The following is a 124,572-nucleotide window of genomic DNA, read 5'->3' as shown; positions in this document are numbered from 1 at the left end:
ATCTGTTTTACTGTAAAATGGACCATAATTTACATAATGAACATCATGCTGCACTGAAGAAAACTGGTGACTGAGACCATAAACTCATTAAGAAACTGTTTCCTGAGGTTATTAATCAAGTGAGAAGTAAGGTCACTGTCTCATAAGCATACAAGCAATTAGACTTCTTTATGCAACCAGTGGAGTCGCCCCCTGCTGGCCATTAGAAAGAATGCACTTCTGCATTGGCTTCACTTTTCAGACCCACAAGCCCCATCACTCATTACAGTGTCCATAGCAACGACAGACAGACTGACAGACACAAAAGACCCTGCCATTCATAAAGCCACGCTGGTGACAAAGCAAAAAATAAACTGACGGCGAGGGTCGACATACACTCAGTAGAGCTTTTCCTAGAGACTTTAACATGTCTCAGAAAGAAAAGAACAGGTGTCACTCTCAAACTGTCGTGATTTACTGGGACACTTGAACAGAATTAGCCATCACTAATAGTATTAGCATCATCTGTGATTTTCCTGCTATGATAAAATGTCAGCTGTGGAAAAGGCGTATAGATCCAGTTCAGGTGAGAATTAGAGGAGAATAACTGAACTGCAGAATCCGATCCGGTAAAATCCTGCACTTGCTTTGTGTTGGTGTTTATTTCTAACCCTGACAGTGAAAAAGTAAAAGCGATTGGTGGAAACCTGTCAGTATGTGTCGCCCCCCAGTGGCTGCATCTGCTCCCTGCACCTCATTTCTGTGAGGGACATAAACACAGAACAGACTGCTGCCAGAGGCCGTTCAAATACCTGCAGCAGGAGGGAGCGTCATCACAACACGTCTTTCATTTTATATTTGTTCCATGAATATCTGATCGTCTCTCCTTTGTGACCACAAAGAGGGAACAGTATTTGATAACAGCACTGTATGTAGAGGACAGCTGCCCAGTTCTTACAGGTTTAACTGTCAAAGAAAACATCTTTTTATGTCATCGGATAAATATCCCAGCTAAAATCCTTGCTGCTGCTCTGATTGGGCTGTATAATTGCATCCTTACAGATTCCTACTCAGATTGTTCCTCATTTTTATTTGGTATTTCACAACATCGCTGGTTTCCAGACTGAGGGCAGGAGATGAGATGATTACAGATGAATAATAAAGAATTAATAATAAAATAAAATAAAAATGAAATGATCTCATCAATCAACGTCGTCATTGTACAAACACACCTTAAAGACAATGGATCTGATGAAATCCATCAAAAACTATAATTTGTCAAACTTAGAGAACGTTCTGCACATTTTCACCCATCAAAAACATATTTACGTGTATAAATGGCCTTTTCCCCAGATACAAACTGTCGACTGAAAATATATCCATCCCTGTGTCAACAAAGGCCTCAAGATTCAAGATTCAAAACTTTATTGCCTATTAATGCAGGCAACAGTGGAAATTAATCTGTGGCTGGTTCATGGCTCACGCAGGTTTACTTTGAATTTTTGGGGTTTTTGCATTATTTGTATTGTTTACATTTTACAGAAACGCTTGACTTGTAACCAGACATTGTACGTTGTTGGTTATTGTTCCTTTTAAGATATATTTAATCATTTTTTTTTCTACGGAGTCCCTAAAGGGGCATGGGCACAGAAACTCTTTCAGGTCGCTCTTTCATGGCTGGAAAAGCTCTTCAGCTGTTTGTGATTTATTCACTTTCCTGAAAACACGAAATACACCTGATAATGTCATCAACCAACTAAAACTAAAACTAAAATTAGATAAATCATCCCACCGTTAACTCACTGCATCCTCTGAGGCTAACATGTTGACTTTAGCTTGACGTTAGCAATAGCTAATAGCCTTATTTAGCTAGCTCTCTCTCTCGTAACGTTACGGTAATTTCGTTTTTTCGTTTCACATTCGTAGCCATATTAATTAATTAATTAATATTAATTAATGTATTAATTAAATGTGTGTCCACGTTATTGTGTGACATACTAAGAAAATTAGAAATATGAAGTTATTAGTTGTTGCATTAATGCTAATGCCATGAAGTAAACAAATACTTAATTGTAGTCTTCCAACCATATGTAGGCATGTACTGTTTCTTTGTCTTTCTCTTCATGATAATTCATGGATGGTGAGATTAGTTTCTGTCTCATACACTCTCAGTATGTGATGTAAACAGAATTTGCATTTTATTAATTTATATTGTTTTCAAAGATTATCTCATTTAACACGGTCCAACTTCGCTCTCCAAATATCGTGTGTGTAAACTCAATATCCAATCCACATTTAAGATGAAGCATGTCAATAACTATTCATGTGCTCAATCAGGGGTGATGGTTGAGGTGCAAAAGCTGAAGACATGTAAATACAATTTCTGAATATCTGTCCCATTTCTGTCTCCTCCTCAGTGCATGTTCAATGAGAAAAACTTCTTTAGAACAGTTGGACAAGCTCTCATGACTGCACAAGCCCATAATCTGCTGATCTGCTCATTTCTTTATAGACCAGGAGTGTGCAGAGACTGTCTTTGAGGAACAAAACCAGGATATGGAAGAACTGATCGCCCAGAGAGATCCTCAGATTCAGATCCAGCCTCCAGTGACTCAGTGCAGGAAAAACATGGACACGTAAGCTCCAGTAGAAATTACTGTATTCTTACAGACCCAGTCTGTGATATATGATGCTGCCCCAGTCACCACAACACAGAAATCACATGTAGTCCAGAATACACAAAGCAGCACAGTCTGGACCATGACATGCATGTATTACAGATTTAACTTCTTCATAAAAAGGATTGACAGTGCTTTGAAAGTGCTTCCTTTCAGGGCCCTGCCAACCCCTTCTGCAGGGCTGAGATTTTTAGCTGATGCAGGCATTTTTAGAAATCAGTATTGGCTTCAGAAAGCTCAAACCATTTCCAGGCCTTAGTTTGTTTGTCTAGATTTGCCAGCTGTCGCAAATGTCCCATTTGGCTTTGAAAACACTAGAACTAAACAGTTTGAAATTAATAAGTTTGAACACTTATTTAAGTATGTAAGTTTAAGTTAAACCTCAATTAAACCAGGTCTGCAGCTGGATAAACTTAAACGTTCGATATGGTGACCTCTACTGGCGTTTAGGTTGCACCTGCAGGACTCAGCAGCTGCAGTCGACAGAAATAGGATTTAAGAGACCAAATGATTCCAGACAACAAAGGTAGGAACTCCATCTTGAATTTAAACTGCAGGTAAGATGATAGACATGGGTAAAAGGTTTTGAGTTGAATGCCACATTCAGTGAACATACATTTACAGAAGACTCTGCTCAGGTGCCAGATGTTTTGAGCACATGTATGTATGTGAGGGTAGACATGATGGCTTAGGTCAGATGAGGTGTGAACAAAGCTAAGGTAATAATTATGTTTGTGTTGTTTTTCCATTTACTTATCATCAGACAGGAGAACCAAGCAAGGCCAGCCCCTCCTGAGATGAGTAACACAGAGGTCCTGCTTTCACCATCTTCTGATGATGCTGGCAGTCATAATCCACAAACAGGCTGAAGATGATTGTTAAAGTCCTGCATCAATCACTACAGACCAGTTGTTGAGTGAGCCAGATTCTACTCCTTCCTCTGCTATTGATGCAACTCTTGAAGACTCTGAAGGACACTTTGGACCCGTTTCTTGTCAAGAGGGTGATGATGAAGACTCCGCTCTTCTCTGAAAGGCACACGACCTCAACACCATGCAGGTATAGTGGAGAACTTATTTCTATTAGTGCTGCAAAACTATTGTTGTCATTATTATTATTTAAATATTTTGTCCCATTTTGATTGGTCCATAAAATGTCCAGAAATATCGAATAATCCACAGCCCAAGCTGATGTCTTTAAATTACTTCTTTTATTCAACCAACAATCCAGTTTATGCCTGGATCCTCTGACTTCAACACCACTTGGATCTATTTCTTTTCAAATTAAATGAATGTCTTCTTTCCTGCTGTCTGATCCATTCTCCTTGTGTACATGCATCCATACCCATGTAGTTGACCAGATGTTTGTGATTATTAATAAAGTAAATTAATGACCAGTCAAAACTGTTGCATCCAGTTTACAGACTGCAAGACTTGAGAATTCATTTTAAATGTAATAATGTAATAATAATGTAGTAATGTAGCGGTTACTTTCAAGCAAAGCAGTAATATCCTTTTAATGAAGTGATGTTTCCGACTAATCCCACATTGACTGCGGCTCTCTGTGAGCAGCCAAGCCGTTTCCTGTCTCCTTTCACGGTCATAGATGGCCATGTCGCCATGTGGACCATACAGGACCGGCCTGTAACATTAGCTGAACAGAGGAGCTTCTGTGAAGATTATGTTCTTTGACTTCTCCAGGGCTTTCAACGCCATCAGACTGGCACTGCTGAGGGGGAAGCTGGAGGACGCTGGAGAGGATGGACATCTTGCTGCCTGGCCCATCGACTACCTCTCTGACCGTCCACAGTACGTACGAATGCGCAGCTGTGTCAGAGGTGGTAGTCTGCAGCACAGGTGCACCCCAGGGCACCACCCTCTCACCTTTCCTCTTCACCATCTACACCTGGGTGTTCACCTTAACAATAAACTGGACTGGTCTCACAACACCGACGCCCTGTACAAGAGGGGCCAGAGGCGCCTCCACCTCCTGAGGAGACTGAGGTCCTTCGGAGTGTGCAGGCCGCTGCTCAGGGCTTTTTCTGACTCTGTGGCAGCCTCTGCTATCCTCTACGCGGTCGTCTGCTGGGCCCCGGGCAGCACAGAGCGGGACAGGAAGAGACTAAACAAGCTGTGTCCTGGGCTGCCCACTGGACTCTGTGGAGGAGGTGGGTGAGAGGAGGCTGTTGGCCGAGCTCACAACCATCATGGACGGCAGTTCTCACCCACTGCACCGGACTGTAGAGGAGCTGTGCAGCTCTTTCAGTGGCCGACTGAGGCACTCAGTGCAGGAAGGAGCGCTACCGCAGGTCCTTCATCACCACCACTCTCAGACTGTACAACTCCAGTGTAGTTATAGTTTGAGGATGAATAAAGGAAGCTTTTACTGATTTGTTGATTTACAGGGAAAAAGCAAAAATACAATGTTTTAATGTGAAGAACTCCAGATGTATAGCATGGATTCCTACAAATCCTCCAACTCCAAACTGTTGTCAAACAACACGAAATGGAGCGATTTTTCTGTAAATGGGGGCCTCTGCTGGTGGTGGAGGGTGGAAACAGGTTGAGAGCACAAGAAATCATACTTCAGGAAGAGGTTTGGATAAAAGGTCAAACCAAAAGATGCTGAAGTCATTTCTTGCATCTGAGATTAAAAAAGGCGTATTCCAAGCTATCACAAAGGAATGTTTTTCAGTTAAAAGTCACAAGATTTTACAAGAAACACCAAAATAAGAGCAAGACATCTGTCATTTAGTTAAAAAACATTATAGAATCATATAATCACATCACAACCCCTCAGATTTATCTTGTGAGCCTTTGGAGGGGCTTGACCTTCAGGTTGGGACCCAGTGGACTAAACTACCGAAGAGAATATAGTATACAAATAGTTAAAACAAGCTCCACCTGGACCAGATGCATCAGTATTAAAATCTGATTTTTTTGTTGATCTGATTTTGTAAGAAACAAAATGGCTTATTTCAGTTATTTCATTGTCTGCGGCCTTGGATGAGAAAGAACATTTCAAAGGTTTGTGTCAAAGTGAAGTGATGGAAATACAAATGAAACAACCATTAGCAATTATAAAGTACTGTCTGGTAGTCGTGTTGGGTGGGAAAAAAAACATTAAAAACAGGTCAAATGGAGGGTTGTGATCAGACCTGGCTGCATTTTCCAGGCAGCACGTGTAATGGAGAATGGGCCTTTTTCTGGGAAGACAGTTGAGATATGATAATAAATCAATAAGATAAATAAGGACTGACTTTTAATAAAGCTGCTTCAGCCTCAGGGTCCTGTCATTCTGCATGGCATTACTTTCACACATTGTTCAGTGGACTGAAGATGGCGGCTTCAAAGCACTTGACTTTGAATCAGTTAATGTGTCACTGAAACCGAAATGGTTAAAATATTTCATTGACTGATACCAGGCTTGGAGACACTGTTTTTTTATTCCACTAGTCAAACCTTCCTCTTTTCCTCATGTACTGCAATATTGGAGGCTTACTCTAAAACAAATGGAGGTTAAGCTGTTTGACCATCAAGTCCATAGAAAGAGATCTTAATGTCTTCTTTTTGTTTTGGGGAAATAATGTTTTGTTGGATAACAAATGCAGTAATTTGAAACAGACATCTGTATTTCTATTGATGACAAGATACAAACGTATTTTTCCACTGGATATGTAAGACAAATCTTCCCCACTGATCCATCAGTTCCAGGCTGATAGACTTAATAAAACATATTTTCTCTACAGTTGTACCATGCAAAGACAAACAGGAGCGTTGCATAAATCCCAGTTCGGAATGGCTTCCATCGTAGAAGTGATTATTTTGAGGTTGTTTCAGCGGCATCTGCTGGTCACCAGGGGAATTACATTGACGTTACTCCTTGGTGTGACGTATGTTCCTGTGACGCGCAGAAATTTTAAACTATCGTCCTTCTCAGTGATGGCGGCTTCGTTTCGTTCTCTCCCTGCAAGCTGTAATAACAAATGGTACTACACCCGACAGCAGATCGACAACAGCCCATCTCGGCGAGCAGGACTTGATCCCGACAAGGAACTGTCCTACAGACAACAGGCAGCGAACCTGCTCCAGGACATGGGACAGCGGCTCAATGTGTATCTTTTGCCGAGGGACGGCTTGCGTCTCACCTAGCCAACATTAGCTTGTTAGCTAGCGAAGTTTAGCTCCTCATGAAGCCGGTTCGGCCTAGAGCTTGGCTGGTGTTTGTTTTTGTATTTCGTTTGAATGCCGTTAGTTTGTTTTCGCGTTTTCCATCTGTTTCACGCGGTGGTTTATGAGTTTACTATGTCAATGTTAGCAAGCTAACGTTACCTATGAGCGGCGTAGTAGGCTAAACATGGGCCACGAAGGCCTGTGTGGTCGGCGGGCCTTCGGGACGTTAGCATTAGCATTTCCACAACCTTACTGTAAATGTTAGTGAAGAAAAGGTGTAGAGTGGAGCACCCTTTTTTAGGCATTGTGTTTTATTGTGTTTCCGAGTAAGTGTTTTGCATGTTTTATGTTTAAAATCAACCCTTGAATGTGTTATGTTAAAATAACTTCTTCCGGCTAACCTCTTATGTGTGAAGCTAACTGAGGTTTCAACTTTGTTGTTCTGGCATTGATGTCATAACATTGAGTTTAATAAGCTTTTAGCTAAATTAAAGCTCTTACAGTGTGTTATTAAACATGTAGACCAATGACCCCAGTAATGTTGAAGGTAGACAATTAGTTCATGTGTTTTGATTTAAAATTACATTTTGCTGCATTATCCTTAACTTTCATGTATCAGGTCCCAACTTACAATTAATACAGCCATTGTGTACATGCATCGATTCTACATGGTCCAGTCATTCACCAGATTTCACAGAAATGTAAGTATTGTTTGCCAACCTGAAATCTCTAATGCAACTATCGGTGCTTATGTCAATCACCTCATGAACTGATTTTGGTTTACGATGACCAGGTTATTGCTCCTGCCGCACTCTTCCTCGCTGCAAAAGTTGAGGAGCAGCCCCGAAAGCTGGAACATGTGATCAAGGTGGCCCATGCATGCCTCAATCCTCAGGAGCCCTCTCCAGATGTACGCAGTGATGTAAGTGTTGTGCTGCGGTGAAAATTGTCTGCGGTTGTGCGCCATCTCCTCTTGCGTTTACCTGATCGTCTAGTGATTTAATCTCCACAGTAACATGGCTTAAAGAAAATTATTTCAGCAGTAGAATTTGTGAAGATTGATACTGTTTTATTAATGTTACTGATAAATATGTGTTGAAGATGCAATAATTTGCCTATGAACTTTCCATTGTGTCTGCACTTGGACTTTAGATGGGTCACCCTTTAATCTGTTCAATTCTAAATTAGCATTTTGTTACACTCGCCATAACAGTTTCCCTCTCCTAGAATGGATGATTTATGCTGATACTTTTACATGTAATGTATCACTTTGGCATCTTATTTATTCTTGCTTTCAGATTACATTTAAACTGGTTGCAATTGCTTGACAAGGCTGAATGTTTTGAGCTGGTGTTACCTCAGATGTTGAGGCTGCTGAATGTAGGGTTGGCCGATAGGTTAAAATTTTCCAACAGGTCAGCATCAGCTCAATGACCAACAATTGCCGATATATTTGTGCGTGTGAGCCATAGTTTCAGCTGGGAAATGTGTGCCATCGGCGAGTTCTCGCAACAAAATAAACTCACAACATGTCAGAGAAAGAAATAATCTTGAAGCTATCTTCCTTATTAAGCAGAAAAATACAACTGTACGCCTTCTGAATTAAATTTAGTCTCTTTTACCAAACTTAGACAAGTTCAACTGCCTAATTCATCTTCAAACACACTAAATTCAAACTTTACAGAAACAAAATAAAACGAAACAAACCCCTGTCGTTAGTCTTTTCGTTAGTTAGTCCTCTGTCACAAACTGGTTTGGCCGAAATAACTCCTCGGTTCACAGAGTTGGATATGATGAATGCTACATGCTGTTTTCCCCGCTGCTTCTGTCTGCTGTTCCTGGCCTCTTTGTGCTACAAAGCTTTGTGTTAACTCACTGAGTGAGAGTCTTTTGCTGAGCGGCAGGTCTCACTTGCTCTTCAGAGGCAGACTGTTAAATTAACAAAGTAAAAACACAAAACTCGCCCCAAAAAAGCACACCTGGCAATGGACTCATCAAGCCGCTGATAGCCAAAGTATTTGTCCAATCGCCCAACCCTACTTGATACATGGGTTGAGAGAGCGAAAGACAAAATCCACCCCAGTGTTTGTTGGTTTTCAGTCATCCAGGTAATGTGATGTTTAGCAGTTATAAAACTACACTATGTAGCTTGAATCGTCTAACTACTTACCTGTGAGGCTTCATCAGCTGTACATGAAAGGTGGGATTAATATGTTAGACAAAGGATAGAGGCCACCCAGTGAGTAACGTGCCTGTCCTCTCAACCTCAGGCCTACCTGCAACAAGCCCAAGACCTGGTCATTCTTGAGAGCATAATACTCCAGACCTTGGGTAAGTTGGGAAGGAAGAACTGGGTCCCTTGTTTTCCCTCCAGAAACTCATATGATCATAAAAAAGTTCTAACCTGTTTTACTTTTGTTCACAGAAAGCCCATGTGCAGTTAGCAGCACCGGAAAAAGACATTCACGCTTCATATTAGCAGCTCTTACCCATTGTTTCCTTTTTCCCCTCTCATGTTCTTGACTTTTTACATTTCCCTCCTTTTTTCTTGTCTGCATATTTTTAAGCCATTGGTTTGAGGACTATGTGATGAATTGCTGCACTGCCATGAACAATGGCTTGGAGTATGCTCGCTACAACCTGCGTAATCCTTTCCTGTGCTTTCAAGAACATAGGCAGCTGAAGAAGATAATATTGGCTTTAAAGCACCAAATTGTGTTTTTATAGTATGCAAGATTGAGAGTCGTGCAACAAAGCAAGAGTTGGGAAATGACTTATAATTTTATGTTTTTCATGGCCATCTGTTCATGTTTTCACATCATCCGGGATGTTATTGGAAAACCCCATTCAAAGTAATATTCATACACTATTCAGTGCAACACATAGTTGGTTATAACAGTATTCATTTTCTGGTTTTCGGGGTCTTTCTTAATCTTAACTGTCGAATGAGAAATAATCTTTGTCGTGGAAATTGCATTGAATGAAATCTATGGGGCAGCGTATATCAGTTTGACTTTTGCATGTTATTTATCGAGCTATGTCTCCTTTTGTCCCTTTTTCATTACAGCGTTTGAGATTACCATTGACCATCCGCATACTCATGTTGTCAAGTGCACCCAGCTTGTCAGAGGTGAGCATCAACTCTTCAATTTTGTGAAATTATGTTTGGAAATTTCATATTAATTGTATGTTTTCACCTTAAATTGTTAATTAGCAGGTTTTAAGTGAGTTTTTTTGTTCTATTGTAATTCCAGCGAGTAAGGATTTGGCTCAAACATCATACTTTATGGCCACCAACAGGTATATTCACAGTTCACAGTAAAACATGAGCTTCTCTGGTTTTTGATATAACAGTAAAATATCAAATCATGTTTACATATCTTTTATGTATAATTCTCAAACTCAATATATTGAATGTCTGTTCTCTCTCTTCCTGTTTCTGTTTTTTGTTTCTTTCCGGGACATATCCTGCCACGTAGTCTGCACTTGACCACGTTCTGCCTGCAGTATAGTCCACCTGTTGTGGCCTGTGTGTGCATCCATCTTGCCTGCAAATGGTCCAACTGGGAGATCCCTGTGTCTACAGACGGCAAACACTGGTGGGAATATGTTGATCCCACAGTTACCCTCGAGCTGCTGGATGGTATGATTTGAAAATGACCTTGTAATTCAGTTAATTTGACAAGACAAGCAGGGAAAATTGGTGAAAAGTACCTACATGTCTTACATCAGTTACAGATTAATCTGATAAGTGTTGAGGATTCAGCTTTTTTGTTATCCCCAGCTGTTCTTCACTCACTTCTTCATAACTTCTTTTAGAGCTCACACACGAGTTTCTGCAGATTCTGGAGAAAACACCCAGCCGGTTGAAACGGATCCGTAACTGGAAGGTATGGATTTTTACCATTGCTGTGACCGACAAAGTACAGCCAAGACATCCAGCGTTTTTTGTTGCCTGGCTTTTGTGTGATTATCTGTTTTCTTGGCTCCCAGGCTGGAGGTCAAACACCAAAAGCCAAACCAAAAGTCCAGGAGGAGGGTGATCAGAGGGACACCATGATGAGCATGATCTCCATGGCCTCATCAGAGAGTACTGTTGCAGGCCTGATGAGCCTCTCAGCGCCACCTTCTGCCTCATCTTCCTCATCCATGGGTGATAAGGACAGGGGCGCATCTGGCAGCGCTCAGACTTGGAGTGGAAAAGGTTCGGCTTCATCGGAGCAGCAACAGCAGCAGCCCAACAATGAGGTTCATGCTCCAGCTAAGGTGTCGCTGAGTGAGTACCGTGCCAAGAACGCAGACGTCCTGGCCGCCCAGAAGAGGAAGCTGGAGAACATGGAGGCCAGCGTGAAGAGAGACTATGCCAACGCTGCCCAGGCTCTCATTGGTCAGCAACAGAGGAAGGAGAAGCAGCAACATCATCACCAGCAGTCCAGCTCATCCTCCTCTGACATGTCCAATCCATCACCCATTATTCTGAAAATCCCCCTGGAGAAGGAGAGGCACGACAGGAGCTCTCTGAAAATGCGTTTCCCGCTAGCTGGGGGAGGGGGCAGCGGGCACAGTGCCAGTGCCCGAGGTCAGGATCAGGACATCAAAGTCAGAATACGAGTGCCTGAGAAGCAAAGGGGGAATTCAGGAGAGGAGGGCAAGAGCAGGGACAAGCACAGGGAACGGTCTAACCACCACCACCATCATCACCACCATCACCACCATTCCTCCTCTAGCGGTGCCTCAGTCTCCTCTTCACACAAACATTCATCTAGTTCCAGTGGGGCAGTAGGAAGCAGCAAAAAAGTCCCCAGCGACTCTTCTAGAACAGGTTCTTCATCCTCTTCTGCCTCCCGTAAGAGGACACACTCCCAAGATCCCACAGCAGGCTCTCACACTGCCTCTAAAGTCAGCAAGTCCTCGAGGAATCCCTACCAGCTACCGTCCCTGTCTTCCTCCTCTGGGCAAACTCTGGGCCACGGTCCTGACATTCTGCCCGCCCTGGGCCTTCCCCACCACCAAGGGAGCTATTCACACTCCAAAGGTGACAAGACAGACACTAACGGGCACGGTGCAGCAGGCGGAGCCCAGTCGAACGAGTACCAGGACACTTTTGAAATGCTGAACTCACTTCTGAGCGCACAGGGGGTCCAGCCATCCCAGCCGTCCATGTTTGACTACAGATCCCAATATGGGGACTACCGCTTCAGTGGTGGCTCCAGAGGGAGCAACCCCAGGCCCCCACCGCTGCCTTCGGAACCCCCTCCCCCTCTGCCCCCATTGCCCAAATGAGTTCCTGATCAGGAGATGCGATATGTACATTGTACTTGACATTACAAACATCCATATTGTTACATAAAGTATTGTTTTTTGTCTTTTTTTTTTTTTTTTAACTCACCAAACATTTTTTATAGGCTTCAGCGTGACAGCAGCAAAATGTAGTGGTGAGATAAATCAGTTTTCAACCTTTTTCTTTTTACAGTTCACTCATGGGGCAATAATGAGAGGCTTTAAAAGCGTGCAAAATGTGAGAAAAAAATTTATAGAAAAGTGTAGATAATATTTTTGCTCCTCTGTTTAACTCAAATGAAATGTGATGAGGGGACCTGGTATTTTTACCATCACTGTTTTTGGAGGACGTCGGGGAAACTTAAAGATTTCCATCACATACCTGTTTGGTCTTCTTACTGACTGTCTTTTTATAATGTTTTTATAGTATGTTATTTATTGATTGAATGCTTTTAAAAAACATAGTCCCTTTTCTACCTTTTTTAAGGTCTCCCCTCTATTCTTCTTGGGCAGGGGGATATTTCTTCATCAAGACTGTACAGGCTAGTTTGAGAGTGCATGTCTCCAAAGCCATCTCTTTTGCTATTATTTTTTCTTTTTTTCTTTTTTTGTTTTCCTTTTAACAGCCATAACTAAAAAAAAAAGGGTGACTGCTCCACTCCTGGTGTTATATTTTATTCCCTGCATAATTTGGTATACTTGTACAAAGACAGCAAAATGTTTAAAACAAACATGAAATATTTTTTACATTTTATTATTAACAATTATGAAAAAAAAAGTAAATTAAGGAAGCTTGTACTTTTTTAATTTTTAGATTTTGAGTGTTGCAGTCATTGTTTTAAATGGTTGTAAAATATTCATATTCATTTTACTAGTGATTACACTAATGGACAGTTCATACCAAGGATACATCTGTGGTTTATCAAAGGAATCACAGAGTTCAAACATATCTACCCAGTACGGTCAAAATGAAGGAATTGCCAATAAACGATTTAACCTGTCATGTAACTTTTGCTTAATCAGTTTCCTCTGGAAGGGGAGTCGGTGAAAACTTAATGCAAAGATTGAAATAGGGAGCATATATGGATATACTACATTTTAAGAGCCGTTCGCAAGCGCAGTGCCCGATGTCACACACATCGCCCTGAAACTGCTGGAAAGAATACGTTTTCCTGCTGGTGCTCACTTTTTGGTGACCATATCGAGCACCAGACTTACTTGACTTTGAGCACAGTGTACAATAAAGTATTCAAAATACACAATATCAAAGACTAATCAAATGCCATCTGTCATCCATTTGTTATGGTTGTCTTTCATGTACGTATTTCCTTTGGAGATGTTTTCAATGTGTAAACCCCAGTGTACACCTGTCAGTTCATGCTGGTCTGATTTAAACATGTTAAAGCTGTCTTTTGACTCAATACCTTCAAACTACATTGGTGGATATTCGGCTTCAGATTGTTGTTTAGCCATGATTCATCAAAAATGTTTGCACGTGTTCTTTTAGTTCTGTAAATCATACACTGCAAGCAGGTTATCAACATACCTCCTACAAGGTCATAAGCATGAAGTATACTGTTTCATTTGAATTACTGATGAATTTTTGTGGTGGTGCCACTTATTGGCAAGAGAATCGGGTATCATCTGTACATTTAATTCATACTAAGCTCTATATGGTTTTGATTGTATAGTATTACTGCTTTTTACCTGCTTTCTTTTATCAGTTTGTAATCAAAGACTCATTTTAGGCAGTTCACAGTAATGCAGTACAACAAATCAGCCATACAATTGTAAAATATTTTTGTTCCCTTGAGTATATGGAAGATAGGCTGAAAGAAAACAGCTCTTTGCTCAGGCAGCAGAGTTTTTATTAGTTATTCAACTCTTGGTTGTAACAGGGAAACAGTAAATGCACTGAATATTTATCTCAGTAGGTTTGCCTACAATGCAATTGACAAAAGTGTTACATGTATAATGGTTAGACTATTAGAATATATGTCTAATATTGCAAAAAAATGTTTTATTTGATCTGGACAAATCTTCCAACTTAAGTATTAACATTATGCTGTGAGAGAGTCATACAAAAGGAAACACATTTCAAAACAAACCCATATGTGAGAAAAATGGAAGACACTCATGCAACCTAACAATGCAAAATCACATAGCTACAATAAGTTTCATGTTTTTTCATGTCTTGGTGGTTTTAGTGACACTCAGGTCTGAAAATGAAACGTTTTGGGATTTTTTTGTTTTCAGTTAAAAGGTTATATGTGAACACTGTTCTTTTTGATATAATGTGGTTGCTTTATTCTCAATTAAAGTCAATAAATATTTTAAGAAAACGCTCATTGCATTGCATGTTTTGTGTTTTCACTTTTTATTTAAAAAATATTAAAACTACTGCAATATTGTGGGTGTACCAGAAAATTGCAGGTTTGGTGGCATTTTGATTGGCAACTAGATTGGCCAATGAAGTACCTTGACTCTTGGCCAATCAGAGCTAAGAATGGGAGGGCTTTGTTTCTGTCTGCAGTGGCTGTAGCAGTTGTTGGGGAATACAGGAAAATCGGCGTAGAGTGGTACGGGAGCAAGACCAGCTCGAACAACAGAGGAAGGTAAGCGGTTACACACAAAAGATGACGATGTGCTAACCTTCCGACCCCGAAGCACTTCGATCATATCGAGGAAGACGACTGTCTGTTGCCGTCGGTCGGCAAAATTCTCTTCTCAGCTGCAAATTGTGAAACGTAGCGGTTAGGTAGCATTAGCAACTGCTAAACAAAGATGGCGACTCCGTAACTGAAAGAGTGACGCAGCGAATAGAGGCGGGCTAAAGATCGGTGTGGCGCCTGGTTAGACTTGATGAAGACAGAGAAATGTCTTGCTGCTAGATTTATATCTGCAATAAAAGCATTTTCTTCTTTATGTTAGCGAGGCTCTAACTGTTGTGATATTTTTTTTTTGCTGTTTTCTATATATACTGTACGCACAATATATATTAAGTTGTCACGAACTTGATCAGTGTCGAACATGACAAGCCACCTGACCTGGCACCGCCTGGTTTAACGTTGTTTTACGTTGTCCTGTGTGTATAAAATCAATATACTTTAACGTGTCTTCGGACCCAATTTGTGAATAAAGGGCTAAATAAGCCACGCGGATCGCAGAAATATGGGCATGTAAATTCCTGGGTTAAAGCATCATCCGCAATGACATCTATTTATTTAGCCCAAGTTTTATTTGTGATATGTAGTTAGTGCACCTCCTAGCCTCCATATTCCATTCCTCGATAGTTCGTATGTCAATAAAATAAAATAAAAAACAATAAATAATGCACATGATATTTTCACTTTAGTGTTATCAATGCCTTAAATGCCAAACATTGGGCATTAAAAAAAATCCTCACATTTGAGACGCTAAATGTTTGTTGTCTGAAACTATTACTTGATTTTTTCAACATTGTTGAGCAGACAAATTTTCTGTTGATCAATTAATCAGCTTCTCATTTGATCTCTGGTAGTTGTTGCAGCTCCAGTCTCAAACATTTTGTCATTTTGTCAGACAGTAATTAAAGATTGTATTTTCTCAGAGGCAAGGTTGCAGTTTCCAGTGCCTTGTTTTGTCTGACCAACGGTACAAAAGCGAAAGATATTAAATTTTCTGTCATACAAGACAAAAAGCAGCAACTCTTCCACATTTGAGAAGCTGGAATTAGAGAGTGTTTGCCTTTTTTCTCTTTTTTTTCTCTTAAAATAAATCAAATACTCAACCAATCATCAAAATTGGATTATTGATCTGCCAGTCGACTGATCAATTAACGGACTAATTCTGCTTTGTGTGTTTCAGCTCTAATTATTTAACAGACAATGAACAGGATACGAATCCACGTTTTGCCTTCAAGTCGGAACCGGGTGTCCCAGACACCTCGTCCTCAGGAGCCCCAGGCCTGCTCCTTCACCCAGCGACCATGCCCTCAGCCCCGTCTGGAGGGCCTGGAGTTCTGCATCAAACACATTTTGGAGGACAAGAATGCCCCGTACAAGCAGTGCAGCTATGTCTCGGCCAAGAACGGCAAGCGCTGTCCCAACGCTTCACCGAAGGTTGACAGGAAAGATGGGTGGGTGGAAAGTCAAAAGTTAGACTTCAGCTTTATTAGTTGTACGTTTCATTCTGCAAGTTCATTCCAGGACAGGAGACATACTCTAAAGTCCTATTACCAAATCAAATTTCTGACATCTCCTCCTCCAATTGCTGTTTTTTTTAGAGTGACCTTCTGTGCAGAGCATGCTCGCAGGAATGCCATGGCACTCCGAGCCCAGATGAGAAAGTCGCCTGCCGGTCCATCCCCAGAGACACTGCTGTCTCAGCTTAGTGGATACAACCGTGCAGAGACACACAGCGTTGAAGGAGGCCGCTCTGAAGCTAGCCGTATTTTAGGTAAGTAATCTTGTTCAGACTGGGAGATACTTTGTCAGTTGTAGACACCTCACCGTAGTTACTCTCATGTGCATTGACTTTTCGTCTGTATTATGCCAGGGGTGAATAAATTTCTCTTGCAGTTTATTTTTACAACTATGAATATTATTGTAATGTTTGTGTACACTCCCTCTGGACAGATGATGACAGTCTGAGTGAGGAGGAGCAGGGTCCCTTAGTACTCGACCAGACATGGAGAGGAGACCCTGACAGTGATGCAGACAGCGTTGACAGTGATCACGAGGATCCTCTGAAGTAAGATGAATTATCTGAACATCTCTAGTTTTTAATCTGAGCCTGCACTGTTATGTTATTATTGTTGTGTCAATCTTACTTTTTGGGTGTTGACTCAGACATTGATATACTACCTTCAGCAACAACCATGTCCCAATTCAAAATACAAACTAATTCTGAGCAGGATACGAGTGTGTAGTATGTTCATGCATGGAACATGACAAAATGTAGACAGTATACGAACTATAAAAAACAAAACAAAAAAAAAAACACGTGATTTTTGAGTAGGGTTGGTTGTTATGACAGTAGATACTGTGCAACGGTAGAAATGTGTCCACTGGTAGAGATTTAGCTATACCATTCCTCTGCGGGAGATATCCCTTAACCTGTGAGGTTACTTACACACTGCTATCCTGCTATGCAGCAAGCCAGTCGTTGTGTCGATGATGTTGCACAGAGTGTAGCTGCTTCGTACTCTTTTCTGCTTGCCTGTGTATTGCTTTCTACTCTTACATTGACATTGCCGATGCGTCCAAATACATGTAGTATCGATAGCAACGTAAAAACAATCCTCATTACGGATAAGTCGTCGTCGTCCTCCTCCTCCTCCTGCATGCTCTACCCAGGTGCCACCCTTTGCCTAAACCAAACTTACAGTACTTACTGTAGGTGATAGTGCGCCTGACCCAGACAAATGTGCTCAATGTGTGAAAGGGCGACTTTGATGTTCAGCCAGATTCTGCAGACATTGTACAGAGTTCATGTGAGAAAATGGTTTTAGTGTCTCAGAGTAGCAAACAAGCTGCTCATAAGATCACATGATTTGGATGCAGGACCGTTTACCACGTTATTACATGACCTGAGACCGACAGTTGTAGGTGATGGTGTGCATCTCTGTTTTTGTCACTTAGATCCTTAAAGCTTGAAAGGAAGTTAGTTTTGTTGTTTTGAGTCTTTCGTTCTTAAACTCAAGTGTTGTCTCACATGAGGCTGTTGTTTTTGTTTGTATGGAAGTTCCCAATAAAAGAAGTAAATAATCAAATGTGATAAATTGTGGTATGGTACAGTTATTTAAACTGTTTCTTCATTGAATTTACATAGTAATTGCTGCACCATGATGTAGAATTACATCTAAATCTAGAAGATTGTGGCCATATGGCCCACCCCTGTTTTTGAGTGTGCTGTAGATGTTCAGTATTGTCCCACTGCGCAATGCAGATAGAACCAGAGGAACTACTCACTCAACTTCAAAGAACATTACATGTTTGGGAAAACATTTTTCTTTCTTTTTCTGAGGTTCAATCTGTAGTGACTTTCTAAATCCGTGTTAATAGCTTACTTATCTGTGATGTGGCCCCTTTGCGTGAATGTATTTTTCTTTGTAAATCACAGACATGCAGGAGTGTACACAGCAGAGGAAGTGGCGCTCATCACCCGAGAAAAACTAATTAGGCTTCAGTCCCTCTACATTGACCAGTTCAAACGGCTGCAGCACCTGCTTAAGGAGAAAAAGCGCAGATACCTGCACAACCGCAAAGTGGAGCATGAAACTCTTGGTAAATATGACCATTTAGTCACTAACAAAACATGTTTTGCTTTGTTTACTTTCTACTTCTTTTTAGTAGATCATCCCACACCCTTTCATGTTAACAGGGCTTCACAGCTCTCAGCAATATCTGTATTTGTGTATGTTGATGTCAGGGAGCAGTCTGCTGACGGGACCTGAAGGTCTGTCCATGAAGGAGAGGGAGAACCTGAAGAAGCTCAAAGCTCTGCGTCGTTACCGTCGTCGGTACGGCGTGGAAGCCCTGCTGCACCGGCAGCTTAGGGAGAGGAGGCAGGCCGTGACAGAAGGAGCTCCTCAGGTATGACCCCATCACAGTAGAAAGTAGTAAAAAACAGAGAAAACAGTTTACTGTTCTCCCCTTATCTATCACTTGTTTCATCTGTTGTAGCCACACACAAGAGCAGTGTATGAGAAGTGCATCTCCTTTGTGGAGGGAACCCGATGTACCAACCCCTGCCTCCCTATGACCAGACACTGTGTCTCACGTATCCTCAGTGATGTTCCCATTATGTGTTTTCACCACAATAGTGTGATCTGTTTCCATACAAGTAGCCACAGATGTATTTTTCGGCATTAATTGAAATTTTTATTCCTATTTCTTTTGTTTGAGTCTGTTAAGTTTCAAACTACGCTGCAAACTAACTGAGGCTCTCTGGTCATTCAAACCATCCTTCATCTTTCCTTTTTCAGCCATCTTCACTTTGGCCCTGATCAAGACCAGCAGCTTGCAGTAGCTGCTGGTTTCAAAGGGAGCCTATATAAAATCCTTCCTGTGGTCTGTTGATTTTTCCCAGAGTTACAAAGGGGCTAATCTGTTCAGTTGGAAGGAACAACATCCCTTCCCAACCTTCCTTCATTTTAACCATTTTAACCTAAATTTAATTATTTAGGGTAGTGTGATGCATTTCAACAGGATGTACTTTGCATTTTTTTAGTAGTTTTATTGCAAGTACTTAACTTTGTGTTCTTCTAATTGCCAGCGATTAAACTGTGAGCTTGTTGCCTTGTCAACAAGCTGACAAACCCTGCAGTTTTAATGTTCTCACAAAATAAGTAGTTTCTTGTACAAAACCACTCAGACAATACTTTCAACACAAGGCTGCTTATTATGAAGTTGCTAAAGGCTTGAGAAATATGTACAATATGATTTCCATAGGATTAATCATAGTACTTGCAATATTACTAATTTGGCAACTTGAGAGGTTAAAGTTTCCCAATATCACAAGTCGCCATTTGTTTTTTTGCATTTTAAGTTGAGCGGTTTTCTTTGTCTGTTTGATTCCTGTGGCCATTTCATTTGTGTCTGTGTCTGCACATCATGTGCCATTCTCCTTGACGACCAGACACTCAGACATCTACCAGGACAGCAACCAGGTGCTTTTCAAAGTGTGTCCAGGCACGAAAGATGTCCCATGTGACCGTACGGTGCACATGGGTCAGTCTGACGACCCTCGCTGCCCACTGCACCTCACCTTGCCTCCCCCCATGTACCAGCCTGAGCAGGAACCTCCACCACAGGAACAGCTCACCACTGCGAGCAGAGACATGTATTTGAGCGCAGCAGAGCTTCAGCCCACAGAGAGCCTTCCCCTAGAGTTCAGTGATGTATGTAGAAATGATGTTCCCCTACCACTCCCCTCTAATGTTCTGTATATGCATTGTAACAAAAATGTCATGTTCAACACTCATTGTTAGATGCTTAATTGCTGGTGTTTAATGGTGCTTTCACAACTTCTGTTACATCTTTGTTGCAAATCAAAATGCATGACTGAAAGCCAGACGAACCATCACTCCACTCATTGGTTAGACATGTCTGGAGTTGGGGTGAGAAAGTAAAATTTTTCATAATATCATGACGGCGATGTGCTACTTCCCTGACCTCCAGGTCTGACCTCCATTCATTCTCCAGCTAGTTGCTAGGAACGGTTAATTTCGCTCATCCGTACCAACCGGCCCCCGGCTAGGCAAGCTGTTTAGCCCACACTCGCAGAATACACCGTGTAGTGTAGTTGAGTCATGTTTCCACTGCAAATGAACAGCTCAGTTTGTTTGTGAGCAGACCGAGACTGCTTCCTCGAAAGGGTCTCAGTGCGGTTGTTTTGGTCCACACCTGAAAACGATTGCTGTGTTCAGATCTGGCCATGAATTCAACAATGGGAGGGAAAACTATCCAGAGTCTGGTTCAACTGGAGTAAACAACAGAGGTTTGAACTCTGGTACAGACTGCACAACCTGACTGACTGTGATGGGGGATATGAATTTAAAAGCTGAGGTGCTCTCCAATTCACCTGCTGATTGTGAATTGGCCCTTTGCCAAGCCCTGCCCTGTTAGCCCAGCCCTTAATGCTGCTATGCCTACCAAGTTTTCCGTTCTGGCACTGCAGTGATAACAGAGGCAGTTAACTACCAAAATTTGCAGTAATTTTGGAAACTATAGATCTGATTCCTCACAGAAGTAAACAAAAGCAGGCTTCTCGATTCTAGCTGATGATCGTGGATTTTGTCAGCTAAAATGATGACTCGCCCTAGCAGATTTTATAAGTATAACTAGCTAATCTAAGATTATTCTAATTAAATTAAATTCTGTGAGCGAGGTGTGAAGTCCATCTCAAGATGACGTTTACATGTGACACATTTTAAAACGAGAACCTTGTAACAGGGTCTTTAATATCTACTTGACATAATGCTAAACAGACTGAGGATAAAGCTACATGTCACAGGTGTAACATCAGCATCCTCACCAGTTGTTGGTCCATATCATGTATACAAGGGAGCAACATTGTTTGTGTATTTCAGTGTATAGCTAGTTAGTCCCGTAGCATGGCATTAAAAATCAAATGTAAAAATAATAAAATGTAGGCTAATTAAAATGTTATTCGTTCTAACATCCCTGGAATTGTTTGGATGCTTACTGTAGAAGAAAAATGTACTTGGACCAGCCGTGCAGTGCTTAGATTTAGGCTATGCTTCATTGTCCGTATTTTCAAACAGTGCTTCACTTTTATCAGAGACAAGGATTTGAGGATATGCAGAATAAGCCATGAGTTTGAATCAGTCAAATTTAATGGTATTTAACACCCATTTGGCTGGGGTTGTGTGTATTATGTGAACTTCTCCAAAACAGAGAATTGGATTGAGCCGCTGTCATTACTCTGCATTCATATATCTGCATCTTGGCTCACAGACGAATCCACAAACAGTGGATGTGTCAGTTCTGAACAGGTAATTTTCTAATTTAACATGTAATCCCACAAAATAATGTTAGAAAGCTAATAACATGTCCATTGCCTGAAACACTTGCTGCTACTGCTGCAGGCAGTAAGCTAGTTAGGCAGACGTGCTCATGTTTGCATCTTACGTTGCAGCAGATAAAGACAAAGTTTAATTCGCTCCTCACATGCTCGCTTTTGTGTTTAAGGGTTTTGAACGACAACAAAAAAGACACCACCCTCCAAACTGTTGCGATACCGAGTAGAGCCTCATGCACACCACATTGGCATGTAGAGAAGTGCAAAGCCTGACAGGTCTGATGTTGCCTGGTTGCAGTCATTAAGTGCTGATTGGACAGTTTTTGTTCAGAGAAGGGGTTTAGCAAAGGGTCAGTTGTCAAAAGCGATTTATATATTTATATAGTATCCTTCAGTTATCATGGTAACACGAGAGTGCAGTGCTGATAGTGTGGGATGACAGTCGTAGAAACTGTCCTATCCATGAGTTGCTGTCAGTCAACAGGACTTCAAGATTTCAGGTCTTGGTTTGTTTGTCAAAAGTTTAGGGTGAACATGGACCTCAAGGCAAAAATTGACTATTTTTCCACTTGGTCTGGACCAAATGAACCCACCCAAGTGTGAAAGCAACCATGAAATGCTACAACTATCATACTTAGTAGAAGTGAAAGGCAAGTGATTTGTGTTTTTAATATTGAAGACAAATGTAGTGACTGTTTGCGACTCTTAGGCCTCTGAGGTGCTGCTACTGTGAGGATAAGTTGTGATGTGTGGTTCCCATAAATGCCCAGTTTGTAGATGATCAAAAGTTCAGACATGTTCCACAGATCTTTACAGCTCTATTGTTCAATGATCTGTGTCAAGTACAAACTCAAAAATGGGCATAAACAAAGGCTGGATGCTTCTCCCACACGCAAAGTAGCAACATGTAGCTGCATTGACCTCTTTAGGTAAATGAATTATCCCAAAACAAGGACACTCCACCTGGTGGTCAGAGGTGTAAATATAAATAACACAAATATATACATAAAACTTGAAATAGCTCTATGTTAAGATTTAGATCTCATAGATATCCCCTGTTGTACAGGACCTGGATGTGGAAGGGGATGGTATGCAGGGTCCGCCATCCCCCCTACAGTTTGACACAGCCCTGGCCCTGGAGGACCAGACCATCAGAGCCATTGCTGAGGCTCCGATGGACATCCTGACCGCAGAAGACCCAGACCAGGTTGACCTGGACACCTCAGGGCAAGAGCTCTCAGAAAGAGATGTGGATGCCATCATGGATGACCAGGTTAACTCTCATTTAGGAGCTTCGCCATCTTGAATATGTCGAATCTGCCTTTTTGAATGATGGCGCCCAAATGCTGCGATAACAACAGTTTCATTGTGTGTCACACTGTGAGATGGGTCTAATAAAAAACTTGGTCGCAATCAGTGTCAGTACATTGTCAATTTTAAGCCAGCTCAGATTGTGCAGAGACTGTCTGGTGAATCATAACGCTGTGATCTAAATGGGGGGAAAAGCAATCAAACATGCAACTTAAATGATAGGTTCACTTTTTTTTCCCTCAAAACAACACTCACATGCTTTTATGTGCATTGAACCTGTTTTTTTTCTTGCTTCTTACAATAATTCCTCCTGTCTCAGCCGGTTGTTCAGGGATCCTGATGGGAAACAACATCCACAGCCCTGTTCTTTGTCTGAAGTTAACCCTTTTTTTCCCATTAAAATGTTTCCTGTTATTTTACGGACTGGACATTAAGCACATACAGTACATATATGCACAATGACAAACAAAAAACAAGAACAACGTGCACAAAAGAGAGCAAAGGAACATTAAAAATCAATAAACACTTAAAAAAACAGCCTCTAACTCATAATAAACCATATTATACATTATATTGTACGCCATTATACATATTCCGGTAAAGAGTTCAAACATGACCTTTTTGTATCCCACAATGACACTAGGCCCAGATCAATTGTTCCTAAATGTGGCAGCAGCTCTTTCCATCCACATTAAGTCTATAAACTGAGCCGACTGCTTCTTATCTTCCAATTTATAACAATTTTCCCTTCAGCAGCAAGACAGCCCATTGTTACAAATCTCCTTTTCCTCACAGATAAACCATCTATTTTGTGTCCAGATAGACGCAGCGTAGGACAGTTTGGAACGGCAACCCGGAGGATCTCTGTGAAGCATTTGTTGCCGAGCAGAGGGAGTTCTCTGCAGGCGTTCCCACAGTGGGCCTGTTTTCCACAGACATGTCAGCGTTTGTCTGAGTAGCACTCATTTTATTACATTTTACTGGGGTAATATGCAAGACTTCCATTAGGATCATTCTACATTCTAATGTTATTGAAGTGCTCCATATTCGTTGCCAATTGGCTGTTGAAAGGAGACTTCTTGTGTCTCCCTGCTAAGTCATGTTGGTGCATTATTCTGAGCCACTCACGAGTTTATATATGCTAGAAACCAAACCTTTCCTGGCAGCAGCATCCTGTAGCTTCTCATCTATACGCCTCAGTCCTTTGTGCCTTTTATATTTATTCATGGATTACATTTGCTGGTAAGGCAAGAAGGAGGCATCACTTAAATTGCCCTATTCCTTTAGAAGGTAGCATGAGAGTTTAATAGAGTTCATCAGATCAAGTTGATGTCTTACAGTCTTTTTAGTCCCTCTTTGGGTTATTGTCCCTCCACTAGAGTTCAGCAACACAAAGAGGGACTTTCATGCATCAGCTGTTGAACCCAGACGGCTGTAGCTTCATATTAACTTCAGATAAACTCTGGAATATGTTTTTTGAGGACTGTGGATTTTGTCCCCCATCTCTAACATCTGAAGCGTGTTAGGTAGGGATCTCTTACTGGCCTGCATGAACGTGAGCAATGATTAACACAGAAGCTGCTCCGGTGTTCATGTGGCACCTGACTGCATCGCTCATGTTTTGAAAATGTAACGAAACAATAAACACCTTGGCATGAAATAAGCCCAACGAAAACTCTTCAATACATCGTTCAAGAAGAGTATAAAAGCAGACTAATATTAAAAGAACTGAAAACACAGTTCATGCCGTCCTTTCTGGTTGTACTGTCATATCCCCTGTGGGATAAAACACAGTTTATTGTGTGTGAGACTGGTGGTCTCACTGTGAATTGTTCTGTTCGTTCAGTCCACGCAGACTCTGACCCCCTATCGCCTGTCTTTGTCCTCACATCCAGCAGCAGCCAGCTAAACTGCCTGCATCAGGCTGACGGACAACAGAAATCTACCAAACAAAGATATGTTTCATGCAGGCTCTACTGAAAGAAATTGGGATTGTTTTCATTTGTTAATTAAAGGGTTTTATTTCAACTGGCAAGCTTCATCATAGCTTTGTTCAGTTGTACCGTTAATGAGTTCACAACATATAAACAGCAGGAGCTTTAAATGACTGTCTAATTGCGCCAGAGGAAACAAAAAAACATGAAGTGTAAAGCACAGGGGTCCATGAGGGTCTCACAGTGAGTCTGGATTGATAGATTTGATGAAATATAAGCAAGTGTTAGCTGCCAGTGCTTTGAATCAGACAGTCTATGCTGTTCATGTGCAGCGGGTGTCCTTAATCCACCGTAGTCCTACTGAACATCTCAGGCAGGTGGTCAGAATATACAGAGACTGGTAGTAGCAGCAGCCACACTGTGGGATTTCTGCCATCAGTGGACATGACTCACAATGTGATCTAGGACCACTGTTTTTGATTGACGACCAATGTATTCGCCATGTTTCTGTAGTCAATCGTCTGTCGCTGTCCAAATACTGCACAGTGTAAACAGGCCTTGAAGCAAGATGTTGTAAAAACAAGCCACTGACACGCGTCAATAGAGAAAGCAATCGTTTCTATTGTGTCTCCACATTGTTGTGCTGCATGAGCCATCACACAAATTATCAGCGCGCCCTTCGGCTGAACATTACACCTTTTGGCCAAAACAGCAGAACTTCTGTCCTAGCAGCAAAATCTACTCCAGCCCCGTAACTTCCTGTTCTTCCACCCAGGTGGCGTCAGAGGTACCAGGTGAGGAAGATGCCACCGATAATTCACTCCAAGACATTGACAACGCTGCAGGTGACGCCCCCAGATGAGCAACCTCTGCAGCATCATCTAAAGAACGTGTTCTCCTCCACAAAGACTCACACTGAGTTGACTTTACTATGGGGGTCACCTCCAGAAAAAAAACACCTGTACAGGCCTTTTCCAATAGACTGTGAGAGTATGCATTCATTTATACCTTTTTTTTGTTGTTGTTCTGGGTTAAATTGCCTTAAAAGTGCACCCAGTCAGTTGCTCTCACCCACAAATAAAGTATTGATGCTTTTGTTGAACTCTTCTTCATGATGACCAGATGTGAACAGATTTATGACCAGTGCAGAAGTATTTAAAGTGTGCAGAGGATATTTTAAGGCACTGAAAACCACTATATACAGCTTTTTAAGTATATGGTGAAATTATGTTTGGCTACATGGGGCAGCCTCCGAACAAAAAAAAAAAAAATTGGGGCGGGTAGTGAAATTTCATGCAATGACATCACTTTTCCTCAACCCAAAACAGTGAGCGCCGAGGCTGCTGCAGGGAGAGGACGGCACCGCCGCCAAATGAGCACCAGCTGAACGCATTCGAGAGAAAAAAGCTTCGTTTCTGTCGTTATTAATCATGACCCGGCACCGTCCGCAGTTTCCAACCACATGAGGTGAGTTTTAACAACGGGAAGGTGTCCCTTTCGTGTCGCTTGGGTCGGGATATTCGCTGGAATGCCGACAGTGAGGCTTCGGCGTGCCCTCATTGATTTAACATCACCGGTGAAGTAAAAGGTCTGATCGGGATACGAGGCTAAAACGGTTGCTAGCTTGTTTTTGGTGTAGCCGCGAATCGCCGCCGTGTTTTCCGGCGTTTTCCGATGTTTGTGGGAGAAACGCAAGGGCGTAACAGCTCTACCCGTGTCGGGGGGGACTCGTTTCGGCGCAGGGTTTGGGGTTTTGAGGGCCTGTCCCATGAAAAAAATGGACATTTTTCTGAGCCTTGTCCCTTTAGGCTAAGTGCGTTTTTGTGTAACTGCTAGCTAAAAAAACATCCCTGTCGCAGTTTTTAGCCTCGTTTTGAGCTCAACCCGAAAAGGGAAGATGGAAAAGGAACCGAGTCCTGTTAGTGTCATAACGGTACATTTTCTTTTCTTTTTCTTTTTTTGGATTTTTCACCTCACACTGATGCAGAGAAGATAAAATGTATGGTTAGTGTGTTTGTCTCTGTCCAAAAACCTGCCGGTGGCTGCAGACAGTGATCCTCCGCCACCGCCTGCCTGAAATCAGCCTAATAATGTCAGTGAATGAATGGAGATGAGAGTGTCTGCAGCAGGGGTGAAGTGGAGGATAAACCACCCTGGCTTTATGTAATACGAAGTCGAAGGATGAGATAAATTAATCATAGTTTACAGTAACATGGTCCTGCATCATGTGGTCTGAGCTGGTTTATTTTTACCAGCTGGTTTGAAGTCCTCCACTAAAAAATGCCTTTTGATGACATTTGCTTCTGTGGGATGTTTAAGCCTTGCCGTGCACATGGATGTCTGTGCAGATCTTTGCACCAAAAGGTTGTTTTCCAGCTGATGCGCAGGAGGAACGTTTCCCTGAGCTCACCTTAAACCTGAGATTAAGTTTGCGACACCTAAACTACTTAAAACTCCCAGCGCGCTTAAACTTAGAATTGACTTCACAGTAAAGTCGACTGACTGTTTGGTCCATGAAGTGCAAGAAAATAGTGAAAAGACACAGAATATTGCAGAGGCTATCATATGTGATAAGTAGTTCTGTTTCCCCTGATAGTAGCTTATCGCAGATATATCGATATCAACTAAGTCAAGTAACAAGAAATTGCAATACAGAAATACCAACCTAGCTTTGACAAGTTAATTTTTACACTGCAAAATGTCCTGTTCTGGATGTTTCTTGGTCTAAATAAGGAAAAAAAAAAAATCCAAGCAATCCCTATCAAGATTGAAGTTTTAAAAATAGCCATTGGTGATTTATCTTTGTTTTTTTTTTTTTTTTTTTGCTCCCACATATTAATATCAGTACCATCGTTCTAAACCTGTAATATTAAATAGTGTCGTGAAGCAACAAACACCACAACGTGAGGAGAAAAGGAAGTGAAAGTAGCCGTCAGATAGATTTCCATCTAAACGTGGTGCATATTTTACCCAAATTTCCAGAAAATGAACGCGTGGTTCCTTCCACTGCGGTCATTACACGTCCACCAGTCAAACCTCAAATTATGAAGAACTACGTAGAAAACTGATGCTTTTGTTCTCCTCAGCGCACCTTTTCCACTCACATGCTTCATGTATGTCATGATTCATCTCAAATAAGTCTGCTTCTGTCGCTTTTTGGCTGTTGCTGTTGCCACCAACTTCTCCACCTTTACAATATTTCCAAATTTGCATTTTTGTGATGCAAAGATTGAAGATGCGCTTAAAAATGTGGTCGTCCATGTCTTCTTCAAATTGCTTGTTTTGTCTGACCAAACTTACAGATCATATAAAACAGAGAAAGGCAGCAAAAGAAAGGAGTTGTGGCAAGACAGTTTTTGGCATTTTTTTTTTTTTTTTTTTAGAAATGGTTTAAATGATTAATCGATTATCAGAACAGTCAGTTGACTAATCGACTTTCGGTAATCCAAGTTGTACTTTCCAATCAAACTGATCGATTGGATTGGTGCCCATGTTGGCCAGTGCAGAATCTCCTTTGGAGCAGTATTGGCAGTGAATACGTGTTATTTTGTCATACTTTGACAATGCTGCTTTTCAGTAAACGTGATACCCTCCACATTTTCTGAATGGCATTCTGGTCATGAGGAGTGGATTGTTTCTTGTTTGTTTTCACATTGTGGAGGATTTTATTGGCAATAAAACATGTGCCGGTAATCTTAATAAATTGGCAGCCTGTTTGGAGATTAAACCAGATTGAAAACATCTAAGATAATACTGCGTAGCTATTACAGAGTCCTTTTGTAGGGGGAAAACATCCAGGCTTAATGATCTGTGCCTGTTGGTTTAAGGCCAGATATACGCTCATGCTGTTTTCATTGTCTCATCGTTTTCTGAACAAAGACCAAACTTTAGGTCAGAAGAAATGAGGATGGAAGGATTGTTTGAACCCTTTCGAGTTATTGGCTCACAGTCATGGCCAGCGTTCAGGCTGTAAAACATTCAAGTTTTACTGAAGATCTCTTATGAAATGCTCAATGAATCTTTCGGTGTTTTCAGGCTGCTTTTTTCCTAATTTTGCTGCAGAGAAATGACGTATCTCTCATGCTCTCTCCAAATTGTCTGTTGATGTAATGTTGCAGCTTGTTGTTTTTTGGCAGTTGCAGACAAATACCCTATATCATGTCAGAAATCCTCGTAGACGTCATGGCACAAAGACCGGTCGAAACGGTGACCTCATGATTGGAACAAAGTGATGGACTAGTTTCCTGAAACACGACGTGAAACAGTCTGAGACAAGGGATCTGATCTGCTGTTTAGCATTTGAGAGATCATTCAGAAACACGTTTGCTCTCGTTAACTTGAAGATCCGCTCCGGACTTGTTGTAAAAGACTACTCAGCTGATTTTACCATTGTGCTATAACACTGTTGGATTCACAATTGACAGTTTTAAACAAGAAATATCAAAATTGATGCCTTCTTCTTCCTTGTCAGCACCTATGTTACCCACAATGCAACTCAACCGCAGACAGTTTTGTTGGAGTTTCAGGTGTTTTGTGGTAGTAGCATCTAATTTAGCCTTGAGTAGATATGAGGATCAGGCTACAGAGGGCTGGTAAACTCACTCCTTTCTAACTATCAAATTGTATTCATTTTCAAACTCGCTGCCTCAAGTGACATCACATGAGGCAGCTCCCTCGGCAGCCACAAAAGACTTAATACAACTTCATAAACATGTGCAGTAATTCTGCTTAAGACCGTGAGTAGACTTTAGTGTGGAAAATTGGAGTTATATAAGTATAAACGTATAAAACACATATCTAGACACACTCAGCTAGTATGCTCCTCAACAAAAACCTTCAGTTACCAAGTTAAAAAGTCCTAAAATTAAAATTAAAATCAAAATCCCCGTCTTTATACAGAATCTATGAACATCCAAATATTCTAATTTCAAAGGTTTGACTACTGGACTCCAGATGTCTCCTGTAACTCCAGTCTCAGTGTGTGCACCCTTCATCACACCTGTGTAAATTACATCCTGGACCAGGACTGACTGTAAACATCTTAAACTCAGATTTAAGGCGAGCTCAGAGAAACTTACCCCTTTCATCAGATGAATGAACCCTCTGGTGTCATCCTCTGCACGTACATCACAGACATGCTCAAACATCCAAGTCGAGCAAGAATAAGTAAAACACGTATTTGAGTGGAGGAGGACGTTAAAATCAGCCACAAAGACAAAAATGCAGCAGGCAGGTAGTTCACCGTGTTGACTGGGTGGAATAGCTGGAATTTTTTTAGTTGACGCATGTAACTGAAAGAATTCAAACATGAGTTTGTCACATTTGGAACAATGTTTGATGAAGAACACGAGGACCCACCGGTACTGTGAACATTTCATCCTGAGCAATGACCTCAGAGCTGCAGATAAATGTGGTTCCACTCGACGCTCGCTAGATTGCATTTATGGTCTGTGCGCCTGTGTTTGAGCTCGATTGAAGTTTTGCGAGAGCCCTGTCCCAGCGCAACTTTGAGATTGCATATCCAAGCTGTGCCGCATTACATCATGAAAAGCAGAGCCAGTGACTTATTCGAGTGTAATGGGCAGTATAAGTGCTTGCTCGCTCTGTTCGCCTCTAATTGTTCACAGATGTTCTGCACGCCTTTGTGTCCCCACATCTTGTAGCAGCCGGCTCACCCAGACGCCTCATAGGGTGCTCAGACTTTATTATAGAGAGGAAACGTGGCATGGAGTAAGTGTTTAATTTGGCTGTTGGTTCTGTTAACTGGTTTGGGTTATTAAATCATTTATTAGGGGCTGCAGTCCACCACAAACCATAAGTCGAATACTTGACTCTTCAATTGACAGAAAATTAAGCAGCAGCTATTTTTTTTTGGCAGTTGATCAAAGCAAGTATTTACCAATAAGCTTCATGACAAACAAGCAGACTCACAGAGGAAATGAAACAAGGAAGCGCCATCACATGCAAATTCTTCTTCATCTCTGGCAATTCAGGAAGTTGATTTTTACTACAAACTTCTGCACATTCTGTCAATGAGCAGCGCACGAAACGCTGAATCGTAGTTGATCAAAACTGCTTTGACAGTTGATGGTTCGAGGCAATTCTCAATAAAAGATGTTCCACCGTCTCAAATGTGAGTTTTTCTCCATTTTATAAAATTTTAACTAAACACAACATCAAATTAAACTTGTGATGGCCATTTTTCTGTATTTTCTGATTCAACCAACAGACTAAAACCTAAAGGTATATAGCAGTGAATTCTGAAACTGGAGAAGCTAGAACCAGCTTGTTAAGCTTTTCTTTTAATACATTTGGTTGAAACATCAATAAAACGGTCATTCGGTTATTAAAACATTTCCTGATCATTTCTCTGTTGATCAATTATTCGACTAATTGTTTCAGCTTTACATGTCAGTACCTGTTGTGACACTGAATGAGGCATCTTGAGGCAGATTGTGGGTTTTACGGAGCAAAAGACCTTGCAGACTCTCAAGGTCAGACCGACTGTGAAATATCACTTTGTTAGGTCGTAGTTCACCAGTTTTACAGGGAGGAAAGAGCAACGGGACAATAATTTAGTCGGTTTGAAGTCTAGTCGGGGTGCGCAGACGGGTCAGAGCCTCCTGTAGTCGGCCTATCTCTCCAGTATCCCCCCACCTCTTCTACGTAAACGGCCATGCTTTGAAGATATGCTGGGCTGGGACCTCTCCTTATCAGGTATCAGTTCAGCCCTTTATCGCCCCTGATGCATGTAGGTAGTGTAGTTACCATGGTTATACACCAAAGGCACTTCTGGAGCCTGCATTAGCATCGCAAAATATTCATCAGTTACCCCACAGAGTCGGCGGGATACAACAGAGCTCACAGCGGGTGGGAGGACTGACTGAGTGCATCATCATCATCATCATCGCCGCTGTTTACGCGCACACAGTGCAGATATTTAGATCAAAGGAATTATCTTTGCCTGCATTGTCCCTGGTGAGCCCAGCCATCTCCTCTCAAGTCTCACTGTGATTATCTGTGTGCGTCGGCGAGAATATTAGAAGTCGCAAAGCCTCGGCCTTGTGTCTTACATCTTCACATAAACTGTATTGCAGCCTGCTGTGTCAGATATGGCCTCTGAAATATGTATGATTGAATACGCTTGAGGAATCCTAATAGTAAGCCAGAGAGCGAGGAGCTCACACCGAATGCAGAGGACTCCTTCAGAATCCACCCTACAGAGGAATCTGTGGTCATACAAACATTGAATTTGGCAAAACACTGCCTTAGCTGCCGCAGCTGTAACAAACATCCAATTCATCAGGCTGGCCAAAGAAAATATAGCTTGGAATGCAGCTTTAATCAATTCAAGCAAACCGGGTCCCCACCACGTCCTGTTTGGCCAAAAAATGATTCATTTAAGCGATAATTTTTCTTCAGTTTTTGTACCGACATGATCTATTAGATGTTACACTCTCATTTATGTTTTGAGTTATGACCCTTGATGATTGGATTAAGTCTGTCAGTGTGGCTAGAGGAAAACAGCGGCAGCGGCGGGAGGTTTTTGTCTATATTCAGTGTGTGCTGTATCCTCTGTGTTGAACAGTCTTCCTTTGTGCATCCCTGCCGTTTATTTTCATTTGTCTTAAAATAAGTTGTTGTTGAGGAGCCTCGTGCACCCTCCCCCCACTCCTTCAATTCCTAAACCCTCTCCCACAAGGTGCTTAGTGAACTGCTTGTGCTTCAGTGTTTTTAAATTCTCCTGAGCTTCCTGTTCCAACACCTCCTGAATCAGCCCGATGCCTTGGAAAACATCAGCACTCTTCCCATGAAGGTTGTGGTTGTCGGCGTGATGGAGAGCAGATTGTTTGGAGACTTAAACAAGGATCTCCATATATAAACCCCCCCATATTATCTTTGATTCTGTACCATAAATAGGTCTTCCTCTTGGCCAGACCTTGGGAAGAGGAAGTGCATGATGAGTGTGCCGGGCTGGGCTGAGTCCTGGTTCAGTCTGAGCCGCTGCGGCTGGTGGCCAGATGTGGAGACACTGCCCATCGCCAAACCACTCACGCTCCTCCTATACCTTCTCTTTTCTGGTGTCATTGTTTTCTAAATGCCTGGAGCGTATATATATAAATATCTCAAAGTCAAACATGGTCCGGCTCTCTTTAGGTTACTTGGCTTCACTCAACTGAAGTCACTAAGCTCGTTATCAACTGCCTCAGTTAACTCTGGGTTAATTAATCCTGCTGCAAGTTCTTAGTTACAAGAAACATAATTTGAACCCTGAGTGGAGTACATAAAGGAAAATACTTTCCCCCAAGTTCTGGTCGTGTGTTATCTCTTGTTAAATACAACATACATGTGCATGTTAAAGATATACTGTGCAGTAATTGATGGTTACAGTGTGTAAACACAACATTCAAACAAGCCACTTTTGTAGGAACGTTATTTGTTGTAATGGGGAAGTCGATGCTTTAGCGAGCTAGCCGAGCTAACCGCTGGCACCTACCTGTCCAACTGAAAACAGGCCACCTCTGTGTTGCCCTTCATCCCCATCCTCTCCCTCAGTGCTCGCCAGCCGGTGAAAACCAACCCCTGATTCACTCTCGTTTTGGAATGAGCTTCGTCAGAGCTATGTTTGCAGTTTTTCATTTCATTTTTCATAGCTTCCTGTCAGCTGCTAACCCTCTGGCACCTGGTCGCTACCTTTTTTTATAAAGTCCCTGCCTCACCTTTGTGCTGTCAGGTGGAGGCAGCAGTCCAGAGGTTACAGCCAAGAAGCATCCTAAGCAAAAATAAGAAGAAAATACAGGCAGTGGGCAGGGTCAGATACATACTCCACCACATACTGCTAAGTGATGATTGAGAGGGATTATTTTTGCCTGAGTCTGTATCTTGTTTTTTAGGAATTTCCTGCAGAGTGTGTGTTTCTGTCTTTCTTCGTGACTTTGTTTTAAACTCGGGTTCTCGTCTGAATAATGATGCATTTTGTCAGTGAGCTGATTGGTCAGTAGTTGTGCTGTTGACACCAGGTTACCATGGTGGTCTAACCCAATTACCATGGTGATCTGCCAGCCGAACGTGAGCCAGCATCATGTGCCAGAAAACTTGAGTTAAGCCCAAAGGTAGGTGGATAGCCCACCTTTGTTTTACCGTGTGCTCATGCTACTATAACGGCTCTACACACTGGACAATATGGCTGCTTATGACCTGGATTAACTTGTCTGGCCTCACCAGCTTGTCTTGTTCAACCTCCACATACTTTCCAGGCATGTCAGGGTTCAGTAGTTTGGTGCGAATGTGACTCACTGAGGATCAGGTGTTATAGGCGTTTGCTGACACACATGGAAATGTAGTGTGCAGCTGGACAAAATGCAGTTGTTCCTCTGGCAGGCGGTCTGGGTGCACGGCTCGTAGTCTGGTTGGCAGGGGACGCCACCTCTCTCTGGAGTATTTACAGTGGTATGAAACCTGCCTTCAGAGGGGCCGCGACAAATGGTTTTCATTATTGGGCTTTTATGATAGAAGAAATGAACTGCGGAGCATACTTTGAATCTTTTCACATGTGAGGGATTTATTAAGGTCACCACAGCTCTGGAATGAGACTGATAGTTACCTCTGAAGTTGAAGACGGCGCTCTACTGATTGTTATTATCATTATTGTTTGGTCTATAAAATGATTGTCTAACAAACACTCCAAAACATCAAAATGTTTAATATCAGAGAGGGCTAAGAAATATGTTATGTATGTTAAAAATTGATATTGGAGAGGCTGGAGCCTGTGGTTTTTTATGACAGTTTTACTTAAAATTGCCTTAAGTACAGTTCATTTTCTCTCTATGTGGAGGTCATTTCTCCTGGCTTCAGATACATTGCACAAATAGCTAAAATCACCAAGCCAGACTAGAGCCAGCCGCTGATGGTGGCTCACTGGCTTCAGCTCCTGACTCCCTAATGAGGTCCGACTAAGCTGCGGCTTCATGCAAATTAACACAAGAGGCCTCCACCAACACACCAGGGTTTTTACAACCCCAGCTGTAGACCCGGCACATCTCCTCGGGCCTGAGTGTCACATTTCTTGTAGGTGGATTAGCGCTCCATCCTCACATGGAGCTGTGCACATTACCGCCCATTAAACTGTCTGCCCCTCAATGGGGGCTTGTACCCCATGAGTCTGATTTACAACCCCAATTCAGAAGTTCCCTGACAGTTCCCTCGCTTTAGCCGCCATCTGAGCAGAGACGGTAACGGTGGACCATCTGCTAACGGAGCGTTGCTCTCTCTGTCTTTGCTGGGGCTGCCTGCAACTAGCGATTGTTTTCATTAGCAATGAATTTCCCAAGTTGACGCCTTCACGTTGCCTGTTTTGTCCAACGGTCCAAAACCCAAAAGTATTCAATTTATTATGATATGTGACAAGCATTAGTAAAATCAGCAGTTAAATTCTCTACTTTTCATCAAAATACCGCCTTAAAGAAAAACTGGAACCAGCAAGTCATTTACCAGATAAATGGTTTGAAGGAAGCACAGGAGGAGCTTCATGTGTGTAAATTGCTGGTTTGATGAAGAGGTGCCAGTCAGTGTGACAAGTCCCCCTTTACATGTTGTTTGCATTGAATTTCAGATTGGTCACATGTCCTGGGTCAGCTCTTGCCTGTAGGAGAAGTTCTTTTCCAGGCAGTTTCCAGGCTGGCTCCCCTCCATTAATACACATGTTTTATTGCCCCTTGACGTTGTTATGTCCGGCTCTCTATATAACCACACTGCCACTGAGTTTTCTGAGCAGTTAGTGAAGATCCTCACTCGGGGGAAAGTGGATGGCGGAGGGGGTGACAATAGGCCTTTTATGCTGAGAGTTATCCTCATTCCCTTGTGTTAGCTCCGGGGGACCATGTGACCGGCTCTCATTCAGGTCATGTCGGCCTGTTCAGCCTTTGACCCTCTTAGAAGGGAAGCGAGTCCCTCAATGTCCCATTCATGCCATACAGATGTCTGTGTGCGTTAATGTCTGACACAGCAGAGGTATGACAGTCCTTCATTCAGCTTTTTCAAGTGATTCGAGGAGTTAACAGTTTCAGTGCTGTGCTGCTGTGTGACGTCTGCACCGCTGCCGACGGGACCGATCCCTCCACTGGTGCTTAAATGATGGGTTCCCCTTTTTCAAGTCAGGCTCAAAACAATACTGACAGGCCGCTGTGATCGTTGAAATCATTGATTGTGGTTGCTGCACTCATTCCTCCTGTTTATACTGGCTATTAGAGGGAATTTTGTGCTGGAAAGACCGATTTAGACGGATCAGGTATCTTCCAAAGTCTGTCTTTTTAGAATAAAAGTCTTTGTGTTTACCTGGACAGAAGCTAGGCATCCATCCAAATGTATGAGAATTAACCACAACTATGCGGTAATACTAGAGTTGGTTCATCAAGATGAACAGTTCTCCAGTTGGGTGCCGTTAAAGGTTCAGTGTGCAGGATTTAGGGGGTTCTGTTTGCAGAAATGGAATATAGCATTCATAAGCATAGTTTTATTAGTGTATAATTACCAGAAAATAAGATTTTTAACTTAGAATGAGCTCTTTATATCTACAGAAGGAGCAGGTCCTCTTCCACAGAGTCCGAAATGTTGCTGGAGGATGTTTGTACCGTAGCCCAGAATGGACAAACCAATCAGTGGCTCTAAAAAGCATTTTGCTTTTTGTTGCATTTTTAGATGTCACTAAATTCTGCACACTGGACGTTTAAGACATTGCAAAAGAAGAGGGCTTAATGAGAGCTCCTGTCAAACATCTAACGTGAAAATGTATTTCTAGAAATGTAGAAAACATGACGTGAACAAAGGCATTTATGTTCGCCTCGTGCATTGATTTGAACGGTTCTGGTCTTCTCGTCGCTCCACACACATCTGGTGTTTTTCTGTCTTCAGTGTCGAGTCACATGCTCCATGTTTGTTGTGATTTATTCACTCTGAGTCTGTTTCCAGTTTGTCACATTTTGCTTTTGTAGACTGATTAACTTTTCCACCTCATCCAAGCGTAAAAACAAATCAAAATTTTTTAAAATACTTTTTAATTCTGGCTTTTTCACTCAGGTTTGTTTATGCATACATTGAAAATGTGCATTAAAATCTACTTAGAGTTCTCATGTTGAGGTGTAATGTAGGACTCAGCAGGTCTCAGCACAGACTGTGGATGTTGTCCTCCATCTTTTAAACTTGAGATATCTCTTAATCTCCGGTATGAACAGCAGGAATGATTACAGCGAGTAAAAACCGCTTCAGTGGACATTTAGGCTTCTGAATATTGCTTTGAGACAGAATTGTTACCCTGCGTGTTTAAAACCAGTTGCAGCTGAAGCAGCGATGGTCACATGCAGGTTCGGCCACTAGGTGGACACAGATTAGAGGCCTGCTGACGAGGACAGACGGGCCAGGACTGCCATATGTGTAACTAATACGAGGATAAATCCTCACCGGACACGAGTTCTTTTGATCTGGGCGATTTTTGATGAGAAGCTCAGCGTCTGTTTCTTTGTTGTGGTTCATTCTTGATGACCTGTGCAGTTTTCCTTTTACACGCTCAGCCCATTTGAGTTGATTTATTTAGTCTTTTCCATATTGGATTTATCAGTTTCTTTTTTTTATCTTGAAGCTAGTCTTCTCTCAGTTCAGACCAGTTGAAATTCTGCTGTGAATCTGGGACATGTGCATACTCGCCAAACTGGCTCAACTGTTTTGGTCAAATCTGAATGACAATAGCTTGAAACAACTGACATTCATGTGGACACCCTGGGGCTCTTGATTTTGACTATAGGAAGTCTGGTGTGGGGGGTACAGTCGATTCAGGTCAGGTCTCTTGTCTACTCAATTAAGGTCAACTTGAAAAAAGAAACGCTCAACTTTTAAATTGCCACATTTAGATTTGTTTTTAAAAAATAGTTTTTCAGAGGCAGTCGCGGGGTTGTTTTGCCTTCCATCATTGCTTTATTGTGTTATCCTCCCACATGAAACCCGTGTTTTCCTCATCCTGTTGTTGTTGCCTTGGTGCCGGGTCAGTTTGTCATCAGACTTGGTTTAGTGTGTCTGGTATGTCTGGGGGAATGAGGATGATGTGGCTTCATTAAGAGCAGATGAGTCACACGGGGTGAAAACCTGGAGAGATAAACCACACTGAGACGCTGTGCTGAGGTACGTTTAGAAAACCTTAATAAGCTGCTGACCAGTTCAGACATGACACACATTGTAGCAGCGTGCTGTGGCTGTAATACTCATTCACAAAAATCACTGTAGTGTGTGTGAAAGCGTAACCGTGGAACTATTTTATCAGAAATATTTGACTATGTCCTGCACAAAACAAGCACTTAAAAGACTGTTTTATTCGGAAATTGAGATTTTTCTCACATTTTACAAATACAGGCAATAATAATAACACTAACACTAATAATAACACTAATTAACAATAATAATCAGCTAGGGTTGCAACAACCAGTTATTTTCAGCACCAGTGAATCATTTGTTCATGAAATGTCAGATAATAGTGAAAGGTGCCTGTTTTAATTTCCAGAAAACAGCTTTAATCGATGCTGCAGCTGTAGATTCATCAATAATGAAAGTAGTTGAAGCCCTTGAGTTAAAGTCACTTTGTATAACAAATATATAAATTAGCTGGTTTGAGCTTTTTAAATGTGACGACTCCGCTTGTCATTTTGCGCGATCAATACAGGATGTATGAGCTCGATGCTGATATCAATATAAATCTGAAGACTATAGTTTTTTAAACATAGCATTAACAAAACAATTTTGATACGGATCCCTTGGGTTTATTTCTTTGTTTGTTTTTTAACGGATACATACTGAACGGGACGTTTTACAGTAAAAATCAGCTTGTCAGCGCTCTCTGGTGGACAAACTCTGTAATGGAGATACTGTTCTTGTCAAAATACACACATAGTGATATATCTGCAAAAAGCTAATGTCAGCCGAATACTCACTCGTTACATATGATAGCGACTCAGTAACGTTGGCTTTCTGAAATAATCAAGACAAATCAATCCGTTTGTCACTATTTTCAAGCATTTTATGGACTAAATAATGAATAAACGAATCCCAAAAATAATCTGCAATAAATAAATATTAATGGTTAGTTGCAGCCCTGTATCTCCGGTTCTGAAGTGATTCTGATTTCCATTGACTTTCTTTTCCTCACAGGGTCTCACCAGACTCAGTCCAACACTTACTACCAATGTGACTGAGAAAGACAATCCTCTTAGCACAGAGCCTGTTTTCTTTCTAGGGCATGGCTCTATGCAGAGCTCCTGTCAGTTCAGCCCGGCTGTCGGATATCCTCTCTCTGTTACGTTCCTTTGTCCGCTATATGGAGGGGTCTCTTTTGAAACACAACCCCCCTCTCCACCTCTTTACGGCCTGAGCCGGCAGCTGCAGGGTTAATGTTTAGCGGCAGCAGCAGCAGCAGCAGCAGCATCGCAGGCAGAGAGGCAGGAGTTGTAGGAGGAGGAGGAGGAGGGGAGTGGGAGAAGGAGAGCGGCAGAGAGGTGGGGGCTGGTCCACAGCTGTTGTAGTAGGCAGGGTCTATTGGGGTAGGAAGCCTGCCTCACTCGCCCTGGAACAATGGGAGACATGGTAGCTTCTGCAGACAGCACAGGCACACACACAATGCACATGCCCAAGGACAGGCCTTTCTAGCTGTAGCATAGAGGAAACCGGCTTCCTCGTCACGCTCGCAGGGTGACGGCACTTTTAACGGGGAGGAAAATAATCTCCCCTGCAGCCGGAAAACAGACATGTAAGGTTGTGGCCTTTCTGTCGCTCTCCCCCTCTTTTTTTCCTTGTGGTGCCTTACATTTCATTCTGCTGTGAGGAGGTCTCGGATGGGCTGACTGGATGACTGAAAAGGCAGCAGGAGCAAGGTGAGCTGACCCAGAATGTGTTCTTGAGGGATGGCGGGGGCAGGGGTTGTAAACCTGCACACACTGATTCAATTTTTACAGCTGACACGGTGTTTTCCGGGGGCTTCTCGCTGCGTCTGCCTGTTGTGACGGTGTTTCTGTGTCAGATGTAGTCCTCATTTTTACTTCTGTGAGACTGAAGTGATGCGACAGTGAGGGACGTGTGTTTTGTGGGGTTTTATGGTGTTGACTTGACACGAATGGGCTTGAGGTGACTCTTAAGGCAGGTCCGGTTTGCTCTGCGTGTGTTTAGGTTAGCATTAACGTCCGAGGACTAGCTCACATTTCAGGACTGCAGCAAACCGAGCTCTGTTTCCGCTCAGTGTCGTTTTTATATTGGCTGAAACAACACAGAATTATGTAGGATTGTTTTGGTCGCAGCGAACAATGTGTCATAAATCTGCCAAATGCGAGCGCTGGTGTCGGAAAGCGCAGCAGAGACGTAGCTTGTGGCTGAATGTGCGATAAAACAAAAACACAGTTTGTGTGGCATCAGAGATGGAGGGCCCGTGATGTGTTTCCTCCCTGGGTGTGGAGGTTGCCTGGCACAGATTTAAGAAGGATCCCTGCTTTCAGTTTGATTGCTCTCAGACATACATGGCGCACATCCAACCTTTCAGGCCTTTTGGGAAGGGAGCTCCCCTCCTCCATCCCCTCCCCCATCTCCTCTCTACTGCCTCCGCTCCTCATCCCAAATATTGCTTGTGTACGATTCGTCTCGGTTCATATAGCCAAACATCAGACAGGAAGCGGCACAGAGGGAGTCCGCCAGCCTGATTCTGTCTCACCCACATCTCTCCGCCTCTTTGATATTTATCTGCATCTTTATTAATGATGCAGACAATCATGTGGTAATAGTGTGTCTGCAAAAAGAAAAACCCGACTTTGGCCTACATTTCTTTTTGCGGGGGGGAAAGATTCGGTGTTGCCCAATCTGGTTTAATTCCACCATGTGAGGATTTAGGTTTTTGTCACATTGTTTACATCCTCCGCCTACAGACTTTGCCTACACAGCAAGAACTTCAGTCTGCGTCTTTCCAGATTGGCAGATGGAAAGGGTGGTGTTTGACACATCCTGAGACGGTCTTGCCTTTGCCAAATCCCCAAGAGTGCGACTGACATGATTTAAGAAGCTTTTGTGCATTTCTTCTCTCTGCTTCGACTGAGTCGCCTTTGAAATTCTTTTTTTTTTTAGCCTTGCCCTCATTCCATGAATCTCATCTCCTCGTCCTCATCTGCAGCATCTCACCGAACCTCTTTGAAAACCCTGATTTGATCCACTCGGTATTTCATCATTTTCTCAGCATCCAGCCTCTCCTCTGTAAATAAATACTGGTGATGTGCGGTCGTCGAGGTCCCCCGTGCTTTTTAGTGTCGAGCTCTGTGATCTGCCGTCTTTGTGATCTTGCTGCACCACACGGATCACAGATCACGGTCTGTTTCTTTTCCCAGGACCAGGTGTACCGTGGAGGACACAGCTAGACCAGATCATCTGCTCTCGCTCTATTAAAACCCAGATTTAGAGGGCAGATGCCCAACACCTCTAATCCCATTTCAGTTTGACAAGATCTGAAAGGATCAGGCCCTGTTACCCTATAGACTGCTCTTGGAAATGAAGAGTTAATGCTGCAGCTCGGCGCCTAAACATATCTGAAGTGATCAGACAAAACAACGCCTGAAGAGACGCTGCAGCAGACGGGGCGTCCCACTTCGCTCTAAATGAAACCTTTGTAGAAAGTGAACACAATTAACAGGGAACTCTGTTAATGGGGAGTCCCACGTCAGACAGAAAACTTGAAAAAAATCATTGTGCGGCACTCGGCGAGTAAAGTCTGCGTGTCCCGCGTTATCAGAAGGACATAAAAGGGGAGTTCTTAAACGCTGTGTCTGCTGAATTATTCATCCATCTTTCTTTCATTACACTTTACAATGACTCAGAGATGAAAGGAAAGACGAGAGGAGGAGAGGCTGAGAGCGAGATAGAGGAGTGGGGGCTTGTGGTCTTGGCATGGCTGGCGTCTGCCGAGCGCTGGTATCTCCCGGGGGCAATGGAGCGCCTTCCTCTCCTCCCGGTTTCCTGTTCGCTCGCAGATCGGAGAAAAAGCTGCAGCCTTTGCCCGCCATAGCCCGTAACAGAGGTGGCATTGGTCTCGAACGGCCCAAAACCCCCTCCTATCAAACTTTTCAGGATTTCATTACACGTGGCCAAAGCTTGTGGTTTCTGTCTCATGATTCAAGACGCAAATACTATTGGCAGCGATGTCAGGAGGTTCGGCACAGAGAGAAGGATTCTGGGAGTTTATCCATTAAAACGTGTCCTTGTGTTTTCTCTCCCTCAGCTCCTTGGTGTCGTCGTTGCGAGACAGAGGTGCCTGACGGGAGTCTGACTCAGGATCATAACGAGAGCTGAAACCACAGGTCAGTGTGTTCATTAGGTCGTCGCTGGGGATGAAAACGCTGTGCAAGATAGGAAATGTAGACATTTTTTCAATGTGTTAATTCTCTCAGGCTACAACTAACGATTATTTTGATTATTTATTAATCTGCAAATTACTGCATACTACATTAATCAATTAATTGCTTTGTCTCAAAAATGTCAGATAGTAGCAAAACAGTCCAACACCCAAAGATTCACTACGCATTAGAGAAAAGCAGCACATCCTCACATTTGAAAAGCCAAATTAATTGATTATTGAAATTAATTTCTGTCGCTTGAATAATTGATAAATTGACTCTAAATTGTTTGTTTTCTCTGAGCAAAAATTCAAAACTCAAATATTCTCAGAATAGCAGCAAGTTGTTCTAACAGAGATGCTGGGTTTAATTAAAAAAAAACACTGAAATGATTAATCAATTAGCAGAATAGTTGTTAATTTCCAGACTTTTAGCTGTTATATCTCTACAGTTTACCATTTTATCTGCTGGTCATCGTTTGTAACAGTTTGTTGACTTGTGTAAGTCACAGTGATGCTTTTATGTTGCTTGTTTTGTCCAACCAGCCGTCCAAAACTGAAAAACATTAATTAAAACATTAAACTGGTTATATAACAGCAAATCCTCACTTCAGAGAGGTTGGACGCAGAGATGAATTGATTATCCAAACAGTGGCAGTGAACTTATCAACTGATCGATTAATCGTCGCGGTTTGTCGTGAAAATCAGCCCCCTGAGTTGACTGAGCTGAAGAAGAATTGATGGTTGACTTGCTCTTGATCTACTCTGAGTCTCTGCCTGCTTGTTTGTCGTCAGGCACGTCGGGAGATGCTTTAGTGAAAATTAAAAAGTGACTTTCCGTCCCGGTGGTGTGCGCCCATGTGCAGCCTCGCAGCAGTGGCTGGTGGGTAATTTGTTTAAAGGACACCCTGGCTCTTTATTTACAGTAGCTGACATGTTGGTGTTCCTCTGGTGTCAGGTTGCAGCTTGTTTGTTTGCAGATGAATGCACAGCAGCTCCCCGCAGCTCACATTCTTCATGTACAGGTATCCATCTGAGTCATTTGAAAAAGAACAAAAGCACCACATGCTCGCTTGGCTCGGAGGCGAACACATGATCCTCTCGGTTTTGTTCACTGATTGGAACTTTAAGCTGTGGGCGCCGAGCCTCGCTGCACTTTGTTTACACTTGGCATTGTCGCATTTAGTGGCTGTGTGTGTTTTTGAGGAGGATGGAGTTTCAAAAACGCAAAGCTCTGCGCTGACTTTGACCTCTGCTCTTGTCTGTTTGCGCCTTTTTTTCATCAAATCCTTTTTTTTTTTATTCTCTGGTATATTTCTTCGCTTGTTTATTACCAGTAATGCATAAAAGTTTACAGCAAATATTACACTCACTGCACACTACACATGACGGTGTCTCATGTCTGCAACTACTGATTTCAGTATTGATTAAACCAACGGTTATGTTCTCAATTAATCGCCTGTAAAATGTCAGAAAATAGTGAAAAATGCTCCCACAACAGTCCAAACCTCAAAGATATTCAGAATATATTTAGTTTACTTTCATTTATCATGAAGAAAAGCATTGAATGCTCACATTTTAGATGGTGGAACCAGAAAATATTTGGCATTTATTCTTGAATGGTGGCTAAAATTATTATTTGATTGTTAAAGGATTAATTTTCCATTAGTAGACTAATCAATTAATTAACTACTGGCTGCAGTTCTACTCATGAGCACATTTTATTTGGAACTATACTATTTTCTTCTGCCTCGAGCTTCATCTTAATTATTTCTGTCTGTGATTTTTTTTTGTAGCTCATTTGGACTTTTTATCTCAAATTTTGCAGTATTTTCCCCACATTGCGTTATAAAGTGATACTCCAGCGTCTGCACATCCGTAAAGTTTGATGACTCACAGAGGCTGATTTAAAAAAAAACATAAAAATATGCTGAGATATCCTGGTATTTTGTCTTTAGTCTCAAAAACAATCCATTTCCCAGAATGCATCACTTTTCCGAGCACATGTCCAGTTTGTAATGCAGGCAGGCTGAGATAAGCCTAATGACATCACCATGACATCATCAGGGTTATTTTTTCAGGTTTTTGAAAGACCCCCCCCCCTCAGAGCCACAGAAGACAACAGATTTTACAGGCGTGCCTCTTTAATGCTGCATTGCTGCCATCTATAATGACTGGAATGTGAGTGGGGATGATCAAACCAGTTAAGACGTAGATAAAAGCAGAGCTCGCATCGTCCTCTTTGAGCGAATGCGAGAGTGAGATTCATACATCAGGCTCTGCTTCTGACAGAATAAACACATTTGAGGACATTTGTCTGATTGTGATGAATACAAACGTATCATAGTGGAGGGATGAAAAATAAGCCGTTTGTTCAAGTTCTGCATTTAGTAAAGTACTTTATTCTCGACTGCATTTATCTGACAGCTGGAGTTACTGGTAAGAGCTCATATATGATTCTTTGTTCCACGTTAAACGATCCCACAGTGTGCAAAAGTGCAGCTGAAACAGTTCGGTTCAGTTTAATAATCATTTGAGTCATGTTTCATTTCATCGTTCCAGCTTCTCAAATGTAATTGTGAAATTTGCTGCTTTATCTCTGGAATTATTTAACCTTTTATTTCTTTTTAGTTTGTTGTGTCTGAGTATTGGTTGGAAAAAAAACAAAATAAACAAGCTTCATGAAGATGTCACTCTGGGCTCTGTGACGCCGTTTCTTACTATTTTTAGAACGTTTACGAACCAAACAATCGTTAATGGAGAAAATGATCAGCAGATTGATCCATTATGAAAATAAACATTATATATAAATGTTAAAATGGGCCTCACCTCAAGCAGTTACAACAGTGAAACCCTGCTTGTACTGTGATACATGAGCAATAATAATCTGTGTCACAGGGAGCGTTTTTCTGCATTAAGTGCTTTTAATACTTGAAGTACATTTTCCTGCAATGCTTGTACTTAAGCAGAACTTTCAGTGTAGACTTGAGTATTTTTTACAGCGTGGTATCAGTACTTCTACTTAAGTAAAGGCTGTGAATGCTTCCTCAGCACTCGGCAGCGCATCGTGCAGAGCAGCCACATTAGCTCTCTTTGCATTCCCCTCGTGGCTTCTGTCTGTCGGCTCTGACAGCACCAGCGGCTGCGAGTCTGCCAGCCGAGCTCTGTGGAAGGAGCTCCCTGGCACTGCAGCCCCGCCGGGACACATTGACCCTCTCCTCTGCCCCGTCAATGAGCCTCTGTGTGCACACTTTCAAGCCAGTCACTGGCTCCCAAACTACCGCCATGATGACAAAGATGCAGTGTACAAAGCAGCCGGTGCACTCTCTCTCTCTCTCTCTCTCTCTCTTTGTGTTTCTTTGCTCTCTCGTCCCCTCTCTGGCTTTCCAATAATGATTCTGCACACCTGCTGTTCACTGGATGTAAAAGAAGTATAAGACAATACAAAATGTGAAGTCCCAAAATGCACAACATTATCTGACTTAAGCCTCTCAAATGTGAGGATTTGGTGCTTTTATTTGTCATATATGATTGTAACCTGCATGTTTTGGGGTTTTTGGACCATTTGGTGGGAAAAATAAAGAATTTTAATATGTCATCTTGGAAATTACGACTTGAAACATTTGAAACATATTTGACATTTGAACCCATGTTTTCAAGGGCTTTCAGTTTGTTTACATGGCAGCTTACAACAAGGCAATTCAAAGTGCTGTATCACTATAACTATAACTAACAGATTAATAGGAATTAAAACGTGTAAAGTAAGATACTCAATATAAACTTAAATGTTTCACTCAATTTTGGCATAAAGACTTCAATCATTGTCTGTTTGCAGCTTCTCCAGTGTGAGGATTCGCTGCTGTTTCCGTTTTCTCTCATTTAGCTGATTATGTTTGGTTTTTTCAGACTGTTGGTTGGTCAAAACAAAACATCTGAAGTCATCACCTTGGACTAAAGTAAATACCAGGAAAACTATGAGGGACATATTTAATGTCACAGTTAATTGAGAAAATAATTATCACATTAATCACAAATTAAATAAATGGTTAGTTGCAGCGTTGGCATTTTGTTCCTAAGCGTTTCAGTGTTTTGTAAACCTGCAGCAGTATTTAAAGATCAGTTCTTTGACACACTGGAAGCCAGTAGAACCGGAATAATGACTGAACCCCTTCATGTTCTTTGATCAGTTGATCAGCTCTTTGATCGGCTGTCAGTAGGACTTAGATCCAGCAGTTGTTTTAGACGTGAAGGCCTGTTGGATTCTGGATAAATGGGACGCATCTTGTTTTAAGAGATGCTTCTTTCTCGTGGCATTTTCAGCGAGGCTCTGCACATCAAAAGAAAACCACAGCGGCGTCGGCAGAACCACATTTTCATGTTATATTTAGCCTCACTTTTGTTGTCTTTTGGTACACGCTGTAATTTCCATGCGAATGCAAACGCAGAGAGACGCTTGTGTGTTTCTTGGCTCGGCCGCCCGGAGCTTTAATGTGCATTAGTGAAGAGAAACGCTGGTATTTATAAACACTCTGCATCGTTCCTGTATCCAAGGTCAAACGGATGGCTAATATCTGCTTCCGTTCCTAGATGGGCTGCATTGATCAGCCCTCCATTATATGTGTAGATCTGGCTGAGTTCAGTCAGTCGCAGCTCAATAAGCACCCCACACTTTGGATGGTGCTGTTTAGGTTTGTCCGTCAGGGAGCCCGAGCCACAGGCCAGTGATGTTCAATAATCTTCCTGTAAGCGCTTTGCAAACAGCTCCAGTTACACGAGGCCTGGCAGCTCTCTGCTGATTTCTTATGAAACTATTGGAAGCTATTGAACAGTTCCCAGTAGTGAGTTTTATTTATTTATTTTGTGGAAGTGCAGTTAACTGACAGTCTGTAACAACGCTAACATGATGCATTTTTTTTGACACCCTGGCTGCAACTAACAATTCATTTCATTGGCGATTATTTTTGCTGCTGATTTTTTTTTTTTTATCAATGTTTTGGTTTTGAAAAATGGTCAAAGACCCACAGTGATGCCTTGTCAAAAGAACAATCTACAGGTGTTTGGCATTTTTACTTAAAAACAACTTAAATCATAATCAATAATCTAAATGACTGCAGATTCATGTTCAGTTGATGAGCTGATCGATTCATCGACTTATTGTTGCTGCTCTGCTTCACACTGTGGATGAAACAGTTTAGCAACTGCTGTGATTTTTGGTATTTTTGTTATTGTCAGCAAATCTCACAAAGAGACCAAAACCAACAGTCTGTTTCTCGACACTTATCAAACTACTCTGTGTGTGTCTCTCAGCACCAGGACCACTCGTCTGCGGCCATAAACTGTATTTATACACTGTGGATCACATGACTTCTTGTATATGAAAGGCTTCTCTCACAAAGAATCATCACTAGACTGTCGTCCCCTTCAGCCACACAGTAGGCCTGCACAATATGAGGAAACTCCACGATGTGTACGATTGTAGGACTTGTAATAAAGAAATACTGAAGCGTGCATATTAGCGATAAAGTCTCTAACATAGACCCCAAACATTGAATTACCTGTGCCCACTGAGTAAAGAAATTAAATAAATGATTTAGAACATGCTTTTATTGAACAAATTGCACATGAATGCATCGGAGCGAACCTCGCAGTCGCCACCTAATTGACTAATTCACCTGAGGCTATCTGACAGCTGCGGCTTTGTCTGATTGGCCAAATGTTTGCATGCTGGGCATGTATGCAGGCATCGAAAATAAACTTTTTGACTCACAAATTCAATAACCAAGCATATTTTGTACGGGCCAAAATGTATGTATATGAGGTGTGACATCAGTATTTAATTATTAAAAAAAAGGCTGCAGTCAAACAACCTAAAACTAGAGGTGGGGGGACCTGTTGTACAAGAAAATACTTTAATCTGCCAATGTAGAAATGAATGAAATATTGTTATGATTTAGCTTCTGATTATTAAAAAAGTGTTTTAAACATCCTTCATGGTAATCTCTAGAGTATAGCTCACTGAGTTTATGAGGTGCACCTGAATGCAACATGAAATCGCTATGTCTGTGTCAAACTTGGACAGACAGCAGAGCGGAGGACAGAAGCAGCGCGCCCATAAATGTCCCAAAGACGTGGTCTAGATTCTCGTAGTTTTTTATGACGTGTCTGTTTTAGTGCAAACATTTACTCGCTGGTGCGACAGCTTTCCAAGAAACCTGATCTTACCCGCGTTTGGCGCTTGTTAATTTCAGACCCACTGGCACATGCAAGTAAAATCTTTTTTTCTAAGTCATCTAAGTTATGTTCATATCCCAATGAAGAGAGACAAACCTTTTCCCTCAGGAGATGGTCGAGACCAAAACGGAGCAAAAAGAGAGTGAATGTTACTTACGTCTTGCTGCACTTTTAGCTGCGGATTAATACACATTCAGTGCTTCAGTTAGTCTTCACAGCAGCTGTGTGTGTGTGTGTGTGTGTGTGTGTGTGTGTGTGTGTGTGTGTGTGTGTGTGAGTGTGAGTGTGTGTGTGTGTGTGTGTGTGTTCATGGTGCCGATATGAATAGTAATGTTAACAGCGTGAGTCTTTTATTGATTTAAATGTTTTGGTTTTTAGACAGCCGTCGAGCTCTGTGGCCCAGCTGGATAATATACATCAAGCTTTGGATACACACACAGCACTTATTGGGATCAATTCGATCTTAGTTTTGGTCTTTTTGTTGGATTTAATGACAATAAAGAAGTTAGGATATCAGAGAGAGACTGCGTAAAAAGCATTTGATGCCAACTTCAGTTACTTCACATTTTCAAAGCCTCTTTCATAGCCCTCTAAATATTTGAACAAACACACACACGCAGTGGTTTGTGTGTGTCACCTGTACAAGTCAGGAAGACTGTAAACCGTGCCAGTGCCTGATTGGCCCGCAGCCACAGAATCAGACTCGTCTCATCCTCTCTAATGACTCCTTAAGATGTGACAGTTGGATCTGGGTCCACGTTGACACACTTACTTCCCCTCGTGGCCCTTCGGTGCTGTGGCAGCACACACACACACACACACACACACACACACACATACACACACACACCTGGAGCCATGCCTACGAGCCTGGTCCTCGGCCATATGTCTTGCAGCGTAGCGTGCTCACCGAGTCGGGCAGCCTGTGTGCTCAGCGTGGTGCTGCAGTTTGAGCTGCAGACCTAAAGCAGAGGAATATGGACACAAAGGCTTATCTTCCTACACAGCCCGTGTGTCTGAAACAATGCAGAACGGATGGATTAATGTGTTTGCTCAGTAATCCTCGATATACAGCAGGTACTGTGGTGTCGAGTGTGTAGACGTCTGAGCCCGGTGGATGTGGACTGTCCGTGTTTGTGTCGAGAGAGAGAAACTCTGAAGTGCTGTTGAAACAAAACGTTGCGGCCGTCAGATAAATGGAGTTTGAACAGAGTGTAATGGTGGTAATAATGTTAACGTCAGTCTCGAGATGAGAGCAGTGTCTGATGTGAAGCAGACCTCAGTTAACTGGTATCCCCGCTGTTTGTGTGGCTTTGCTTGGAGAAGCAGGCGGGTGGGGTTTACTGCAGCAGGAGGATTCAGCTGAAGCTGAAAGTGATCACTTGGTCGACCGAAAATTAATCATCTGCAATTCCAGTTATCAGTTCAGCCATTTTTATGATGCCAGTGTGCCGAACGTTCGCTGTTTGCTTCCTCTGAGATGTGAGGATTTGCTGCTTTTCTCTGTTTTATATTCTTCATCACTTTTGCAGTTTACAGTTTTATTTACTCTCACTTCTTTAATCTGAAAGGTGTCCTCTCACCGTCCAGCTGACCAGCATGTAGATGAGAGAAGCCCTGATTTGATCAACATGTTGATGCATTCATCTGAGCTGCCTTCAGTCATTAGTGTGTGCTCAAAGCAATGAGCTTTACAGGCAGCGGCCAAGTCCTTAGTGGGCTTCTTAACCCTGGGAATCGCCTCTTAGGCAGCCCAGTGTGATTGGTGGAGGTTGTCAGACCCCTGCAGCCTGAGGGGAAGACAGATATATATTATAAAGATATATATTATGACATAGTATGATATGTAAGGATTTGAAATCCTTCACTATAGGATATATTTGTCATCCTTTTTGTTGTCTGTGTAGCTTTTTTGTCTGAGTGGAGGTGAGACAGATTGGATCTTGGTCGCCTGTACCTTCTCAGTTTTTCATAGTGACCCTTTGATATGAAGTTACGCCTTCTTCGGATTTATTTTGCGTCAAACTCTGCTGTCACACAGACTTTTGCTGCAGTATAGTGGTGTTTTTGGAAAACAGGAAAGAGTGCCTACATTGATATAAAAGTATGTCTTCCAGGTAAGGATGCACCAGCATTATCTTTGCTGAAATGATCAGTTGAATAATTAATTGGCAATTACATTGATGGTTCAGTCATTTTTCCGTGTGGTTCCAGCTTCACAAATGTGAGGACTTTATGTGTTTCTTTGTGATCATTTTAGGTTTGTGCTGTTGTTTGGACAAAACAAGCATTATGGAGGAGTCTCTTTTTTTGTTTGTTTGTTTGTTTTTATAAACCAAACAGTTGATCAATGGAGGAAATAATCAGCAGATGAATCCATATTGAAAATATTCATCGGTTGCAGTGAGATACAAAATAGTTCAAAATGAGCTCCACCTCAACCAGCTGCAACAGTAAAATCCTGCTTTTACATTAGTTGCATTGAGTGCTATTACTTATACTTAATGCTTTTGCTTAAGTAACATTTTCAGTGTGTATTTGCAGTGTTGTATTAGTATTTTTACTGAGGTAAAGGATGTAATACTTCCTCCATCACTGCAGATTGGCTCATAGGAGCAGCTGACTGCCCACCTATGTGGTGTCTTACCAACATTAAACTGTCTCCAAATCTATTTGTTACCATTGTTTGATCCAGGTCTGATGCATACTGATTTTAATAAAAAACTACACATGCAAAACAATACTGAAAGAATTGTAGTTACCCTACTTTCAGGAAGAAACAGTTCCTGCTGTGATTTTTAAGAAATAGACGACCTTCTCATAATGTTGTTTACCTTCCACAGCGGCTGGTGTTTATTGAGTTGTGCCAGAAGCGAACAGTTTATTTGCCGTAGAGATTGTGACGGCGGCAGTGTCGCCTTCTGTGTTTCAGATGAGAACAATGTCTGATGAGACAGAACAGAGAATGTGTGACGAGGACTTCGGTTCGGACGAGGAGGGAGACGTGGAGTCTTACCTGGAGGACAACAGCAGTGAGCTCATGGACCGACTGAGAGAGCTGGAGGTGAGTGAACAAACAAGTGGAATTTGAATTCACGTCCTAATGAGCAAATTTGAAAGTAGTTAATTGATTTTGTGAGACACATAATGCTGCATTGATGGTCAAACTGGTCTGAAATTATCTTTTGAAGAGATATATCGTTTATATGTTGATGCAACTAATTGGCATTTGACAGGACCTGTTAGTCCCTCCAGCTTTTTATCCCAGTAACTATGGAACAATACTGCAGTTAACACATCATTTAATCTTTATTTAGTGTGATTCATTCCGCTTTATTTTCAAAACAGGCTACAGTGTAATATGCAAGACGCTCAGCATTAACGTGATGTTTGTTACTAAACCTGAATTAAGAACATATTGTCTCATGAAAAACAATCGCTCATTATAAGATGTTTTAAAGGAAATGTTCAGCATTTTGAGAAATATGCTTATTTACTTTCTTGCCAAGAATTACACCCCGTTTACACCTGGTATTAAAATGTGATCCGGATGGTTATCCAGATAAGAAACAGTCCGACCTCGCCTTTGTGTTTACACCTGGTGTTTTTAATGTGCTCTCGTTGTCCTCATTGAGATTGGATCTCTGTCCTCCAAATCAAAACATGCACGAGAGTAATTTGAAGTGGCAGAAAATCAGCCCCAGACTCCCTTAAAAAATCATGGAGTTTTGTGAGTTATTGAGTTCAGGGAAACTTTCTAAACTTTGTGAAACTGTGTCTATGACAAATTCTTAATGATGTATTCCCTCTTGTAAATTCGGCAAATGTAATCCATTAATTTATTCATTTCTTTGTATAAAAATTTGCGTCAGTTTGTGCCACAGCATTGGCATGAAGGCTGTAACTAGATGGATTATCTGTCCTGTTAACAGCAGATCAGCTGCACAGATGAGTGCAACACACACTGCACACACACAGTCATTTCTTATCATTAATATCTACCTGTATTGCTTACATTTTACACACATTTCCGTTGAGTAACGCGTCTTCTGGAGCTTTCATGGCACAGAATAGACATATAGTCAGTAATTAGAGGCCTGTCTCTTTAAGCCTCCTGGCTTTTGAACAACCTACGCTTTATGTTTGGTAAAAACAGGTATCTGTGTCCATGTTATGTTGTGTTTGGATGCCAGCACGTTGTATGGTTTGCATTTACACCTACCTAAGATCCGAACACAGTGTGAGCCAGACTGCCTCCAGATGTGGTCAGACAGATCCAATCGCATTCTGATCACGATGTTTGTATGTACGTTTTTCATTAACATGAGTTCTCCCTTATCTGGATAACATGTTAGACACGTTGCACAGGTGAAAATGGGCTCTTAAATGAAAAGACTGATTGCTGATTGCTCTAATGCCTGTAGGGTAAGTATGAAGCAACAGGCAGCTGCCACTTAGCTTAGCTTAGCATAACAAGATCTACCCACCAGCACCTCTAAAGCTTGCTCATGAACACGTCCCATCTCACACGGGGGTTATGTGCCAGACTTGTTGTCCAGTAAGTTTTTGGGCATGACTAAAAAACAGTTGTATGCATTTATCAGCAGCGTGTTTTATTGTTTCCTCACAGGCGGAAAACTCTGCTCTGATGTTGGCAAATGAGAGTCAGAGAGAAGCTTATGAGAGATGCTTGGATGAGGTGAGTTCATGCCACAGAATATAATTCATTCATCCAACTAAGGATAATTAGAAAACCTGCTCAGATAATGTCACAGTGTGTAAAATGTAATGTTCCCTTGTGTTATCAGGTGGCCAATCACGTGGTCCAAGCTCTGCTAAATCAAAAGGTACATGAAAGCTTCATTTCTGCTTTTGTGCTTGGATTATTTTCACTGTAGCACTTTGACATGGTAGACTGAAGTCTGTCAGACATCTTACTGCTGAGTGTGTGTGTGTGTGTGTGTGTGTCATTGAACAGGATCTGAGAGAGGAGTGCATCAAGCTGAAGATGTTGGTGTTTGACCTGGAGAGACAGAACAGAGCGCTTTGTGAGCTATTTCAGCAGAAACTGCCCAACCACCCCACCGCTCACTACCAGGTAAAATGACTCCCACTGTAATGATTCATAAATAACTCAACCCTGTACCCACGTAACTGTAGGAATACTACAGTGTAAACACACATCCTGCCTTAAAAATGTTACTCAGAGGAGAATTCCTCCAATTCTAGTCATCAGAGTGTGTTTACAGGCGTTGAGGCGTTCTGCTGCCACCTGAGTCGGCGTCAGTTGAAAACTACAAGTCTTAAAATTAAATCTCCGCTTGAGCTGCTTTAGCCGCTAATAGCGTAACACACCTCCAACCGAACTGTCTGTGGTCGAGTTGCATTACGGGTGGTACAGGCAGCAGGTTTTGACAAGGAAGAAGAAGAATGTGGAATAAAAAAAGATGACGTCTAGTTCTGCTGCATCCATTTCGTCCATCATGAGCCTGTCAGTGTTGTTGGAGTGCAACACGTCAGTGGAGTACTCTAAAATATCAGAAGGAAAAGTACTTTGTATACACAATGCCCCTTTCAGTGTTATAATACTATATATATATGATATTATTTGAGAGTATCGTTGGTCCATTAGCATGTATTTTAGCATTTTAATATTGTAGAATGGAGCTTAGAACAACCAGGTAGTTTAATCTATTACAATTCATCATATTTTATTTGCTGATCGCATGTTTGACATGTAAAAATAGTCTTTTGCAAAGTAACCAGTCACTACAGCTGTCATATAATTGTAGTGGAATAAAAGGATTATGTAGCATGAAATGGAAATACTCAAAGTACTTCAAAAATGTACCGAAGTACAGTACTTGAGTAAATGTACGGCATGCAGCTGCTGATTTCTTTTTGCACTTCAGTCTCATTCTTTCAAAGGCTGGTGAGCCATTAATGGACTTGAGTCTTTTCACCTCTGCTCTATATTGTTCCAACAGATGCCAGGACGATGTAGCTCCTAGTTGTCTGTGTATACAATAGCCTGCAGTGTATATAGTGTCTTCATAATTGCCTCATGAATCTCCTGTTACAGGTCCAGGCGGGACCACTCCCAGACTACAATGCACAGCTGCACAATGACTCTGCCAAACAGGTGGAGCCTGCACAGACTGAAGCACAAGCCAAGGTGATTATTACAAAGCCCACAGAGCAAAGCTTTACCAAACATTAAGAGTGAAACAGTGGGGTTGTGTTATGGCGTCTGAGCGAGACCACAGTCCCGGCCCGTGTGATGCTTTAACATGCTCTGACATTTTTCAACCATTGTGCTTTAAAACGACCTCTGCTGCTAATCTGCTCTGCACTCATTTCCTGTACGCACACGCTCTAAAGGTCTTTAGGAGCTAAATTGTTTGGCTCTCATTGAAGCAGTGAATTGTATGCTGATAGAGATCTCCTTCTGTCCAAAGGGAAATGGCTACCGCACACAACATGCCTCCCCAGGCCCTCGTGGACCCGCCGCCTCCATGGAGGCCCTGTCTCCCTTCTTCAAGAAGAAAGCACACATCCTGGAGGTCCTTCGCAAGATGGAGGAGACGGACCCTCTGAAGTTCCACCCGTCCACTGCGAGCTTGTCTTTCTGCGACTACAGCCAGGTGCTCATGTCCACGGAGGCTGTGTTGGCCACTGCGGACCCCCTCCCACTACAGTGCAAATCCCACCACACACACTGCCACTGCTCCTGCTCTGACACTGACTCACACCAACATGTCAACGGCGACGGGGCGGTGAAGTGTGAGGGTGGGAACACCTGCTGTTTACACTGCAAGAGGAGCCCAGACAGTCCTCCAAAGCCATGCAACCACGTCTGTAGTCCTTCAAAAGCCTCCGCCACCCAGAGCCATGTACTTCCTGCAGCTGCTATAAGCGAATGTCACAGTAAGAGCAGAACAGGGGAGCCCGTTCACTCGTCTAAACAATGCACCAAGAATGAAGCCCACCAGCAACCAGCAGGCGCCGCCGCCCACTCCTCGATCACAGACACAGCTGATCAGAGCCTGGAGGTGATGGGAGTGGAGCAGGAGCAGGACAGCTCTGAGAGTTGTCTAAACACGACTGCCTCTGAAGAGCTCACTGGTTTCTGTCCCGCCTCCCACCTGCCCAGTTCTGTGAAGGAGAGCGCACAGATCTCCCACTGTGACATGGACACGAGTGACGCCATTCACAATGGCTTAGCGATGTCGAATGACCCCTCAGCCGTCCCTGAGAAAGACAGCACAGATCAGGAGGCGTCTACTGTGAGAGCCAGCGCCTCCGTCAGCCCAAGCGCCTCCTGCCTCAGCGATGTCAAAGCCGCCGCCATCAACTCCCCGTCCAAACTGCTCAAATTCTTGAAGATTCCCTCGATAGGCGAGAAGTCTCAGGCTTCAACCTCTGCTGTCCGTCTGAGCCCCCAACTTACCCGCAGCTCCAGGATCCCCTGTCGCACCAACAACTACGAGGTGTACCACTCCCCTGTTCCCACACGCAGAGCCACCACCACAGAGAGGTGCAGGCAGCCCCCTCCACCACCCTCCAGGTCTGAGTCCTACCCCGCCACACACTCAGCTCCGACTTCCCCTCCGCAGCCTGAAGACGTCTGCTCTCTGCCTGTTAAGGACATAAGCTACAGCAGCCTCTCTGCGCCTAAAGCCAGCGCTGGCTCAAAGATGGGGGCTCCCTCCTCCTCACCCAAAGTCTCTCAGCGGGTCCCCCATTATGAAAATGTCTGTAATATGTCTGCCAACTCCAGAGAGGAGGAACCAACCCAGGGCCTCGAGAAAAGAACCACACTTCCATCCCAGACGAAGGTGAACGGTGGTGAAAGGAAGCTCGTTAAATCGCTGCCAGAAAGTGTCCTAAACCCCTCTCCTCAACGAAAGCAGTCGTCCTCGTCCACGTCGGAGTCCACATCAGATGATGAAGAGGATTCCGACAGCCCAGTGTGGGTTAACCATCACAGCCTCCCCAACTCCGCCCTCAGCAAGGCTCAGAGCAGAGTTACCTACTCACAATCCAGAGAGAAACAGGAGACCGACGTCAGGGAGATCACTGTGCAGAGCTCCGAGGTCACCCAGCCGCCGCCTCCCCCTCCAGCCAGGAGGAGCGACTCCTCTTCCATCCCCAAGAGGCCCGCGGCCGGGGCAGCGAGGTCCCAGGCTGACTCCAGTCACCACGCATTCAAAGACAGGCTGGCTGCGCTGGGCAAGCTGAGGAGCTCTGAGGATTTACAAGTTGGCCTCAGGCCAGTCGACACGGTGAATGAGGGCACCTACGGGGAAGAGAGGAGTAAGACGGCGGAGCGGCCCATGGAGCTCCATAAAGAGGAGCAGAGACATTCAAAATACACAGACTCTTTGGATGGTAAACCCAAAGGTAGTGGTAGCGGTTTGAAGTACCCGGGACAGTCTCAGCTGTATGAACAGGCAGTAAAATCTCAGCCTTCTGGTTCAGCTGTGGTCAAACAAGAACTGTGTGTGACCAAGACAGAAGCCTCCAAGAGCAAAATAGGTCTGCCGTCCCCCAACGCAGATGCTCCACAGGTGCTACGCAACAACATTAAGTGTCCTGGCTCCCTGAATTTGGCCTACAACCTTAAACCAGGTGTCGGTCCTCACAGTAGCAACAGCCCCAACAAAATCCCCCCGAAGTCGCCGTCCAAACCCTGCCAGGGTCCGTCCGTCCATAGAGGGGGGAAGCCCACCGAGGCCCCTCGTTACTCGTCCAAATCAGAGGAGAGGACCAAGATCAGCGGGAAGGGGAAAAAGAATCCAATGTACGGAGACAGCCTGCCTCCTCCTCCTCCGAGACCTCCAACGTCTGAGGGGGAGAAGCCGTTGCAGCCGGTCCCCAGCCCGCAGTCCGCCATCGAGCAGAAGGTGATGAAGGGCATCGAGGAGAACATGCTGAAGCTGCAGGAGCAGGACAGAGGAGGGCAGGGCAGCGAGGTCAAGCAGAAAGCCTCCAATGGCATCGCGAGCTGGTTCGGCCTGAAGAAGAGCAAACTGCCCGCGCTGAGCCGCAAGGCCGACGCGACCAAAGCAAAGGACGAGAAGAAGGAGTGGAAGATCAACATCCCCTCGGTGGGCAGGGACTCTGTGAAAATGGCCACCAGGTGTAAAGAAGGAGTGGAAGGCCTGAACATCTCGACTCTGATGGAGAAGGCCGAGGGGCTGCGGAGGGCCCTGGAGGAGGAGAGGGCGTACGTGGAGAGGTCAGGCAGGGGTCACTCCTGCGAGGTGGTGATGGACCAAGCTCAGGGACAGCTGGCTGTCATGTACAGGGGAGCTCGCTCTGACAACTTCATGCAGCAGCTGCTGAACAGGTGAGGACTCAACAAGGACAGGTGCATCCTAAGGCTGCTATAACAACAACTCGTAGCTTTGATGGAATAGTTTGACATTTTGGGAAAAGGCTGAAGACCTAAAATGAGTAGATTTATACCTCTATACTTCAGCTTTGTAGTCAAAAAAAACCCAAATTATCTGGTTTCAGCTTCTCAATTGTGAAAACTCGCTGGATATTTTTGTCTTCTGTGATTCTAAACTGAATATTTTTGGGCTTTGGACTGTTGGTCAGGCAAAACAAGTCATCTACAGATACTAACTTGAGCTCTGGGAAATCATAATCAATATTTTGTATTGTTTGTAAAATTTAATGGACCAAATGATTGGAGAAAATAGTTGATTTATCATGAAAATCATTAGCTCTGGCCCCAAAAAAGATCAATAAAATGTGCAATAAGGTTGAAATAAATATTATCCATAGAGCTATAAAAGTGTAAACTTTTCTTCTGTATTAATTAGTATATTAAACACTGAGCGGGTTGATATGAAGCTACAGCAAGCAGCTCATCATCAGGATCTGCTTCATGAAATCTTGTTTGCCAGTTCAGGAATAGTTAGACTTCATCATGAGAAGCAAATCAAAGGGGAAACGTCGTCGCGTGATGACAATAGATTAACATTATTGGGATTAAGCAACACTTAGTCCGAAATTAGATCATGTAATTTAGAATAAGTATGGGAATAAGATGGGAAGAAACAGGAAAGAGCAGGTAACAGTTAGCAGAATGATAATTAATACACAGCAACTGATCACTTTTTGGGAAAACATCCAGCAGGTCGCTGTGATCAGTGTCATGTAGAGAATATACAGACGACAAGAAAGTATCTCAGACTTATGAGTGAGGCCAGTTTAAAAACAACAGCGTGTGGAGGACAGAGAACTTGTCGACATTTTTAAGAGCAATGAAATTAGTTACAGGACTTTTAAAGAAGTACACAGAGGATAAAATCCAGGAGGCAGCAGTGCATCAATGCGTCTGTTAAACCATGAGGAAGAAGAAGAAGAAGCTAGCCTTGCTGTGCTAACACGGCTCTGTTCTGTAAGGATTAAACAAACAAGATATAATATTTGAGATAGGGAGCTTTAGAAGTGCTGGTAGGCTAATTAGCTTCAGACAGAGCCAGGCTGGCTATCTCCGGTCTTAATGCTAAGCTAAGCTAATGAGCTGCTGCCGGTAGCTTTTTATCTACCATACAGACATGACTGTATTTCTCAAAATGTCAAACTGTTGTTTTAAAAGGGGAAATGTGTGTGTGATGACTTTCTGTGGATGTTTTAACTGAGACTTAACTTGTGTGTGATGGATGTAGAGTGGACGGGAAGGACATGATCAGCGTGCCCCAGCGCCGGCTGTCGTTCGACTGTAAGACCTCCAAGCCGGTGTTCAGTCAGCAGAGCGACATCCTCAGTCACACCACCAGTCGGGAGGACATGGAGAAGGTTGGTGTCTCCGTAGTCAGCCGCAGACTGACAAGAGTTTTACTTTTACACCACAGTGATAAACTGACAGCCTCGCTTTCATCGGATGCATCAAGCCGTCAGGCCTCAGTGGTGCAGCAGTCAAATTTGTTCCGACATCGCGTCGACTTTCAAGCCTAAACTTGGCTCCTGATTTGTTGGTCTCCTGCATACTGAGAGAAGAGCTGACTGTCAGTACGTTCACGCCTCCATCTGCTGCTTTGTTGTTCTTGTCACGCAGGGATCAGACAGAATCGGCAAGATCACATCAGATGAAAACCTCGCGGATTCGGTTCACTCCCAACACTTCGCAGGTAAGACGAGTCTGCCAGAGGAAAGAAATATCACACTTTTTTTTTTTTTTTAAACGTTTACCACCTCATCAAACTCCGCTGGTGTGAAACACATAAATGAATCTATAAAGACGTAAGTACATAACATATTTAAAGACACCAAGCAATAAATGCATAAAAATACAATTCACAAATCTGCAGTGATGGAAGGTACGTTTGCAAGTACTGCATTTAAGTACAAGGTACTATCTGTTTCTATTTTAGGCTACTTTATACTTCTATACTATAGTATATGTTGTCTTTTTACTCTGTCACAGCTGTAGTTTCCACTTACTTTGTACTTAAATATTTCACAAACAAAACATGTGATCATCTTCTAAAATATGGTGAATTAATACAGATTATCTACTCAGTATATAAAGTACAGAATATTAGTCTTTTCAGCTTTAAGTATGTTTTTCTAATAATGCTTATGTGCTTTTACCTACTTGTACTTTGTATTACTACTTCAGTACTGGGTCTGACTACTTCTTGCTGCACTGCAACAGACCTTAAGGGTTTCACTGAAATATCTGGTTTGTATATTGAAAGGAAATAAATGAGCTGACACCTTTATTAGCATATCAAAGGCACATAAACAAGGCCACGCCCCCATCTGAAGCATCTGAAGCCTATCCTGCCTTTTTTATTTATTTGTTTTCTAATTTATTATTTTTATTAGTGTTTTGTTCATAACTGCAGTTCCTCCTCAGTCTGGATCTCCCTCTTCTTTCCCTCCTCTGCAGGTTCTGGTGCTTCCACGTACACTCTGGACAGCGGCATCGGTACGTTCCCCCTGCCCGACTGCAGCAGCGGCGCAGCAGGACGGGGCCTGTCTAAGGCCAGGGCCGGGGCGGAGCACCACTCCTCCGGCTCCCCGGGGAGGGCCGGCCGACGGGCCCGCACCCTGGACAGAGAGCTGACGTCACAGGAGGAGTGCTACGTGCCTCACAAACAGCTGATTCCCACCATTCAGTACGGCTCCATGGTGGAGGGAAGAAGCTCCGCCGGCGTCATCCGTGAAGGTGACATCCAGCTGCAACACTCACACTTCATAACTCTGCTTAATGATTTATACAGCCTCCAGACTGAGTACGCTGGTTACATAATACTTTCATGTAGTCTGCAATCTTGCACTGCGCTCAGTGATTCTATAACAAGAAGTGCTGGTCGTCTAATAGGGAAATATTCTTGTGATAACGTTGATTTGTCGGCACGAGAATAAAAGATGGCTCCTCAGGTGTGGATACGTTTTATTGCTAGCTGAAGGAACACTGTTACTGGTCATGATAAACGTCTGCAGTCAAGCTGTGAGGCTGTAAACTTCATTGTAAAGAGAATCCAGTCTCCTGCGAGCAGAAATTCTCCTCATGTGCTTTTATTCAGTCCTTGGTTTTAATAGTGAATCCTTACATACTTCCATTTATGACCTGAGACATAAATACGTTTTTTTATTGTTCATTTATGATCAATCATTAAATTCTTGATGAAAATGTGTCTTTAATCACTCCATCTGCAGACAAAGAGGCTCATGGAGCAAACATGTTTTCCCCTCGCTCCAAGACTTGGACCTTCCCCAACCTGAAGACTCCAGCAGGACCTGCAGAGGTTTACCTGGCAGTGGAGGAGGAAGAGGAGGAGACGGTATCCTTTGGATCACCATTCAGAGGGGTAGGGATAGTACTTGAATCCAAGCTGCTTCTACTGCAAATGAGGCTCAATTAATGGCTCAAATCTGCAGGGATGGTGAAGGTCAAGGTGTCGTCATGAACTTAAGGTTGAAAAAAAAAAGGTTTAATAACTTGGAAAAAGTTTTCTGTCAAGTCAGTTTTATTTTTACAGCCCAATATCACAAATTCTAAATCAGCCTTTAACAGGGAGAAATGGAGGAAAACTCAGAGGGACAAAGAGGAAGAAGAAACTGCCAAGGCGGACAACTACAACATAGAAAATCAGAGTGACAATACTAGTCACCTTATATAAACATGGTTGCACCAACAAAGACTCATTTAATCTAAGATTAGTTCTACTTTAGCAACACGATGTTTAAAACCAGTAAATCCAGATTAAAATTAAGCAGAGCTCTGTTGCACAATTAAAAACTAATCTCTGTTCAGTAAATCCAAGTTTATTGGCGTAGACTGAAATTAAAGAGTTTAATCAATGAGGAGAAGTTTGCTTACTCGTGTTAAAGAGGAGGGTTAACTCTCGGCTGCTCTGTATTCCTGAACAAAACGTTCATGTTTGCTCGTTAGCTAAAAAGCAGAGATAATTCCTCCTTTCAGTGAAACCTGTTGGCTGAATTAATGGAGCAATTTAAACAAATTATAAAGGATAAAAAAAGATGAACAGCAGCAGAGTCGGGACAAAAGGCACTGCTGGGCAGCAACTGGCAGCCTGTTTTAACAGAGCTGGACCAAACAGGTTCACGTCCACCTTGTGGAAACATCCGGTGTCTTAAAAGGAGCTGAAGGATCGACAGTTCAATCATTATTTTGCTCAGGCCGTCTTAAAAAAGGCAGCCGTTTTAAAAGCTTTATCTCCTCAAGTGTTAAAGTTAGAACTGGAGTTTAAAGTTTCGGTGCAACAGAATTAAATTAAATCTAGGTTTAGAGTAAAACGTAAACTGAGGTTTGATCTCTCATAATCAGAACTTTGCAAGTTCTTATACGTGTTTTCTATCCGAACTAATTTGATTGTCTCTTGTTGAAAGCTGCTGGGCAGGAGCAGACTAAAGGAATGAACTGGGTCACTTGCAGACTGAAAATACTTTGCAGGCAGCAAAGTAGAGATACATTTTTAATTCTGCACTCACATCTTACATAATGTAAAAACACAGAACCACATTCTTTCCCTTTAGAAATTATTAATCAGATGAATATTAAAAGATTCACAGTTGAATGATTCCTGTTTTTTTTTTTTTTTGTTACATAAGATGAAACACGTGACCTAAACTGTTTCTCACCTCTCTGCCTCTTTTCAGAGCATGAAGGCCGGCGGTCCCTCCTCCAGCCGGGCGGTCGACCCCGGCAGCCTGCCCGTCCCGGCCCAGTCGGGGATGAGCCGCAGGGGGAAGTCTCGCACTCCCAGCGTCCCCGAGATGAGCCGGGAGACGGGGCTGGAGCTGCTCAGGGAGCGTCCGGAGGAAGCCCTCTCCCCGAGCCGCCCTCAGGTCCTGGAGACCCCCGAGTCGCTCAGCGATTCTCTGTACGACAGTCTGTCGTCCTGCGGCAGCCAAGGATGATCCAGCCAAGGATCAGAGAACTGGATGCTCATCCAGTCCACAGACAATAAGACCCAGCACCGCTCGGAACACTGCTGGCTGTACTGTGATGCTGCTGACCCGCCGCCACCTTTGAGGAAAACAAACTGTGCCCTGTTGATGTCCACAAGAATATTGATAATACCGTCTCATCAGCTGCTTCTCTGTTGCAACTGGAAAGATGGATTGATAGACTTCTCCTCAGGATTTCCAATAAACATGAAGCCAAATGCCACCCAGATAATATAGGTTGTTCACTTTTTCACAGTCAGAGTTGACTGTGGACACTTCTCTTTGATTCATGTAAACAGGACTACAAAACGCATGGCTAAGCTAAAGATTAGCACAAAAGTTGTCACTCCTGATAGTTGTTCAGCAACTTGTTTTTTTTTTTCTCATCCTGGTTGACAGATCTTCGTCCTGTGCATCGAGGAAGCAGTGAAGTGCTGATCAGTTCTGTACTGTATCAATACGTCTGTTCTGTTCTTGACATCATTTCACCACATAATGTATTGGGGGAAAAAACAAAACATGGAGCTTCTAAAAAAATGAATGTTCATGTCTGTGATTCTTTATCGCTAAACTCATCATGCATCACAACTTTAAATGTATAAACAATTTTATTGATCATGTTGATATTGTTTTGCGACCGAGGAAGGTTGTCAGAATATGTCTGTTTTAAATCATAATACATTTAAAGGTAATATATACCAGCAATAATAACATAGATAAGAGAAATGGCTACACTATTCAATGAATATGTATTTCTATTATTTATTTATTTTAAATGTACATCTTTTGTTTTTGTAATCTTTCTGTGAAAATTGCCATCTCTTCGCTTAGTAGATTATGTTCATATCTTGTATTTCAACATCTCTGTTGCTGTTCGTTCCCTAGCCAATAGAGGTCCTATGTACCTACTGCCGTTTTTTCAACTTTCTAATTAAAATGTTTTGATTTAGCTCTTTGTGTGAAGTAGTTATTTGGACAGTGGCATCAATTACAGACACTACATTTACCCAAATGCAGTATTTTAACGCTACTGTAACATTGTTCGACTCGGAGTTTAAGGCCTACATTACCCAAAATGCAACTCAACAGCAAACGCTGCGGTCAGAAATTCAGGTGTGTTATGCTAGTAGCGGCTACTGTAGCATCGAAGCTGCTAACCTGCAGCAGAGATAAGGAGCGGGCTACAGAGGTCTACGGGCAGAAATTAAATATGTTCCTCAGTGTGTTTTCATTAACGTGTAATCACGTGAAAATAAAAATCGAAGCGTTTTTGTTCGCTGACAATGACTCTTAAAATCTACAGCGAGTGCGGGTCTCATTACGCGGAGTCCATGTTTCTACAGTAGCCCAGAATGGACAAACCAAACGCGGACTCTGGAAAGCGTTTTCCGCGGCCACCCGTCGGGAAGTTCAGTTGATGACAACTACATTTAGGAGGAAGACATTGTGCTTTTTACACCGCTAGTCTTATCTACTGTACATATTAACATTTTATGTATAAAATAAAGAACTGATAAAATCATAAATGATATTTGATCCAGTCTTGTAGATTTGAGATTATTTGTGATATTTTAAGAAAAACGGTAAATACCCGCCCACAGACACCATAACGTTAACATTAGACATGATCACCGTCTTTTGGTTAATGCTGGTTACTCACGGTTTGATGACCTCCGGCGGCTCCGCTGCTGGTCCGCTGGGCTTTGGGCTTTTTAAGAGTCGCTGGCTTATAAACTGTTATGAACCAGGTCAGAAAAACCCAGACAAACATTCCCCAAAGTAAACAGGCCTTTGTAAAGACGTGAACATCGGTGGGTGGAAACAAATTCATTAAACCAAACTAAGACTAAGCCTCAAAGCACGCACACGCATCTGAAGAGTCCAGGTCTTCAACACACCTGCCTTCATTAAAGGCCCCTGAGACACGACGTCAGGTGACGCATGCCTAGTGCAGCACAAATAGCCGCCGCTAGGTGCCGCCATAGTATTTACATTCAAATAATTAAAAAACTACAGGAAATTTTTGGTTGAAAAAGCTCTAACGAGATTTAACTACTCAACAATGTATAAAAAAATGGTAAATTGAGTCCATCTTGACCTACAACATCAACTTAATGCTCACATATAAATGCATCAGTAACAATGACCCAGTAAAGTCACTGTATTAGACTCACAGGGGCCATTCCTGCTGTATGAGTAGTTTCAGGTTGCTCGTACTGTAATTCAATAAAAAGTACTTCTATGTAAGTGATATTTTAGGGCTGCATCTAATGATTATTTCCATTGTTGATTAATCTTCCAAACAGGTTTTCAGTTAATTGTTTAGGTGACATCAAGTTGCTTCTCTTGTATGACCACAAGTCCAAAAGCTGAAGATATTCAGCTCACAATGACGTGATGAACACAAAGAAAAGCAGCAACCATCTGCGTTTGAAAATTGACTGAAACCATTAATCACATAACATACTTGAAGATTATTTTTCTGATAATCAACTGATCCATTACTCACTTCAGGTCTTAACATTTTTAACTCAGAATTATTACTTGCAATTGAACATTTTTACAGGTATTACTACTCCTGCTTGATTAAAGGTATCTGAATCTTTTATCATCCACTGTTAACAGCATTGTTTTCGACACAACCAGAGCGACAGACTTTGTTTCAATACGTTCAACACATTTATTTGAGCAAATGTATCAAATTATTAGTTTCAATTTTACATCAATAAAATAAATTCTTCACAGTATACACTTTCAAAAAATCGAAGGTTAACGGCGTATCATTTGGCAAACTAATTCCTAGACAACAGATATTTAGAGAAATTTACACTGGGAGAGGTCTGAATAATTCACGTCTTTGTCATGATCCACATTGAAAATATGGACAGATTGCCTCTTCCTCCTCCACCGGCCAAAAGTCCAAAATCCTAACCACCGAGCGGCCGTGAGTCTAAATCAGTCAGCGTTGATTATGATGAGTAAATATTACCAGGCGTCACCATTCTTACTCAAAATGTTTATCACAAAACAAAATTTGTGGGAACAAAACAAATACAGGTGAAAATTCTCAGAGGGAAGATCTGTTGTCAAAATCATGGGACTTCATATCCTGTGACACTGCACTAAAGAGAACTGAGGAAAACTATAAATAAGCAAATCAACGACTGAAATTACATAACTTAAAAGACAACAATGATCGGTCTCAGAAGCTCACATGACCCACTAAGAAGGAGCCTATCATGTTATTACTTTATGGCACTAAATAACAGTAATATGAAAATCTTCTGCTCAGCTTCTGGGAGTCTTTATAGGGCAACACTCCCCTCTACAGGCCAAGCGTGTTCACTGCAGCATTACTCTATTGTCCATTCACAGCCATGAGGGGACTAGCATTAGTTTACCATAAACTTACATTCAACCCTGGTTGTAAGTTTAAAAAATAAATCAAAACAAATTTTCGATAATATAAGACCACATAGGAGTTAATTCAATAAATGAAGACAGGAAGTGAAAAGCACCAAGTGCGTTGCAATTTGTACCTTGTCTGACAGATTGTTTTTAATTTGCAGCCACTCAGACTCTTTACTTCTTCTCCTTCCTCTTGTCCTGAAAAAGAGACAAATCATCACAAATATAAAGACAGACTTAACTCTTAACAAGCAAGAGTCATGAAATACGTATTAACACAACAGAGGAAAAATACTTCATTGCATCGACAGTAAATGTACTGAAGTATTAACAGCTAAATTATCAAAGGTGAAACAGTAGATGAGTAAACGTACTTAATGACTTTTCTCCCTAAAATACAATGGAGGTGAATGAAGCTCTTAATGAGGTTTTTGCTGCACAAAGCAGAGATGAACTTCATTTAAATATGTTCACACACATCTGTTGATCATTATTATTACCCACAGTAACTAGAACAAGTTTTCTGAAAAGATTTGTGAGCTGGGTGAGCCAACGGTTTCAACAGAGCATTTAAACTAGAGTGGCGTTTAAAAACAGTGAAATGCATTAAAGCCTGAACTCTTAACAGTACAGTTTAGTTGAACCAGTCTTATTATTATAAAGGTTGAGGCTGGAAATACCCATAAGTTGTTATTGTCAACAAATGCCATGAAAACGCCTACTGAAGGTGTAAATCTTGAAAAACAGGTCACAAAAACAGAAGAACTCTTTGGATAAAATCATTGCTAGCAGAATTAATAATATTTGGTTTTGGTCTTTTCACTGGATTTGTTGGCAACAGGAAGAATACAGAACATGATCAGACACATTCATTAGGCAATAATCTCCTTACCTTATCGTTCATGGCGAGGATGACCATCAGTTTCCTGAAGATGGTGATGAAATCAAGGAACAAGTCCACACAGTGCCTTCAAAACAACAAAGCATATGAAGTTTTAGTTTATTCAGTATCTCTAAAAATGAAGAGCATCCAGCTGCAAAGTTCATCCATTAATCGCCGGAGGTCTGAGCTTGTGTACGACCTCTGAAAAAGTTTAGCTTTTCTTATTTTCAGGAAGTGATGCGTAGTTGTACACCTCACTGTGCGATGGTGTATTTGCATGGTGTCTGTTCATCAGATGGTGTGAGCTGACAGATAACGATTCATTTGGAGTTCGCTCATAGAATGAAAGTCCTCACCAGACGTAGTCCTTGTCTCCGTTCTCTGCTTTCTCAATGATGAGCTGAGTGTCAAACAGGACAAAGCCGCACATGATGAGCAGCCCGAGGTACATGTGCGCCTGCCGGGAAAGAAGCGCGGAGATTATTACGGTGATTTACGCAGCACATTGTGAAACACAGCTGATCACATGTGTTCACTGTTACCTTAAACAGCATCACAGATCCAAAGAACATGTTCATCACAGACATCAGGAACAGGAGGGAGAGGCCAGACATCAGTGTGCCTGACAGAAAAACGAGCTCAGTTTAGGGAAACGGTGCATTTGGGTTTACTAGAGCAGGAAACCATGGGCGCAGTTCAAAGTATTGTGTTTGTGTAATAAATGGTTGAGAAGAATACAGTGTGAAAACATTAATAAACTGCCTTCACCTCCGAGGAACAGGTAGCTCCTGCGCTTGGCGTAGAGAGCGCTGAGAGTGAAGCAAATGAAAATCACTGAGGTTCCCATGAAAGCCGTCACAATGATGCTGAGGAGAAACAAAGCAGAACAAACTGTCAGCTTTTAGTAAATGCACTATTTCAACGTGATCTGATGAATGCTGTTTAACTGCTACTCAGGTAGCAGTTAGCTGCTAACATGCAGACATGCAGACTAACCTTGGATTGACAGCAATGACAAAGTCCAGTGTGGGGCCAAGGCCAACACCTGGAGTGGGGGGGAGGAAGGCAAACATGGCTTTTAGACTCTCATGTGGCCTGAATGAATAGATACACCTCTCTTCACATGCAAAGTTTTACTTGTGCTGTGCCCACAGGATCGTCGCTTTACCTGTGAGGAAGGCAAATCCTGCGAGGATGGCCAGTCTCTTCTTCTCTGTCTCAGAGTTGTGAGGCGTCATTGCGAGCCAAAACATCATCCCCAGGGAGCCGAGCACAGACAGCACACCGCCCTGAGAAGCAGGAAAGAGGTAACGTTAGGGCAGAGGAACTTGGACTGTGATTCTAACCACTAATTCGTTGTGATAAATGCTGAAACATCCCAATCCTGGGTGGGAATGAGTTCTTTCAAAGGTCATTTTCAGAGTTTTTCTCCTTTTCTTTTAAAGAAGTGCTCTCACAGCAGCAGACTGAATATCGCTGAATCGACAGGATGCCCAGCAGATGTTAAGACAGTAAAAGTCTGATACAGATTACAGACCTGTACTTTGACTTGTGAAAATACCTTGAATGTTCACTTGTTGCTTTTGATTGTTTCACACTTTGTCATGGGCTTCTCATGATGTTACTTCTAATCAAGGTTTTCCAAATATAATGATTTTTGGTTATATGCTTCCATGTTAAGACCATGAAAAGGAGAATTTCATTATCTGCTTTTATCCACAATACATTCAGAATCTTCTACAACTGTGAAATCAGCCTCAATAGGGAATGCTGGTAGTAACAATGATATCAAGCTCCAAGTGTCAGGCTGCAGGATATCGATACATGTAGTGTGTTTGACTCAGTGTCTTCTATGAGTAAGTGTACTGTTATCACAAGAAGCAAGGATGGTGGTGAATATACAACAAAGTCCCTAAGCGGCTTTGTTGTATATTGACCTGGTGGTGACAGTGCTCACTAAAATAACTAAACAAGTTAAACTTCACCAAAGACACCCGGGGTTTCCCGCAGTGTTTTACAGTTCAGGCGGTTAATCAGCTGAAAATTGAGAATGTCTCTGCTAAAATCATAAAATAAATGAATACACTGAAATAAAACATTTACCCCCAAGGAGGAAGAGAGGATAGATTTCACAGCAAAAACCATTTATTTCATTTGTATGGCTATTGTTTAACTCGTTAACTGACTAAATGAATCATGGACACACATGCAGGGTTGCAAATTTCCAGAAAATTTTCTGGAAAACTTTAAAGGGAAGTTAAGCTCTGAAACTGTGGAAATTTTGCAGTTTCTAAATAAAAATCATACCTTTTTATAGTAAACTCATTTGAGGTTTAAATACACACACACTCATGGTATTTTTTGTTTTAAGTGTGCCCATTTAATTGAACTGTAACCATGCCCTGCATTCAACAGTACACTCTGTCATGACATGTACAGATAACTTTCCAGCATCTCATTAAATAGGAATTCGTTAATATCACAGCCCTCTGCATGCACAGTGTATCCTCCCATCACATGCACAGGACCACAGGCTTTCAGGTAAGATCTTATTATATTAATGGAGTGAATATATTTAGTATCCTAAAACAAAGTACACAGTTTACAACTTGTTAAGTACTGCTAGTTCTTGCTAGCTATCCATTGCCTTGTATGATGTATCTTGACAGAGCATGTTAATTTTAAGTTTTAGTTTTAATTAATCTATTTCCACCCATTCTTTTTTGTAGAAGTTTTTTTTAGAACTTTTTTGTTCATTTTACCCTACACTTACACACAGCACACACTACTGGCTTGAATTTACCTGACCCCATTACTTTACTTAGTAGCTAGCTCACTCGCCACATAGTAGTTTTTACACTGTTTGTATTTGACAGATTAATGTCCAATAAAAGTTCAATACAATGTTGACTGATTTAACTCATTTCTATTGGAAGGGTTTACAATTACATCTGCTTATAATATGGTAAAAGGTTTGTGTCTTTCTGTATACCATATGACATGGTACATATAGCTTATATATTTCCATTTCATTCCTGTTAATTCCCATTAATTCATGTTCATTCCCACGGAAAGTTTCCACCTTGACTATTCCCAGCATGGTGCAACCCTCAGGCATCTTACAACCTTTGCTGTGCAAACAATGTATTTGAATGTAGCTGCACTTCAAAATTAAATGATCTACAAGTTTCCCAATATTGTATAATTTAACTATTGTAAAAACTAATCTGTAGTAAAAAAAATTCAACTACCAAGTAACATAATAACTAACTTGATGCACATATTAGGTTAGATTAGATAGGATGAGGGACTTTTGTCTGTGGTTTTGCTTAAGGGTGCCATTTGCATTGATGTAAGGCTCAACCTGGACAGGTAGACTGTGCTGTATCGCCAGGATTACCTGAAAGAGGCGTGTGACGACATGGACGTAGGAGCCAGCTGCAGCCACAAACATACAAACTGCCAGGCTGGAGTACACATTCTTCAAGTGCACCTGGGTGGAATGAGATCTGCGAAAAAGATTACAATGAGCAGGGCTGGACAATGGAAACAACTGAGTAATAGTGAATAAAATGCGTGACTGATATAGCCGTCTACTGCATGCTTACGTACATTTGGGAGAACTTGAAGATAGCGTCAATGTTGATATTGCGGTCAAACACGTTCATGATGGAACCAGGGATAGAGATCTGAAGAGACTCTTGAATGGACAATGTCGCCTCTGAACAGAAACACATGTGATTACACTTCAACCCCACCTTAATGCTCAGAATCAAAACTATTTCACAACAGTAACTACTTTAAACTGTCATAATCTGCACTCACAGGTAGCACAGGTACAACCATTTGCTAATGTTCAGTGGTGGAAAGCCACTGAGCATATTTACTCAACTACTTTACTTGAATACTCAAACTCAATTTTGAGGTAGTTGAGTATATATGTTGTACGCAACTTTATATTTCTACTGTACATTCCAGGGGGAACTACTGCACTTTTTACACACTTTTCAGATACAAAACACATGTTCAGTTAATTAAATACGATATACTGCTATAGACTGAACTACCCAACAGTATAGCATCAATATCAATAATCTCATAAGTGAACAATAGCAGGGACCATTCAACATAATACAAAGTGTAACTTTACATTTTATTTTGTTTATACTATTTGAGTAGCCTCCTTTGACTTGGATTTAGTAAAATTCTGCATGAAGGACTTTTAACTCACTTGGAGTATTTCGGTAATGTGACAGCGCTATTTTTACTTAACGGCCTTAATAACGTAAACAAGGCTACTTCTTTCAACAACTCATGATTATATACACACGGTCCGTAGCTCAAGTGCGTAGTCCAGTTAGATAAGGGTTTGCATCATTAAATTACCCAACAGGTTAATGCTAAATGTCAACCGTTCAGTGCCCCAACTAGCACAAAATCATGCTTAGCAAGCTAACAAGCGCTCAGATAGCATGCTATCAATTCGTGTTAACGTTGTGGTTAGCTACCTGTCAACCAAATGAAAACTACCTAGTTTACTTCTTGATTAAATATGTTGTTTGGAAGAGGGCAGGGCAGTCGGGCAACAGCCAAAAAACTGTTTGACGCATGTGACTATCATATTAATAGCTAACGTTGCTAACCAGTAACGTTTAGCGCTCGAAAACGAGCAGCCTCGCTAGCTAACGTTTGCTCGGCTGTCAGCACAATTCGACGTCTCGTTCACTCTTGAGCAGGGATCGCTGCCAGTGTTACAGCTGCCGTTAATAAGTAAAACCGAGGACATAATATGCTAACATAAAGTACTTACCTCTAAGCTCTCCTAGCTTTCTCTTCGCTCTCTGCTTGACTGCCTTTCTTCTTCCTGCTTTACTATTAACAACAGTACGTGTCAGTCAGCTCCATGATGTCACCATGGAAACGCCCAGAAATTTGTAGTACCGAATTCCGCAGGTAAAATCTAATATGCAGTGATTATCCACGTTGCATATAAACAAGTCGCCTATTGTATAATTACTGTACGCAAACCATTTTTTTATTCTTTACAGAGAGCAATTGCCATGGAACCTTTGTATTAAAAGGCACTTCCTGGTGTCACCGAGTAATGTCCCCGGTACATCTAAAATGGCCGACTCGTTAATCTCGCTGCACCATTATGAACGTTACGAGCTAAATGATTGTTTTTTTGTCGCCCAGTAGACTCAATGTTTGTAGTTTGCCAACGACCTCACGTTAACTAACGAAGCAAAGACCCGACTGTCTATATCATAACATGTTTCTGATCAAACTGAAATAAAAAACAAGGCTGATGCAAATTCATACGTCGGACTGTGAACCTTTATCAATCATGATGACGCATTTTTCCTTGCAGTGTGTTTTGAACGGTCGACCATGTTTTCATTGAAAAAAATACATTTTACATCAACTTTTCTGTCTTTCTGTTTAGACCCATAACGCTGGTTATGAAAAATAAATGTATGTTAAACTAGTATCTGTTGATACAGTCGATGGTGGACGTATTCTTGATACAATACCACAATAAAAATATACTAGAAAATTGAGCCCAAATGTATGAATAAAGAAATGTATCAAAGTAAATCTAATTACTTTTAATTCTAACAATTAAATTAAATATTAAATTAATAATTAAATTAATATTAAATTACATTGCTGATACTTTGACAATGTTTCATATCATCTGCTTTCTATTAACAATCTAAATCTTTGAAAATGTAACTAGTAACTACAGCTGACTGATAAATGTAATGGAGTAAAGAGTATAATAGTTTCCTTTGAAATGTAATGGAGTAGAAGAATAAAGTAACATGAAGTACTTAAGTATCTTGTTTTGTTTGGATTTATATTGAACTGTTCTTAACGACAGTACTTTGGTAACTTCCACCACTGTACTGTGTGTAAAATGTCGAAGTGTAAAATATATTTTGAGTGGCTACATTTTGTATGTGGTCACGTATAAAGTAGCACTGACATGCTAGAAAAACAGAGAAGTGAGTAGAACTTGGTCCTGCAGTGTGTCTTAAAAGCCAAAAAGATTTAAAGGTTTAAAAGGAAACCCAATAGTTGCGTAAGAGGACATACAGCAAAAATAATTTTATACTTTCAGACTAATGATGAGGCGTGTGCTTCGGTGTTGCAGTAGAGAAAAACACACAGACACAGTACAATATAACCAATTTTTATTATAAAATAAAAACTGGTAGCACCTTGTCTTTTAGAGTTTTGGTCAGATCAGGTAATTAGTTTGATTTATTCTGATACAGACAAATTGTGACAGTCTAAACAAATACTTTTGGTCATCACAACTGGTACAAATTCATTGTCATATTTTACTAGTTAACATGCAGGCAATAATTGCATCAGACATTAAACATCATAGAAAAACCATATTAGCCAGGAAACAAACCCCTACAAAAATCTGTTGGACTGAATTTAAAGTGGAAAAAGAAGTTTTCTTTGATTGAATCTTGGATTTACATGTATTTCTTTGATTCAACTGCTTCAGTTCAGTCAAGTGAAGAACTTTGACAGCTAACTGTATTAGGCACAGATAAAACAGTTTAACACAAGGCCAGCCTCAAAGTAGGCAAATGGATTACAATATAAAATGTTAAGCATTAAGAAGTACTGGACAATACAGGTTTTTGGCCAATAAATATAGAAAAAACGCTCACACGTGCTAAAAAAATCAAATTTGATATTTTCAAGTGTTGCACTGCAAGTACCAGAGCCACATGGCATTACACTTGCTCTTGACAGTGTTTTCTCACGCTCAGCATGACACATCAGACTGTGTAGGTCTACAAATCTCCTTTCAGGCAGAACACCATTCTCTGTCCGGATTTCAAAGGCACAGTTTCTACTTTCAGCACTGTCAATATAAAACAAGTGCAAGTTGTTTGTCATATAGTAATATCAGAATACATAGTAACAAATGAACCATCAAACCTCGCCTGAAAACTGTGGCATTTATGGTCGTCCTATGTGCCAACATACTCCAGTGTGTCTGCTTTCTACGGACCGTCAAAGACAAGATTTCACCCTGTTCACTTAACGTATAACCAATATATGAAATATCAGTCTGACCACTTATGGTGTATATTTGCATGTTTTGTAGAAATTATGTTTATAGTACAAATAAGTAAAATACACTTTTGTTTTGCAGCTCATTTGCAGGTAAATAAGGCTACAGTAATGTTTACATCTGCTGAATGCAATTATTGACTGGCTACTTAGGAGGTACTGTCCATGTCATTATAGAACTGGGTTGCATAGAAGAACCATGTTCACTGTTCAAAAATAGATTTCCTTATAAAACAACCTATAAAAAGAAATCGTTAAATGTATAAAATCTGGTGGAAATTTCAAAAAAGAGCTGATGTTTTTGTTGTTATTGTTGTTGTTCCTTAAAAGGCACAATAATAATAAAAAAAACAAAGTCCAAGAGTCAAGTCAGGGCAGGAAGGCTTCTGCTTTGGCAAAAGAACCACTTTAATATTCATACTAACTGGAGTGATTGTGATGGGACTGCTTTGGTTGTCGTTTCCCGCTTTTTCTCATAGTGCTTTCAAATAGTGGTTGTCAATAATGGCAGCACTGAGGTTCAGAGGAAAGGCCTCAGATTGCAATCTATAGTTTCATTTGAGCCGAACACATTGTGTTCTCCAGGCTTGGAATTTCCTTTAACCCCGTCTCTATACGACTTTCTAAACAGAGGATTTTAAGCAGCTGCTAGGAGAACAGCATCTGAAAACTCTAGCATCTATTCTGGATTTATGGTTCTGTTGTAGTTGAAGAGGTCTGCAGCTCTAACGGGAGCTGAGCAGGTCCGCTGAGAGCTTAATGTCCACGAAGCTGGTCAAGCCGGGTGTAAACATTTTCGGCTTGGCTGAGTTCTTCAAACACAGGCAGAAGGTTGAGCAGCTCGGCGTCGTCCACGTCGTCAAACCACGACACCACGGGAACCTGACCGAAACACACCGTCACTCACAATCTGCTGGCTTCCAAGCACCTCACGTTACAACACATGAATATGTCAGAATACAAACGGCACCTGGCAGGCGTGCAGATACACCTCTGAACCAAAGCAGAGTTTAAATTTAAACAGATGTGCAGCTTTTTAATCAGTCCTGAATGTGCATGTGCTCATCTCTATGGCATGATAAGAACAATTTATCACCTGAAAGAAAATTAATCTGCAAATATTCTGCTAATCAATAAATCATTTTAGTCATTTTCCAAGCAAAAATGTCTCAAAAGTGAGGATTTACTGCTTGTCTTTGTCATATCTGAGAATAACTGAACGTCTTTGGGAAAATCGAATCGGGATTTTTCACTATTTTGTGCGACATTACAAAAAAAGCAATGAATGGAGAAAATAATCTGCAGGTTAATCAAAGATGAAAATAAACATTAGTTGCAGCCCAGCTCAGGATGAAATTATGAAAACACATTTAATATCTCTCAGAACAGGACTCAAGCTGCTAATTTTAGCGATTCGCAAACTACCTGAACTCGATTTATCATTTTGTTTGATCTGATCTCACATCGCCAGACCCCCTTCTCATCGAGCTTGAGGTCTGGAGAAAGTTTCATCCTGGTTATTTGGAAAATAAGATTTAGGTTTAGTACAAACGAGTTATTTGTCCTCCAGCGTCCGGCTGAGACGGCGGTGTAAGAACAGGTGCCAGATCTTTTGAATGATGGTATCAATATTAGTCATCATGGTTTCGTGGCCACAAGAGGAGGCACATCATGGCCAACAGAAGCGGATCAACACTCACAGCATTATTAGGGTGGAAGATGTAGGAGGCCGGAGAGTTATCCAGGATGAGGGTTTTGTGGAGGTCTCTGCCCAGGCGGCTCAAATCTTTGACGTAGCAGCCCTGGTGGAATACGCAGGACTCTCGGAATAACCGGGTCCGGAATACACCACACTGATCCAGCAGGTCCGTCACTGGGTCTGCATACTGATGGAGGCCGGGGGGGGGGGTGAAGGGAGCAGGAGAGGGAAAGCAGGGATGTGTAAGGTCGGACTAACGAAGCACTTTCTGCAAATGTTGGATTATTCACTCTAACAGCAAAAAGAAACAGCGTCACACATCCAAAGTCTGCTCGTCTGAGCGCTTTGCAGCAGCTGTTTGTGAATCGATTCGTTTGTAAAGTCTTTAATAAGTTCTGAGTATCTACTGGCGAGTCAAGCTGGTGGGTTCATAAACTGGGTTGCACCAATAAAACTTGAGGAAGTGACTGCAGCATCTCTAACTGTAATATAAATGTCAGAAATAACAGTTTAATTCATACATGCAGAGGAAGTGTGTGTTTAACAGGTAGTGGTATTCACGCAGTGTAGAACGAGGGGGAAATATACGACTGTGGCACTATTACACCTATACTACACCACTATACACTACCAGTAATTCAGTCATTATTAGCACCACAATTAGCAATCTGAGGACATTCTGTTGTGTTTTTGTGAAAATAATTAATTAAACTATCAAAAAGCATTTTAATCAAGTCTGAGGTCGAATGTGTCGACCAAACAATATCATCTCCTTATCTTCAGTCTGATCGGGTCGTCTGTTAGCAGCCTATCGTTGGCTTTGCCGGCTGGTTCAGTCAGATATGCGGCAGTCACACTTTTAATCAGGCGGAACTCTGCGTTTGCTGATCACTTATTTTCTAATTAAGTCTGAACATATGCAGGGCTGGTGCGACCGGCTCCAGATGAGGACAGAACAAACTACGTCTTTAAAGGCGAGGAGGGTGTCTATTAGGGGACTAACAGCATGATAAGCAGCAGCGCTGCAATGACTAATTGATTAGTTGTCAACTGTGAACTTAATCAGCAACTATTTTGATGATCAATTAATCAGTTTGAGTATTTTTTTAAGGAAATAAAGCCAAAGTTCTCTGACTCCAGGCTTCTTAAATGTGAATATTTTCTGGTTTCTGGTTGTCCTTTATGGCAGCAAACTGAAAATCTTTGGGTTGTGGACAAAACAAGACATTTGAGGACGTTGTCATGGACTCTGGAAACACTAGTTGGAATTTTTCAACATCTTCTTACATTTTATAGCCCAAACGACTAATCAACCAATCAAGAAAACAACTGACTGATTAATCAACAATGAAAATAGTTGCTGGCTGCAGCCCTAATAAGCAGCTGCTATCACAGTTAAAGGAGAACTAAAAGGCGAGAGAGAGAAAGCAGAACAACATCTGATAGATCAGACATTCCATCAAACATCAAACAAAAGATATTTGCTGCTGAATAAAATATGAACATCTATTTCAGGATCTATCTCAGCATCTGATGTAAAGTACCTTTGCAAGACTGGCTGTAAACAGCACACATTCAAACAACTCTCCCATTCTCTGCAGGAACTCATCCACATACGGCCTCTTCAGCACATACACCTGCAAAACAGACAGAGCGTCAGGAGGCAGTCCGACCTGCAGGGCCGTCTTTTAAAAGTCTTTACATTTGTACCGTCAGCTCATTATTTCCATCCGTTTGCTGCTAACGGCCAGTTCCTGAAACAAGTAATCAAGAATAGGCCGTGCCAGTGTTAACCAGCCTATCCTGGATTACTTGAACCAGGCAGAGGCCCACAGAGGACTGCGTGCCAGCACATGGGGTCCCAGGAATCACATTTCTGAGTTAATTACATTTCCACATGTCCTATAGTGAGAAGCTCTAAGTTAAACAAATGGTCCAGTGCGCTGTGCTAGGGGAGCATGTTTTCAGCCTCTTCATAGAGGCAGTAATATGTACTGTATCACTTATTAATGAATTTTTAGACGAACTGAGCAGAAATGACTCATTTTCACGCTGATGCATCCGCTTCCACTTCGACTCTCTATTCAACATCTGGTCAGTAGAGGGCTCCATGCGCCCATCGTAGCAAAACCTGGCTGATTGGTTACAAGACCCATCCCTTTTCAGCTCAGCAACCGCTGCAAAACACACCAACATACATACACAAACACAACCCCCTCCCCTCTACAGCAAACACACTCACACGCAGTAGTTTACCTGGTGTGTGGTCCCCTCTATCTCCACAGGCACGATGAAGTCTGCATTACTAATAGGCTGGAGGGAGAACACAGAAGGGAGATGGTTGGCATGCTCGTTCACATGAGCCACGCTGTGTACATTCACATGGCATTACATAACAAGTGAACACTGAACACTTAGAAGCAGAATCCACACCGCTGCCATAAATCACAGCGCGTGGCCTCCACAAACAGAATATAATCCACTTGATGTACCTCAAACACACGCTATGGTTTAATGAAGAAACTCTAATACGGATTAATAAATGAAACAATCACAGGAGGATCGACGCACCACTGCTACAAGCTGCTGTTATGCATATATGACCTCATTTACTTGATGCTATTTCTAGCCAATCAGAAGAAGCTTTCACTCAAACTGACACAAAGTGGTCAAACAACAATACCAAACACACTAAAACGAGGCAAATGCTAGCACTGACATCGAGGAAAATATGTTTTGGTACCTTGAAAGAGCTGTGCACCAGGGTTTCATCCAGGTCTATGACCACACATATCTTCCCTTGGTCCTGGGCAGTCACCTCAGGCAGGAGGCTGGGTTCATGTTGCTGAGGAGACACACAAAGACTTGTTTGAATGGTACTGCCCCCCCCAACACACACACACACCAATATCATTTGTCTTGTCTGTGCTATGTTTATAGCTAAGGTGCATGATTAGTCCTGATAGTGATTCCATGGCCATGCAAATTTCACCTCTAGGAAATTAGATGAGTTTCAGACGGGCATGTATGTGTGGATCAGCTCCATTATTTACTGTAACGGCTTCTATCTTTAGGATTAGCACATTTATTCTTTCATTATACTTCCCAAAAGCATCTCCACAGGGATTCACCAGCAGGGAAAACACATTACCTTGATAGGATCTAATTTTTAGATATCCAGTTTTCCCCCTTTATTAATTCTGTGTCGTTCTAGGCTCCTTCTGAGCGCAGTCAAACTGGTATTAATTATTAATATATTACATAACGTAAATAGCTTATCCATTGAGGAAGGCGAATTAAGACTGAGAAACGCCACATCCACGAGCAACAATGATATTCTTTCATCAACTAAATGATAAAGCCAACGCGCCGTAACCCCATCGACGCAAACGTTTAATTCAGTTTCATTTCAGTGGAAACCTGCCAGACAATAACCAGGCCCTACATGTGCCGCTTCCTGTTTGCTCCTGATGCTGGAGGACACTCCTCAATGTGAGCAAACATGGCATCTCATTAAAATGCCCCTTACGTGGTACTGAAGCTCTAATCAGGCCGACAGCGTTCAGCTGCGTGCAGCGGCCGCTCAAGGCTTTATTTTTTTTTCTCCACCTCAGCAATTACGAGGCACACAATACACGGTTCTCTGCTCGCTCGCGCCGTCTGCCTAAAGGGTTGATAGCTGCTCTGTCGCGCTTATCTTCCTTGAAGGATCAAGTGTGAACATCAAAGTGATTCCATATCCGCAGACAGTTGCGGTTAGCTTTCAAGATGTTCGGAGCAGGTGCAGCAGTGGTTTTAGTGCGCAGTTGTAAAAAAAAGAAAATGCTCGAAGACAATAATAAGCACACTTTTACAAGAGCGCGCTCAGTTTATTCCTACAGACGGCTGAACTATTCAAACACGGCGGCAGAGCGCGTGGGTGCAACAAGGAAGCAAAATCTTAAACAAACAAAATTAAAGACGGGACTGAGCCGAGGTCTTCAAATTGTTCTCGGTGGTGTGAAATGTTGCTGGAATAAGAATAGTGTTACCTTGACAACCGTCCCATTTTCCTGTGACTCCAGCAAGGCCTGCTGGGAAGGTGGCGGCGGTGGTTTGGGGCCATCCTGGGCTTGGAGGCAACAGAAGAGTGCTTTGAAGATGTTACAACTCTGAGGCTGTTTCAGGGCAGAGCGGCTCACCTGGCCTGTTCAGCACAGAGAAAGAGAGACTTTCATGAGAAAACCAAGTCAAACTGCATGTCGTCAACGTGGAAACACGAACTTGAATCACACGCCTGACACATGTGCCGCGATCTTTCCACTTCCTAAACAAATCTCGACACAAACAGCAAAGACTTAAAATAGATTGAACCTACTGAAATCAATCCCATATATTCACCCGTGAAGGAAAACACAGCGTAAGTAGGTTTGAGCTGCTTGGAACATATAGAATGAGCTTGCCGTTTGCTAAAGGCACCATCCATCTGTCTACAGGGATGGCACAGCCCGCACATGAAATCTGTTTTTAATGCGCCTGCCTCTGCCGCTGCTGCTGCTGTTGCTGCTGCTGGAAATGGCTGGTACATGTTATATAATCACAGAGGGCGGGAAAACCCACACTTTTCAGCAGTACCTTCAACAGAAAGCACAGACAGAAAACATTCCAACCATTTTAAACTCCAGGACATCTCAGGGCCGCCTGGAGCCAGAGCAGACGGACGGACGGACAGGCCGCGAACCGGACGGGCGGTCACACCTCAGCGCCCTGTGCAGGTCTTTGATCAGCCACTGTGACGGCGAGCGTCCCAGCCCCATGCGAGACTTGTGCCGAAAGAGAGAAAGAATGGGAGAAAAACATTCCTGCGAGTCTCCTCCGGTGTGTTTCGTGTGCGGACTTGCAAACAGTCGCAGAATTTGTACCGTCAATCCGGTGCCATCGCAGGACGTAAACACACGCAGTCCTCAGCAGAAAGAGGAACTGTTGATAAACAGCCAAAAGTGTGCCAGCCAAGTGTACGCTCAGACACTTATTTCCCTTCACTCTGCAGTGTCCAGGCTGACCCTCAGTGCTCTGAAGACATAATGCAGACACACCAATGGCCACGTTACACAACACCATGTTTAAGAGACAAAGGACACTGGGGCTTTATTTGGTCATTTCCTCAGATGTCCTTCATTAGTCCAGGACACTTTTTTCTGGAAATATTAAGATCCAATAATCAATACGATCCACATGCATCCCATTAATGTGAATCCAGTTGAAGTCAGCCTATTGATCTCCCACAGGAAAACAGTATCGGCCATGTATGACATAACACATACATTATATCCTGCTGCATGTAAAGGGATAGAAAGAGCAGACTAATCCTACAGACAAATCCAGCGTGTGATTCATCACTTTAACACACTCTATCTAATCTAATAAAACATGAAAGGCAAATAATAATAATAATAATAATAATTTTAAAAAAGCAGTGTGGAGAGGGAATTAATTCCCAAACCTAAAACATGACTTGAGGCCAAATGCAGTGGCTGCAATCATACAATATGCACGATATTAACAAGCAAGCAGTGATCCAGAATCAATGAGCAAAGCCTCTTTCAAGCCCGAGGAAAGCGTGCAAACAACGAAATCTTTGAAACGGCGCTACAATGGGCGTGTGCAGAGGGGTGTGTTTGTGCATTCCGCTGTCAACGCCGCGGCACCTGGTATTTCTATACAGCCCCCCTGTTAATCCACAGCCACTCTACACCCCCTCACACCTACCACCCTACAACATGCATCAGGATTTAAATACAGACCCTGTGCCGTTTGTCTGTCTAATCAAATAAAAGCAAGCGTGGGGAACCGTGCAGCAGCAAGCTGATGCCACTGCCGCGCACCGATCTGAGACCAGCCCCCTCCACAATAAGAGCAAAACATCACAGCTCATAAACGAACCCAACAGCTTGGTTTCCACTGTACTACAGTGCTGCCCGTGGTGACGGACGAGCTCCCCGTGCTCTACCTGGTAGTAGTAGGATATGGGATGGTGCCAAACAAGCTGCAAACCTGATCGACACAAATACACGGCAGCTCGCTTTGGAGAGCTGGTCATGATCACCAGCAGCACACCAATGAGGAGAAGTCGGATAATCACAACAGCACATGTTAAGAAGCGACAGAGATTTGCATAATAAGAGCACACACTGCAAAAAAAGGAAAGAAAAAGGAGACAAAAACAGGATCAACAATAGCAAAGCTCTGGATGGCAAACCCAGTGCGTAATGGAGGCTGTGAACTTATGCTTGACCTTATATTCAATAAATAAGAGCAACTGAGCTGATACAATCATCTTGCTTCTGTTATAAAACGACAGCAGTCTTATATTTTTATTCTAACAGTTGTATTATGATCTGCAGGCAGGTGAACACTGGACAAAAACAACTGAGGTTACAGCTTCTGGGCACAAAATCTTCAGCAAATAAGCACATGAGGATTTTATGAGGCGATGTCGCTGAATTTATCGTGATCAGACCTAAATATTACAGATTTGCTTCGCAGATGTAAAAAAGAGAGAGGGGGGGGGGGGGGGGCAATGCGCCTCAAACCGCGCTCAACCAGCGTCCGCAGCGCTCAACTGTCAAAGAGGCGCACTACAGGCTCCCCTCACACACCGATCATTATTCAGAGAATAATCAACACCACAGGTATACAAACACTCCACACACACGCGCACACACAGCACGCGCCCCGGCTCACCTGTTTTCGGTGACACTTGGACGTCTTCTTTCTGCACTTGGGTGATAACAGAACTTTCCATCTGACAATCACGGAGCCCTCAAAATCCTCAAATCCTGTCCGCGAGCACTGATGGGCATCCCTCATTGGGTTTTATTGGCAAGTGGGCTCAATTATTCACCGAGGTAACCTGTCGTCCGCCTCAGTTACGATCCTCGATGAGAGCAGGGTTTAGCTTGTTCCTGGCTTTCTTTATTCCCCCCGCCGCTCCTCTTGTTCTTCGTTCGGAGGTCCGCCTGGGGAGGGGGCAAGGCACTTGGATATGTTTTTCTGGAGGCTATTTGAGACCCTGTCAGCTCCGTCGTCTCGGGTTTAGCGCTACTATTACTGGTAATGTCGGCGAGCAGCCCCCCGCTCCCGTCGCTGCGAAGTCTTCACTCTCGCACCAACAACATGGAGAATCCAGGCGAGGGAAGGAAAACAACCGAGGAAATGGGGCAAGGGAGGGCGGTTTCAAGCCCCCCCTTACTACAGATAAACAACATCGCCGGAAAGGCCTGAGAGAGCGACGAAAAACACCGAGAGTCGGTCGCCAGCGCCGGTTTCGATGCTACAAAACGGATTCCCGTGCGCGGTTAGGTGCAAAATACGAGTTTTGTTGCTATCCAAGGCTTTGTTTTTCTACGTTTGGGACTCCGTGGGCGCCTTGAAACCGTGTCCGCGCCCCGATTGGACGCCCAGGAGGAGAGGGGGGCGTGGCCAGCGAGGCATTCCTCCCCAGTCCCGCACGCTCCGCACCGAACACATTCCAGCGCTGCTCGTACGCAGGAGATCACACTGTTTGTAAATTATTAAAACGCAAATTTTATTAATTTCAGCTGCTTGAATAACATATAAACGACGACAGACAGCGCGTTACGTGTTCTTCCTCTGCAACTGGATGCGAGGACGTCATTTTGTAGTTTAATACGTTTGTTTTCTTTTCTTAATGTTTAATTTTCTACTGATAGAGGCTATTTATTTATTTATTGTTTGTACTCTGTATTTTCTGTGTGTCTGACTGTTATTTAGTTCAAATAAACGTATCAAAGGAGTTGGCGATAGTGATATTCTTAATTATAAGGTAAACATAAGGCAATTATCTGGAAAAAAAAAAAAGAAAGTACTGTTCTATATGGGTGCCTGCTATGTTTGATGCCTACATGAATGTCTAGAAGTTGCCAGTCTCGCGTTATCCTGCGACAGTGAGATTACGTTTATTTTACCCGCAAAAAATTGCGTTTTTTAAAAAAAAAATCGCGGTTCGTAAAATCATGATATCATGGCAAGTTAATTATCAAGGAGAGCAAAAACAGTGTTGACTTGTAATCAGTTCCACCTGCTGCATTAATATTATCAAAAAATACGTGCAGTCAAAAATGATCAACATATTGAGCATGTGTAAAGTGCATTACTGAGGTACCATGTTTCTAATAGTCATAATGAAACTGTATATATAGTCATTAAGTATCTATAATGTATTGCATGTATTGGCCTGGCAGAGGTTTTCTTCACCTGATGGACCTCCACAGTCTCCCTATCAGAACAGTTCTCCATGCAGGACTACGTGGTCACTGTCCCTCCAGTACTTTATGTATGAGGGTAACAGAGGGCAGTGTGAAACCAATGACCCAGGCTCCTTTCATTTTCTCTCTGCTTTTGCTTCCCTTTACTGACACAACAGTAAAATGAAACTAACTTGTTTTGCCTGAAAACTGCTGGGGGACTTTGCTCTGGGAACCACTGTGTTGAGGCAGTCACTCAACATTTGTCTCAAACGCATTTATTTTACCACGAGAACGCCGGGTGTAAACATTACATGACGGTTGCATCATATGAAAGTATCGCAACACTTTACCAACTGTGTTTGGACTTAAATTAGTAGTTATTTAGGTCTAAATCCAGCAATGAAAAAACAAAAAAACATAAGCAGGTTGCTGTTTTTATTGTTATTAATTAAAATAAGTTGTTCTGAGCTAAAGACAAATCCTGTGTGTTTTATAATACGTTCTCACTACCCATGAGGACACATTTATTTTACCTTGTTCAAATAAATGGAAGTGCTTTTGACATCAAGTTAGGCAATGCGGTCAACCAGAGGGTCCCCAGATATCTATATTTACAGCAGAGAGCCTTTGCAGCACCTCCCTATCCTCTGAGTTAAGAAACCTCAGAGTAAATCACAGTGATTGTCTCGCTGCAACGCACAGTGAGCAACTGCGATGTGGAATTTAGCAACGGCATTTAATCACCTTAAAAAACACATAAAGGATGCAGAGAGCTGCACACATCTGTAAAACTAATTAGCTGAAGAAAACAGAAACAATAAACTAAACGTGTTAATAAAGGAATAACTGCACAGTTGAAATACTCAGTCCACCCATTCCAAACACATGTGGACCCATTACACCACAAGCTCCGCCAGTGCCCACAGTGGCCACAATGCAAGACATAAACAAGAATGGCCCCGCTGTTAGCATTCCTGGTGTCGGACATTTTAAGGCAGCACTGACAGATCTGTGTAAAAATATATGCAGAGTAAGTATGGACCGCACAGCTGGAGAATGTCATGCAGTTTCCAGCTGATGCCACTGTTTACTAAATCAACTTGAAATTCATTATCTTTGCCGGCTCTCTGATGCGTCTGGCCCTCTTCTTCTGGTAACGCTGCACATGCATTCCTCCGAGAAGACAGACAGATAGAAAGAGCAAAGGGGCCAACTGGTGTCGAGGCCCTGGGCTGAGTGTTGAGGGTGCTGCAGTTGCACCCCTGGAAAATATGTCCAGAACATGTGGCTTCAAACATCAGATACAAGGTGAAGCTACATCCGTCTTTCATCGGCCGACAGAACTGAAGCGCAGGCACGTAAAAACAACCCGAGGTGACAGGAGAAATAAATCACAAGTGCAGCACATTTCAAACCTGAAGCCTGAAATTTGTCTTTGCTATATCACTGTGAGTGGAGGGAAAAGACATGAGAAGAACACATAACATAAACAAATTAGTCTTAAATAATCCTGGCATACAATTCCTGTAATCTGATGTTGTGGTTTATTGTGTTTGTGTACAATCCAATAACACACTGAGTGCTTTTTTTTTTATATTTACAACTCATAAGATCAGTCAGTTCTGGTGAGCCACAGTAATCAAACAACATGGTGCTCTGTGCTACAACAAATCAATCAATCAAGGATATCTTTCGCCAAAATAAATCAGCAACCTCTCTGTTAATCTGTTACACGTCGTCCACTGACACAGCAATTATGCAAACACTGTTAAAACGGCTCAGATCTTATTAACGAGGAAAGATTCGATAAATATTCTGCACAACACTCTTCATTAAGAAATACTGCATAGTAAAACTCTGTTGTAATGTTGACATTAATGTCCAAAAAAAAACAATCACATTAACCTCTTACACACACACACACACACACACACACACACACACACACACACATTCCTTCCATCCATCAGGCGTTGTGGTTCTATTTCTACATTTCACACCTGGGAATCCACAGCGTCTTCTTACAGCCTCATGCACTCTGCCATGCATTAGCTACATCCAATCATGTTGATGACAAACTAGCTGTTGAAATGTGCTTGCAGCATCTGAGCCTCATGTAGGGCTGGGACTGAAGGGTCTACAATCATGTGATTTGCTGGAAGAGCCCCCCCCTCCTCTCCCCTCCCCTCCCCTCCCCTCCCCTCCCACCTCGCAGGCCTGCCCCTGAGTGGCCTCTGCTAGGCTATGTTTCCAGGAAAGGGGCCTACTGGACAGGCTGTGAGGCCTAGGCAGGGAGACATTGGCTCATTGAGAAAAACAAAAACAGAGAGGGGCGGTGGGAAGACTCTCCCCTCTTACATAACTCTCCCTCCATGACAGGGGGAAAAAAAAAAGTTCCCCGCCACAATGCAAAGAAAAACCTGTCCATCCGCCTCTCCTCGACTTGCGAACGCCGAAGCACTTCAGGGCTGGAATTCGTGCAACACCGAAACCAGCAGTGCTTGCTTGCAGTTACACAATAGTTGCAGCTCTCCAGACATCCCACCACCACAGGCATGTCAAACACCAGCCACATCTGAACGTACACACTCACATGTTCCAGTCAAACCCTGTCACTGCCACTCAGTTTACTAGCTTTGTTTCTTACAGTAATGCTGTTCCTGTGCAGCCGTAACAACGCACTCAACATGATGTAACACACCATGTCATTTAATGTGTTGTGCTGCACAGCTCTGGTGGTCAGACGGTTACTGTATCTGAGGAGGCTCTTTTGTGGCCTGGACCGCCCCCCTGTGGCCAAAAGAGGAGCTGCGCAGAGACAGCAGAGTATCTGCAAAAACATTGAGTTCAGTTTCCTCGAAAAAGGCCTCCGAGAGTTTTAAGATGTCTTACTTTAATTTATTTGAAACATTTCCTCTTGTGGGCTGGAGGGAGATGTTTCACATTTATAAGGTGCGAGACAGCCGCAGGAGGCTGCTTGAACCTTTCAGTCAGTGTTCAATTTAAAATATGACATGATGATAAAGACTTCTAGGCCATATTGTCTCGACTAGTTTTCCATCATACTTTCATACTTTCGTTGATGGTATTAAATTGGGATCTCAGTGGTTTTAAAAAGGTCTTAAATTTAATCCAATCTTTTGTATTGTGTGTCCTGTATCCTTTGAAATTAACTTGTAAAATCCTCATTCACACCTGTAAACCTGTCAACATGGCAAAACTCTATTAACTGTTCTGTATAATCAGTAATTAGGGTGTGACTAAAAAAGAAAAAAAGAGGTTGGTCAGGGTATCCACGGCTGCAACTGCTCAACACATTTAATTCAGGTGTTGAACTACGGCTGCTGCTCCATCGGGACAGTCGTGTCGTTGCCTCTCTTGGTGAGCAGATCGAGGCAGGAAACTCCCAGAACTATCAGACAAAACCACGCATGCAGCACAGACAGACTAACAATGAATCCGGTGATTTCTGTATCAGACGATAATCACATATTCAGCATAAGGTGCAACATTAAATGGTGAATTATGCTGCTGTGTGATGTGACTTTCTAGCCTAAATTAAAGAAATATGCCCCATTCCTCCCACTCTACCAATACATTCAAAATCTAAAATAATAAACCACAACAATTATAATATAAAAAGAAATCAAAATTACTCATAAATATAGAAGGAATATTTTAATGCATCTATTTCACAAGATCTTAAATATCTGCACATAACTGGTGCTATTAGTCTCTCCAATTAAGGGCTGCAACTGATGACAGTTTTTATTATCAATTAAAAACATGCGTTTTTTAGATTAATCGTTTAATTGTTTAATCGTTCTATAAAACATCCAAAAGTAGTGAAAAATGTCCTACATAACTTAACTTAACATAACCACCCCAAAGCTGCTTCATCCAACCAAAAGTCCAAAAACCCAAAGCTAGAAAACCAGCAAATATTGACATTTTTGCTTGAAAAGCGATTTGAACCAATAATCAATCATCAAAATTGCTTGATTGATTAATTTTCTGTCAGTTGGCCAATCACTTAAATGACTAAACATCTCAGGTCCAATTTGTTTTCATGATGTTCAAAATGATGTTCTTATCCCTCTAAAATCATCAGATTTTCCAATTACTGTAAATTAGATTTTTCTCTAGCTTAGCATGAAAACATCTTTTACCACCTGGCGCGAGAAAGGAGGTTTTACATTTTTCCATCTATCTGGATCAGACGACAGGCTAACAGGCAGCTAACAGCTAACAGGTAACCCCTGTAAGTGTTTGTAGATCAGACAGGATTCTCTGCTTTTGTGAGTAAACTACATATTTTAGAGAGCTTACGATCATGATTTTGCAGCATCGCTGTAAAGTTTAGACTGCTAAATGCCAGAGTATCTGAAGATTAAGTTGCTGGAAGTTCACAAGTTCACTCACAGTAGAGACTGTGCTGCCCCCACGGTCTGATGTTACCTACCAAATATCCCACAAATGTCAGGTATGCTATGGAAAGGAACGCTGCCAGCACATACAGCCACACGCTGCTGAGTGCAGCCTCAATACCACGACCAAGTACATGTTGATGGCAAATGAGCAAAATCAACCAGCCCTCCTCCGATCTTTAACACCCTGCGGGACAAACAGAGAAACAACAACAGTCTGGATTATTAGTCTAGATGAACTCACAGTCCATTGGCAAACTCATCATGAGAGAGTGTAAACTTGTGAACGTGAGGACTGGAATGAAGGCGAATGGCAACTGTGAGAGAAGTAAAAGTAAAAGAATGAATATGTGTTAGATTAAAGTCCATTTAATGAGAAATAAGTGGCAAGGTAGAAGGTGCCATAAATGATCAAACAGTGGCTTTTATTTATCTCAGTTTGGGACAAGCCTTTATCTTTTATTTCCCTCGTTCCCCAGTTAATACAAACTCAAAATTTTTGATGAATTCAATATAATGTCCAACATTTACACATTATAAAGTCTTGCACCCTTCCAATTACTAGAATTATATTCTGACATTCTTACTTTCCTTTTTTTTTCTTAGTCACGGTCAATTACTTGCATTTGTTTTGTAGTATTCTAAGAGAGAAAACATGCCCACATGTTAAACATATGTCTTCTTTTTACTGAGACAATAGTGTTCATCCATTCAATGTGAAGAAAAATTCTCACCTGTGTGATTAAATATTGTGATTAAAGTCTTCACTTGTCAGGTGTCTTTGATTGTTTGTGTTGTTTTTAATTACGTAGCTGATGATCATTTGAACTTTTTGACTTTTGTACTTTAACAAAGCAACACGCTGTCATGTTTTGGGGGAATTTGTTCCTTCTCTTGTGTTTTCCTTCCTGTGCATCAGGATCACCTGCTTTTCTACATCGCTGTCAGAAACAAGCAGTGCTTCCTCCTTTGTTTCTTTTATCGCTCAATATGTAATATGTGTCTCCTTTATGTTTGGTGCATTGCTCTGAGCTAATAAATATGAGATATTAGATAAAAAAACATCAAAAAGATTGATTAGACTGTGAGATTAAGAACTTGGTTATTTTACCAATTTACAACTGTTTGCAAAATGAAGCTCGCTACTGGAGCTCAATCTGACCATCTTATATATTTTAATTCTATTGATGTCCTTGTTTTTGTGTTGCAGGTTATGAGAATGAATTTAAAAGCATCTCACAGATAAAGCGCTATGAGATAAAGGGAATCTCACAGGTGATAAGACAGGCTCAGGTGGAGAGATGCTGGTGAACGCTTGGATGAAGCTGTCAGTGAACCGGACGTCTGACCTGCACGCTCTGCAGCACGTTGAGGAAGTCGTCCGCGTCTGTCAGATGCTGCGAGTCCTGGAAGATGGCAACCAGCAGGGTGGGAGCGACGGCCAGGGAACAGCTCAACGACACCCAGTGCAGGGTCAAGAAGCCCCGAGGGCAGGAAAACACATCAGCCGGTGACATTTACAAGAAAGATGCACTTGCTTATGATGGTTTCAGCAAGCAAACAGTGCTCACTTAAATAAATAAAGCCTCATTCTGCACCAAAATTAGGCCCCAACTGAAGCAAAGTGTCAGTAAAACAACTGACTGATGTGTGATTGTGATGAGGATGAAGGACACAGCCAACATTTTTTTTTCTGTGATTTCTGGCTGATTTCTCCTCCACTGACCTCCATGAAAAACTGACCGTACGTTCCAGTCATGGTGGAGCTCTGACCAGCTGCAAGGATCCCCACGGCCCAGATGTAGAGAGCCGCTGGGCCGAAGAAGCAGCCCAGCACCGCTTCCTGCATCAGACAGAGGGGTGGGTCAACGAAACCTCAACAGCGTCACATTCAGCAGAAAACAAGCTCAGTCGTTCAGTGCTTCAATAAAAACAGGATAAACAGGAAATCTATTTGAATATGAAGAGAGGATGAAATGACTGCACAGTGTGAAAGGGGGTCGCTCATACTGAAAACCTGACGGAGAATTGACTCTACAGAGCGTTTTAGCATCTTTTAGCTCATTGTTTTGGCAGGTGCACTTCCTGCTCAGCATCAAACGGCAGGTAGACACAGTGAGCAACGAGCTGGTGAACATAGTGGAGCGTTTAAAAAGATAAGACTGGGGAGCAAAACAGAGATTAAAGGAAACTAACTATTAATATATAACATTTTTATTATTTCCAGAGATTTTTGGTCTTAATCTACACGAGAGAGTAAAAGTATTCAAACTATCACACATCCAGGACTTAATAGCTGGAGATCCCCTATAAATTAATTAAAGCTACGATCTCAAAGAAGTCAGTTAAGTCACTATCTATAGCCAAACGCAGTAACACAGTGGTGACCGAGCCTGTGGCCCACTGATGAAAGTATTGTAATAGTACAACCTGGCTAAACATTAATGTTCAATGCTGTGTTAAGTTGCTGCTAATGCAAACCAAACTATCTGTACTGCTGCAGCTTCACAATAAAAGCATGCAACGTAAACACAAGTTGACTTTTATTATGAAGTAGTCACATGAATTGCAACACTTACTGCTATCATTCATCAAAAATGCATCTGCAAAACAAGACAAAGGTCATTTTCTGCATGTTTTGACAGCAGATCGGTTTGAGGTATTGCAGCGATTACTGGAACGAGAAGGAGCCACAGTGAGCTGCAGGGCTGCACACCTCCAACTTCTCAGCCAGGTAATAAACTCCTCTCAGCCCCACTGTGTCCTGAAATCAGATTAGATCAGATCAGACAAATTATTGCCTGACGTCCTTATCAATATGACAATAGTTTGTTTTGCTGCCTCAGGATTATGTGATCTGCAGTATTAAACCACCAGTAGTTACTGGTGCTGCCAAATCAACCAGGAATGAAACCGATTGATTAAATTGATATCAACAAAACTTAACCTTAGGAGCTAAAGCTAGCATGCTGAGCTGAACTTACCCCTCGTTAAGGACAGAGCTCCAGTAACAGCTTCAAACTTGCCCCTTTGTAGATCTCCACCTCTAGGGTTTCATTGTTCAGAGGGAACAGATGTGAATGAGGACTTCCTGTTTCATTGTGGACAGTGTGCTGGAATAAAAGAATATACACATCTGCAGCACAGCAGCCAAACAAAACACACATTTCTCTTGTCAGATTAAGAGCGTCTGCAGAGATATACTCACCACCTCTTTGTTTGTGCGTCCGTGGAAAGCCTTGGCGAAAACAGCCACCACAAATACACGATTCAGTGAAGACATATGTGTTGGCCTCTCGCTGATACAGTTTCATGCAGCTGGTTAAGAAGAGGGGATGGTGTGGAGGTGGCCTGACCCAGCTGAACGGGCCCAAAGCCCTCGCAGTACGGCACGAACATCCCCCTTGGCAGCTCGCCTTGGCCTTGACTCACCGTCACATACTGGCAGACAGTTATGAAATGCAGAAGGAGTCAATAAGGAATCAGTGCAGGTTTGGATATGCAGCGAAGAGCAAAATGACACCAGTTCAGCACCTGCTACCACATGATCAGCATCCAGCCAATCAGATGAATAATGATCACGGTTTCAACTATAAATTAACAAAAATAAGTTAACTCCATCCACTTTGTCTCTCCTTGTCACCTCCACCAAAGAGGCCATGCTCTCAGTCCGGTTCGTTGCTTTGTTTGTCAGCAGGATTACAGAAAAACTGGTTTTCATGAGACTTGGTGGCAGAGTGGAGCACTGCTCAAGGGCTCATTAAATGCTGGGAGCTGATCCGAATCACGGGGGTGGATGCTCTAATTATTTTTCACTTTCATTAACAGTCAGACGGGGCACTTGGCCTTGTTGGAACAAATGTCGTACACCTTTAAATCCAGTAGATGGTAGTAAAGTTCAACAGTGAGAAAACACACAGCCAGCAGGTACCAGTAATCCTCTGAGGCTCCACAACTGTAAAATGCTTTTTCACAAACTGCAGCGTGGCTGTTGGAAACGCTACTCCTGGGTTTCACAAATTAATGTTAAACATGTGAAATATTTCCATTTGGAAGTAAGTAATAAATGCACAGGTGAAATCAGGAGGCTTCAGCTGGGCTCAACCATATTTTGACATAATTCTCATGTTTTGGAAATATTTTCAGACATATGTAGGGTCTGTGCTTGCAGATTTGCATACCACAGAAGAGAACCGGCCTCGGTGGAGGTCTGTGGTCTCTGAGTGTCCTTCAGGAGTGAAATTCAGGATCTGTCAAACTGTGTTGTTTTGACTGTGAGCATCACCGACATAATCAATGCAGTTGATCGGTTTAGGCCTGCTCAGTTGGTCGTTAAAGGGAAGGTGGGAGGGACAAACATCGACACTCAGTCAGGGCTGCAGATATTAAAATGTTTGTACCTCATATCCACCAACCAAATAAGGCCTCCAGTTTCCTCAGGCCTGCAGAGAAACAAGTGAGGATGCTTCACGTCTTGTTGTCATAGTGATGTATTTCACTGTCATCCGAAGATGATGTAACCGACAACCTACCATATTTGTCCAAGAAGAGGAAGACAAACCACTAATGAAGCGTTTCCACTCAATAACTTCCTAATAACTGCATATTGATTGTAAGAAAGGAAGCCGATGACCTCCTGCATGTCCGAGCCAATGATCGCCAGCGACCACAGGAGGGCACGAGGCACCTGAACGCACGACACAGGTGTTAATGTTCACAGATACAGTTGATTTAAAAATACACACATACCAGCATACATCACCAACTATTTTGATTAACTGATTAATTGTTCAAATTATCCTTCACTTTAAAGAGGCTAATTATTCTCTGGTTCCGGCTTCTGCAGTGCGAGGAAGTTTAAAGGTGTGTGAGGTGAGGAGTAAAGAACGGTGTCACCTGTCAGAGGACTCAGCAGATCAATGACGTGTTGTCAAAACATCATTTAACATGAACGCTGGGCTGCAATAGGAAAGCCGATGCGTTTTATTATGCACAGCTGACTGCATCCATGGTGACTGATTGGATTCAGGAGTTATCATTTCTTTAAATACATTAAACAACACTCATGCATTGCATTAGTCCCCACAGTCAGTTGCTCTTGAAATGCTACCACCTTCACATCATTTTAAAATAGCTCATGTACATGAACAGTGAGCGGATCAGCAGTCCAAAAGACAAACATCTGAACACCTTTCTTTCTCACATGTCCTGCCGCCTCTTAAAATGTGTGCAGCAGAGACACAGCCTCGCTGATTGATAGCTATCCTCACAGCTCACAATGACATTTTTTTAATTGCACGATCTGAGGATTACAGCTACTATAACAACCAGTGGCGTGCACAGGGGGGCCCAGTTTTTGAAAAACGCGCACTCAAGTGCCCTCCTGGACTCCAAAACGCATGCTAAAGTGCCCTCTTGGGGGCCAAAACACGCGCTAAAGTGCCCCCTGTGAGCCAAAACACGCTCTGAAGTGCCCTCTTGGACTCCAAACGGCGTGCTAAAGTGCCCCCTGGGAGCCAAAACTTGCACTAAAGCGCCCTCTTGGACTCCAAAACGTGTGCTAAAGTGCCCTCTTGGACTCCAAAACGCGTGCTAAAGTGCCCTCTTGGACACCAAAACGCGTGCTAAAGTGCCCCCTGGGAGCCAAAACACGCACTAAAGTGCCCTCTTGTATGCCAAAACGCGTGCTAAAGTGCCCCCTGGGAGCCAAAACACGCGCTAAAGTGCCCTGTGGGAGCCAAAACACGCACTCAAGTGCCCCCCTGGACTCCAAAACGCATGCTAAAGTGCCCTCTTGGGGGCCAAAACACGCGCTAAAGTGCCCCCTGTGAGCCAAAACACGCTCTGAAGTGCCCTCTTGGACTCCAAACGGCGTGCTAAAGTGCCCCCTGGGAGCCAAAACTTGCACTAAAGCGCCCTCTTGGACTCCAAAACGTGTGCTAAAGTGCCCTCTTGGACTCCAAAACACGCAATAAAGTGCCCTCTTGGATGCCAAAACGCGTGCTAAAGTGCCCTCTTGGACACCAAAACGCGTGCTAAAGTGCCCCCTGGGAGCCAAAACACGCACTAAAGTGCCCTCTTGGATGCCAAAACGCGTGCTAAAGTGCCCCCTGGGAGCCAAAACACGCGCTAAAGTGCCCTGTGGGAGCCAAAACACGCACTAAAGTGCCCTCTTGGATACCGAAACGCGTGCTAAAGTGCCCCCTGGGAGCCAAAACACGCGCTAAAGTGCCCCGTGGGAGCCAAAACATGCGCTAAAGTGCCCCCTGGGAGCCAAAACGTGTGTTAAAGTGCCCTCTTGGGAGCCAAAACGTGTGTTAAAGTGCCCCCTGGGAGCCAAAACGCGTGCTAAAGTGCCCTCTTCAGTGGTGCTATATGTGCCCTTTTTTTCCTTTTCGCCCCTGCCTATCAAAAAGTCCGTGCACGCCACTGATAACAACAGAGCTCAGTGCTGGTCATGCAGTGGGCTACAGTAAACCAGGGGAACTCCTGCTTGCAGCCTCTGGGATGCTGTACAGTAGCAGCAGGCACTCCATGCAGCAGAGGTTACTGATATCTCACAGCGTGGTGCTGGCGGTTGTAGCAGCAGCAGCAGCAGACCGGTGATGGAGGCTCCCAGCAGCACCCAGGGCAGCTGGCAGGACGAGAACAGAGACATCAGCTGCCGATCGGCCGTCTGATGAGCTCAATCCTTTACACAGCGACATGAAAAATTTAAGTCTGTGAATGTAAAGATTTGTAAAATTTTTGCACGTTATGTCAGCGCTGAATCTCTGCAGATTCACAGAATCTGTGCATGTCTGCAAAAGCACGAGCAGCTGTGGTCTTTAACCTGGATTTATGTCGAGTTTTTGTTCGATTATAAAATGATGATGAATCAGCAACATCAGAGTGATGTTATTTGTGAATTTGGCTGCATTAAAACAGAGCCCGAGGTGACGGAGAGCGGGAGGACACTGAATGAACCGGCCGTGAGCTGTGAACTGTGACCTTCTCTGTGATTGGCCATTTTAAAGCTTAAAGTCATGAATGTCTCCCGGATGCTGTTTCATTGTTGCTGTTTGTTTTTTTGTTTTTTGGTGTCATGTTGCTGCTGCAGGTTGCTGCTGTGTGAATGTGGTTTTCTGACCTTGTGTTTGGCTCGTTTTGTGTTTTTTTTTTTTTCCACTGCAGAAAGTGAAACCTGTATATCTTCCTACCAGGCAGTTTTACTTGCTTCAAGTTTTTTTTGTGTGTTAATAAGATATTATAACTTGATTTCATAGCTGGTTCTGGTGACTTTATGCTTAAAACTAGAATTTCCAGAATTGTAAAGCTGTTTAATCAACAGTGACATTAACAAATTTGCTTTTGTCAAAATCTGAATTTTCTTTGCATCCAGTCAAATGTTTTCAATCTGGCTGCACTACTTGCACTACAGGAGGATCTGCAGCTGGGAACACACCTCAAACATCAAAATCATGTCTTTAAGCCTAATACTTGCCTAATATATTGATTATTGAACCAGGATTAATAAGGATAGAAGATCTGGAGCTGACCAGTGGTTACAGATTTAACTGTCAAGGAAAACATCTTTTTATGTCATCAGATAAATATCCAACCTAAAATCCTGGCTGCTGCTATGTTGGGCTGTATAATTGCATCCTTACAATTTCCTGCTTAGATTGTTGCTCATTTTTATTTGGTATTTCACGACATCGCTGGTTTCCAGACTGAGGGTAGGAGATGAGATGATTACAGATGAATAATAAAGAATTGATAATAAAATAAAATAAAAATGAAATGATCTCATACAAACTTTTCCTCGTTGTCTCTGTCTCCTTCCTTTTCAGATAGAGCTCTTCCAGTTCCTCCACCTGCTGGACGATGGTCTCCCAGCTCTGTTCCCTCTCAGCCAGCTCCTTTGTGAAGTTGGTCTTGAGAACTTCAGCGCCATCTGTGGCCGCTGCGAGCATTTCAGAGAGATGCTCTTTCTCCTCTGTGAGGACCAGGATCTGGCCGTCCCTCTCCTGCAGCTGCTGCTCCAGCTGGTTCACCTGCATCTGAGGTCTCCTCTGAGTCTCTGCCGTCTCGTCGTTCTCCAGGTGCTGGATGTTTTTCACCTGTTCCACCTGGGACTCCAAACTCGTCTCGGGGTAAGCCATTGGACTGTTCGTAGCGGACTGTACTGGTCTCTTGTAGACTGTATTGTGTTCTCTATGAGAAATCCCTATTTTCATAATCAGGTTAAGTTTGTGACTCTGTGGCGAACTTGTAGCGGGTACAATAAAGATGTACAGAGATAAAAAAAAAAAAAAAAAGAATCAAATGAAGCAGATATCAAAAAGTTGAAAACAATTTATTTTAAATCACAAAATGTTAATCCTGTTAGTTGTCTTCTGGAATCGTTTGTGCAGTCATGAAAATGCTTTACAAAAAAAAAAAAGAAAAGAAAACAACAACAATAACAACAAAAAAAAAGACAGGCTCTAAAACATCATTCAGACATTTCCAAATCTTTCAGCACGCTTCAGTTTCTTCGCCTGCAGAAAAACAGAAGACAAACATTAGTGCTCAGTCTCTCTCCGGCCTTTTTACTGCACAGTGATCAAACACGACTGACCTCTACCGTCCACCTGTATCAGTGATGTCACTGAACACAGCTGTGTAATTACCAAACTGTATGCATCCGGTTGTGAACCTACGAGTAATCAGCTGGTGATGCAGAAAATAATACAGAAAGCTGATGACCGCCATCGTGATACCCATCTTCTTGCTATGTAGCACACCCCCCCGGTCAAACCATAACAACAACAGAAGGAATGCAAAGAAAACACACCTCAATATCAGCTGCACCAGCTGAACCTGCACTTGTTAAGGCCCCAAACCTCTCCTTCCTCTTTTTCAGCTTTTCATCCTCTTCAATCTGAAAAAACACAAAATCACTTTCATGCCAAATGTAAACTCCAGGAGGGCGGGACACTTATCTAAACAAAGAACCGCAGAAGAATGTCAGCTCAATAGGTGAAATTACACCACAAATTCCTGCATGTGCTCAAGTTCATAGTCACCTTCTGTGAAACGGATGAAACGTTCATGCCGAATCTTTCTGCTCTCTTCTTCAGCTGATCAATGTTCACCTTTATACAGCACAAAAACATTCCCGTTAACTTTATCTCATTAACGGGGGAATGGAGAAATGTGCCGACTAAATGATGGATGAACACTTACAGCGGCTTTACTGTTTGCAACAACACCTGTTTGGGGGACAAGTAAATAAAAGTGTGTGGTGAGAAGCAGGAAACAGCAAGAGATGTTTTCATAGCACCGTGATTTATGAAGTTGTTACTTCTACTTTATTTCCACATGCAATCATTTCAAAATAATCACCACACTCGTGGCCCTCCACAAGCATCTGATGCAAAACACTGTACGCAGGTATAAAAACCTTGGAGCCACACAAACACTAAATCGTTGGCCTGAAAGGTTCAACTGAACCCCAAGACAACAGCACAGGAGCTGGTGGAGGAGTTGGAGGCGCAGGGTGTATAAATTCTGTCACAGTTATAAAACTGGATCAACTTTTCAGCTGCAGCCATTTCTTGTAGTTTCAGTCAGAGTCAGTCCAGCTGTGTGGTAAATGTTGTTTATATCAGTGTGCAGAAGATCGCCCCAATGTTGCAAATAAACGATTCTCCTGTAAGTAATCATTTTAACATCACACTTCAACCCGAGGTCTTTGCACATTCACTTTTGCTCCACTGAGAACACAGAAAGCCAGACCAGTTAGAGAACGTAACAGACCTGGAGAGGGACTGGAAGCTTCGGTCAGTGAGCCAAACCTGAAGAAAAGGAGAATAATCATTTCAACACTGCAGTGGAGTTTGACATTTACTCAAAATATAAGTCCAATTTATACCAACTTGGATATTATTTTCAGGGAGTTTTGGCCATCACTTATATCAGTTATGACAGTGGACTCATCAATTATATACCACAATGTAGAATACAGACACTTTCCTTTTTTACTAAGTGCATGTGCTGCACTTCTGCTGGCCTTACTTCCTCTTTCTGCTCTGGGCTTTTCTCAGGGAAGGGATGGATTTACTTTCTGTGTTTTTTCTATATATGTCACGCTCAGTTATTAAATGAATGTGAAGTGAATGTAGTGATATTTTTACATGCTGGAGCTACAGTTTTAATTATTAGCCGTCATAAACCTGTTAGAAGACATATTGTTGAGAAATTAGTGCGGGAGTGCCTGTTCTGGTCATGTTGGTTCCTGTGGGGCACTGACACCCCGCTTACACCTGGTGTCAAAATAGACACATTATCCAGATAAGGATAAACCTATGTTAATGCAAGATGTAAAGGCTCAGACTGTGATCGAATCTGTCTGAACACTTCTGGAGGTAGCGCGGCTCACACTGTGTTTAGATCTCAGGTCGGTGTATATACTGTACATACTGGCATCAATACACAACATGAAGATGTTTGTTTAGCGTCTTCAAAATATAGCTTGGTTCAAATTTAGAGAGTGAGGAAATGAGAAGACTGAAAGAAACGGCTCTAATCACTGATTGTACATCTGTTCTGTGCCGTGAAAGCGCCAAAAGATGCGTTCATCAACAGAACTGTGTGAAAAATTTGCTGCATGTGTCGTAAAGAATCTTTCACTGTGCTGGAGAAATGTGTGCATGTGCAACTGCAGTAACATGGTACGTCAGAATTGAACCAGGAAGTCAGTTTGTAAACAGTGGTGAACGCTAACAACTGTCTGACCCCTCACCTTTGTTTTCTGATTAAAGTTTAGCTCATCTCAGGAATAACCTCGGTGAGTACAACGTCACTGTTGCTCTTAGCCAAAGCTACAGAAATAAAATCCAAATTGTAATAAACTGGAAATATCTTTTAAAAGACAGTCTGAGAAGGGTGAAGTCTACCTCGCTGCACGTATGGCCTTTTTGCTTTCAGCTGATGCAGGCAGGTTGAAGCGCTCAGCCCTCTTCTGTAGTCTCTGCTCGACAAGAGGTGACATTTTACATCAGAACACATGCTGCTGCCGGAGTTTCTGCTCATGAATATTTGCAAACATGACTGAATCTGTAGTATTATGGAGGTTTCTGGTTTCACACTGTTACTGTGTAGCGTTTCCACATGTGACGGTGATCTTTATATTGAAATTCACAGATTAAGAGCTTCCACTCAAATTACTGGTGAATGCAAAAACATGTCATACATACTTCACTAGCAGATGATGGAGGAGTTATCTTCACCACCTTCTTTTCAGGATGTCTGGAGGAAGAACATATAAAGAAGTGGAGTGAGCAAAGACTGATTACATCTCAGTGGTAAAAATAGTGTCCCATTAATAAACCTTGTTTAGGATCCGACCATTTCTACACCAAGCCTGATCACTACGCACATTAGGCTTAACATGAACCTAACATCTGCCCCAGCCCCCTGTTTGAGGATATAACTCATAGTGGTGACATAAAGACAAATGAAAGGAGCAGTGTGACGTTTTGGGAAACAACTATATCTGCCAAAGAGGTTATGTTTTCAGTCCAGTTTGTCGGTTTGTTTGTCTGTTTGTCAGCAGGATCACGGATAAACTACTGGCCTAATTGTCATGAAACCTGGTGGAAGGCTGTAGCACGGGCAAAGGGAGAATCCATTTCATTTTGGAGCAGATCTGAATCCCAGTGTGGACACACCAATTATTTGGCACTTTCATTAAATCTGCGAGAGCTGTGTTCCTTGTTGGAATAAAAGCCATATTTCTTAAAATCCAGTAGATGGCAGTGAAGCTCAACAGTGACAAAACACAGCCAACTGTAGAAATATGATGACTACATATCACAGTCCACCATCATGGGTACCAGTAATCCTTCTGGGTAGCCAACATATGTAGGTGCTTAAACTTCATGCAGAAAGCACCCATGACTGCTAAGGTGGTGGCTACGGAAACATAAATACACATATATCATGCAACTCTAATTACTAAATTATTTCTGTGATCAGCATTCCTGTATAATGAGTGTGATAGATGATGTTCCTGAGTGTTAATGTATCTTTGTTCTGTTGTTTCAGCATTTGATATCTGTTATATTTGCGGTTTAACATGATGTCGTCTACAGTGTATGACAGATACAATCATTTCACCGCGTGTGTAAATATTAAGCTACTTAATGTGAGTTTGCTTACAAATTTTTCTTCTATTTGCAATTTTAAATTTGATAATTAGCATATTTGACCCCTTTTTTTCATAACAACAGATTTTGATAAAGCTGCCGAGATCGTGGTGTTATTTCAGTCTAAACATTTGATATTTGTACACATGTACTCGATAATATTTTCATGATGAGGCTTCAACTTGGCACAACCATATTTTGACTAAATTCTGATGTTTTGGAAATATATGCAAACATATATAGATCTGCATAACATAGAAGAGAGGACTATTGGCCTCAGTGGAGGTCTGTGCTCTCTGAGAGTCCTACTTCTTATTGAATATTTTGTTTGTTGAAAAGTACCATGTATCAAGTATCTAACATGTGACAATAAACTTACTTCTCGTCTTCAGTAGGCTCAGACTCCTTGTGGACTTTTACATTGTTGGCACTCTCAACTTTAGGGAAGTCCTAAAAGGAAAATGGAAACATTTATTATGACCTCACAAAACAGACTAATGAGAAGAGCTCATATCATGAAACATCAACAATAACATTACCTCTGTATCCTCTGCCAGTACATCATCCACATCCACATCTTCCTCTGTTGTTTGGATTATGGGATAAAGACATTTCCCACCACCAGAGAGCAGAAAGTAAGAGATCCATAGGGAGAGATCAGTGAGTTTATCACAATAAAGATACATAAGACATGAAAAATGAAGAGGACACAGCCTCATTATAATTCAAGAAATACCATCAAGTCCACAACCAGAACTGTTGTTGCAGCTTTGTCTCTGATTACAGTCCACCCACCCACATATTTATTCATGTGTAAAGTGAGTCACAATGTGAAGGGAGTTTCGCCTCACCGTGCTCCTCCAGATAGGCTTGCAGTCGGGCAATGAGCTCTCCTTTGTTTCCCTTGGTGTCCAGACCTCGGGCCTCACACTCCTGCCTCAGTTCAGCAAGCTAACACAAGAGAAACGGACGCTTACCTTTTAATGCAACAAGTACCATTTCTGAACCTTGCTTAAGGACATGCACTGTTCCACACAGCTCGTGAATGGGGCAACAGACAGGGTTTTAACGTTTGGCTAACGAGAATTATAAGATCAACTGAGTTTCTTTTAATTATTTCTATTATTCATTGAACAATTTCTCAGATACAAACATCATCGCTTTAAGATCTTGTCATTATACCAAAAGGATCAGGTGCATACAAGACACAATAAAAAGTACAAAGCAAAACAGATATTCATATAGTATTAAAAACCAAAACTCAAACTAAAATCAAATTTGAAGGAACTTTTTTGTAAGTATAATCTTCCATTATCCCAGTTCCATTGAATTTTTATCTTTCTCGACTTTAAGGGCTCTCGTGTAAGAAAGAAAGTCATTAAGAAATAGACTGACTCTAGGTTTCACTTTTATATACTTGGATTTGTGTACATAAAATTTTCCAGGAATAATTATGTGATTAACCAGAAAGTCATCTTTGTTATTAATATCCAGTTCCAGAAGTCCATACATGACATCCTGTTTAGAAAACTTCTCTAGTTAAGAACCTTTGGGCTTAAACATTAGACAGAATATTACATCTATTGTTCATCAATGTTCAGAATGCAGATTAACCGATGACCAATAATTCTCGATATCACTAATTAAGCATGTGAGAACTGAACAGCCAAACCTGCTGATCTGATTTATCCGGAATTTCTCATCTTCCGGTTTGAGAGTGTTTCGTGGAGCAACATACAATTTTCTTTTTTGCCCTTACAAAATAAAAGTAATGATCTAGTCTTCGTGAGAAACTCAAAACAAAAAAGAAAAACATCAGGAACATAAACTAGCAGCAGCTAGTACATTTTAATGAGTCCAACTAGAGTTACCTGTGTCAATCGACTTCATAGCTTGTTTGCGTCTTTGGTGATTGAGATATATGGTGGTCAAACACTTGGTTACCAGTAACGCTAATTTACATGGCGGGACGCTTTGTATCTAACAACGACAGCTACATTTGCGGTTTAAATTCAACATTACACCTTTACATGCTGACTTAAACGAATCCCCAGCTGCCTACTAATCTAACGTTAGCTATGAAACCTATCTCGGTATGGTCGGTTTGGCTAGCTTCGCCGGTGAATGAGCAACGTGAGCACACGCTTGTTATTAGCCTTCACAGCCAGTGGAAACATTTTGCTCTTCAAATCTTTCAGTTATCCGTAAGCCCGCTCTCTGGTATTGTCACTAACAACGGCTACAACACAATAGTTAATAATAAATGTACCTAATGTGTGTATTAAATACATATTTAAGGCTCTACCAACCTTCAGCTTCTGCAGCTCTATCACTTCGGCCATCTTTCTTTGTTGATGTATTACTTCCTCCAATCAAACTGGAGCCGCTTTACTTCTGAACAGCGCCACACGAACGCCGGTATTTCACAGCGCCGCCTGCTGGACAGACTGATACACTGCATGCGTGTGGATAAACGGTTTCTCAACATTTACAAGGATTAATTACCAATGCAACGATGCAAAAATACTCCTTTACAAATTAATTACTACTTACAATCTCACGACACTGTCTTCTGTATACACTGTATTCATATCATACATCTAACTGTTTATTCTGTATATTATATATCATTACTTGTACTTATACCTACTATTTTGTCAACTGTAACAGCTGCACATGTCCATACTATTCATACCATATATATCTTAGCATATTCATATCTACCCCCTTACTGTTTATTCTATATATTACATCTGTATGTTACTACTTTTTGCACTTCTGGTTAGATATGGCACAGAAACTGCATTTTTATAAGTAATAATTAATAAATTTAATAGTTTACTGTCCACCAAGGCGTTCATTTCTCAGAATACTACAAAAGATGCAGATGCATACTAATAATTTTATTTAAAAAACTAAAATAAAACAAGATTTTCTTATTATTACAAGGCAATCAATGTAATTTCCAAATGCAATGTTAGACATGTGGTGGCACACTGTACATAAAGTATTCATCTTAATGTTAGATTTCATGATATTTCTTACTGTGGCTCTTTGGAGAAGAAAAGATAATGGTAGCAGGATGATCCACATTCTTGTTGCTAGGCAACAAGGTGCTGAATCTAACTCATGGGGCATCATGTTGCAATCAGACGCAATAGAAAGATGAGGGTTTATCCACAAATTAAAATGTGCTTTTTCCTCATTTCTGTGACTTATGAAAGTCAGTATGTGTAACAAGAGTGCCTGTGTGTATGGATACCTGTATACTTAGGGATATTTTGGGATGTCTGAGTATGTACATTTTTTCCTTTTTTTATCGCTATGATATCTTACACCTACACTAGGTGAAATAAACCTTTATTTCTCACTTCAAAGCTACCATTTAGAACGAACATTTTGTCATTTTAGGAACTGCAGCCAGGTTAGATGAGAAGATGACTCTCATGTCTTCGCAGTAAATATGAGGCTGCAGCCAGCGGCCAGTTAGCTTAGCTTAGCACGAACTATATGTTGCATTATTATCCTCATGTGGGTCTGCGCATACATGCCAAGGCCTGAAGGGAGTTACAGGGTTCATGGTGACGGCAGATGAAACAGGCTCGAGAAGGATTTGCTGTGAATGCTGACATTGTTTAAAAAGAGGTTTAAACAGTGTCACAGTTTGGCATATGATATGGAGACAAAAAATCTTTCAACAAAGTTACTTTACAGCAGAAGGACAAAGCCGGATGAATTTAGGGAGTCACAAGTGCTTCAATAATCCTCATTAACATTGCATTCCTCCCATTTTTGTTCTCCAAGCACAGCCCCTGTCAGCAGACTGTGTGGCCTGTTGTTCTACAGACACAGAAACGAACAACTTCCTGCTATACTTTAATATTTCACACATGATAATTCATCATATTTAAGTACAGTCCATTTTCAGCGAATGCACCTTCTACCAATATAAAGAGTTTTGTGTGACGTCGATTCGATGGCAGATAATCATCAGCAGCGACATGAATTTCAGAGTAAATCCACACATAATTCGGAATAATTAGACAGGCAGCCCAAAATGGGTCAGGTGATTTTGGCAGAGATTTAAGTGACTGTTCACATTGTGTTTGAAAGCACGTGCTTTGTGGAAGTTGCACCCGAGACCCAAAAAAATCATGATAATGTAACCCCCATGACCTAAATATGATCCCGTCATATTGCACTTGGCCTTAAACAGTCAAATTGATATGTGTTTTTATTATTCTGGCAGAGGCCTCACGATATCTATGAAAACAGCACGAGAAAAGACTTTTTATAGTGATGCCAACATAAATTAATAATTGAGGTTGTATCACTGTAAAATATTAACTTTCCTGCTGAAAAAGCCTCGTTACAGATACACGTACAACCCTGCAATACTATGTATTTTAGTTTCTTGTTTAAGCAAAAGTACCAATAGAGTGATGTAAAAACAATTTCTGCATTCAAAGTGGAAGTAAAAGAAATATTAACAGCTAAATTATTATTTTTTTTTGTATTATTTGATTATTAATACTGATGCATTAATGTGGAAGCACCTTTTGTGTGTTTTATCTGGTGATGGTTGAGATAAATTTGTCTTATTTACAGAAACTGTTGAGTAATTTAGTCTATAACAATGCATCGTAAATTATATTATCATTTATTTTTGTATGTAATTTACAAATAAAATGGAAATATTTTAGTACAGAACTTGAGCAGATGTACTACTTATGTTCCACCGCTGACTGTTCTTATCTGTTTATTTGAAAGTTATTTGTTTTGTTTGATTTATGTGCACGAGCGTGTCTCGTGATCTGTTGTCAGGCAGCAAAAGAATCTTTTGCAGGTCTAATGTGATTATGTGGAGCTTTCTTCTCTACTGTATGCGCCACTGTAATCCCTGAGACGTGCTTTTACTGTAAATACACAAATCACAATGAGTCCAGGTGCCCCTAAATCTGGCCGGAGGAGGGTCTCCACGCGGAGGGAGGCGTTTCTTCCACTATGTGAGGTCAAACACAGAGTTTATAAAGCCCGTTTTCTGTTGCCTACTGCTCACAAAAGGGATATTTCGTGAAGAGGAGGTGGGCTGACGATGCGGACGTCTGTTGTTCTGCTGGTGTTGCTGGCTGCAGCTTCACACACTGCAGCAAGTAAGTACAGAAAAATCATTTTCATGCTCAATTTTAGGTGGATGCTATTCTTTTAATGCAATAACACGAGGCTGCAGCTTTAGACGTCTTCTATCTTTATTCATGCTAACAAAGTGTGTAAGTACCATTTGGTGAAGATGGAGATCACTATAAACACTTGACTATACTACACTATAAAATAGGAGAAAACGGAAATACCTCCAGGAAGTTCAGTATTTGGGTAAACGTACCGACAACATTACAGAGTCATAACGACAGACATTCTGTCTTCATCCTTCATCAGTTACTTTATTTTTAGACAATATTCACTAAATTGCCAAATTTAAGTATTTTTAGTAATCAAATATTAATCAGAGTTTGGTTTTAGTGAGGCCACGTACGGCTATGGGACGCTGTGTGAAACATAAATTATACAGAATGTGATAACTTGTTAATCTTTTTTTTACATAAACTCACCTGAAAACAGCACAAAGACAATATATTTAATGTTCTTACTCATCAGCTTCATTGATTGTTGTAAATATCTGATAAATATTCTGAATCTGATGCAGCAACATGTTTCAAACACGTTGGGACAGGAGCAACTAAAGACTGAGAAAGATGTGGAACGCTCCAAAAACACCTGTTTGGATCATTCCACAGGTAAACAGGTTGATTGGTAACAGGTGAGAGTATCATGATTGAAAGGCTCAGTGGTTCACAGCGAGGATGGAGCGAGGTTCAACACTTTGTCAACACATGATTGGATGAAGGAGATTAATACCTGGACTCGTAAAATGTGTCACCTGACAATGTGTTATTTATGTTTCACGCAGCGTCCCGACTGGTTTGGATTCAGGTTATAACTGTGCTCTAAAAAAGGTCAAAATCTGCGTAACTGATTCTGATCAAATCAATTCTGGTTTTATCCGCATAATTTTCTGTCCTTATGTGCAAGTAAATCCAGTTTTTACTGTAAATTTCGAATCTAGTTCAAGATCCAGTTTCATGTTTTTTCCCACGGCCTCTTTACTCGACCATGCACGAATGGAAACGACGAATGTGACCTTTTTAAAGCAGAGCGCTATTCATCTGAATCCTTTTATTCTTAAGTTAAAGGATACATTTATATAGCATAGGTTCTAAGCATTGTTTGAAGTCTGTCTTTACTTTACATTTGACATCAGATTTGCACAGCGAGTCGTTTTTCCAGCTGCTCGTGCAAATCTTTCATCCTACAAATCAACTTTCACAATTTAGCATCAAGTTCAACCAGAAAAGGAGACTGATGACTCTGAAACAGTCCAGAAGGAATCAGAATCAGCCAAAGGTCTGATCCAGCTGCTGATTATCTTTGTTGTCTGCCCGTATGTTTAATCCCAATTCAGCTCTGTGGCGTTAATCTGTGATAAAATCATGCACACACACACACACAGCAGCCTGCACATGCTCAGCTGAGCATCACATGAGGGGGATTGAAGGGACGAAGGCTTTGGTGGGCACCTTCAGTCACATTTACCTTGTGACATAAAAGTATATAGAAATATGTAAAATAAATGAAGTTTGAATTCTAGAAATGCAGCTTTGTTTAGAACACGTCACTGAAAGTCTTTTTATGAGTTCAGTCACAGATTCAAGCAGTTCTCATTCTTTGTTTTATGTAATTCTGAGGAAATATCTTCGACAGAATGATGACGACGGTAATAAATCAAGCAAAATATGAAGTTGAACCCAAATAAATATTCATTTACTTTTGTTTTTTTGCTGGACTCTTGATTGTCCTTATATGTATGAATTGCATTGCAGACTCTTCAGATTTAGAGTTCATTGAAATTAATTGATTAATTTGAGGCACACCAATTGAACGTCGCCTCCATGATCCATATAATTAGAACAAAATTACACAGATCGTCCAAGAAAAAGTTTGGAAGTTATTAGGAAACGTTTGCACTGCTGAAAAATGTGTGTATGGAGCTCATGTGTTTTCAATATAATGTGTTTATGTTTGATATTTCAGAGCCTAAAAACCGTTTCACTCGCTACCCGTCATGGAACACTAAAATGTACCCGATCTGGAAAGATGGAGACCCCCGATACAAAGACTCCTGGAAAGGTACATCTACTGTTGTTGGTTGATTCTTAAATGATCATAATTCTTTATTTTTTGGGGCACTTTTGTTGGATGGTCACAGTCGAGAGGTGAGAGGAAATGGGGGGAGTTTGAATTGACATGCAACAAAGGTCAAAGTTCATGGTGGTTTTGTAAGATACAAGGTTCCCTGTCTCCTTCGTCCAGGTGGAAGAGTGACTTTCAACGTAGGCAACGATTCGCCAACTCTGACCGGAGCCAAAGTGACCTTCACCATCGACCTGGAGTTCCCACACAACCAGAAGGTGCAGCCCGACGGAGACGTCGTTTGGGCTGAAGACTGCATCGTCAATGGTAGCACACCATGCGCGCGCGCACACACACACACACACACACACATTAAGTCAATGGTTAAATGTGATGCACACACCCTGCACAATACACACTTACTATGTTTTAACCACAATGGCAGTGTCGAGGACGTGTCTGTAAAAAAATCTCTCTGGTCCTCTGGGTTCTTTGAATGAAGCAATAGGAGAAGATGTTGAGTCCAAAAAAAAGCAGTTTTATTCTAACATCAATAGAATCTGCATTTATTTTAACATCAGTAGAATGTGCAAGGTAACAGAGCTCTGGGTCTCAACTTTCCTTTCCCTGATCCACATCAGAGTTGGGTCAGTTCATGAAGTCTGACACCGTACCTCTCCCTAGTAGTATTTTTATAGACAGAACATGAGGAAATGCTGAAACAGTCGTCGGCTCCTCCTCGTTGCCGTCGGGCGCTCTCTCTCTTTCCTCTTGGTCATCTTCGAGAATCCAACGTCACCGCAGCAACCTGTTTGCAAGGACAAATCTAGAGAGACAACCTTATCCCTGACGCTAACCTGTTCTATCTTAAGTCGAGGGCCCCGAGATGTCTCCCATGCCAGGCCTCTATCTCAAAACCTCCTGTTCTAGGTCACACTGGCCTCAGATATATTTTGCACACAAAGAATCACTCCTCGTCTACATCACTTCTATGAATAATAAAGGAAAAACTTAACCGGGAGAAGTAGAATTTCTGTTAATTATTCAGTCACACAATCCATCAGCAGAAAATATGAATAAGATCAACATATCAGGATCATCATTAATCATCAATTATCATTAATATAAGCATATGCATGTAATCTAACTATTAGCAGAATATATGTGTGTAATCAAACTTATCAAAGTATAAGAATATGACCCAAATATCCATCAGCAGCACGGTTGGAATGGCGAATCAGGTGATCACTTTAGTGTTCACTGAGGTCCCTCAACAGCTGTTGGATGGACTGACATGATTCCTGGTCAATCTTTATCAGGTCAAATAATCTGTCTGATTCCTCTTCCTCAGCCTCTTCCTCAGCTACACTCTGTCTTTAGCACACATGTCAACATGATGAACAAAACCTGCTAAACATCTGCATGTTAACGTCGTCACTTCTGCCTCGAACAGTCACGACGCTCTTTCCCCTGCTGCAGGAACAAAGTACCATGAGTCCGAACCAGTATACCCAACCAAGAACACAGACTGGGAGGCTGTTTTCCCCGATGGGTCGCCAGTTAAGAAGGACAAGAAGCCGAACTATGTGTTTGTCTGGAAGACCTGGGGTGAGCGGAGCGGTCGAGTCTCATCACATGTCTCTGAGTGGTCTTTTCTGGGGGGTCACAGGGTTTCTTGTGGCACGACCTGAAATATGACCCAGGGTGGATTATGTATGAGTCTTATCACATGATCAGATTATGTCACATCATTTGTCCTACATGTCAAAAAAAATCCTGAAAGCAAACAATCCAGGACTTTCAGCTTTGGGATTCAGATGATTTGACTTGAGGACACGAGGCTTCAGTGACATTTTACTAAAAGTGTCGTGTGAAGATGTGGAAAACTTTAATTAATTCCTATGTAAGATGTTTATTGTTCTTCATTTTACACGTGCACTTGTGTTAACTTTTACGTCTTCTTTTTAAGCAAACAAGCTCAGACCTTGAATGCATCGTACAAAAATGAAAAAAATATTCACAATAATTAAATAATAATTAATTTGAACAATAATTAAAATTGCACTTTTTGAAGAATTTACTAAGTACACAATGTATATTTAAGTGGTTCTCAAGCAGTTCTTGAGCATCAGTTGAGTAATACTTGAGTGTGAGTGTGCAAATAGTTGCTAAACAACTTTTTTTCAAACTTTAAAGTGAACTGAAGTCCACCAGTGAAAATCAGTATTCATGAGCATTTAAAACACACCTGCAGTATAACTGAATTATCTCACCAATGTGTTGGAAACATACTGAAAATGAGGTGAAATTAAAGTACACTTTAATTAAGCAGCTAATAGTGTTTAAGGACTTGAAAATAAGTGTTATTTTCATGTCTTTTTTCTATTAGTATTAAAAGTATTTGTAATTTAGTCCACTCTTTAAAATTACACTTAAGAACAATTTCTACTTATACTATATAAGTATAAATACTTATGGTACTTATTGTATAGTATATGTAGTACTCAAGTACTATATATACTATACACTTACAATAAAATTCACTTTTTAGTACTTTGAAATACTACTTTAAGTATTGCAGAATTAGTGTATTGATTATTAATACATGTAAGTTGAACTTTAAATGAAACACAAAAGATGAAATTGTACTTGTAGTGACTTCTCTATGCTTCAGTTATAATTCTAGCACAGTGAAGTACACTACCGTTTGGCCTGGGTGACGTTCTTAGACGGGCTGAACTGAAGCAGTCGATAGATGTTTGCAGTGAACAGGCTTCACATGTGGACTCACTGCAGGCTCTGGATGCTCTTTGGCAGGTCAGTACTGGCAGGTGGCGGACGGCTCCTCCTCCTCCCTGACCATCGGCACAGATGACATCCCGCTGGGCTCCTACACCATGGACATCGTCATCTACCACTACAGGAGCAAGGAGAAGTTCATTCCCCTGGGATATGCCTCCACTCAGTTCTCCATCACCGGTGAGTGAGAGAGGAGGGGGGCTGCACCTTCTGTTCCACTTGAGAAAACTGCAACACCCTCCACCTCCTGACACCGCAACATAACATCCTACAACCATTAATAAATAAGGCAAAGCATGAAGATGATTATGGCAAACTAATATTTCTCGATCTGTGAACCAAGAGTGACTAAACAATACTAGTAAACTCAACTTTACACATATAGGAATTTGGTTTTACTTTCAAAATGATAAATATAAGTTTCAAAGAGTCTATAATCAATATTTTTTTTATAAATAATGAATCAAATGAACACATGGAAACACAGTGACAGTGTGAAAGGGCACATTCGCTGTGAAGAAGCTGCAGAGGATTATCATTCAAATCTGCAGCTGCCCTCAGCTTTTTTTCCGCTGTTCAGAGGTCAGTGTTGTTTTCACTGCTTGATTATGCTGCCCCCAAGTGGCCGAAGAAATCTGATATTGCAGGTTGAAGAGCCTTACAGTCCCATTAACTGTGAACGGATTAAATGGCAGGTGATATATATGATGCCAAATCTATTGTCTAATTATACTAAGCTCTCAAATTTCTCCCTGGAGATAAATAAAGTATCTATCTATCTATCCATCTATAAATTAAGCATGTTTTACTAGAACTAGATGAGACATGACAGTTGTCCTCCACATATGCCAAAACACTGATTTATGACTGATTTGTTTATTTTATCTATCGGTTTAGTTAATAGGGTCAGAGCACATTCATGAAACAATACTGGAAAGTTAGCCAAGAGGCTATTGTCCATAAACAGTCGCTGATGTTACAAATCAAACTCATCCTTAAAACGAGTGAAATCATCTATAAGCAGGCAAATGAGAAATAAAAACAGAATATTAATGTTATTTTTTTTTAAAAAGCAAACAGGACACCATTATACTACATTTTCAATCACTGATTGAAGTCTGCAACACATGCAAAGCAAAGAAATCTGGAGGATTCATGTTGCTAAATATGCACTGTGCTGAATTATTAGGCACTAATCGTCTTAAATTATATGTTGAATCTAACAATGGAAGCCTGAAATAAAAAAAAAAACATTATAAAACTACTTCCTGTCCCAACCCTTCCAGTTAGTACTTATTATCGTACAAAAAGCTATAAACTGCATTATTGATGACACTGATGTTCTTCTTAGATCAAATCCCCTTCGCCGTCTCCCTGGACCAAGTGAACGACATCGTGGCCGGAGACATGCGCTTCATCCAGAACAGGGCGATTGCATTCACCATCACCCTGCACGACCCCAGCGAGTACCTCAGCAGCGCAGACATCACCTTCAACTGGGACTTCGGGGATGAAAGCGGAGCCCTCATATCCAGAGAGCTCACCGTCACTCACACCTACATCAACTCCGGCTCATTCAAGCCTCAGGTGGTGATCCAGGCCGTCATCCCAGATAAGGCCTGCGACCCACCAGTTGACACCCCAACCAAGGCCCCCGGTCCCCCTGCTGACCGGGGCACCACAGGTCAGGAACAGAGGCTGTCGTTGCAGCACTTTCACACGTCTGTTGTTGTGCAGAACAACATGTTTTTAGAGGGTGTTGGTAGGATTGAGTTTTTAGTGCTAATTAGGTTAGCATGCTAACACACAAAAGTAAGATTTTGAATATGGCAAGCAATATACCAGCTTAGTTTCAGCATGTTAGCACTGACACATGGTTAGCATGCTAATGTTAGCTTTTAGGTCAAGGCACCACTGTGCATGAGGACGCCCTTTGAACATCTTTACATGTGTCTCAGCTCCACCTGACGTCCTTTGAAGCACTGACCTAACGCTGCCGCTTCCCTGTGTGCAGTGAAAGCTCCTGCACTGGCGTCTGCTGTCCCCTTACTGGTTTCCACCAAGGCGACTGGTCTGAATGTCAACATGGTTCCTTCAGACACAGAGGAGGACAACGCTGAGGATGAGGCCTCCACCGCCTCCAACACTCAGCCCGGACAGGAAGCACCCACAGTGGACAAGACTCCCTCCCTCGCCAGCCACCACCTGCCTGCTGACAGCGAGGCTGCGACCGGTAAGATGTTTGAATAGCTGCTTGTATGTAGTTAGAGTATAATTTTACCAAAGATCCTTTCTGCAGTCCCCACATGGCATGTGAAATAACAGCAAGCAGAGTTTACACCAGCTGAGTGACTGAACCAGATGGGACTTCCTGAAATGTAAATGTGATGTAAAAAAGCTTTGCCTCTGTGTAAAACAAGCAGAGCGAGTTCAAACTGAACTGCTCTCTCATCTTTCATCGTTTGAATTCTGATTTGCGTGCTGGCTGGAAGTGCTCAGCTCAATTATTATCATTTCATTTGATTTATTTATGGATCTACAAATATCTGATGGAAAGCTGTCGAGCGGTCACACGGGATGATAACGAGCACGAGATGCCGTGCATGAGTGCGCACTGAGCCGACGTCAGTGATGGAAGAAGTATTCAGATCCAGTAAAAGTACTATTATCAGCAAAATGTGCTCAAAGTGTTCATGTAGCAGTAAAATGTTCCTGTCAGTGTTTTTCTATCATATCTGATGTTTGTGGATTAATATTCCTGCTGCAGATGTTTCAGGTTGGGCTCATTTGAACTACTTTATATACTGTTGGCTGGTTTAATCTGCAGCGATGCATCATATTCTATAAGATCATCATATGTTTGTAGCGTGGCTGTCCTGTGAGAACCACGTATCTCCAGAAAACTTCGATGAGCTCAGAGAAATAGCCTGTTTTTGTCTGATCCAAGAGGCTTTTTAAACAATTTATTTAGGATCACAATTCAAAATCTTCCAGTCTGGAGATACATGGTTTTCACTAGTAAACTATCAGACAGATGTGGTGGAGTACAATATCTGCCTCTGAGTTGGAGCAGAAGTATGAAGTTGCATGGAATGAAAATACTCAAGTATGCACAGGTACCTTGAATTTGTACTCAAGTGCTGTACTTAAGTAAGTGTTCTTAGTTACGTTCCACCACTGGTGAACACAAACCTTTGATTTGGACATTATGATGCTTTAAGAACATGAATTAAAGGAGACGTGTTCAGTAAATACAGGATAATGTTCTTTGCGCCATCGTCAGTGCACCAACTCCCTGCTGCCGTTTGTCCTCATCAGACTCAAAGCGAACGGTGACGCTGACAGGTCGAGCCGCCGTGGTCCTGGTCGCCAAGAGGGACGCTGACGACAAACCCTCCGATGACGACTGCGTCATTTATCGTTATGGCTCCTTCTGCACTGGCATCGAAGTGTTTGGTGAGTAAGCCTTCATCAGCGCTGCATTCATCAACATGAAAACCTTTGAGGTGACCGTCAGTGACCGTCCTCCCTCTTTGTCATCAGAGGGCATTGAGAAAGTGGAGATCGTACAAATGGACAACGCTGTGATGGCGACACCTGAAATGGACAGAAATGTTCTGGATATCACTGTCACCTGCCAGGGAAGGTGAGTGCTCCTGCGCCTCATCAAATAATCCGCAATTTTGTTTCCTTTCAAAGCGTTTTATTGTGTGACTCACTGGAGCGTCTTGGTTCTCCAGCCTTCCGAAGGAGGTGTGCAGCGTGATCCTGGATGCAGAGTGTCTGAGGCCGATTCAGACGGCGTGCAACATGGTGGAGCCCTCCAAAGAGTGCCAGCTGGTGCTGCGTCACTTCTTCAATGACTCCGGCGTCTACTGCATCAACGTGTCGATGGCCAATGACGTCAGTTTAGCCGCCACCAGCGCCAAAGTCAACGTCGATATTGGTACGCAACAGAACCACCATACGGCAGCGCACAGATTGGATTGTTTGGTTGGACAATAGAGCACATTCCTGCTTTATTCTGCTTACTCACAATGTGCCCTTTGTTTCAGGTTCAGCTCTGTCCTCTCCTGGCACTGTCGCCACAGTGTTGGGTGTCCTGGTATTCGTTCTCGCTGTAGGAATAGTGGCATATTCTTACAAGTAAGAACTGACTTTCCTTGTGGATATAATTTATTTATGAATTATGCACTATTTAATTTTCAACCACCATCCCCCAAAAGTTTGGACGCTGTGTGAAACATAAACAGACTGTGATAATTTGTTAATCCTTTTTGACATAAACTCCACCTAAAACAGCACAAAGACACTGTATTTAATGTCTGACCTCATCAGCTTCATTGATTTTTGTAAATATCTGATAAATATTCTGAATTTGATGCAGCAACATGCTTCAAACAAGGTGTAACAGGAGCAACTAAAGACTGGGAAAGCTCCAAAAACACCTGTTTGGATCATTCCACAGGTGAACAGGTTGATTGGTAACAGGTGATAGTATCATGATTGGGTATGAATCATCCTGGAAAGGCTCAGTGGTTCAAAGCGAGGATGGAGCGAGGTTCACCACTTTGTGAGCATATGACTGTATAAGGGATGTTACTACATGAGCTCAGGAACACTTCAGTTTGCAAATGATAGATTCTGTTTTCATTTGTTTTACACAGTGTCACAACTTTTTTGGAATCAGGGTTGTATTTACTTAAAGAGGTATTTTTTTCTGAGAGAACCTTAAGATAAATTTGGTGATATTCCACATTTAGCTTTTGTCAACAGATGCCATGAAATGGCCCAAAACAACAACAAATTACTTTCTGTGCAGCAAAAGCCCGAGATAGAAATTGTGCTGCCCCCTGCAGATCCATCGTTGCACAAAAATATGAAAAACACAGTTTGTAGACGGTTATCACTCATTCTGCAGCTCCTTCTGCTCTACAGAGCTTGTGAAGATGTTTCAGTTCATTGTTTGTGTCACAGCAGCTTTACTGTTTTGGTTCACTCCCCCCTGGTGTTCAACAGAAGAGCAGACTTAGGAGTTGGTTGAGACCAAAAACAGAGCTAAAAGATTCCAAATGGATTATAATTCATTTCTGCTTGATGTCTAATTAGGAAGCTGTTTGCTAACAAGTTCACCATGTCAACTTAAAGGATAACTTTCGTTTTTTACAACCTGGACCTTATTTGGAGCATTAAATATGACCATTTACTCGCCCAGACAACTTTGGTGGCATTTGGAGTCATTTTGAAGAAATTAGCCCCAGAGGAGCGGCGCGTATATCCGTATAATGCGAGTATATAGAGGCTGCGCATGGGTGCCCCGAGTACTGGTAATGTGTCAGTGCTGTGTTCATGGTTTGTTTACGCTGACCCCAAGTGGCTCAAAAAAATCTCATAATTCAGGTTAAGACATTGAAGGACATGTTTGTGACATGTATCAAAGTCTTCTTCAGGGAAGAATGGGCTGACGGCTGCAGACAGAGCAGGGATTGTTGAGAGACAGACCGTCACACAGCGGGTTTTCTTTTCATGTCATTTTGCGAAAAGTAACAAAGATTTAGAACATCACCAGCCTGTAAAGCACATCTAATTTAATCATCCTGTCTTGATTTTTGTGTTTTGCTCAACAGACGCTTTAAGTCGTACCGGCCCCTGAAGGAAGACGTGGTTGTGTCTGCGGGCCCTCAGCCCAGCCGGGCTCACAGCTGCTCTGTGGCCTCGATGTTCTGGGGTCTTCTGAACAGACGTGGAGCTGTGGACGACTGCCCTCTGCTGCAGGACAGGCCGGTGTGAACCATCGCCAGCCTTACACAACCAAATACAAAACCAAGCAACTGCAATCTGCAAGTTACAGGCACCTGGGGGGTCTTTTTTATACTTTTTTAAACCATATTTTCTCAATGACAAATCCATGAGTGTGTCCTACTTGGGTTTTCAATCAATAATTTCTTGAAATTATACTTTAGACGTGCTCTGATCTTTTGTACCTACTTAAAGCATGTTTGGTTTTAAAAGTGTGTACTTTCATTTGGATAAAACTGAATTTGAATGTTTTTTCCATTAAACTTTGCTAAAAACAGTTGTGTGGTATTGTTTTATAGTGATTGATGATATTTTTCTAAATGATGAAGCAGCTGTGCTAAAGAGGAGAATGAGACTCCTTAATCCCACCCCTAATAATCCTATGCTGGCCCCATCCATGTGTTTTGTGTATGTATTTATCTCCTACCATTCCTCCTGGAGTTAAAATAAATTAAAAAATGCCCTGTAGAAATTACAGGCTGATATTTGAGCCATGCATACAAAGAATTTATATAGCTTCAAAATTCAGATGAGATATTAGCATTTAATGTTTCATAAAATTAATTTATACTAATTAGGTTTCCAGCAGAAATCAAAGACCCTGCATGGAAAAATAGCAACCACTGGATTGCATTTAAGGACCCATAACTTGCGTGCTAACTTTAATTAGCCTTTAGAAACACAAATTTTCCCTTGTCTACATATATACGATCCATAATTTAAGGGAATATTTAAATTCTTGTTGTTCTAAGTCTCCAACCTGATTGCACAGGACAGCTAAATTTTAATATTTTGCAAGATCATTATGCACTCAACATATTTAGATTGAATTAATAAGACAAACAAATTCACATGTCACAGGAACTTTATTTAGAACATAGCCAAACTGGTAATTGGTAGACATTTCTGTTTGTAATGCATTCAGGAACACATTGCAATCAATTATTTCTTGTTTAACTAAAGCCTTTATGTCCCTTTTAATACTCCTCTCCTTCCTCCTCTCCCTCACCCTCAATGGAGTCGACTCCGACCTCCTCATAATCCTTCTCCAGAGCTGCCATGTCCTCTCTGGCCTCGGAGAACTCTCCCTCCTCCATACCCTCACCCACATACCAGTGAACAAAGGCACGCTTAGCGTACATCAGATCAAACTTGTGGTCAAGCCGAGCCCAGGCCTCTGCAATAGCAGTGGTGTTGCTCAGCATGCACACGGCCCTCTGGACCTTGGCCAGGTCTCCACCGGGAACTACAGTGGGCGGCTGGTAGTTGATGCCAACCTTGAAACCAGTGGGGCACCAGTCCACAAACTGGATGGTGCGCTTGGTCTTGATGGTGGCAATGGCAGCATTCACATCTTTGGGCACCACATCACCACGGAACAGCAGGCAACAAGCCATGTATTTGCCGTGGCGAGGGTCACATTTCACCATCTGATTGGCTGGCTCGAAGCAGGCGTTGGTGATCTCGGCCACTGAGAGCTGCTCATGGTAAGCCTTCTCGGCAGAGATGACAGGGGCATAGGTGGCCAGAGGGAAGTGGATACGGGGATATGGCACCAAGTTGGTCTGGAACTCTGTCAGATCAACATTGAGGGCACCATCAAAACGAAGGGAAGCGGTGATGGAGGACACAATCTGACTGATCAACCTGTTCAGGTTGGTGTAAGTGGGACGCTCGATGTCGAGGTTCCTACGGCAGATGTCGTAGATGGCCTCGTTGTCCACCATGAAGGCACAGTCAGAGTGCTCCAGGGTGGTGTGGGTGGTCAGGATGGAGTTGTAGGGCTCCACCACAGCGGTGGACACCTGTGGAGCTGGGTAGATGGAGAACTCCAGCTTGGACTTCTTGCCGTAGTCCACAGACAGACGCTCCATCAGCAGGGAGGTGAAACCAGAGCCGGTGCCACCTCCGAAGCTGTGGAAAACCAGGAAGCCCTGAAGGCCGGTGCACTGGTCAGCCTGAGGATAGAGAGGGAGACACAATGATCACACATCAGATACAGTTCTGTCTTTTTATTTCATATTCAGGACCAAAAGCTGCTCTGAATGTACCCACCAGTTTGCGGATCCTGTCCAGCACCAGGTCAATGATCTCTTTGCCGATGGTGTAGTGTCCACGGGCGTAGTTGTTGGCAGCATCCTCCTTCCCAGTGATCAGCTGCTCAGGGTGGAACAGCTGGCGGTAGGTCCCAGTGCGCACCTCATCTAAGGAGACAGGTTGAATCAAAGATGAGTTGAGAGTTTGAGCAAATTAACTCAAGAGACAACTATCTAAATATATGTAATGAGAGTTTACCGATGACAGTGGGCTCCAGGTCCACAAAAACAGCTCTGGGGACGTGCTTTCCAGCTCCGGTCTCACTGAAGAAGGTGTTGAAGGAATCGTCTCCTCCTCCAAGAGTCTTGTCACTGGGCATCTGTCCGTCCGGCTGGATCCCATGTTCCAGGCAGTAAAGCTCCCAGCAGGCATTGCCAATCTGGACACCAGCCTGACCGACGTGGATGGAGATACACTCACGCTGTGGAAAGAAAAAACAGGGAGGTTATTTACCTGCGATCATTTAGTTTGAATTTCACACACCCGCTCACAGCTTTTCTAAGAAATCAACCACAGCCACTTTAACATTAATGTGTCTTTACATTGGGAGCACTGACTTGCTCCCCCTGCCTGAGATGAACCGGCAATGCAGCAGGAGGCACCTCCCTGCAACACAATCGGCAGGGGACAGAAATGCCTGACAGCAGCCCCCGCCGAGGCAGGACGCTGTTCTCGTCTTTCCTCCAGTCTTTTTTGTCCTCCCGTCTTTTCATCCCACACACCCTCCCCCCCTCCCTCTTTCACCAGCATAAGCACGAATGCAAATTCACTTGCGCGTGCACACCATCAGTCTGGAATATTCCACTTGCTCTCATGCCTTGAGGATGCACAATCACAGCGGATGCTTGGGAAAATGACCCCCTCCCCCCATCGCTGCTCTGTCATTTGATGTCAGGGGAAACTTGCATAAAATCCAAATTAAATTATATTTTAGGGTGAAATCAATCATCGTTTCAATAAACCCTTTAATATTTAATGTCATGTTCAAAGAAGCAGCATCAATCAGTTTTTTTTTTTAAATCGTGGATGAAATTAAACACATTTTCTGCTGTAACCTATGAATTAAAAATGATAGCTGCAATCCAATGTCCTCATCCATCCACACCCAACCAGCCCCTCCCTGCTTGGAACCAGGGTTGGGTATTTGCAAGGTGTCCGATTTTAGCGTCTTGACACGTTAAATTTGTTAAAAACACTAAAAAAAAGGACAGCCTTTTATAGAGAAACCCAGATTGGATAGCCTTGAACAGCCTGAATAACGCCAGTCAGTGCATTGTTCTCTCCACACAATGACAATCACATCACACAACTGCTGCACACCAATGTGCGTTTCAACAGCAACATCACGCTCTTCGCTTCCATCCTGACATTAAAAAAACCTCAGCCAGCGTTCAAGAAATGGCCTTTCAGACGCGTGGAAACGCGTCCGGTGATCAAACTGGAGATGGAAAAGCCTCCGCGGCGTTATGTGCCAAGCGGCTGCTCTTAACCTTCATTTCTACGACACAAAACTGGCCCAGACGCACCGAAGAGGAACGTGGACTTACCATTTCTTCGTTTGAGGTTCAAAGAGGGAGAAGAGAAGGAGAATATGTGACGAAAAAAGGCTTTTTTATATAAACGGTGTGTTTGCGTCGCGTGGTGTACCCAACGGGGTCGATGCAACAACTGCTGAATGGGAGGGCGGCGCTATCACGTTTATATACGCAGGGCAGGGGATTTGCTTCTGTGCACCGAGGAAAAAAACGCCTTCACTACCAGCATTTGGTCACGCTGTTTAAACCACGCCAGTCTTGATTTTGCATTCAAATTTGGACAAAATTATCATAATTAAAACGGCGAATTAAAGCGCTTTGCAATCAATGAACATCACTGGATTGTTATTTTATTCTCGAAGTGATTAAGACTGTGAATAATATGTGATTATTTTTTCTTGCCTTGTTGCAATGTCATTTTCCACACTGGGTTTCTTCCTGCAGGAATCTCAGGGTGATGCTTATTGAATAAAGGGCCAGTTCAAACAAAGCAAATATATTATGCATGCAGGGGAATGAAGAAGAGGCTGCATGCATTTATTATTGAGGCGTGGCAAACTGCTGATCAATATAAAACCACCCAGCTTCTAACAGCCACATCCTGGTGTATATAAGCAAATTCTCTAGCCATACAAATCTGTGGCTTTTCTTTGCAGGAGCTTGATGCGCCTGATGCATTATAAATGATGCAAAATGGCTGAATGCTTCTGCTGCACAAGATGCTTCCACCTCACTCGAGCCGATATCAGCCGGGTATCCATATTGCAGCTGAGGCCTGGTATCCACCCGGCATGCCAGCTCTCCAGCTCTCCACCCTCTTTGTCCCAGATTCTCCGCAATGATGTCATTCAGTGGGCCGATCACGTGGCTGCATGTCTGCCTGTCTCTGTGTGCCTCTGCTGTTCAGCTGGACTGAGGTCGAGGTGTGCTTCCTCATGCTCTGTCTTGTTTGAAGAACTGAAATTGCCTGAATTGCAGTTTATGTGACATAACGGGTGCACTAAGGCATTTGATTTGTACACGTCCTAATGTCCTTCTTCACTGTGGCTCCTGCGGTTACAGCGTTAAACCCCATGCCCTTTAAGCTGCCTTGAATCCTGCAGGGAATAACAGCCATTTGAAAATAGGCTGCATAGCGCTTCTATCACCATCACACAACCAGTACTCTCCAAGTTTACTGCAAGCCCGGCGAAAATCAAATCCTCAATGCAGAACCAACACTTTGCTTTTTGAGGTATCATCATTTATTCAGCGGGGAAGTGATGTATAATTTACAACCAGCTTTTTGTGTTGCTGTACTCAACATGAACTGCAGGGGATGAAAGAGAAGGGCAGGAAGTAGCCACGGCTCCCAGCCAGGACTTCTTGAGAGAATATTCTCCACTCCACTCCCCTTCCTCCTCCTCCCCTCCTCCTCCTCCTCCTCCTCCCCAGCAGCTGTGAGACAGGGAGGGTCCGAGCAGCTGCTAACCAAGAGGAGAGAGGGAGGATGGGAATGCTGGAGGGATAGGAGTGGTCCTTCATGGCATGAGACTGACTGCACTGCATCCTGCAATGAGAGAATATGATACCCAGCACGGTTATGAAGCATATTTCCCATCTGTCAGAGCAGCCGTGTTGAATGTTTTAGTGCAGGTACAGTCAGATAAAAGCAGAAGGTTGTGATATCGTTATTTACTTTAATTAATGACCTAAGAGACTAAAATATTTTGATATTTGTTTGTTCTGTTTGACTGGTGTTACGTTGCAAGACCTCACATGAATGTTGTTCTGGAGGTCCACATGGCCAGTGGCCTTTTATACTGACATACCTGTTGTGAAAATAAGACACATTATTAATGAAACTTGAAAGTGATTTATATGTTTCTTCCATGGCATGCAGATAGAATGACATTCATGTCATTCAAAAGCATTTTGGCTGCTCAGAGCCTGAGCAATTTTTTACTGCCCTCTGTGATGCTCTTCAGTTCATATTTTGATGGTACCTGTTATTCAAAAGCCTTATTTAAAATCATGCACACACACACACACACAAAGGAAGAGCGATAGAACACACACCAAAATACAGTACATCCTAGAGCATGGACACAGAAATACGATCACACAACAGATAATCAATTAAGCCATTCATTAATAAATCTAGATGTGACAGTTGATCAGCAAGCACTGCATCGTGTATGATGGCAGGAGGAAATGAACACAGAAGAGAAACAGAGAAAGGAAAGAGAAGGTGGACACATGCGTACAGGGAAAAGGAAATAGCACATTATCAACCAAGAGAATCAAAGATAAAAGAGGCAAATGAGAAGGAGAGGGACGCACACAGCAACACACATGAAAACAATGTTTTCCAAGCAAGGGGATACATTTTGGTCAGTGCAATCTTTCAAATGCAGAATATATGCATGAGGATTTAAAACAAGTCATCGCGAGTGAACCTGATCAGCTGGACCAATGCCTGGAGAGCTCAGAAGTAACATCAACTTTAAGGCATCAGAAGGCAGAATTACCGGGGTAAAACGCCACGTCATAGGCTAGAAAAGGACAGGTGGATGTCACATGTTGTTGATTTCATTGTGTCCAAAATGATTCACAAATGATCAGCTGATTTCACTGTGATTGTGGTTGCAGGTCCTGCAGCAGTCACTCTAAACCTGGGTTATTTAAAGCATCCACATTTAATGAGGTATTATTTCTTCCTCCGGGACAACTGTCGTCATGGAGTTTCTTTTGTTGTTAGCAACCAAGTTACTTAAGTGTCTGTTAGTCTGCTGGGCTGGCTTTCAGGCCCACTGAAGAGCAATTTATGGTTTTTCTCACTGAAAGTTGAATTTTTAAGAGCGACACCAACAGAGCTGCTACGCACATCCAGTAACATCACTATCTCCAGAGAGAATGAGCTTCTATGCAAACTGCAACTGCACTGACGAATTGTCTGAACAAAAGAGCTGACCCACATTGATGGATCTTGTGCCGCAGAGGCCACACCCCATCATCCTGACATGGCATTTTATGTTTTTCAGTAATCAGTTTTTCACAGGAGGAGGACACATGCAGTTGTAGGCGACAGCAAATGCATTTCCTCACGGACGCCGGACATCAATGTGACAGATTTTGGAAAAGAGGTGACTGAGGCGCCTCACATCCCCCCACAGAGGCAGCTGCACTGCAGCCCGTTAATGCTGCCATTTAAGCTGGGTCACGTGACTACCAGATAAAGGCGGTCTATGTGGATACTAGGCTGTATCCAGGCAACTCCGTTTTTCATTTCCTAGCAACGGCTAAATCTTGGGAGGAGTGCGGGGGGTTGGGCGTCTGCCACTCTCTGTAGCCTGCATGTCCCTCATCTATGACTGGGCAGCTTGACCTCTTTTATCTTATATAGATGGAAAATAAAATCAGAATACTTGAAATAAAATCAACTGCTACTGATGCTCAGTAAACTCCACAGCCATCATGTAAACAGAGATTTTTATATAACATGTAGAATGCTTCACAAACTGCATGAAATATAACAAGCATCATAGGAGGTGAGAGAAGAAACACATAACAAGCAGCTGATGCATATTTCTTGATGTTGTATTCTGGCAGAATATCACATGATGCTAGCATCTCTGTGGAAGATTAGTGTAACTCTGCAGTGTGGAAGCATCCGTTGGAAATTCAGGCAAATGGTCAGTCATTACTGGCAAAATTTAGGGGGGAAATTAGTTGACTGATTGCCTAATTGATTTTGTTCTGGCAGGTGTTACTCATGTGTATTATGACTGAGGCCTCCTAAGACAAAAAAAAAATTATCAATGTGAGGGGAGTTTACATTATTTTCAAATTGCAGACTCTATTCTAACCTGTTCTTTCTCCTCTGTTCTAATACAAAATGCTCTATAAGTTTGGATTGTTTGTGATGTTTATGTGGCAGACTGGGCCCGTCTGGGTCCAGCATGCTGAAAATTACGCAGCATTTTCCTCACAATAAGAGGCGCCATGCTTGCAGCACAATAACGAGACCACGACGGGACAAGGGTGGGGTCTGGGAGGCGGTCCTTATAGCGCGAGAGGCGATCGTCCAATAGAAAGCTGCGGACAACATAAAACTTCAGACAGACAGGGAGTTGACCAATAGGGGCAGAGCAGCCACCGGCGCCAGCGCTGCACTTGCATATATACCGCAGTCCATCCTTATGTGCGCCATTTTCTCTTACAT

General features: G+C 42.2%; 9 protein-coding genes, 1 non-coding gene and 1 pseudogene across 12 annotated transcripts in view; 6 read left to right on the top strand and 5 right to left on the bottom strand.

The window, feature by feature from the left end:
* The first annotated feature begins 6,592 nt into the window (after positions 1-6,592).
* On the top strand, positions 6,593-14,446 carry ccnt1 (cyclin T1). 2 transcript variants are annotated; one of them, XM_041945294.1, is made up of 9 exons: positions 6,593-6,771; positions 7,449-7,530; positions 7,623-7,751; positions 9,100-9,160; positions 9,897-9,959; positions 10,084-10,129; positions 10,309-10,472; positions 10,649-10,719; positions 10,823-14,446. In XM_041945294.1, exons 1-9 carry the CDS (start codon positions 6,599-6,601, stop codon positions 12,110-12,112), a joined length of 2,079 nt encoding a protein of 692 aa, XP_041801228.1. In that variant the 5' UTR covers positions 6,593-6,598; the 3' UTR covers positions 12,113-14,446. The 2 variants fall into 2 exon arrangements, with proteins under 2 accessions (XP_041801228.1, XP_041801226.1); XM_041945292.1 differs by having other exon boundaries at positions 6,597-6,771; positions 10,075-10,129.
* A 210-nt stretch (positions 14,447-14,656) lies between these two features.
* kansl2 (KAT8 regulatory NSL complex subunit 2) lies at positions 14,657-25,839 on the top strand. The gene is made up of 10 exons (XM_041945296.1): positions 14,657-14,724; positions 15,956-16,226; positions 16,374-16,546; positions 16,726-16,840; positions 18,212-18,375; positions 18,521-18,684; positions 18,775-18,871; positions 19,738-19,991; positions 22,701-22,907; positions 25,655-25,839. Exons 2-10 carry the CDS (start codon positions 15,976-15,978, stop codon positions 25,739-25,741), a joined length of 1,512 nt encoding a protein of 503 aa, XP_041801230.1. The 5' UTR covers positions 14,657-14,724; positions 15,956-15,975; the 3' UTR covers positions 25,742-25,839.
* LOC121613428 lies at positions 19,088-19,221 on the top strand. Its single transcript, XR_006007189.1, has one exon. It is a non-coding gene; the product is annotated as a small nucleolar RNA SNORA2/SNORA34 family (small nucleolar RNA).
* Positions 25,840-26,223: 384 nt separating the features above from the next.
* nckap5l (NCK-associated protein 5-like) lies at positions 26,224-63,859 on the top strand. 2 transcript variants are annotated; one of them, XM_041945286.1, is made up of 13 exons: positions 26,224-26,346; positions 42,167-42,245; positions 51,444-51,575; positions 53,142-53,210; positions 53,320-53,358; positions 53,490-53,609; positions 54,594-54,686; positions 54,970-57,863; positions 59,197-59,326; positions 59,586-59,658; positions 60,423-60,701; positions 61,196-61,347; positions 62,660-63,859. In XM_041945286.1, exons 3-13 carry the CDS (start codon positions 51,444-51,446, stop codon positions 62,918-62,920), a joined length of 4,242 nt encoding a protein of 1,413 aa, XP_041801220.1. In that variant the 5' UTR covers positions 26,224-26,346; positions 42,167-42,245; the 3' UTR covers positions 62,921-63,859. The 2 variants fall into 2 exon arrangements, with proteins under 2 accessions (XP_041801220.1, XP_041801221.1); XM_041945287.1 differs by lacking the exon at positions 42,167-42,245 and having other exon boundaries at positions 26,237-26,346.
* Positions 63,860-65,616: 1,757 nt separating this feature from the next.
* Positions 65,617-72,206, bottom strand: tegt (testis enhanced gene transcript (BAX inhibitor 1)). The gene is made up of 10 exons (XM_041945305.1): positions 72,052-72,206; positions 70,854-70,962; positions 70,642-70,750; positions 68,410-68,530; positions 68,238-68,286; positions 68,010-68,107; positions 67,784-67,863; positions 67,598-67,698; positions 67,251-67,326; positions 65,617-66,556 (listed from the first exon to the last, which is right to left on the bottom strand). Exons 2-10 carry the CDS (start codon positions 70,907-70,909, stop codon positions 66,533-66,535), a joined length of 714 nt encoding a protein of 237 aa, XP_041801239.1. The 5' UTR covers positions 70,910-70,962; positions 72,052-72,206; the 3' UTR covers positions 65,617-66,532.
* A 1,215-nt stretch (positions 72,207-73,421) lies between these two features.
* Positions 73,422-83,411, bottom strand: ctdsp2 (CTD (carboxy-terminal domain, RNA polymerase II, polypeptide A) small phosphatase 2). Its single transcript, XM_041945303.1, has 7 exons — positions 82,765-83,411; positions 80,073-80,227; positions 78,785-78,886; positions 78,298-78,354; positions 77,586-77,678; positions 76,043-76,228; positions 73,422-75,224 (listed from the first exon to the last, which is right to left on the bottom strand). Exons 1-7 carry the CDS (start codon positions 82,823-82,825, stop codon positions 75,099-75,101), a joined length of 780 nt encoding a protein of 259 aa, XP_041801237.1. The 5' UTR covers positions 82,826-83,411; the 3' UTR covers positions 73,422-75,098.
* A 4,214-nt stretch (positions 83,412-87,625) lies between these two features.
* On the bottom strand, positions 87,626-96,861 carry LOC121612226 (annotated as a pseudogene).
* Positions 96,862-97,036: 175 nt separating this feature from the next.
* On the bottom strand, positions 97,037-103,250 carry LOC121612428 (SAP domain containing ribonucleoprotein). Its single transcript, XM_041945307.1, has 11 exons — positions 103,200-103,250; positions 101,742-101,841; positions 101,430-101,473; positions 101,270-101,340; positions 99,940-99,991; positions 99,640-99,713; positions 98,501-98,538; positions 97,928-97,953; positions 97,768-97,836; positions 97,536-97,622; positions 97,037-97,239 (listed from the first exon to the last, which is right to left on the bottom strand). The coding sequence occupies exons 1-11, from the start codon at positions 103,230-103,232 to the stop codon at positions 97,198-97,200; spliced, it is 636 nt and encodes a 211-aa protein (XP_041801241.1). The 5' UTR covers positions 103,233-103,250; the 3' UTR covers positions 97,037-97,197.
* A 2,703-nt stretch (positions 103,251-105,953) lies between these two features.
* pmelb (premelanosome protein b) lies at positions 105,954-116,727 on the top strand. Its single transcript, XM_041945295.1, has 12 exons — positions 105,954-106,043; positions 108,040-108,135; positions 108,319-108,465; positions 109,618-109,746; positions 110,956-111,117; positions 112,289-112,621; positions 112,952-113,170; positions 114,256-114,393; positions 114,481-114,583; positions 114,678-114,883; positions 114,993-115,083; positions 116,565-116,727. The coding sequence occupies exons 1-12, from the start codon at positions 105,986-105,988 to the stop codon at positions 116,725-116,727; spliced, it is 1,845 nt and encodes a 614-aa protein (XP_041801229.1). The 5' UTR covers positions 105,954-105,985.
* An 897-nt stretch (positions 116,728-117,624) lies between these two features.
* tuba1c (tubulin, alpha 1c) lies at positions 117,625-120,496 on the bottom strand. Its single transcript, XM_041945298.1, has 4 exons — positions 120,381-120,496; positions 119,032-119,254; positions 118,792-118,940; positions 117,625-118,694 (listed from the first exon to the last, which is right to left on the bottom strand). Exons 1-4 carry the CDS (start codon positions 120,381-120,383, stop codon positions 117,714-117,716), a joined length of 1,356 nt encoding a protein of 451 aa, XP_041801232.1. The 5' UTR covers positions 120,384-120,496; the 3' UTR covers positions 117,625-117,713.
* A 4,040-nt stretch (positions 120,497-124,536) lies between these two features.
* Positions 124,537-124,572, top strand: part of LOC121612418 (tubulin alpha-1A chain) — a 2,993-nt gene continuing 2,957 nt past the window's right edge. Inside the window, exon 1 of the mRNA XM_041945297.1 lies at positions 124,537-124,572. This exon is cut by the window's right edge and continues 82 nt beyond it. The gene's annotated coding sequence lies outside the window, so the exon portion shown is untranslated.

Source organism: Chelmon rostratus, chromosome 10 (genome assembly GCF_017976325.1).
Source record: "Chelmon rostratus isolate fCheRos1 chromosome 10, fCheRos1.pri, whole genome shotgun sequence".
NCBI lineage: Eukaryota > Metazoa > Chordata > Actinopteri > Chaetodontiformes > Chaetodontidae > Chelmon > Chelmon rostratus.
This window is presented reverse-complemented; position numbering and strand designations above follow the sequence as displayed.

Coding starts and splice junctions, on each gene's coding strand:
- nckap5l (XM_041945286.1), top strand. CDS start 51,444: ATGAGAACAATGTCTGATGAGACAGAACAGAGAATGTGTGACGAGGAC. Junction 53,211..53,319: donor ATGAGAGATGCTTGGATGAG/GTGAGTTCATGC, acceptor TTGTGTTATCAG/GTGGCCAATCACGTGGTCCA. Junction 61,348..62,659: donor TTGGATCACCATTCAGAGGG/GTAGGGATAGTA, acceptor GCCTCTTTTCAG/AGCATGAAGGCCGGCGGTCC.
- kansl2 (XM_041945296.1), top strand. CDS start 15,976: ATGAACAGGATACGAATCCACGTTTTGCCTTCAAGTCGGAACCGGGTG. Junction 16,227..16,373: donor AAGGTTGACAGGAAAGATGG/GTGGGTGGAAAG, acceptor TGTTTTTTTTAG/AGTGACCTTCTGTGCAGAGC. Junction 16,841..18,211: donor GATCACGAGGATCCTCTGAA/GTAAGATGAATT, acceptor TGTAAATCACAG/ACATGCAGGAGTGTACACAG.
- ccnt1 (XM_041945292.1), top strand. CDS start 6,599: ATGGCGGCTTCGTTTCGTTCTCTCCCTGCAAGCTGTAATAACAAATGG. Junction 9,960..10,074: donor GTGCACCCAGCTTGTCAGAG/GTGAGCATCAAC, acceptor TTTGTTCTATTG/TAATTCCAGCGAGTAAGGAT. Junction 10,473..10,648: donor TACCCTCGAGCTGCTGGATG/GTATGATTTGAA, acceptor AACTTCTTTTAG/AGCTCACACACGAGTTTCTG.
- pmelb (XM_041945295.1), top strand. CDS start 105,986: ATGCGGACGTCTGTTGTTCTGCTGGTGTTGCTGGCTGCAGCTTCACAC. Junction 108,466..109,617: donor TGAAGACTGCATCGTCAATG/GTAGCACACCAT, acceptor CCCCTGCTGCAG/GAACAAAGTACCATGAGTCC. Junction 114,394..114,480: donor CACTGGCATCGAAGTGTTTG/GTGAGTAAGCCT, acceptor CTTTGTCATCAG/AGGGCATTGAGAAAGTGGAG.
- tuba1c (XM_041945298.1), bottom strand. Junction 118,941..119,031: donor CCTGGAGCCCACTGTCATCG/GTAAACTCTCAT, acceptor CTGTCTCCTTAG/ATGAGGTGCGCACTGGGACC. Junction 118,695..118,791: donor TGGACAGGATCCGCAAACTG/GTGGGTACATTC, acceptor CTCTATCCTCAG/GCTGACCAGTGCACCGGCCT.
- LOC121612428 (XM_041945307.1), bottom strand. CDS start 103,232: ATGGCCGAAGTGATAGAGCTGCAGAAGCTGAAG. Junction 101,474..101,741: donor AGCCTATCTGGAGGAGCACG/GTGAGGCGAAAC, acceptor TCCAAACAACAG/AGGAAGATGTGGATGTGGAT. Junction 98,539..99,639: donor AAGGCCATACGTGCAGCGAG/GTAGACTTCACC, acceptor CCTTTTCTTCAG/GTTTGGCTCACTGACCGAAG.
- tegt (XM_041945305.1), bottom strand. CDS start 70,909: ATGAACGTGTTTGACCGCAATATCAACATTGACGCTATCTTCAAGTTC. Junction 67,864..68,009: donor GAGCTACCTGTTCCTCGGAG/GTGAAGGCAGTT, acceptor TTTTTCTGTCAG/GCACACTGATGTCTGGCCTC. Junction 67,699..67,783: donor GATCTGTGATGCTGTTTAAG/GTAACAGTGAAC, acceptor CTTTCCCGGCAG/GCGCACATGTACCTCGGGCT.
- ctdsp2 (XM_041945303.1), bottom strand. CDS start 82,825: ATGGAAAGTTCTGTTATCACCCAAGTGCAGAAAGAAGACGTCCAAGTG. Junction 80,228..82,764: donor CCAAGTGTCACCGAAAACAG/GTGAGCCGGGGC, acceptor TGTGCTGAACAG/GCCAGGTGAGCCGCTCTGCC. Junction 77,679..78,297: donor TAGAGGGGACCACACACCAG/GTAAACTACTGC, acceptor TCTGTTTTGCAG/GTGTATGTGCTGAAGAGGCC.